The 144,179-nt window shown below is 33.4% G+C and overlaps 9 protein-coding genes and 1 non-coding gene across 18 annotated transcripts in view; 4 read left to right on the top strand and 6 right to left on the bottom strand.

The window, feature by feature from the left end:
- LOC102615442 (disease resistance protein RGA2-like) overlaps positions 1-3,146 on the bottom strand; it is a 4,842-nt gene extending 1,696 nt beyond the window's left edge. The window contains exons 1-2 of the mRNA XM_006464577.4: positions 2,611-3,146; positions 1-2,448 (exon numbers count right to left, since the gene is read on the bottom strand). The exon at positions 1-2,448 is cut by the window's left edge and continues 1,696 nt beyond it. Of these exons, the coding sequence (XP_006464640.1) occupies positions 1-2,448; positions 2,611-2,941 (2,779 nt within the window). The 5' untranslated portion in view covers positions 2,942-3,146. The remainder of the gene's footprint in view (positions 2,449-2,610) is intronic.
- A 5,450-nt stretch (positions 3,147-8,596) lies between these two features.
- On the top strand, positions 8,597-22,031 carry LOC102615747 (phosphatidylinositol 4-kinase beta 1-like). 4 transcript variants are annotated; one of them, XR_003063900.2, is made up of 16 exons: positions 8,597-10,734; positions 11,939-12,130; positions 12,241-12,289; positions 13,080-13,212; positions 13,331-13,850; positions 15,182-15,262; positions 15,335-15,454; positions 16,722-16,791; positions 18,010-18,107; positions 18,192-18,296; positions 18,897-18,950; positions 19,865-20,008; positions 20,151-20,181; positions 20,329-20,403; positions 21,069-21,152; positions 21,238-21,303. XR_003063900.2 is itself a non-coding variant. In XM_006464579.4 (16 exons), the coding sequence occupies exons 1-15, from the start codon at positions 9,226-9,228 to the stop codon at positions 21,118-21,120; spliced, it is 3,282 nt and encodes a 1,093-aa protein (XP_006464642.1). In that variant the 5' UTR covers positions 8,597-9,225; the 3' UTR covers positions 21,121-21,152; positions 21,238-22,031. The 4 variants fall into 4 exon arrangements, 3 of the variants coding, with proteins under 3 accessions (XP_006464642.1, XP_015383304.1, XP_006464641.1); XM_006464579.4 differs by having other exon boundaries at positions 20,151-20,204; positions 21,043-21,152; positions 21,238-22,031; XM_006464578.4 differs by having other exon boundaries at positions 8,598-10,734; positions 20,151-20,204; positions 21,238-22,031.
- Positions 22,032-25,001: 2,970 nt separating this feature from the next.
- LOC102616225 (NAC domain-containing protein 82-like) lies at positions 25,002-29,403 on the top strand. 5 transcript variants are annotated; one of them, XR_369159.4, is made up of 7 exons: positions 25,002-25,158; positions 25,475-25,968; positions 26,116-26,393; positions 27,400-27,798; positions 27,965-28,318; positions 28,451-28,625; positions 28,860-29,403. XR_369159.4 is itself a non-coding variant. In XM_006464580.4 (6 exons), the coding sequence occupies exons 2-6, from the start codon at positions 25,812-25,814 to the stop codon at positions 28,565-28,567; spliced, it is 1,305 nt and encodes a 434-aa protein (XP_006464643.1). In that variant the 5' UTR covers positions 25,015-25,158; positions 25,478-25,811; the 3' UTR covers positions 28,568-29,403. The 5 variants fall into 5 exon arrangements, 2 of the variants coding, with proteins under 2 accessions (XP_006464643.1, XP_052300208.1); XR_369160.4 differs by having other exon boundaries at positions 25,015-25,158; positions 25,478-25,968; positions 27,968-28,318; XR_369158.4 differs by having other exon boundaries at positions 25,015-25,158; positions 25,478-25,968.
- A 759-nt stretch (positions 29,404-30,162) lies between these two features.
- On the bottom strand, positions 30,163-31,453 carry LOC102616913 (uncharacterized). Its single transcript, XM_015527850.3, has 3 exons — positions 31,209-31,453; positions 31,034-31,096; positions 30,163-30,461 (listed from the first exon to the last, which is right to left on the bottom strand). Exons 1-3 carry the CDS (start codon positions 31,305-31,307, stop codon positions 30,330-30,332), a joined length of 294 nt encoding a protein of 97 aa, XP_015383336.1. The 5' UTR covers positions 31,308-31,453; the 3' UTR covers positions 30,163-30,329.
- A 7,345-nt stretch (positions 31,454-38,798) lies between these two features.
- On the top strand, positions 38,799-42,469 carry LOC102617310 (BTB/POZ domain-containing protein At2g13690). Its single transcript, XM_006464581.3, has 2 exons — positions 38,799-39,712; positions 41,280-42,469. The coding sequence occupies exons 1-2, from the start codon at positions 38,978-38,980 to the stop codon at positions 42,216-42,218; spliced, it is 1,674 nt and encodes a 557-aa protein (XP_006464644.1). The 5' UTR covers positions 38,799-38,977; the 3' UTR covers positions 42,219-42,469.
- Positions 42,470-47,700: 5,231 nt separating this feature from the next.
- Positions 47,701-49,954, bottom strand: LOC102617597 (shikimate O-hydroxycinnamoyltransferase-like). Its single transcript, XM_006464582.4, has 3 exons — positions 49,755-49,954; positions 48,954-49,384; positions 47,701-48,782 (listed from the first exon to the last, which is right to left on the bottom strand). The coding sequence occupies exons 2-3, from the start codon at positions 49,371-49,373 to the stop codon at positions 47,883-47,885; spliced, it is 1,320 nt and encodes a 439-aa protein (XP_006464645.1). The 5' UTR covers positions 49,374-49,384; positions 49,755-49,954; the 3' UTR covers positions 47,701-47,882.
- Positions 49,955-61,426: 11,472 nt separating this feature from the next.
- LOC102618167 (callose synthase 5) lies at positions 61,427-106,283 on the bottom strand. 2 transcript variants are annotated; one of them, XM_052444447.1, is made up of 43 exons: positions 105,907-106,283; positions 78,220-78,415; positions 78,014-78,114; positions 76,612-76,733; positions 76,397-76,493; positions 76,143-76,253; positions 75,896-76,028; positions 75,700-75,788; positions 75,285-75,376; positions 75,046-75,172; positions 74,788-74,925; positions 74,592-74,668; positions 74,408-74,486; positions 74,201-74,326; positions 73,845-73,959; positions 72,968-73,302; positions 72,340-72,392; positions 72,203-72,263; positions 72,038-72,119; positions 71,898-71,947; positions 71,681-71,767; positions 70,638-70,760; positions 70,447-70,538; positions 70,262-70,349; positions 70,011-70,171; positions 69,322-69,445; positions 69,120-69,214; positions 68,871-68,988; positions 68,611-68,762; positions 68,218-68,327; positions 68,005-68,130; positions 67,864-67,932; positions 66,379-66,568; positions 66,178-66,289; positions 65,980-66,099; positions 65,779-65,894; positions 65,573-65,656; positions 65,198-65,310; positions 64,891-65,120; positions 63,148-63,960; positions 62,779-62,829; positions 62,492-62,677; positions 61,427-61,992 (listed from the first exon to the last, which is right to left on the bottom strand). In XM_052444447.1, the coding sequence occupies exons 2-43, from the start codon at positions 78,392-78,394 to the stop codon at positions 61,762-61,764; spliced, it is 5,754 nt and encodes a 1,917-aa protein (XP_052300407.1). In that variant the 5' UTR covers positions 78,395-78,415; positions 105,907-106,283; the 3' UTR covers positions 61,427-61,761. The 2 variants fall into 2 exon arrangements, with proteins under 2 accessions (XP_052300407.1, XP_052300408.1); XM_052444448.1 differs by having other exon boundaries at positions 74,201-74,486.
- Positions 67,856-67,935, bottom strand: LOC112496434 (small nucleolar RNA J33). Its single transcript, XR_003062991.1, has one exon. It is a non-coding gene; the product is annotated as a small nucleolar RNA J33 (small nucleolar RNA).
- LOC107175961 (stemmadenine O-acetyltransferase-like) lies at positions 89,773-91,152 on the top strand. The gene has a single exon (XM_015527896.2). It carries the CDS (start codon positions 89,773-89,775, stop codon positions 91,150-91,152), a length of 1,380 nt encoding a protein of 459 aa, XP_015383382.1.
- LOC102617884 (stemmadenine O-acetyltransferase-like) lies at positions 93,301-94,683 on the bottom strand. The gene has a single exon (XM_006464583.3). It carries the CDS (start codon positions 94,681-94,683, stop codon positions 93,301-93,303), a length of 1,383 nt encoding a protein of 460 aa, XP_006464646.2.
- Positions 106,284-144,179: the final 37,896 nt, after the last annotated feature.

The following is a 144,179-nucleotide window of genomic DNA, read 5'->3' as shown; positions in this document are numbered from 1 at the left end:
ATTTAGGTAGCCCTTTCTCAAACAGACCTGGCATACGCCTTAAAACCACTGATTTCAATGAACTGAGGTCGATTGGGCTGCTGAACACCACCCTTTTACATCCATCCATTTGTAATTCTCTGAGAGCTGGAAGACAATGAATTGTCACAAGCAACTGTTCACAACTTTTGATGGCCAGCGTCTCCAGTAAAGTAAGACGTTCGGGCAATGATCCTTGCAGTTTAGAACATCTTACAAGAGAAAGCATTCGTAGCTTTGGAAACCCTTCTCGACCAGATCCACAAGGAATCCACTCTTCCCATTCCTGCATATCCTTAAAACACAGAGTCTCCAGTGACGGAAATGGCACTGAGCAACTGTTCCCATAAAATTCTGGACCCACGCTCTTTACTGTATCCATTCTACTTATCTCAAGATGCTTTAAAAGTGGTAGTTGCCCAACTGATGGCAAGGATGTACACATGCCGCAACCTTCAAATCTTAGGAGCATCAATTTTGAGAATGAGGAATCTCCTAACCAAGTTGGAAATTTTGTACCACCATAGCCTGCGATGGTGAGCTCCTCTAGCTTTTGATGAGGTTTTAGCATGTCAAGCACTCGAATTTCAATTTTAAAGTCCAGCTCCATCACATCACTAAGGTTACCCCGTCTTTGGTTGACACGGTTCCAATCACGCCATTCAAGCAATAAAGCTTTAAGATTCACCTTGGTGTTTAACTGAGCCTCACTGGCATCGCCAACGTCTTTCACATTCTCCAACTTTGAAATTTGCAGCGTCCCCTGAAGATGCATCAAAGACTTTAACTCTCGCAGCCCAGAACCACTGTCTTTTCCCACAACAAATCTACTCAACGTCAAGAGACAAGTCAATTTACCGAATCCCTTCGGCATTTCTTCCAATGAATGAACATTAGGATTTCTTAGATGATGCAATTTCATTAGGTTTCCCATGTTTTTACACAACTTCTTGAGCCGACGACAGTCTTCCAATAAAATTGTATGCAAGTTGTACAGTGAGTTAATTGACTCTGGTAAAATCTGAATATTAGTTCTTGACAAGTTTAGAAAGCGTAAATGCTTCAAATTTCCAATTTCATTTGGTAGCTTGGAGATGTGATACCCATGCAATGAAAAGACCCTTAGGCGTGGGAGATTCAACAGCCTCTGAAGAACACTCCAAGCCAAATAATTGCGCCTGTAATCTGACAAATTTACTGGCAAAAAGGTTCGCAAACGCTCCACATCAGAGACGGACTTCAACCTCTTTTCGCCATCATATTCTCCATGAATGTACGAAAAATGACGAAGACTTTGAGAAAACTTTTGTCGGTTTTCACCTGCTAATGTATCCTCTATTCTGAAGTATAGCTCCCCTGCAGCCCACCGAGAAAGGTCGTTGATTAGATCATGCATCACAAACCGGGATGCATTTTTACTTGACTGTTGAACTAATGACCTTGAATGTAACTCCCGAACGAACTCGCGGCCCAAATCTTCCATTTTCCTTCCATTGTATTCTTGATCCAAGAAACCTTCAGCCGTCCACAATAAAATTATCTCCTCTTCCTGAAAATCATAATCTTTGGGAAACAATGAGAAGTATGCGAAGCACTGTTTCAACTGTGGAGGAAGAAAATGGTAGCTCACTCTTAGGGCTGGTACAATATCACATTTGTCCTCTTGTAAATCCCATATGTTAGCATTGAGCAGAAATTCCCAGTCATTCAAGTCATCTTTGCCTCGTAAAAGGCCGCCAAGAGTTTTCGCAGCCAAAGGCAATCCTTTGCACTTCTTCACTATCTTCTCTGCAACTTCCTTCAAGGATTGAGGAATGTTGAAATCCCGAGCCCCTAAGGAGTGTTGAATGAGCACACGCAAACAATCATCGTCCGACAACTCTTTCAATGTTTTTGTTGAAACAGCTCTCATTGTTTCTGCAACACCCTGATTGCGATGTGTGACGACAATCTTACTTCCGAATGCACCAGCACCAAATGGACAGCTCAGGGCTCTCCAAGAATTGTAATTTTCGTTCCACACATCATCCAAAACGACCAAAAATTTCTTACCAGATAATTGCTTCTTCAGTTTCTCTTGGAGCAAATTTAAATCATCTTTGTCCGTACACTGATCACTAGCAATGGAATTTAGGATCAATTTTGAAACCCTAAAAACATCGAAATCCTCAAAGACACAAGTCCACGATTTGATCTGAAAATGACGTTGCACTCGTTCATCTTGATAGACAAGCTGAGCAAGAGTTGTCTTCCCAACGCCGCCCAACCCCTTAATAGAAATAACAGAGAATCCATCATCAGCTCTTGAATCATCCCTCAACAACAACTCAACAATTGCCTCCTTATCTTTTTCCCTGCCATAAACTTCGGCTTCGTTCACCAAAGATGTTGTGGGTAATCTTTGCCCGACATTTATTCCAGACTTCCCATCTGAAATTACATTTTTCATTGTCAGCAGGTCTTTTTGCGTTGAAATAATACTCTGCAGCCGACCAGTGACCTCTTCTATTTTCGATACCATTTTGGATTCAAACTGAATAGATCGAGGGCTAAAATTGGTGCAGCAAGTAGGAATGATCTTACGAAACTTACTCGTGCTAGTACTGGGTTGATAAGGAGCAGGTGGTTCTTGAAGCAGCAACTCCCTCCGCAGAGCTTCAGTTTCGAGCTCATCCAACACGTCTTCAGCATCATAAGCCAAGTTCTGAAGATTGTCGAGCCATTTCTTCACAGCCTTGTCCTTTGTCTGCCTATCCTCAGCATCAGCAAGCACTGCCTGAATCATCTCCAACATTCCCTTCCACTCGATGAAATCAGCCCTCAACTTCTCATGCCGTGTGAACAGTTCAAGTCCCTCTGAAGCCAGCTTTTCGATCAGCAACTCAACTGACACAGTAAGCACAGCCTCACCGATGAATGACATTTTTTTTTTTTCGTGGTTGAAGGAAACAGAGTAAAATATGAAAAATGAAGAAGAAAAAGGTGCGCAGAAATTGAACAAAGTCTAGTTTGTGGTTGTGATTTGTGAATGAAGAGTAAGAGCAAGCAAGAGAATGCAATGTGAAATGTTGTACACAAAAAACGAAGCTTTGTTTTTTATCAGCACCAATAATTAAACAGCTAGCGACGACCAAAACACTACCACGCCGATCCACGCGTTTCTGCCACTAAAGTCAAGCATGAGTAATCAGTTGGGTTATTTATTTTTTATCAGTTGAATTATTATATGAAATATTTTAAAATTGTTTGATGATTAATTATTAATCAAATATTTAAACAGTTTTATACTTTTATTTAATAGACAATAAAAAAAATCTCGTATGTAATGTTATATAATTTTAATAATTTACATTTGTTTATTGTAACAATGACTATTTAATACTAATTTATTTTAAATTTAACTTTTGTGTTAGCCGTCTTTATATTGTCACTAAACAAGTATGAGTAATTTGATTTGTTTATTTAATTATCATTGATGTCATTATAATTTGATTATTATTTAAAATATTTTATAAATAATCAATTATAGGGCTGATTTAACTTTTAAGCATAGGTGGAACCTATTTTTAATTATTTCTCCAACAACACTCTAATTAATAAAATTTTTGAATTACATATTATAGAACAACCTATTTTTTAGGCATTTCTTTAATTTATAATTATCTTACATGTAATATTTAATTTTGGGATTTCTCTATGATGCTATAAAAAAAATTACAGTATCAACAATATTTTAATTGTGCACTATTTAATTTAATCAATATTATATAATATTTGTACTAAAAAAATTAAAAATAATGGTAAATGGTTTGAAAATTTTTGTGAAATAATTATGACCACCCGTAGAGTTTGAAGTAATTTTACTTATATAACATATTTTATTTAAAATTACTTTTCAACCCTTCTTTAAAATTTGTAATGTGATAATTTTTTTTAAATAAATCTTCCAAAATCTATTACCATAAGTATAAAATGTAATATCAAGTAAGTTATTTAACACAAATCAAATAAATAAGTTGTAATTGTAAAATTAATTATATATAATATAACACTAATAAATAACACAACTAAGTACATATACTTAAGTAAATGTCATAGGTACATCGATAAACTCATTGATGAGATTGCTTGTAACATAAAAAATATTTAATCACGAATGTTTTAATAAAATTTAATATCTTAGATTAAAATACCCATTATTTTATATAATATTAAGGACTATTATATAATTGATCATGAATGATATATTATTTTTAATGCCTATTTAACATACCTATTCTCTAAACTTTGTTTTTTAGGATTTCTCTATAATACTGTATAAGTTTTTACAATATTGATAATGAGATTGTTGTGGACTCTTGGATGTTAGTGTTTTCATGTTTACCATTTATTTGATACTAGGTAATAGAACCACGCTTCACGTGATTTTGAAAAAAAAATTAGTATTATCTTTTTTTTTCTTATTCTGCTTTTAACGATTTATTCTATTTGATTAAAAGGCAAGACTTCCAAAAAAAAATGAAAAAAATAAAGCAAAGCTAAAACCAAAAAGACTTTTTTAATTATTTAAAATTGGATTAGCTAAATTAACACCACAGAAATAGAAGTGCCATAGATGCACCTTGTCTAAGCCAAAACCTTGGAAACTTGAGGCTGATATATTACCGCGAGGCCACCTGGAGAAGGAGCAGAAGATGCATCACAGTAGCCTCTCAGTATGTTCCCTTCTTCGGCAGTGAATTTGAGAGAGGTAAGCATTGCAGACCCGCAATTACGGGTGATGATATCAATAGCGCGGTAACAGTCAGGGCCAATAACAGCATAACTATTAAGGAAGAATATAAGAATCTCATTTGAGCATGATTTCAGCTCTATTAACGCGTTTCAGTACTCTATTACACCTCCGCTAGCTTCAAGTCTTATTGTAAGATCGTAGCCTGGTTTCATATTATTGTTGAGGCGATCATTCCTGCTGATTGCATTTGCAATATTTGCCATGATCAAGCAAGTGAGGACTAAAATAAAAAATACATGTTTTAGAGCCATTGCTATTTTCTATTCTTTTATGCTGTGTTTATGTTTACGTGGGATATCATATTTTTTGTTACTATTTATAAATTAAGGTGAGGCAGAGGAGAAGAGTAATTAAAAATGTTTATAAATTATTACTTAATTTATGATCAAGAAGGTTTCAATTAGAGAAGATAGTGAGTCTTTTGATGAACTGTTACATATTGATTGTGTAATAATAGTCAAATTAATTATGAGAAGATGAAAAGTCAAATCTGAAAGAAAATTTCTCTATTTATTAGATAATAGAGAATATATAAAGATGAGAAATGGTGATGCTACGTCACCTCTTGTAATCTAAACTTTATACAAATATATAGATTGGGAAAACTGAGAAAAAAATATATCAATGCACATGAGTTTAAGAAGAAAATGATATTTTTAGTATTACAAGAAATATAATTAAAAGTGAGTTTCACAAGGATTTTTAAAGGTGTTAGAAGCTCCATTCATTAACAATTTGCTGGGTCCGAAGTTTTCAAAAATATATTATGAGCTAAGAAGCCATTTCCATCTTTTCAACTGATGTGCAGAAATAATTAATGAAGAAAATGGAAACTTTTCATCTTTTTAACACACACAAAATTCTCACTTCATTGAACTGTTAAAATTAAAACTTGAACTATGAAATAGGGGAAACCTGTGGTGCAACTGTGGTATTGTGCCACAGTTGCATACAGCCGTTGGATGTCAATGAACCACACCAATCTAAGTCCATCCAACGACTAGATGCAACTGTGGCATGGTACCATAATTGCACCGTAGCCTGATCCCTATAAAACATGTGCTTTTTTAAGCCAATAAAATGAGGAAGACAATTTATTAAACAAAAGAAAAAAAAGTATGATTTGTTTCCTTGTAAAGAAAAAATAATCAATAATCAGATACCAAATTTTTCATACTTTTCAAAGATAGCAATTGATTAGACAGATTGACCAAACACGATAGGAATCAATAATCACATACCAAATTTTTGTACATTTCATATGATAGCACTTACTTAGATAGATTGACCAAACATGGTGAGATCATAAATATGGGCTCAACATGCATAACTTAAAGTCTTTATAATTAATTGCACATTTAGAAGACCTAATACAACACACTTGATATGTCTTGATTTATTTTTATTCTTCTCATGACATGAAATGTGTAATAACTAAATGATAACTAATTAACTTACTAGGGCAATATCGTTGATCTTTAATGTGAATTGGGTTAGTACTATATAAACATCAATAGACTTGTGACTGAAGCATATTAATATTCACAAAATATTTGATAACAAAGCTCCTCCTATTCATACTTTTTCCGATTCAAATTTATCGTGATCAACCTTATTGATCATTTGATCAATGATAAAATTTGCTGTGATTGATGAAATGATAAAATTTGCTGTGATTGATGAAACACAAATAATGAAAAAAAATTTATTGCAAAAATTTGTGATAATTCATTACCCAAAAAAAAAAAATCTAGGCGCTATTTGATTCAATTATTAAAATCTTTTGGAGTTAAAGTAAGAAGTATGTGGTTCGAATTGGGCTAGCTCAATTGGTTTCTAATTTTTGTAATATTACAAAAAATTATTAGCTGAAAATTTGTACAATAGTAAACTATATTTACATTGTTAAAATTAGTATATCAACAATGGATAAAAAAAAATTTAGGGGTGTTCGCGGATCATATTTTGCGGATTGGACATCAATTCATATCCGATCCACGATTTTATGAAGTTTAAATTTTCAATCCAATCTAATCCACGGATTAATGAAACTCAATCCAAATCCAATCCATATGTATGTGGATCAACTCCGGATTTAACCCAATCCATATCCAATCCACCATTTGGCAGATTGATTTATGAATTATTTTTTTTTGCCCAATCTACTAAGTAATTAAATTAAAAAAATTAATATACAAATAATTTATTAAATTAAAAAATCTAATGTAAAAATAACTTTACTACCAATTAAATTCAAAATTGAACAAGATTTAAATAAATTAATTGTTTAAATAAAGATAGAATAATCCATTCAAAATTTTAAAATATAATACTCCAAAAAAAATTTCATTTGTTTATCTCAATACATGAAAATTAACTAAAATTATGAATTTAAATGTTGAAACTTGAGAGCTTGGATGTAATAGGAAGAAATTAAGAAACTTGAAGAGCTTGAAAAGAAAGTAAGAAATTAAACTTAATTACCTCAAGTGGTGAAGTGAAACAGTGATGGCTTGTGTGTTCGGTAGGGTAGAGATTTGGTGTTATATGCCAAAATGTTTTGTTTGGCTTAGGGTTTTTGTTTTGCTTTAGAATTTTCAATGTTTAGGAAGTTATTTTTGCTTATTTAATTATTCAAATATTTAATTATTTTTATTTTATATTGTTATCGAATAAGATATAATATTGTGTTAATTTAAATATACTCTAATTAATTAATTTATTAGTAAGTAACATTGCTACATTTATGAGTTTTATTTTTTTAATTAAATAAATATTTTTTTTACGGATTCACGGATTTTTACGGATTTATAAAAGTAAATTCATATCCAATTCATTGACTGCGAATTTTAAAATTTTCAAATTCAATCCGATCCACCAATCAACGGATCAGATTTTTGCGGATCAAATAGATTAAGTGGATTAGATTGGATTCTGAACACCCCTAAAAAAAATAACACACTTAGGTAGTGCTTGTTCTTTTGTCTGAAATCTAAATGTGTACGGCTTTGATTGAAAGGTAAATGGATGTGAATATAATTATCTTAATGACATGCTTATTTTTTATTTTTTAATATCTTAATATAAGCAATAACTTGTTTGCTTTTATAAATAAAAAAGTTTAAACATTATTATTTAACATTTATGTCTTTAAAAGTCAAAATGAATAACGAGATTAAATTTTATAGTCCAAGAAATAAGTATATTTAATACGGATAATTTTAGGTTATAATGTTGGCTTCCCATTCAAACATTTCCCCATTTAGGCAAAGATTACAAACGTTCACTTTTGAGACGTTTAACAAGCATGCCCTACCTGATGAGTTATAATACTTAATGTATCACTTAATACTGCACATCACAATTATTTATATTTTCATAATATGCCTATAATATATACATACAACAAATATGTAATTAATATATTTTACTTATGAATGAAGATTGAAATATTACTTTCAATAAACTAAATTTTTTAAAGAAAATTTTTATTATTTGTAAGGGTAAATTTAGATAAATGATAATAGTCATAATAAGTGGAAAAAAAGAAAAAAATGAAGTTCAATTAATTATTATTATTATAAATTTAAATTTCAAAATTCGCAATAATGCGTTTTCTCTGACGTTACTTTGGAGGGAAAACGAAAACGAAAATCCACCCGTAAGTGGCGCGCACGCACCCCCCCTCTCGATCCCACAGCGCAAGTTAGCATAACCCAAAATTCAACAATATTAAATTAAAAATGATTCAAAAATTATAAAATTTAAATAAATAAATAAATTATTACCTCACTTTCGTTTCTCTTTCTCCAACAACATAGAAAGCGAAGACCTCCACCCATCACCTCCCTCCACCATCACCACCATGCGCCACCTCACCAGCATTTGAAACGACGTCGTTTGCGTTTCGCGATCCATCAGCTTTTCTCGCATTATCTTAATAATTTCCACTGCCTATGCAAGAATAATTTTCTCTTCTCTCCCTAAACCAACGTTTTTAACAGAAACAAAAATCCGCGATCATTTCTGTTATTCGCTGAAAATCTCCGTTTGATTCTTCTCGAGAAAAAAGCAGGTCAGAGAATTTCACTTGCTCGTCTTGTGTCGCCAGAACTAGGGTTTTCTGATCGAGAAGTGTGATTCTAGAGGCCTCCGGTACTGACATTTGAATTGGAATACTGAGGAGCTGTGAGTTACTGATTTGGTGAGAAAATTAGGGTTTCTTTTATTGAAGGTTTTAGAGATTTGTAGGGTTTTGTATTAGATGATATCAACTCTCTACTTTGCTGTTAATCATTTGATTTTGGTCACTTAGTTTGGATTATGCAATTGAATTAGCCTCTGTTTGTTTGATTTGATTACGAGGTGTGATGAGGTTTCTATGATGATAGGTTGATAGATATACTGTAGCAATGGTTCGGCTTTTAGGACTGAGTATCCGAGAATCGGATGAGTCACCTCGTGAAATCACCCCAAGGACTCACCTTACAAGTGAGTCAAGTGAGAACGGGTGGCTCATTCGGTTTTTTGACTCGTCCTTTTTTTGTGAGTGGATTGCTGTTAGTTACCTTTACAAGCATGATCACGCGGGCGTGCGTGATTATTTATGTAATAGAATGTATACACTTCCGTTGACCGGTATTGAGGGTTATCTGTTTCAAATATGTTATATGATGATTCATAAACCAAGCCCGTCTCTGGATAAGTTTGTTATTGATATTTGTTCGAAGTCACTTAAGATTGCTTTGAAAGTGCATTGGTTCTTGATGGCTGAGTTGGAGGATTCAGATGACAATGAGGGCATCAGTAGGATTCAGGAGAAGTGTCAAATAGCAGCTACTTTAATGGGTGAATGGCCACCACTTGTGCGGGTTCCTAATTCAGGTTCAAGCCCAGGGACTAAGAACCAGGTGCTAAACAAATTATTGTCATCAAAACAGCGATTGTTGTCATTGACATCCTCCCCGCCTACACCAAGGTCTTTATCTTTTTCATCGCCGTCAGGGAATAATTTGCAAGAGGATGCTAATCAGTCAACACCTGAGGAAAATAAGATTTTTAAGAAATTCATTCCGGGGCCAAAAATGAGAGATGCATTATTGTTTAGGAAGTCAGTTGAAAAGGATGAAGAAGAGAGTGAAAAGGATGGTTTTTTCAAGAGGCTATTGAGGGACAGTAGAGGTGAAGATGAAGAGATGACGTCAAGTTCAGAGGGCTTTTTCAAGCGGCTTCTGAGGGACAGTAAGGGTGATGATGATGAACTGATGTCAAGCTCTGAAGGGTTTTTTAAAAAGTTGTTTCGTGATAGCAAGAGTGATTCTGATGATAAGTCTGTATCAAAATCATTGGAAGATGACGAAAAAGATGGATTTTTTAAGAAGTTCTTTAAAGAAAAATTTGAGGACAAGAAGGATGGGAGTCATAGGAATGAGGGTGAGGAGGTTGTGAATATTGAAGAAAAATGTTCAAAATCCACTGAAGATGATGAAAAAGAAGGATTTTTTAAGAAGTTTTTTAAAGAAAAATTTGAGGACAAGAAGGATGGAAGTCATAGGAATGAGGATGAAGAAGTTGTGAATACTGAAGAAAAATGTTCGAAATCCACTGAAGACGATGAAAAAGAAGGATTCTTCCGGAAATTCTTTAAAGAAAAATTTGAGGACAAGAAAGATGGGAATGAGAAAAATGATGAGGGAAATTCCGGTATCGAGGAAGAAGAATCTTCAGATTTTTCATTGTTTCGGAGATTGTTTCGTGTGCATCCTGAAGATCCTAAAAGAGCTGCTGCAAGTGAAAACAGCAACAGTGGTGGCATGTTTGAAAGTAGTCCAGGAACTGAAAACTTTTTCCGCAAACTCTTTAGAGATCGGGATCGGTCTGTTGAAGACTCGGAGCTGTTTGGTTCGAAGAAGCAAAGAGAGGTCTGTTCATGCTTACTCTATTACTGTTAATACTCGGTTGGTTTGAGAGTATGATTTTCCTTTCTCATCGCTTGTTCTTTCAATTTATGTGCTGATGCTTAATTCACTAATATTGCCATTAAATGGTACTGTGTGCTTCAGAAATCTTTGGCGCAAGAACTAATGGTATAATATAGATGTGACGTATGTCCAATGGAAATTTTTGAAATAATTCTGGAATGAGATTTCTTTCAAAGGTACCTGAAAATATCTAGATTTAGATGTCCTCCACAATTTCAAGATGTTGAAAAGAAAATTATCTTGTGGGATATGGGGTAATAGGATGGAGAGAGAAATTATGGCATTTAGGGCTGAGGAATTCCATCCATACTTAAACATAAGAGTTCTTCAGTGCATTTTCATGATTGGACAACACTCCCACTTATGCTCATCCCAGCACAATTTAGTGGAATACTGGTCAACCTTTTTGTAATTTCTTATCATTCATTTTTATATTCTTGTTTTCTATACCCCCCGAAAAAAAAAGGGTATTTAATACTATTTTTCAGCCTTGAAAGTAGTTTAAATGTTAGGTAGGTAGGCAAGTTCTTGAAACTATTGGAAGCCTTCTGTATAAGCTTTTGAATTCATTTGAAACCTCTTTTGGAAGTTGTCATTGATCTTCCTTGTAGCATGAATTTTTGTAGTTTTTGATATCTCATGGGTTTGATTTTTGACCTAACTTGGGGGATGGTATTGTACATTTCTGCAAGGATATAGACTCTAAACATCCAAAACCGGCGTTGAAACATCTCATGTCAAACTTGCAAACTAAACAAAAGCTGAAACTCAAATTTGAAAATTCTGCACAAAATGTGAAACATGTAAAAGCAAATGATCCACAGTTTCCCCATATCTCTTGCACATGAAAGACCAGAGATAAACAACTGTTTGGATTACATTTTCTGGATGTAACATATGTTGATCTTTAAAATTTTGATTATGAGATTAATTTGTAAAAATTTCTTACTAAAGAGATCGATCCATGGTAGTAATGCCTTTTCTTCTGATCAATTATGGAGGAACTAGTGGGTGGAGTATGGTAGTTAACATTTCTCTTTTTTTTTTTTGTGTATTCACTGCTTGACAAGTCCTTTTCTTGTATATGCATACTTTCCAAGTTCTTTTGTGCCTCATCTTTTTGTTTTTTTTTTTTTGTGTGCAGAAGCGTCCTGGTTCACCTAAGCAACAGAATGAGAAGTCAAATTCCAAGCCCCCTCTTCCAGTTAATATTGCATCACAATTTCGGAAAGGCGCTTATCACGAATCATTGGATTTTGTGATGTCATTATGTGACACATCATATGGCTTACTGGATATTTTTCCAGTTGAAGATCGGAAACTTGCTCTCCGTGAGGTTGTTTAGAGTTTTCATGTTTTGTCAGGCTTACTGCTTCGGTTATATGCTGTAAACGTTTCTGCTGAATTATTTTCTGACACTGTTACTTGTCACTCTTGCATTTGTAGTCTCTTGCAGAGATCAATTTGCACATAGCTGAGTCTCAAAACATGGGAGGTACGTACTTATTGTGGATTTGAATAAAACAATGCAATGTTGAAGGGCACAATGCATCAGTGTTTTGTTGCATGGTAGTAACCATTGTCAAAAAATGTGTTTTTCTTTGTTTAACACGGCGCATGTGGTATATTAGAAAGGTGACCTTAGAATGTAAAATAACAATATTTATTTCCAAACGTGTTAGAAATTTGGGAAAATGTCGTCATTATGGAGAATGTCTGAGATTCTAGGTGAACTTTCATATTTCTATTTTGTATGAGATTCTAGGTGAACTTTCATATTTCTATTTTGTCTGAGATTCTAGGTGAACTTTCATATTTTCTTGTCATATCTCAATTTGTTTTTTTTTTTTTAACCTCACTTATTTTTCTTCTCCACACATCACCCCACCCCAACACCCACCCCCCTCTGCAGCCACCTTTTTTTCTTTTTTTTTACCGAGTACTCTTTTTGTAATTATGTCTCAGGACTCTCACCTGTATATTGTTTTTGTGTTACTGTTTCACTCAAATTCCCCTCAGTTTCCCCTTAAATCTTTTGAAGGATTCATAAATTTTAGGTTCATTGTGTTAATATTGAACTTTAACCTATGATATATAGAATAATAAGGTCAACAACTTCTTGGCAAATGGTCTTTGTTCTTTTGATAGTAATAGTAAACACATAAGTCTTAATATATGATAATATGATATTAAAAACTTGAAGATCTCGTACGTTGTGGCAATAAATAATTAGTTAAATGAAAATGATTTTCTCTATTATACTGATTCCTTTCATTTTCTATTAGGAATATGCTTTCCAATGGGAAAGGGGTTGTATCGTGTGGTTCATATTCCTGAAGATGAAGCTGTTCTTTTGAATTCTAGGGAAAAGGCCCCTTATATGATCTGTGTTGAAGTTTTGAAATGCGAAACGCCAAGGTAACTATGAATATATCTACATGAGTTAAGAATAAACATAGTTCTAACTTTTACCTTTCTCATTATGGCTTTTTGTTATATCAATGATAATGATATTGATTTCTGTTTCTTTTCTTAGCAATGCAAAGGACACATCTGGTCCTCAAAAGCTTTCTAGAGGAGGGATTCCTCTAGCAAATGGTGATGCATTTCTGCCAAAGCCGCCACCGTGGGCTTATCCTTTGTGGACTGCGCAAGAGGCTTATCGCAATAGTACTGATAGGATGTCGGAATCTACTGCTCAAGCAATTGACCAGGCAATGACTCATAAGTCAGATGCAAAAGTTAAGCTTGTCAATTTGAGTCTCTCGGTGGAGAAGCATGTGCATATCCAATCAAAGAACCCGGATGCACCTGTTACTCAGTCTGGCATCAATTTTAGTGGTATGCTACCTACTGCAGTTCACACCACATCAAATAGTAATCAAATTGGAGAGGGTGTAAGTCATACATCCAGAGCTATCAATGATTTGGAATGGGTAAGGGTTGTGTTGACAGCAGATCCTGGGGTTAGAATGGAAGACATCGAGTATCAAGGACCACCACGGCGGAAGGAGCATCGCCGTGTTCCGAGTACGGTTGCCATAGAGGAGGTGAAGGTGGGGTTTTTGACTGGTTAACAAAGTACTATCAATGCTATTGTCATATTATTATTTTGTATTTCAAATTAGGTTTTTTATGCTGCATATTTACATTTTATTTATTTAGAAAAGGGGTATGCACAAGTTAATTTTCTAGTACCTACTTCAGAATCAAATTATTATTTTTTTGTTTTTGTCTTTTTTGCTATCTGTATTTGCAAGTGCACTCTTTTTGTGAATCATTTGCTGTCTAATGAAATCAGATATATTGTTTTCTAGTTGTCGTGGAGTTGTGCTTGACATTGATGGTGCATTCTGCACGGTATTTGAAATAACCATTAATTTTCAACTGCATTCCATGTGATTGTTTCATGTGCTTTCGAGTCTTTTCTATTTAAAAATTTATCATGCATCTCAGGACAATTTTGGTTGGACATGATTGGCTTTTCTATGTGAATATTGTGTTATATGTAAAGATCGAAAATATACAATTTCTATAAAACATTCCTTTAACTTGGATACTGTAGCAACATCATTTCACAATTTAGTTTGGTCAAAGACTGCTAAGAGGTTCATTCCTTTTTTTTATGAAGATGAATATGGAAATTCTTGTGTGATGCTTGAAACGTAGACTAATATAAGATTATGCGGATAGTTGAATATGTATTTATTTGTTTCAGTTTCTGTTTATTTTGTCTTATAACCTTTACAATGATTCACTCAACCTTTCTAATAATTAGGAAAAGGGGAAGGGAATTCCCCTAACAGGTTGGAAATAATTTGTTCATCCTTTCCTTTTGCCGAGTGATTCTAAGTTCAAAAGAATCCATCCTTTTTTATGCTTGTCAGTTTTCAGGGATTGTCATTTTACCAGTGTTGTCACAATTCTATGTGTCAACAAGTTTTCGTCCTCGGAGATATGTGCCATACTCTAAAATAATCTAGACATCTCTTCAGCACATCTTTGGCACTTTGATATACTGAGTTCAGCTTCGAGAAGCGTGCTTCAGTTAACTGTTTGTCACAGAAAAATGCTGTAGTTTCGATGCTCCATGATTTTATGCTCATTCTAAGTACTCCCATTGAATTATGTAGTTTAACAATGTATTGGCTCGGATAATTACAAGTAACATTGGTCTGTCATGAAACGTTTTTGCTTGGATATTTTTAAGATAACTTGTGTGGTTTATGCACATTTTGGTAATACACCCATCTAGTTAATGTAAATATTGGTCTGTGTATGAAACCAGTGTGTTTGGATGATTTTGTCTGGAACTTAAACCTTTTTCCTCTCTCTTATTTAAATCTATGAGTTTGGCATGTTACTGGGTTTAGGCTGTCCTCTGCAGGCTGCTGCTGCCAAAGGAGAAGCACCCCCTGGACTCCCTCTGAAAGGGGCTGGTCAGGATTCATCAGATGCAAAACCGAGGGTGAATATTTATTAAAATGTTTTTGGTTTTGTTTCTACCATTGGATTTTGTATTTAATAAGTTTTCCAACAGGCAAATGGTGGTATTCCCAGGGCCACTGATGCTTTATCTGGCGAACTTTGGGAGGTAAAGAAAGAGAGGATACGAAAAGCTTCAGCATATGGAAAATCACCTGGTTGGGACTTGCGTTCTGTAAGTTCTGCTGCAACGGGTTTTTCAGTTTATTAATAAAAAGAATCTTCATAATGGCTGCTTTTCTACTATAATTTCGGCATCTGAAGAGTTTGGAACTGGAGCAACTAAGCATATGTTAAATGAAAATATTTCAATTTAAGTTGGCGAAAACATAAGAATGGATGGAGAAATATATGTAATGGTAGGAGCTAATCCTTGCTGCTTCTGTTAAGAACTAAGAACTCTTAGTTACAATGGCCCATATGATGGCTTTTTGTGTGGACATGAAACATTTGCCACTGATTAAGTGAGCCAACAGTTGATTTAAGATGTATTCTATCGTGAACCATGAAGGAAGCTAATGGAAATTGAAGTAACAAATGAATGAGTCAGAGGCTATAAATTAAATGCTACTTGGTCTGTTATCAAAACATTATTTTCTGTTGTTATCAATCTGGAAACAGAAGTGTTATGGAGATAAAATGGAATTGATGAAATCATAGTAGTTGCCTTTAACTCGATTCATGTCACAAGGTGATAGAGAATGGGGGTGACTTGTGACTGCTCATTGAGTATTCAAAATATAGTTTCATCCTTGATATAAATTTTAGTTCCCATTCATGTAGCCATTCAATTTGATTTACTCAATGGTCTATAAAATTGTGTGAACATTTATGTTACTGGCCTTTTTTAAGGCTTATCTGACTGGTTATATCCATATTTTTAATTGGTTTAGATTTAAATAGTTGGCTACATCTGCAGTAGTCTAATGTTCTGACAATATTGATGATTGGTTCTATTTTTTGTTAGTTTTCATTATTTTTAGCCAGCTTCGGTGGTCTATAAAGCTATGAATTTTGTGAGTTTATGATCATACCACGATGAGTGTGTGGATATTTTTGTATCTAGATCTGTTATCAGCAGCTGCATTACAATTTGGAAATCATGATCTATTGTTTAAATAATGATTAATTGAATTACAGAAAGTAAATTAATATAATGCTTAGAGCGTTAGATTATGGTTTTCCACAGTCTGTGCAATATTTGCCTGATTTAATTTATGGTGATTATATGTTATCCTTTAATGGAATTTTGGGCTGTATGTCATTTTGAACTCTAGATGGCTTAAGATGTTAGATGTTATAACTGTGCAACTAAGCATATTTTCTTGCCTTTTTATAATCTGATTCCCCATTGCAATTGATATCTGTAACTGCCATTCTATGATATTTGTAACTGCCATTCTTTGTAGGAAAGAATGAAATTGTTCTTTTGTTCGATGTAGGTTATCGTGAAGAGTGGCGATGATTGTAGGCAGGAGCATCTTGCTGTTCAACTTATTTCTCATTTTTATGGTAAATATCTTTGTTGTATTTTTAAAGATTTTGGCCCTGATTCTATTGGTGGAGGGGTTTAGGCTTTAGGACAATTTTTCTCTTTATGTACAAATGCGTTTATGGATGAAGGGAGGGAGGGAGGGTCTGTTGCTCTCCTTAAGGTGGGCAATGTTGCCCACTAGATCAATCTAGCAGCAACATTTGCCCACTTGTTACATTGAAAGATGTGAAGAATGCTTTTTAGTTTGTAGTTTCCTGTAAATATGATGTGGAGTCACATGATTGTCTTGTAGTGTGTGAAGTGCTGGTAGTTCACGTGCTCCAATGCAACTAGTGGTGTCTCTCTCCATAGGGTGGCAACATTGCCTCTAGATCAATCTACCCACTCTATGGGAAAGGGTTCTTGGGTTAATTCAGTAAATTTTTGGTTTGCCTTTTGATTTGAGATCATATGGTCTTATGGATCCTACAATTAATTTGTTCACATGCTCCAATGCATGCACGTAGTGGGTGTGTCACACTCCATAAGGTAGGCAACATTGTTCACTAGATCAATCTGCTCTCATTATTGGGAAGTGTTATTCGTTACTTAAGTGAATTTTTGGTTTGCTTTTTGTTTTGAGTTCATATGGTCTATTGATCTTATAGATCCTATAATTAATTTGGTCAGCTATTAGTAGACAGTTGTGCAGATCTTTTTTTGTGATCTTTAGGGGTTCTTTCTTCACTGTCCACTTTGCACTTTTTTTTTCCCTTTTTCAATATAAGATCCTCTGTTTCCTTTGAAAAAATAAAATAAAATAGAAAAATGATAGTTTCTCCATGTCCTTGTCGAATCTGTCTTTAACTGTCTTGGTGTCTGTCTTTCACTTAATGCCTGGACTTAGATTTAGGCATTTCAGTTAGGTTGCAATGCTGGATTATGTTTTAGGTTCTCACCCCCAACACCAGCCCCCTGGCCCCCATTTCTTTTCCTTCCCTTTTCAGTTTTGAATTGGTTTTGAGGATGAGCATGATGAATATTTGGTAGAAGATGTGCTGCATTAAATAAGTTCTGCAGGATGTTACTGAGTATGATAAGTGTCTGGGCTTAATTGTGTGTCATTGTGAATTTCTCTTGTTATGTTATTTATTGTTGTAACTAATATACTGAGGTTGATTCTTGGTTATTCTGTTAAGCTGTTATGTTTTGCTTCGAGTTTGTTCAAGTGTATGACTTTTGGAGTTGATTGGCAGACATATTTCAAGAAGCTGGTCTTCCTCTTTGGTTGCGTCCATACGAAGTATTAGTCACATCATCTTACACGGCTCTCATCGAAACAATTTATGATACGGTAGTTATTTGCATTGTTGCTGTCAGTGAACTGAATGAATTCTTTGACTATATCCACAATAGTAATATCTTTACTCTTTTCCAGGCTTCACTTCATTCTATCAAAAGTAGATATCCCAATATTACAAGTTTGCGCGACTTCTTTGTTGCCAAGTATCAAGAAAATTCTCCAAGTTTTAAGCTTGCCCAGGTAATGTATAGCTGCACAAAAGCAGTTTTTATCCAAATGGCATTATAGTTGGGCAAACCTTTTGTTATCTGTGTGTTTCATGGAATTGTTTCTGTGAACAATTTAAAACTTTTAGTTTTACGAATGTTATCATCTTTTTTTACTTTCTTGATAATACGTTTTTCTGATTGGGGTTTGGGTGGTATTTGAGAAGGACAAATACCGTGGAGGTTTGACTCTGGATGTTGCTTCTAAATGGTAATAAAGTAATAAAATATAGAATCTAATGCAGCAGATTTAGTCCTACTGGATTAGCATATTTCAGTGCCGAATTACTGTACGAGCTAAGGTTTGAAAGATAGAAATATTATGGTTGTTGATAGGGGGTGCGAGTTGTCCCTATTCCAGCTTGTACTGTGCCTTCAAGTCCATGAGTTGATTACATGGGATCAACTTGATTATTGAACCATAATATAGACTATGTCGTACCCAAATCTCTGGCTCTGCTTAATTGCACATACATTTCTTTTTGGCTCATGTTTTCAAATAAGAAATACTAAGAAATGTCTTCTATTGAAATATTTTTCATTTCACGGTTCTGAATAGTTATATTTATTGCAGAGAAATTTTGTTGAAAGCATGGCTGGATATTCCCTGGTGTGCTATCTTCTGCAGGTAATGCTGCTCTTATCTCTCTCATGCTCATTCTCTACACACTAAGGTTTGTGGGATGGACATTGATACGATTTTAATAACGGTTTGCATAAAAAGCGAACTACATGAAGGATGCCAGTTTTTAAAATGCCTTTATGTGATTGTATCCAATATCTGTAACCGATTGTAATTGGGTTTTGTTAGATCTGTCCTGCTGTCATTAGTTGTTCACTGTATTGGTTTGATTCATAGATATTGTGCTTGGAGGAATTAAGAAAACTTAAAACATCTTTGTCACTTCCTGTGCACCTTTTCATGTATTTGCTTCTATCAATCAAGTTGACAACATTTTAGTTTGCAATGTGTGTCCGATGTGGATCCATAAGTGTCATAAGCACTGTAAAAAATAAAAAGATGACTCAAGAAAAATTTGAGGAGATTCTCCATTGCAAACTGGTTTCTTTGTTGAAGTAAGAACGTGAAGGTAAAAGTTTCACTTCTTTGAACTGATGCTTGGATAAGAAAAATGTACGACAGAACATTTAACTTAATGCATCTATTTCTGTTTCCAAGGACGTATAAGGAATTTTAACTTAATGCTTCTCATTATTGTGATCTTGTGTTAGTAAGATTAAGGGAACTATAGTTTGTTTACTGAAGTAAAATGTTCCTCAAGTAGGAGATTGTTATTTCTGGTAAGTATTACCCTGTCTACCTGAGAATGAGCAACAAAATCCTTTAAGTAACATTTTCTCCAAAATGTCGTCTCTTATTCTGAGCTGCAGCTGGTCTGATAAAAAGGTTCTCTCTCTTTTATGGACACAACATTATTTGTAGTTTAGAATTCTGTACTTGTTCTTTTGGCAGATAATTTATTTGAATTGTTATAAGTTTATGCATCCTTGTAGTTGATGAACCTGTGTACTTTTGTCTAGGTGAAAGATCGTCATAATGGGAACCTATTATTGGATGAAGAAGGCCATATAATACATATTGATTTTGGCTTTATGCTCTCAAATTCACCAGGTGGTGTAAATTTTGAGAGTGCACCCTTCAAATTAACCCGTGAACTTCTTGAGGTAGTACATTTGTGGAATACCATCCATTGACGTGTCACGCAATTTTTTTTTTTTTTTGTTTGGTACTTATATAGTAGCATTTATGAGTTAGCATTGGTTGTTCTTGTCAACAAAAATTGATTGGAGAATTGTATAATTACAGGTCATGGATTCTGATGCAGAGGGACTTCCAAGTGAGTTCTTCGATTACTTTAAGGTATTCAGTGAATTCTTCTAGGAAATACTCCCCTCGTATTGTAGACTATCTTTGGTGCCTTTAGCAATGGCCCTGTGAAGATTCTAGTTAAATTTGTCTTATTGAATTTTGCATTCATCTCTAGGTCTTATGCATTCAAGGCTTCCTAACATGTCGTAAGCATGCAGAGCGCATTATTCTTCTGGTTGAAATGCTGCAGGTAAAACAAACTTTGGCTTTCTATAGCCTTAATATACATTTAATTGTGTTCTCATTGTGTATGAATCATTTCTTTGTTTTGGTACCTAATGCTCACGTAATCATAAGATGGAGCTATCTGATGTGGGTTGATGGATTTCATATTTTACTGGCTCTTGAATTGCCATAATTGGTTGTATTACTAGTGCAGACATTTAAGCCATGTAAGAGATCCTTCAAGATTAGGGATTTTCATTTTAATTGTTACTAAGTTTGTTGAAGAGGGTTTTGGGGTGCTGTAAGGTGTTACTTGTGTTATTAATAGAATGTCAAGGCTAGAATTAAACTATAATGTGTCCAAACTTTGCGCTGAGAAGCAGAACATTCAGATAATTGAGAATATAACTTTGAATATTGTTTGCACATGTGTGGGTGTCCGTTGAAGAGAAAAGAAAGAGGAAGAAGTGACTGTTTAGTTTAAAGTATCAAGCTCAAAACCCGTGTTTCCTTTTACCAAGGTTGTAGGGTCTAGTGGAAGTCACTCAGTTCAGAACTCAGTGAACATCAAAGTCTGCAGTTTAGAACTCAATGAACATATTTTGTGAAGTAATTTATGCTACAAAATGGTAAAGTAACTTCTTCATTGGTTCATTGAAAAAAGGTGTTTCTTTCCAATCTTTGGATCAGGACTCTGGTTTCCCATGCTTCAAAGGTGGTCCACGAACAATACAGAATCTGAGAAAAAGATTCCATCTCAGTCTAACAGAGGAGGTTTGATTTTAACTTGTTAACTCTATTAATACTTCATTATGGTTCATTTGTATGGTTGTCATAACATTCTGTTGTTTGTAAGCAGCAATGTGTTTCCTTGGTGCTCTCCTTGATCAGCAGCAGCTTAGATGCATGGCGGACTCGGCAGTATGACTATTACCAGAGGGTTTTGAACGGGATATTATGAGGTTAAATTTGATTGGTCGTCACCTGTTAGTTTTTAGGCAAACACCATTATAGTGAAGCATTCCGATCAAAGTGGCGTGTAAATTGTGTGATGTATGGGCAATTGGTTCCCTACATAGACATCAAAAATTATATCAAAGCTGGAGGGAAGGTTGATAGCTGTTTGTCGCCTTATTTCATTGGTGTGAGGAACTTGTAATTGTATCAGCGGAAATTCTTCAAGTATAGCAGGCTAAATTTTCTTCAGCAATGCTCACTTTTTTTAAAGTTTTTTCCCCGTGTTCCATGTATATTGGAACTCTGCTCGTGGTGGGGAATTTAGTTACTCGAAGGAGATACACAACACTTCTATCTTCAGACAGCAGACACTGTACAGAGCAAGCCCGATGGGGATGACAGGCCGAGATGATCTCACTTGTTGAAGTTATAATGAGAGTTCAAACTGTACACTGACCGGTGAATTTGTACATGGAGACTGATCTTATAGTTTGGATCGAAGCCGGATGGAAATAGAATCCAAACTCGGATTTGTTGGTCGGTGTTCTTTTCTGTTTTCGGATGTTCGATGGCTTGTCTCCCCTGATTTTGAATCTTCCATACTTAGGTCAAAAGGCTGTGTTACAAAATGTTATTGGAATAAAATATTTGATTGTATCATATTTCTTTCGGTGATAATTCTGTCCATTTGAGTTACATTCAAGAGCTTCGTTATTGGTGGCATTGAAATCTGAATTGATCCCAGATTTTTGTACGAAGATGGACATTGGGGTGGTGACGGTCTCATCAATTTGTCCAATCTCTTTAATTTAAAAATGCAGAAGGTCTAGAGACGGTTCCAATCAAATAACGTCATGAAAGGAATTTTTTCATTGAATTTGATGATTTGTTTGTTTCAAAACACTTGTATTATAAATCAAAATTTTATCACTCGGCCTTTTGACGAGTAGCTTTCCTGCTTGTGAGGGCAGCAGTTCAAGACCTCACTAAAGCATTGTGGGAGCTTAAGTCCATTCTCAATTATTGGGTGATGATTAATCTTCTCTCTTACTAATGTGAGTGGAGTAGACGTTTCTCGAATATTAGAGATGATAAAAAATTTAAGTAGTGTTTCATGAGAATGTATGCAAAATTAATCTCAATAATAATATCATGTAAATATGAGTGATAGTTTGATTATAAATATTAGAAATAATTTTATGTAATGTAAGTGGAGTAGACGTCTCTCGAATATTAAAGAAGATAAAAAATTTAAATAGTGTTTTATGAGAATGTATGCAAAATTAATCTCAATAATAATATCATGTAAATATGAGTGATAGGCTGATTGTCATAGTCAGTTTAAAAAAAAAAAATCAAAATTTTATAAGCAGAGCACATATCAAAATTTGTCTTTTGCTTGAATGGTCCCGTTACATACACACGGTAGTTTCCCTTCCGAAAATTTCTCCTTCATAAATTACTATTAGTCAACTTAATTTACACAAAAAGTAAAAAGATCGGGCAAGTTCCGTTTTAATATATTTTGAAGACTTTCCTGTTTTAAAAGTTTGGATCTCATAAAAATAAATAAAAAAATTGGATAGTGCATGCGTGTACGGATAAAATTCATTCAAATATGTATATAAAAAAAATTCATTCAAATGGGCTCAAAGGGAGAGTTTTATGGAGATTAATAGTTTGATTTTCAAAATTTATTGGAATCATCACTATTAATCATTTATTTGTGGAGGTTTTGAGCGTTACTTTTTTTTTTTAATGTGTTTTAGATATTTATGAGGATTTTCTTATAATATTTGGGCAGTAAATAAAATATATGAGTGAATTTTTAGTGGACTCCCGAAATTTAGGGAATGGAAAATATCTCTCTAAATATGAAAATTGAAGTTTTCTCATAAACTTTTATTCTTAGTAAAGATCTATTTTTGTATAACTTCTTCACAAAGAATTCTTAAGAGTTTTTATTAAGCTTTTAAATTTTTTCTTCTAAATTTTACTCCCAAAACTATGGCTAGATTCACTAAAACTTACCATCAGAATAGTAAAATTTTTTAAGAGGGTATCTTATCCTTCTTGTATGCATTACTTGACAAAGATTAATTAGGATCAATTGTGTAAAGTGGTAATTTTTTTTTTTTTAAAAAAAGGGAGTAATTGGTATTAGTTATCATTAGTACTTTGTGGAAAATAGTTTTTCATCAATGAAAGACGAAAGTGACCAAACACGTATTTGCTAAGTCAATCTCAACGTATATTCAAAGTAAACAGAATAAAGATGAAATTTTCATGAATTACACAAGAAGAGTGAAAAAAGCAAATTACTATTTTCAAATTAGAAAACAAAAAAAAAATCTTTTAATCCAATTTTTAATTATTCCAACTATTGCACTCATTTAGCATATAAAAAGGAACATTAATCTCATTTTAGAAAACATTGCGAAGGGCGTTAATGTTGTTTCCCATTTTAGAAATCTTTACCAAAATGTCTATTTTCAATTGTATTGAGAATATTAAAAAAGAAAAAAAAATCATTTCTCTTAATTTTTAAGTACAACACTATTTTTTTTTTTGAAAAAAAAATACAACACTATTTTAAAAATATATTAAAAACCTACTCTGGTTCCATAATATTAATTTTAGATTTTATTATTTTTACAATAATTTAAATACAATACAAACCCTCATTTAAAAAAAAAATCATTTTTTATATCTAAAAGTTATTTTTAAAAGATAAAAAGTAAAAACAAAAAAAAATTACGAAGTAAAATTATAGAGAGCACGAGCAGCAGAGCATTCCATTAAAAGAGAAGCAGTGTGAACATTGCATATTCTAATTTTGACCATACATGCATCTTCGCACTCGACACTGTTTACAAACACTTAATAAATAGCTGTCACTTTTATTTATTTATTTTTTTTTTTAAGAAAAGTTAAAATTAATGAAGCCATCCAACCAATCACAAGCCGTGGATTCCTAAAGAAGTTTCCCATCAATGAGAGCCAATACAACTTGATAATAACATCAAGATCCCCTAACTTACAGTTTTTCTGAAGAAAATATATAGTGTCTCTCTTTATGTCATATACGTCCTCGTATTTAGAAAAAAAGTCTGCCCTCACATTCGAACATATAATTTCTTTTTCTTTTTCTTTTTTTAATAAAGAAGAAGAAACCATGTTTAGTAGTTTGCCTCGGAGGCTTAGCAATTAATTTTCAAGTAGATTTCTTTGTTAGCCACTGAATTTTGAAGAGTTTAAAATTTAAAAAATTGATAATTTCTCTTAAAAAATAATTAAAAATAAAGAATAAAAATTATTTGAATTGCAAAATCAATATGTGAGACCCACTCTATCATTTGTAATTTAATATTAAAAAAATTGATGATATTATAAAATACAGTTTTTTAATATTAAATTATAAAATATGTCTCTAAAATGTATACAATTTGATGATAACCTCATATGAAATATAATATATGCAGTATTTTTTTTTTTAACTTGAAAATTATTGATTAAATGTAGTACATATAGTCTATGGAGTGTATATAATTTCTTAAGGCAGGGGACCTATGTGGCAGGAATGTATTAATTATGACCTCACATTTGAAAATATAAAATATTAGGGACCTTATGTTATATATCCTAATTAATGACAAATTCTTCATAAATAATAAAAACAAAAATAGAATTAATTATTAATATTAGTATATAAAACCCTAACTTTCCCTTATTGCTCCTCCCTCTCTCTTTCGCGATTAGAGCTGCTTAAGTCTTTTGGTCCCCTTTTGCTCTCTCACTCCTCTCCCAGCGCTCTCTCTCTTTGGTAGGATCAATCTCCCACTCTGATTTTTGTGTATTTTTTGTTATTCTGATTAGGGTTTTGTGGTTTTTGATTGTGTGGATTAGGGTTTTCAATCTAGGGTTCTTTTTAGCGATTTTGTTGTTTTTCTTTGACCTATCTGATGAAAGCAATCAAATTTATCTGTTACTTATCTCGTTTTCATCTGGGTTTGCTTTATTTTTGATGTTTGTTCCAGTTCCGATTCGTATTTGTTTGGCACCGTATTGTTCTTCTTTTTTTTTTTTCTTAAGGGTTTCCTGTGTTAATATTCGTATTTTGAACCTAATAATGTTTAAAGCAGGATCAGCATTGCACACCAAATGTCTTTTGATCCCAGCAAGAAAATTACATCTCTTCTTCGGTGTGATTTTGGGTTTATGAGCCGGGGGAGGCTGTGGTGCTCGCGGAAGTTCTTATTTCGACATTGGACTTGACAACTTTGCCGGTTTCTCTTTTTCTTTGGTCCTTTGTTAATTAGTTTTTTTTTTCTATTTAACACATCGACTTCTTGTTCATTCGTGCGAGACAATTTTTTTTTTTCAAGTAATAGATATAAAGTTATTCACAGCTTGTGAAGAACTACATCTTGTGATTAAAAGTTATTGTACATTGAGATATTCCATCCAATTTTCTCTATGGGAAAAACGTCTCTACCTCCGGGGTTTCGATTTCATCCAACCGATGTTGAACTGATCAAGTATTATTTGAAGAGGAAAGTAATGGGTAGGAAATTTGGATTTGAGGCCATTGCTGAAGTTGACATTTACAAGCACGCTCCTTGGGATTTACCAGGTATGTAAAGCAATAACTTTTTTTTAACTTTATAAATTTTATGTTTCTAAATTGTGTACCTTCTTCTTGCTTGCTTGTTACTTGTTTCTGTGTGTTTTTCTTACTGTGACTGTGTTTTTTCTTACTGGCTTGCTCTTTCTTTGTCAGACAAATCTAGTTTGAGGAGTGGGGATCTGAAGTGGTATTTCTTTTGCCCACGAGAGAAGAAATATGCAAACGGAGCTAGGATGAATCGTGCCACTGAGTTTGGTTATTGGAAAACTACTGGAAAGGATAGACCTGTTCAATACAATAATGAAGTAGTGGGGATGATTAAGACTTTGGTTTTTCACAGGGGTAAAGCCCCACGTGGTGATCGAACGGACTGGGTGATGCATGAGTATAGAATTGATGAACCTGGTCTTTCTGAAAGAGGAGTTGTTCAGGTATTTTTTGTTTATTCTGATTCTTTTTACGTAAACAAATCATATTGACATTCTTGAAACTTTGTGCAATGTTTACTGGGTGCATATTTATTTAATGTTGCTGCAATAATTCATTTCCTTCATAAAGTCTTTTCCTGTTATCAACTTTCACCATGGCACTTTCTTGATCCTTGCTTAAATCTGCTAGTGGGTTCATGCTTTAAGGTTGTGGTTTATCCCCATGTCTGCTTCTTATTAACCAACTTAATGTAGTACCGGTTGCTATATTTACCTGTCTGAAGATGAGGATAACATTTTTCTTCTTGAGTTCCATAGTTTCTGATTAGCTAGAATTGTTGCACTTGGGTTATAACCTGTTTATAATGTTGTGTTAAAACTGAATATGATTTCTGGAAGTATTTATTCTTGTTCATACTTTTTCTTATTGAACTTGTTTAAACCTTGAATTCGGAGTTTATCAATGGCTTTGGTCTACTAGGATAATCGCTTCTTAGCAGAAATAATATTAAGTCTTAAGAGTTATTTGGTTTTTGTTGTTAAGAGTTCTTTTTTCTAATTGTGCATTTAATTTGTGGAAGATATCTTATTAATTAAAAGGAGCTTCAGTACATGTGCTTCTTACAGAGATTTTGTTCTTTTCTGCCCCCCATTCTCCTTCAGTACATGTGGTTCTTATAGGGTTTTTGTTCATTTCGACCCCCATTCTCCTTTTGAATAACTAAATATCTTTGCTGCTTAAAAATGGAGTATCCATCTTCTTCTGATGGGCCATTTTGCCCTTCTAAATTTAAAAAGATCTGGACCTCATTCATCTAATCCATGACATGCATGGACAAGTGTTGTAATGACTTTGATTAATTCTTCTACCTTGACCTTCCATCTGTATTATTCATGCACCAAGTTGTACAGCTTTCTGTTTTTTTTGTCCCTTTTATTGCTTTGTGCAAATGGCAAATGGAGGGATGTCTTTTGCTGTGCTTTAATAAAATTTACTTTTGTGTATCAGGATGCATACGTGCTCTGTATTGTTTTTCAGAAGGATGGTCCAGGCCCTAGGAATGGCGCCCAATATGGAGCACCATTTAGAGAGGAAGACTGGGAAAATGATGAGGATGTTGATTGTGTGGATGTTATCTCCTCTGCTGTACTTCCTCCACCAGTGCCCAGCCAGAACAGTCCTGTAGCTGAGAGCTCCCACATCCCTGAGAGGCTATGCATCGGAACATCTGAGTCATGTCTTTCTGATACTATCCCACCCACTTCTAACATGCTTCCACCAGTCCCTGTTATTAATGATGTATCTAGGGAGGTTGCTCAGGATTTGAGCGAGGACGACATTCTTGCAATGTTGGCTTACTTCACTGAAGATAACAATTTGATTTCAAATGAAAATGGTCAAATTGAGGTGTGTAGCGCGTTCCACCCTTTTTAAAGAATTTAATTGCTTGAACATATTCGAGCTGCGTATATTGTAGCTGGTCTTGTTACTGTGTGCTAATAAAATTTGTCTAATTACTGTTTTGTTTTCTTCCTGCCAATTTACTGAAATACGTTGATCAATTCATTTTCAGCAGTATGATAATGTCCATGATGGAAATATTGAAGCTTCACCTCGTTTGGATGGCGTTGATATTTACAATGACTTGGGTGACCTTGAAAATATGGTTGGATTCAGTGGAGGTGAATATGATTTCTTCCCTGCAGAAAACTCTAACTACAATCTGGATGGAGCGATTCTGGGTGATAATGCACCATTCATAGAGTTGCTTGATCTTGATGCTCCGTTGAATTGCCCTGCCGAAGCTCGTGAACCTGAACAAGCCCACTGTAATGGGCCATATACTGATCAGAAGTGTTACAATTCTGAGCAATCATGCTACAACGTTAACCCTTGTTTCAGTCAGTCTCCTTCCATGCTGCCACAGGTACCGTACAGGATTGGTTTGCTTCATATGTACTTACGAAACAGTCAAATCTTTGTTGTCCTAGTTACGCACAATTTGCCTTTTCCCTTTTGGTCTTTCGCTTGTGCTCATTTGAGATTGTTAATAATGCAGGACAGTGTTCGGAGAAATGCAAATGAGGCTCCTTTAAACCATGGTGCTGCTAAACTGTCAGTGGGGAGTAGCCGTGCTTCAGAAGACAGCAGAAGTGGTGGATCTCATTGTCCTTGATGAAAATTAAACTGTTAGATACAACATCATTTAGTGGATTTCATATAGAAGACAAGGGGTATGCTGATTTATTCTCTTAGAGCGTACTTTTGTCATGCTTATTGGTTGTTCTGTTGACAGATTCTTGCAAGCAAAACATCCAGTTAGCTTAATTATTGGTTTGTTAGGTTGTATTTTTATAATTCCAGTCAGTTTAAGTCAGCAAAATGTGGTGCAGTCTCTGCAATTTATTGAGTTTGGGACTTTCTATCCTCATCATGTTCTTGGGTCATTGCTGTCACATTTGTACCAGGTAAAAAATATTTTGTTTCCTGTGCGGAACTCCAATAACTGTGGGACTTCTGCTGTGTCCCTCTGTCCTCTGCTGTAAATCACCTGGCTCCTTTCCATGGTGCGAAAAAGATGATCCCAGTTGTCTGTGGCTAAGAATGCATGCATTGTCCATTGATTGTTAAGGCTGGCGTAGCTTGGGACTTGTGGTTGCATGTTTTGCCACACATTGGAGTAGTTGCCACGTGTGTGTCGTGGAGATCGAGATTAGGCCTTTTTGCAGCAACATGTGGATTCTATTTTTCTTCTGAAACTTTTGCTGTTCCATTAAGTTCTCATTATGGAGACAATCTTATTGGTCTGTAAATGAATTAAACGAAGTTTGAGATTCCCATTACATAGACCCTTCTAAAATTTTAGGATTCTTATATAATAGGAAACTGAAAAATCAATTAAGTTCATCCCGTCTAGCTGACTATTGTCTTAGTCGCTTACTTATCACAATAAGACGACTGGAATACGATGTATGTTTTCAAATATTTAATGATGTGCATGCTTATGTATGATTTCAAGCTTTTTCTCATTTCTTTCCGAAGAAAGTTCTGATCGTTTCAGATTTTTTATAGTGAGTTTTCAAATCGATACTTCAATAATTAGTTATCGTAAACGTAACATGCATGCATAAGAGGAACCCGAAAAGCAGGGCCTTCATTGAGAGGAGTTATGGACAAAAGAACAAAGAGATCTTATAAAACGATGGAAAAGAAAAATCAATCCTGCACAGATATTGCTAAAAGCTAATAACTAAATAGTATTATACTACATGAGTTTTTTAATTTAATGACTTAAAGTGACTTAATTTAATTAATTAAAGGTGTTTGTTTTTATAACTTAATGAGATTTTTTAGATAATTTTGACTTAATAAAATAAGTTAATCTTTTTTACTTTTTACTTAATAGAGAAATTTGAATTAAGTCAATTATTTGTTAATGTAAAAAATATCTTTGTTTTATAATTAAATTTTTATGTCTATCCTAAAACTCACTCATAGATATTTACCCCACATAAAAATATTCATGTTTTTTCTTTCTTATATTATATACAATAAAATTTGAAATTTATGGTATTTTATATATTAAAATTATAAAATAATTATGTATTCACTTAAATATAGTTTTACTTATAAATGTTAAAATATTGTGGTATTTAATATATTATTTATTTGACATTCAAATTTAATAAGGATACAAATGTAAAAGTACATATTTTCAGCTTTTTAAGTTGAAAAAAACAAACAACTTAATACTTATTTTTGAGATTCAGATAAAAAAACAAACATATTATTCAGATTCAGACATTCAGACCTATTCAGAATTCAGACTAATTCAGGTCTATTAAAATTTCAAACAAAAAAACAAACGCCACCGATGATGATCGCCGTGAAGGTTAAAGGGCTTTTCCATTTTTGAAACAAATTTAAGCAGATGAAGACTAGAAAGGTGCTGTCGCCACATCCCGTAATGCCGGCGGCGGTCGAAGTCCATCTTCTAAACGTTGAAGCTCTTCTTGGCAGTCGATCGTTCTGTCACTTTCCTTGGAAACATTCTCCACTCTTTCTGATCCCTGCAATTAATCAAATCCCAACTATTCATTATCACCATCAGTTCATTTAACAACTATTTCAATTTGCAAGAAAAGCTAGAATTAAACAACACGCACAGGTGGCATAATGCATATTAGCTTAACATACAAATTCTAATCATTCATCAATCCAAGGATTTGCATGCATGCAAAAAGAAACCATCAGTCCATCATGTACCATCTCAACAAATATAATCACTCACTGAAGCTACTTTAACGTATTCTAAAGCAACAATACCACGTGCCTGCAAAAATTGCAGTTTTAATTACATGAGAAATTATTAACATACGCAGCTCTAAGTGCTCTTAGCTGTCTGATAATACTTTTTTTTTTACCCCATGCAAAAAGGATAAAGAGAGCTCAAAACACACCGATAAAAATTGGCATACACCCTGCTGGACTTGTACACTATTTTTATCAATATTCTATCGCTTTTTTCTTTTTTTGTGGCTGAATTATTGATTCTCTTCTCGAAATGAAAAAATTTTGCTTGTACATATACACACACAAGGTGGTATTACGATTGTACGTGGCAAAGTAATTGAACCCTCACCTCCATGAAAACATTCATGGCTTCTTCTACACTCCTCGTACGCAACACATAAAGTGCAGCCTCCTGCATCATCACCGTACGATTATCATCAGAAATAATCAATCATTTTCAAACCCTCAAGAACACCAAAACCCTAACACCCCGCACAAAACAGAAACAACAAAGGTACACTCACCCTTGCATATTGAATTTGATCAATACCCAGAGTCCTCGGCTCTGCTTCTATTGATGATTTTCTATCAATATTTCGTACAACGTCCGATGATCCTTCCATTATTTAGAGAGAGAGAGACAGAGACAGAGTAGAAATAAAATAAAAGCAAAAAAGGTTTCTAAGAATGATTCGTATAAAGAGAAGCAAAAGTCTCAAAGCTGGTGAAAAATGAAATGAAAATAATATTGGAGTTAAAGAGGCACGTAATGCTTTGTTAAAATATATATAGTAGCGATTGAGGTTGATGGGGTAAGCTAGTGAACCACGTAAGGTAACGTGGCAGGGTACAACCACAGGTATTTCTATACGTGGCGGCATGTAGATGGTTCGACGAGACACTTGGCGAGCGATCCTCCTGTTGTCACTGTTGATGGAACTCATGGTCAGCCGTAAGATTTTGGAGCTTTTCCAAATGTGGAAAAACAGAATTGGTTTTTGATTTGTCTGGATGACTACGTGTTGAGTGTTTAGTGCCTCAGCCAATGAGAGAGTGCCACGAGGTGTAGGATCTTATTATTAGATCGTACGACATTGATTTTGGTGGGGAAACGTGGTTGTTGATGATGTGGGTTTCGTTGGTTTGTCGGGATGGTGGGGTCGGCGGTTGATGTTAACCGTTGGATGTACGTCGATGAGATGTACGACGAGGCGTGGGAGTTGGTACACGTGAGTCTACGAGGAATATAATCATAAAATTCTTAATTCTTTAATAACAACAAGATCCCTATTGTTTTATGATTCTTAAGACAAGATATATATGTACCTAATTTTATTAATAGGTCCCTGAATTGACTGCTTAAAATTACTCGTGTTACTACGTTAGGAATTATTCTGCATTTCTCAAGTAATATTTAAATCTTTTCCATCCTAGTGAGGTATAATTCTCTATTAAACAATGAGATGAGATAATATATAATTTTAGAAGTAAAATTATTGATTTTTCTGATAAATGTCTCCCCACTGGTTGGAATAAAAATATTAAAATATGATTGAAAAGTTAAATTTATACTTAAGTTACATATATTATCTTTTTGTTATGTATGCTGATCAAAACATTCTTTAATACTTTGAGGATTTTATAGTCATTTTAATAAAAGTTGGGAGTTTATTTGATACAAATGATCAAATGATGATCTTAGGAACTTATTTGGCAACAAAAGATCAAATTATGATCTTATATTGGGAATTTTTTAAAGAACTAGGAAGCCGGTTGCTATTATCCCATTATCACAATATCATAGCCAACCTGTGTAGGGTATTTTGTGTCCGTGAAATTCTTGATGGTTCCTCCCATGAAGATTCTACGATGGCTTTGAATGCAAAATCTACGATGGCTTTGAATGCAAAAGAACAAAGGATATAAATGAATGAAGTTGTAAATTAGGTCATTAATTTTTTAAAAATAGATCTAATCGTATTTCTTATTATGGTTACTCTTAAATACAATAGAACCTCCATATATTGATGTTCAATAAATCGTTAACTTTGATTAAATAATCATTTTTGTCGGTCCCAATTTGAGGCCAATGTTGTAGATTAATAATTTGATAAATTTATAAGATAATATTTTTTTTAGAAATTTCTATTTTCCTATAGGTTCCATTTGTTATATAAATTAGTAATTACCTAAATTTGAAACTAAATCCATATGATATGTCTATATGCCTTATGTTTCTAGGATCTATTTGGTATGACTTTTCAAATAGAATTTATTTAAATAGAGCTTTTGCTAATAAAGTTTCACTAAAAAAAAATTATTTGTTTGGTTGTCAATGAAAATTTTTATTAAAAATTATAAAATTATTTTAATAGGCAAGTTCTTTGAAATTTTGTTTTGAAAATAATGAAATAAGATTGTTAAATGAGTAGAGGATTTTTTAAGTAGTTTAACATTTTAAAAGAACTTTTAAACCCCTACTCTCAAAAGTTCAAAATTTAATTTTTTACTAATAAAAGTAAAATAACTTATTTAATTTTTAAAAATTCTTCTTAAAATATAACTAAACAACAAACAAAAAAATTGAAAAGAACTTATGGAATTAAATAAACACTTATAGCAATTATATAAGCCATAGTAAACAATTCCTAATGTTACTTGCTTCTTCTTAATATTGATTTCAAACTTGGATCTCATCTATTACACTTTTTATAACATGAAATTCCAGTTGGTATTATTGTTTTGCTACAAAATGTCATTCAATATTAGTATCACTTTTGGAGTTGGTACATGTGAGTGTACGAGGATTATAATCATAAAATTTTTAATGCGTTAACAACAACAAGATCCCTATCATTTTATGATTGTTAAGAAAAGATATATCTGTACCTAACTTAATTAAATAAGTCCATGAATTGACTACGTAGAAAATTACTCATGTTACATATATATTATGGATTATTCTACATTACTCAAGTAATTTTTAATCTTTTTCATCCTACATGAGATAATATTTCTCCATTAAATAATGAGATGAGATAATGCGTAATTGTAGAAGTAAAAATTAACTATTTTACAGATAAATATCACTTAATTGCTTGAAATTAAAATATTAAATTATGATAAAAAAAAGTTAGACCTATTCTTAATTTACATATATTATCTTTTTGTTATGTTATGCTGGTCACGACATACTTTAATACTTTGAGTACTTTGTAGTCAACTAGTCAATGTAATGGAATAAGGAATTTATTTGATACAAATGATCAAATTATGACTTATATTGGGAATTTTTAAAGAATGAGGATGCCGTTGGCTATTATCCCATTATCATAATATCCTAGCCAGCAATGTGTAGGGTATTTTGTGTCCGTGAAATTCTTGATGGTTCGTCCGATGAAGATTCTATGATCGCATTGAATGCAAAGGAATCAAGGATATAAATGAATAAAGTTGTCAATTAGGTAATTAATTTTTGAAAAATAGATTTAATTGTATTTCTTATTATCGTTACTCTTAAATACTGGAGATAACAACGGAGTGAAGTGCGGGTGGAGAGATATGCTCCATTCCCTACTTCATTAAAAATTTCGCTTTTTATTTTTCACCTTATTCTTCAATAAATTTAGTATGGTGAGAATAGTAAATCCCTATATGCAGAATAATTTATTCATCCTCATTCAATTTATAATTTACTTAGTTTATAGTACGTATGAATAAATAATTCTAGTAAATTAAAAATTAAAGACTTAAATAAAATCATTATCATATTATAAAATACTTAAATTATTTAAAATAATCTCCAAAAGTTTTAAACAATATCTTGAAATAGTATCAAAGCTGAAAAATGTTTGAAAGTAATATTTAAGAGAGAAAAGAAAGCATAATAATGTATTAAGATTGAATAAGAATTATATTATAAGGCTTTCTTTTAGTTTAGCCTATTTATATTAGGTAAAAATAAAAAGAAAATTTGTCAACCAACATTATATTTGAAAAAAATATCTATATCTATATATATATAAAAAATCGGGACTTGATGATGTGATGCGGCATCACCATTTCTCATCTTTGTATATTCTCTATTATTTAATAAATAGAGAAATTTTCTTGTAGATTTGGCTTTTCATCTTCTCATAATTAATTTGATTGTTATTACACAATAACAATTATGTAAAGATTTTAATGAGTCGTATTCTTTGTAATGAACATCCAAGGGGTGGTATTATGAATTTATTAAAATAAATGTAGATGTTTATAACATATATCTCTTAGTCTCCCCACTATCTCCCATTAGCAACCTTTAGCTTCCCTATAACTCTCACTATCTCACAAAGAATTATGATCCATAATTTTTCATTAATTTCATGGAGTGATTATGTAACTATAAAAGAAGAGCTCATCTTTTTGTTTTATACACACAATTGGAATGAATAAAATCACTCTATAATATATTCTCTCATTTTATTTTTTATCTTGCGTTGCTTCTTTATTTGTATTGCTGGCTAATAGTTTTTTTTTGTTTTTTATAAGACCGCCTCATCTTAAAAAAAATCAATTAATATTTTTTATCAGTTTCATCAAGTGTAAAGTAAAAAAAAAGGATAATACTAAATTCTTTTTTCAAAACCGCGTAAAGCGCGGTTCTATTTTCTAGTTTATATATACGAGCATCTCCAAAAGTCTTTTTAAATAAGATTTTATTACTTATTTGAAGAGTAACATTAGCATTTAAGACTCCAAAAGATACTCCAATTAAGATTTTTCAAATAAGAATGATTCTTTCTTTTCAAATTTGTAGAGTTGCTTTCTCCATTTTCAATTTATATTTTATTATTTTTTTATTGTAGAGAGAGAGAAGTGCTTTAATTACCATTTATTTTTCTTTGAGAAAATATTTATTTGATTAAAATAATATTAACTTATTTCTATTTGAAGAGCCTTTTAGAAAATAACATATTTTTTCACTCTCTTTTTTGCCACATAAGTAAGTAAATAAACATTTAAAGAATAAAATTAATAGAGTTTTTTGGAGATGCTCTAATGGAGATTGAAGTAGGATAGGATGGGAGGTACAAAACCAAATCCTACTCTACTAAGAATTTTGAGATTATTTTTTTCTGTTTCCCAATAATTATTTAAAGTTCACCCATTTGGGATGAGGCCCCATAGGACCCAAACATGTGGAGCATTTTTGCCGTCTCTATTAAATACAATAGAACCTCCACATATTGATACTCAATAAACTCATATTTTTTTATTAAATAATAATTTTTGTTAGTCCCGATTTGAGGCCAACATGGTAAATTAATAATTTGATAAATTTAGGAGATAATAATTTTTTTTATAAAATTCTATTTTCCTATAGGTTCCACTTATTATATAAATTAATAATTTCTTAAATTTGAAACTAAGTCCATGTGATATGTCTATGTGACTTATGTTTATAGTGTTGCTTGCTTCTTCTTGTGATTGTTTTCGACTTGTATTTCATCTATAACTCTTTTTGGAATGTGAAATTCCAGTTGATATTATTGTTTTGGAAAAAATAATTATTCAATACTATTATCATTTTTGCGAGACGGATGTTATCTTTAATTTGGAATAATGAAAATTCTATAGTAATTTTATTACCATCAATATATAATAGCTAACTGCTATTCCAATAAAATATAATAAATACTAAATCAAGGTAAATCAACACTATAAAAGTGACCATATTTTCCAAAAATAAGGAATTTCTTCATAAAATTAATAATTTATTAGTTTAGTGATTAATTAATATTCGCTAAATTAACAAAATTTTCATATTTCCAAGACTAATAATTTATCAAAATTTTACTGTAATTAACACTCATGTTTAAATGGCTTTACTTATTTCAAATTATTTTAGAAACGTTTAATTAATCATTTTTAATTGATGTCGCATTTGGAAATTTCATTATGGTTTACTAATTAAAAGATGGGTCCTCTAAAATAATACATGTTAAACAACATGAATTTTTAATTAGTTTCTCTTTTTATCTTAAATGTGGTATGATGTTATGCTCCATGAGGTAACTCACTGCTTTAACTTAAATGTTTTACTTAAAATTTATAAATTATGATTAAGTGAGTAATAAATTTGGAGTGTTATAATTGTATTGTTTGAATTCATATTATGTATCTTGCAATTGATATGACATTCAATTATTATTTGGGATATAAATTTTATATTATAATTACATAAGCATAGTTGTTTATTTTCTTTTTTGAGCCTTGTTTAGACCTTGATTTGAAATTTCAACCAAAATATATTGGGTCTAGTGAATACTTGATTGGTTTACACAATGACTCGGGGACTATTAAAAAACCCCTCCCTTATCACAATTATATTAAAAATAAAATAAATCTAATTAAATCCTTATTTTCCTTCTTTTTAAAAGTTTTTCTCTTTAACTTTTTACATCCACATAATCACTAGAACAAAAAATTTCATTATTTTTTGTTACTTTGCAAATGCTTTGCATTCTAATCAAATGTGATTCTATTAATATATTTTGACTTTTTTCATCTATTATCAAATTTCTGTATAAACTTAAAAGAATAATTTATTTGATAATTTTTTGCATATCAACGGATTAGTTATTTGAATCTACTTTTAACTCTAATTAATTTAAATATACATATGTTTTTATAATATGATTTAATCATTCCAAATCCAAAATTTTGTATAAGAAAATAATAACTACAGAGTTGGTGTGAAGAAAATGAAGGATTAGAAAGAATATTTAGGTTCAAAAGGAAATTATTGGGGCGTTGGTAGTCCCATTCTTAAGCAAAATAAATAATGATGAAAGATCAAGTAATGTGAAGTGTCATAACTTCTGCGTTTTGACTGGACCCCATGTCTAACAAATTGATGAGTGTTTTAAGTGCAACAAATTATTGGCATAAACAATTTCAAAATTATTATCTTAATCGGAAAAAACAAGATCATAATCGGTACCAACAAGTGGTATTTGATTCCTTGCCTTGCCCTACTGTTTACACAAAGAATAAAAGAGCAAAAAAGCACAAAACTGTGCTTCTTTATTTGCATTATCCAACAAGACATACAGCTCACACTTAACTCACCATTTTTCTAATTTCTAGGATGATTAGTAACAGTTTTGTGCCCCTTGCTCTATTCAAATATCTCTCTCTCTAAAACACAAACTTTAGTTTTTTTTAGTAATATCCGGTGAATCAATTAAGCTAATTGCTACAAAAACGTGGTTTATGTAATATTGAGAAAGTAAACCAGTTTCATACTCAATACCTTTCCATGTATGTCCTCATATATATTATTAAAACTTAAATTATCCTTATTCAATTAGAAAAAAATGCTAAATTTAAAGAGATTATCATTATCACTAGTTATATTGAGATAACAAAATAAAAATAAATTAATAAAATAAAAATTATTTTAATTATCAATTATTTTATATACAGAATAAAAAAAAATATTATATATGCATGTGTAAGTAAATTTAACTTAACATTATGTCTATTTTAGTTATTTACATTTATACAACAATAATATTTACTAAATACATATGATTGCTTTTAAAATTTATAGTACTTTTAAAAATAAAATTTATTAAATGTATAGCTGATTCTTTTACACAGCTGATTATTTCATAACACAACTAACATTAATTATTTTAAAAATTATAATATTACTAGATAGGCCCATACCCTATCCTCATTGAGCTCTTCTTAATTTTTAATAATATTTATAACATGTATATATTAACAGAAGATTCAGCTACGACAATCTTATTTATTACCTAAGCACCATTAGATAATTAAGAAATAATAAAAAAATAACAATAATTACAGAATGGGTTATATTACCATTTAAGCATCGATAAGTGTTCAAAAAATCACTGCAGTTAGAGTACTGTGGTCGCAGCTCAAACAGATTATTGACTGAAATTTTTTAAGTAAAAATATTAAGGAAATAGAAAACACTCTTTCGTTGTATAAAATTATAAATAATGTTTTTTTTTCCCTAATTTTCATCGTCAGATAGCAAAAACTAACATAACTAAAAACTACCTTACAAAAGCAAAAATATATTAAAAAAAAGCACGCCATTCCCAAGAAAAATCAAAAACAAAAACATAAAGAAAACAAAAACTCCTCGTGGAAACTTAAAACAAGAAACAACTTCATCGACAATACTAATGCACCCTCACTCACTGTCACTGTTTCGGCTGTGTGTTTAATACTCGCTCTCCGGCTCGGTAGCAGCTCCCCCCCCGCCCCAATGGATGGTTCCACTCGGCGGAAGCCTCCGGCTTCGCTCCACCGGGGCCGTCGATCTTGGTGCTGCTCATTCGCCGTCCCTCCTTCAAGCCCCGAAAATCTCAAAGCCCGCTACCCAAAAACCGATGTAATCACCAAAACCGGTCCCAAATCGTTCCCCAACTCGCCCAAATCCGCTCTGAACATCGTGAACCGGATCGACCCACGTCGGATCTTGTCGCCGGGTCGAGTCTCCCCCATCGATTCGGATCCCACTGGCGATTCGTTCCGACATGTCCCCCAAACCCAGTCTCCAGCCGCGGATTTGACAGTACCCAGATCGAGATCGGGCTCTTTTCGGGCACCAAACGGGAGCAATTTCGTAAACTTTCCGGGTCCGGATCCGGGTTCGGGTTCGGGCGATGGGGATTTGTTTGATGTGAGGCTGAATTTGAAGGGAAAGAGTGGTGGGTGTTTAGTTTTGGAGACGAACTCAGCTGCTTTGTGCGCAAATTCGGCTGTTTTCGCGGGATTAATTGAAGAATTTAACAATAATAATGCTGCTGCTACTAATAATAATAATAATAATTGTAAAAGAAATGGAGGCTTTTTAGAGAAGAGAAATGTGTGTAGAATTGAAGTGCCTGAAGTCGAAAACTTGGGAGTTTTTAAGCAGACTATTGAGCTAATGTTTGAAGATAATATCACTAAAAAGTTGTTGAAAATTGGAGCTCATCGCTGTATTGATATACTTGAGGTTAGTACTTCAATTTGTTTGTGTTGCTTTTGTAGCTAAAATCATTTATTTGATTTTGTTTAGAATTAAGAAATATGCTAATGTGAATGCATTAGTGACTTTCTGTATTTGAAAAAAAAAAGACAAAGAGGCTCATAGAAGTTTTGATATATGCTAAACTATGGCTTTGGTTTACAAATTTTGTTGACCGTAGAGTAATGGTGATTGGTAATTCAGCCGTCACTCAGTATTTTGAAAATTGTAAGAGAACCGACAAAATGAAAATCTGTAGATAATTAAGCTTAGAGCTATATTCAGATCGGCAATGGAGTCCATTCCCACCTAATTGCATTACTTATGGAGTGACATTCAACTTGTAGTTTGCATTTATGTTGCATGGTGTGCAATGTCTGTTTCATCCTTCTGTCTGCTAGTAATGTTTTGAAGTTTATGAGTGATACAAAAGAGAAAAGAATTACATTCAGTCTTTGAGTCTTAAAATGGATTGTTAATTATGCGATGCTCATTTCATATTATTCTGTAGCAATAGATAATAGTTTTCACTCAGATTGTGAGTTGTGATGTGGAGAATTTGTAAATTCAACATTGCTGATGGCATGCTGCATGGTTGAAGAATTTGGCCGCTCAATAACTTCTACTATTACACAATAAAGTATTTTCTTCTGCTATAGAAGCTGTGATCCTTATGAGCTCAAGTGGTAAAGAGTAGTGTCGGTTGAGCTTGGTTGGGATACTGTCATATGCTTCAAGGTATTGCTATTGAGTGACATAGAGATTATGCTGCATGAGAGTACGATGACTGTGCTGATGGAGTAGCTTCTTTCATCATTTCCCTTACCCCACTACCCTTCAGTCTATCTCTTTTGCTTCTCTAGTTAGAAGACTCTGATATTGGCAATTAAGTGGTATGCCTAAGTTGGCTTGGCCTGCGGACTAATTTTCTTACAATGGAAACATTTATTTCATGCAACCTTATTTTTCTTCTGGTTCGGTTTTCTGCTGTTTGGATATTTGTTTGAGAATTGATCTTGGTTTGCTCCCAATTTCTGCTCATGAAGTAGGAATGACCCATAAAGGATTTTGGTAACCTTTTATTAGCCATTTTGTCTTCATTGTTTTTGAAGTCGCTGATAGACGTTATGAAGAGTGATTTTGTGAAAATGAATCTATATGCAGTGTTTTGGACTGGAAAAATGAGAAGGGCTCACATTTAATCATGTTTTGATTTGCATAGATTTGACAACTATATAGGTCAATAAAAAAAGAATGGTATTCTTAAATAAATTTGGGTTTATTATTTTACTGCCTTGATATTGTAGCATACGACTCTACCTTCATAATGATTCATGCTGAAACAACATTTTTTCACTCATTTCTCTTGATATTATTTCTCTAGAATTGTTTATATTTTGATAATAACTTGTTTTGACAATATGACATTGATGTAGCAACATAAAAGGCAAAAGATCATCCACTAGTCTTGGTCTGAAAGTTACTAAAGATAATTTGTTAAAGATTAAGTTGTTTTCTTAATGAAATACTAACATGATCTTATGAAATATACTAGGTATCAGCTGGAATTATGTTTAATAAAGGTGTTATATCCTGTTTAAAATATCTTGAGGCTGTTCCTTGGACTGAGGAAGAAGAGGAAAAATTGAGGAGCCTTTTTATGAGGTTTAGGTTCGATGATGCAACAACTGGAGAAATTTTGGCCAGACTATACTCGCGCGATTCATTAGATTCACAGCAAAATTTAGCTAGACAGCTTGTTTGGTCGATCACCAGCTGCACTGATGCCAATGCAAGAAATGAACTAAAGTCATTAGTCAAGGGTCTCCTGTCCAGAAGCTCAGTTTATGAAAAGGACCAACGTGACCTGAACAAGGAGGACTTACTTATTGCTTGCCAGTCCTGTCTAGGTTTACTAGTCAATCTATTTGATGAGACATCTGAGGATAACGCTCAGGGGAAAGTAGCAAAGGAGGAGAAGGGTAAGCCTCTTATTGAACGTGTCTCAAGACAGGTCGATAATATCAATTGGCTGCTAGAAATCCTGCTTGATCGGCAGATGGCTGAGGAATTTGTGGATTTGTGGGCAAATCAAGGTAAATTACTCAAGTTACATGAGAATGCATCTCCACTGGTCAGGTATGAACTTAGCCGGGTTTCAGCGAATCTGTTCATTGCAATGGGGACCCGGAAACTGCATTGCCGATCAGAAGCAAGATCAGGACTTTTTCAATCATGGTTTGGTCCAATGCTGTCAGATTTCGGTTGGCTCCAGAGATGTAGGAAAGGGCTTGACATAAGGTCATTGGAGGAAGCTTTGGGTCAGACACTACTAACACTTCCACTAAAGCAGCAATATTTGCTGTTTATGGAATGGTTCTACTGTTTCTCCAAGCATGGCACTGAATGCCCCAACCTCAGCAAAGCCTTCCAGATTTGGTGGCGTAGATCATTCCTAAGAGGCTCTGAAACTAATGCTGTTGAGTCAAGATAATGTGTCATGTTCATCATTTTCTAGTTTGTGTAACTACATTGGGCTAGCATAGGTTTGAAAGACTCTGTAACATGTGGATGTGCTGTAGATCGACTGATTAGAAATTGTAAAAGCTATGAAGCTATCAAGTAGCGTTTTAATTTCGGAAAATTGTGCTCATCATGAAATCGAAGAAGGGATGTTTTTGCCTGTACTAAGTTGGAGTCTCACCCATTATAGGAGAGATTTCAATGAGCTTCGGCTTTTGAATAGGTGCTGGACTTACGGATTATTGTAGCTTGTCGGCACTAGCTTATAGATGCTTACTATCTTATGATCTCACTTGTTTGGATAGGCCCGCGTTGCTTTTTGGGTTATGAGCAGAGTCTTTTCCTAAACAGAAGTCATACAGTTACAAAGTTGACAAAAGTGGCATCAATTGGAATTTACTATTTGGACGTGATTAAGACTCAAATCACATGATTTTCTGAAGTCATGCCACGTTAGTTGGGGTGGAAGTTTTATATTCTAATTTTATAAAGAGTAAATACTTGTTTGATCTTCCTAATCTGTATTAAATATTTGTTTAATCCTTATATTCTAAAAAATACCTTAAAACAATCTTGTGTTAAAACCTTCTTTTTGCTTTGCTTATATAATAGTACTCTTGCAATAATATTTTTTATATTAATTAATTTATTTATAAAAATTAATCATAAAATTAATCAATAATTATTTATTAGCAAACTAATCAATAAATATCAATATGAAAGAAATAATTTTTTTGTACTTGTGTAAAAATCTTACTAAAAATTATTTATAAATAAAAATTAATATAAGCCAATTGAAGCAATGTTTAATTTCCTTGCAACAATTTTATTATTAATTATTTTATAGAAATTAATTTACCAAATTAATCTTAAAAATAAAATAATAACATATAAATTTGTCAAAGTTTTTTTATGTTACTTTTAAGCATAATTTGATAATTTATTTATTTTTCTCTTCATTGATATCCTCAAGAAGGTAAAAATATTGTTGTAAAAACATTATTATAAAAGAAAAGAAAAAGGATAGTCGTGTAACATATTTAATAATAAGTGTCTTGAAATACTTTTAAAATATAAAGACTAAATAGACACTTAAGTTAAAATATAAGGAGTAACTGAGAATTTACCCTCTTATAAGATACTCATAACTATTGGTTACGAAATATAACACAAGTCAAAAGAAGACTATTGGCTATGATTTCAAATGTTCATCATAATAAGTATCATTGTAGGGTTCGACTATATTGAAACCGCTCTAAGGTAGAGTATGCCTTCATAATCACACAATCAAAATTATGTGTTACTAATATGATTATAATTTGTGCTCCATCTTATAATAACTTATAATAACTCCAAGATAACCATGGCCACCATTGCATGATCAAATTTGAAATTATTATAAAAAAAGAACATGGTCATTTTAATGGACTCGCCTATCGTGCAACAGTGGCACCATGCCATTGCTTTTGTCTTTTCTGTGTAAAATTTCATGAAGCCCTTTCACTTATTCTTATTTGAACTTTGCTTCACAAATATTAAGTTCATTTCTCCCAAACCCGTGAATCCTTCAACGGCCGATCAACGGCAAATTGGCTCCTCCGGTGGCTGTGGTTGGTCAGAAAAGACAGAGGGAATTGTGGAGAACAAAACTCAAGTGGTGGCGTCACCGGAAACTGGAGAAACAACGGCGAATTGAAGCAGGGATTCTGTGACTTTTCACGGCTTCGATCGGCAGCTTTCCGAATGCTTTACGGCGACAAGGATGGCATGGAGATGACCGGCGTCGCACGAGCTTCCAATCGGTACCAACCTTGGCCGGTGGAGTTGCCGGAAACGGAAACAAAATCCGGGTCGGGTTGACCCGGTTATTTTTGTGACAAGGATGGCGTGGAGATGACCGGCGTCGCACGATCTTCCAATCGGTACCAACCTTGGCCGGTGGTGTGGACGGAAATGGAAACGAAATTCGGGTCGAGTTCGCCGGTATTTGTGATAAAGAGAGGGGTATTGTGATAAATGTGTAATATAGAAGAAAAATGTATAAATAACAAATAGTATAAGGTGCTAATTATAATGTTTATATTGATGCAATAGAAATTAATTTAATATTTATGAGGTAAAGTTTAAATAAAAATGAATGAAAGGGGTTCAATGAAATTTTACAACACTGCTGGGACAAAAGATAAAACCAGTGGTACGGGTACCACGGTGGTACCGTAGCTGGATCCCATTTTAATGTCAAGTTTCTTGGAGTGCGTGTATGCCTTTTCCTTTTTCCTTTTTTTTTTTGAATCAAAGATAATGGCGAAAACCTCTGAGGTTGACTAAATGAAAATGTAAAATAATAAAAGTAGGTCTCGGCTACTATGCAGGGCATAAAATCCATGTATGGTGCGGGGGCTACCCTTGAGCCGTTGGATTCAGCTTATTTGAATCCAACGGTTGGGGTTTTTATTTAAAAAAATAGAAAAAAATGAAAAAAAGAGAAAAAAAAGGCAATCGGTTGAATTTGTTAAGAGAACAAAAACATTTTCTCCCTCCCTCCCTCCCCCCCTCTGGAACATTAAGCAAGAAATCATCATCTTTCTCTCTCTCAATCCCCACACTGTCACGTTCTCGTTCTTGCTCACTCTCTCACTTCGGCTTACACTCCTGCTCCTGCTCTTGCTCACACTCAAGCTCCCACTCTCGCTGTTGCTGTTGCTCTTGCCCTTTCTTCCAACTCACACTCAACCTTGCTCTCACTTTCGCTCTAGCTCCTGGTTCTGACTTCACTCTTCTCATCAAGGTTACTCAGCTTTAAACTTAGCCTTGCAATTGTTAAAGTTATTTAGATATGCAGTTTGTAATTCACTTGAAACAATACTTTACAACCTGTACGCGTTATTGGTTGTGGTTCCCGCACTTTATTATCATTTGCCAAATATTTTTCAGCCCTATATCCTTCCAAATTACCAATCCACTGATGGATCGTAGTTCGTCTAGACTTGGAACAACGAAACTCATTTTTTCTATCACTAAAACCAACCATTCTTGAATAGTTCATGTACCACGCATCTGCATCTTCTACTGAATCAAACTGAGCTCCAAGTACATTGGTCCACGGTAACTCAAGAACATAAGAGAATTTAGTCATCTGTAAATCCTGAAAGGTAATAGCATGAAATTTCACAATAAAAATCAAATACAATAATCAAATACAATTACAATGAGTATATTTTAAAAAATCAATCGACATTCATCCAACAACACACATAATTCATATATTTTAAAAAATTAATGAAAATGACCATCAAAATCTAATAGCCATAAAAAAAAATAAAAACAAAACTGAGGTGTGGAGATAAAAATAGAGATGGCAAAACTCTGGGGCGGGTCCGGGTATTGCCATGACCGGACCTTGCCCGGATGCAACCGATCCGGGTCCAGGTTCGGGCCGGGTTTTAATCCGGGTACCCGAATTTTATATTTTTTAATATTTTATGTGTATATATTTTTTATTTTTTGGTAATTTTGTAAGTTTTAAATTTATTTCAATAAAATTTGACATGAAAATATAAACTTTAAGTGTTTAAAACTTTATATATGTATAATAAATGAGTCAAATAAATATAAAATATTTAAAATAATATATATTTTATAATTTTTTAATAAAATCCGTGTTCCGGATTTATCAAGTGATGCCCAAGACCGACCCGGCTTCATACCCGGACCGGGTAATACCCGGCCCACAAAGCCTAGGTACGGTCTGGGTCCGGACCGGTCGGATATTTTTGCCACCTCTAGATAAAAACAAGTATTTAAGTCATAAACAATTACTTGAGGGACAACACAAATTTTTTCAACGGCTGAAATTTGCACCTGCAGTAGCTATGGAGGTGAAACAAAATCTTGGTCCAAGGTGAGTAATGGTGGGAAGGTGGTATTTAAAATGAAAAATACATATATATACATAGGTATATTAAAGGAAGGGACAATGACATTAACTGGTTCAATAATGAGTGAGTTATAAATGCAACAATAAATATACTGTTAGAGTTGGTGAAAAAATATGATGACATTTCAAAAATACGTACATGAAACATTAAACAAAACAAATGAAACAAATTACTTAACACATGCAACATTGAACATAAAATATGAGTACCTCTGTAGCAGTGAATATAAAATATAAAACATGAAACATAGAACAATAAACATGAAATTTGAACGTACATGAAACAAGGGAAAAAAAGAAAAATTTCAGAGTATTTGAAAAATCAGTACATGAAACATTAAACAACAAACATGAAACGAATCACTTAAAATATGAAACAACGAACATAAAATATGAATACCTCTATAACAACAAACATGAAACATAAAATATGAAACATAGAACAACAAACATGAAACTTGAATGTAAACATGAAACAAGGGCAAAAAATAACATTTTTGGGGTATTTGAAAAATCAGTACATGAAATATTTAACAACGAACATGAAACAAAAAATTAAAAATATGCAACAACGAACATAAAATATGAGTACCTCCGTAACAGCGAACATGAAATATAAACCATAAAACATAGAACAACAAACATGAAATTTGAACGTAAAATGAAACGTGAGCAAAAAAGAAAAATTTTGGGGTATTTAGAAAAAGTGCCTAAAACATTGAACAACAAACATGAAACAAAAAATTAAAAATATGCAACAACGAACATAAAATATGAGTCCCTCCGTAACAGTGAATATAAAACATAAAACATAAAACATAGAATAGTAAATATGAAACTTGAACGTAAACATGAAACATGGGCAAAAAAAAAATTTTTGGGGTATTTGAAAAATCAGTACATGAAACATTGAACAACGAACATGAAACAAAAAATTAAAAATACACAACAATGAATATAAAATATGAGTCATTCCGTAACAGTGAACATGAAACATAAAATATGAAATATAGAACAACAAACATGAAACTTGAATGTAAACATAAAACATAGGTAAAAAAGAAAAATTTCAGGGTATTTAAAAAATCAGTACATAAAACATTGAACAACAAAGATGAGACAAATCACTAAAAATATATAACAACGAACATAAAATATGAGTACTGCTGTAGCAGTGAACGTGAAACATAAAACAACAAATATGAAACTTAAACATAAACATGAAATGGGAGAAAAAAAATTTCAAAATATTTAAAAAATCAATACATGAAACATCAGCTACGTGCCATCAGTCTACGCGCCTTCTCATCATTTTTTACTTCTACTTCTTATTATTTTTTAAATATTATTCATTTTAAATATTTTTTATTTTAATTTATTTAAATTAAAAAAAATACGTACTAATGGCAGCAAACGGCTGGAAAATCGGTTGCTGCCGGTCATAAAAATTGTTTGGCAGCCAACCATCCCCAAGTAAGTAATATAAACCACGTAGGGTTTTAATATACTGTAGATATTCTCGTAACTATTGTCTCCATCAGGCGTACCTGATTTTATTTTTAAACAAAATATTATTGAAAACAAAATCTTCTTCGCCGCACAAATGAATGCGATTCTCCGTACGTATGTAGCCTCGTAATTTATTAAATTACAAATCAATCATAGAAATACCAGCGAATGATTCAATATCAAAATCTTTCACTCCTCAAAGATCCCGTAAAAGAACTTCTTGAAGAGCTGCATGTGATTGTTATCCAAGTTTATAATCACCGACAAACTCCCATCGCTGCTTGGATTTGGATAAATATGAGCTACCCCTTCAAAATATGTGTTGACAACCCTGGTAAACACCGGCTGGCCCCATCCAAAATTTGCCTCATACATAGGCATGCTTGCCAAATTGACTATGTTCAGGTTAGGGCACTTATAAGTGTGTGCTCCTTTCCTGAGCACCGTCAGATCAGGCTGTTGCTTTAGATAAGCAAGAGCTGATTTCAAATATTCTTCGTCCATCCGTTTTATTGCTTTATGAATTCTCTCTATTGTATAATTCAATGGCTCTGATTGGATATTACCTGATGAAGCTGTCAAAGCAGTGGTGAAGATTGCATTACCAAAATACCCCATTGGGAGTGGCGGATTCAATCTTGACCGTCCGTCCGTGGGAAAGTGCAACTTACTGACTTGATCATCAGACAATCCTCGTGCCCTGCACACGCAACGCCAGATATGCGCTGCTATAGTAGTCATTCTACTGTACTTGATAGTGGGTTCACGATCATTCTTAGATTTTGCTTTAAGGGTGTTGATTTGATCAAGTGATAGTTTAAGGATTACGGTACAAATGGATCCAGAAGTTTGAGAAATAGTAGTATTTAGGGAAGTTGGAGGTGGGTCATATTCAATGTGATGGAATTTAGGAGAATTTGGGACCCCAACACCTAGTATAGTTCGATCAAATAATGGTTGAATCGTAATAGGAACACCACGTGTAATCTCAGCCCAAGAGTTGACGAAATGGTATGCTGAAAGACCATCTACCAATGTATGATTCAATCTGAGTCCAATACATGCGCCTCCACACTTGAAATGAGTTACCTAATCATCATACACATCATATCTAAATCATACACATCATATCTAAATCACTTTAGAATAAGTCTCATAATTAAATCAACGAATGATGCTACACTTTCCATCTAGTAATAGTAATTTTACCAGCAACCAATTGATCATCACCATTAATTAAAATTCTCGTTTCTTTCGTACCTGTGTCAGCATGAGTGGGGAAGAGGATATATCATTGGCATGATCCACAGACGGAACAAGCGGCAAAAGCTTTGAGCCTTGTGAGAAGTCACCAAAATCATCAATAACACAACTGGCTTCGGCCTCCGAGAACAAAACTCCCTCTCCATTGCACAGTATCTCAATTCTTCCCCTTTCATCCTTTTGCAACCTTCCGGCCACCGGATAAAACGGCACGAGAACGTTGCTCAAAGCCTCCTTCATCAAACCAGCATCAAAGAAATTGAAAGAACATTCATTTGGGCCCCCGCGCCCATAGAAGTACACTGTAGGCACGTAGACTGATGGGACTAACAAGTCCAAATCGGAAACTTTTAGGCAATGTTTGGGTGTTTCTTGAGAAGGGCGTATCATTGTAGACTTCCTTACGTGGATTTCCATTGTGTTAGCGCCTGTCAGCGGCGGAATCAGAATTTTAGCAATATACCGTGATTAAAAAAAAAAAGAAGAGAAAATAGATGTTTACACAAAAAATGGAAGAACTACGTACTAGTCGACCCTATGCTGCTATGATATAATATGTAGTTTATGAATTTGACATTATTATTTTCAAAGTACTTTTAGGTTGAAGGTTCAACTACCAGTATTAACTGATGAAGTAATAAGAACCAAAAACCAAACAAAAAGAAAATGGTAGAGATTCATTCATTTAAATTTATCTAAAGAGAGAAAGGGTGTTGTTACATCATGAGCCTTATACTTTTTAGAGTATCAAACATCATTCATCTTTCTAACATGTAGCCAAGTGGTGAAAGAACGTACCAGGAGTGACAGAAAGGAGTGGCTGTGACTGGGAGCTACGGGCGAGTCCGAGCTTGAAACAAAATTTGGTTTTTTATGAGCGTTGTTGATGAGCTTTGAAGACGGTACAGGATTTGTGGTGGGAATTATTTTTAGTCGCCCGAGTCCTTAATTTTTCCAATCGACCACTGTATTCTCCAAGTTAGTCAATTTCGTCCACTTGTTATTCTTCATTATTACTTTTGCGTGCATTCAATGTCCACGGGTCAACATATTCTGAAGTCTTCGGAGAGGGAAGCGTGATGCAGTTGGTTTTCTCTTTGCGATGGAAGCACGTGGCCCGTTAAATCAATGAATTAATTATTGCTTGTGATCTTCTGCTTTTGTTTATTATTTTAATTTTTTATATTCTTCTTCTTCTTCTTCTTCTTCTTCTTCTTCTTAGTATAAAGAAAAAAGAATCATAGATTTTGCGAACCGAAATAATCGCCGAGATTTCTCATGCTTTCAGATTTGGTCGTCATTACTTTTTGGGAAACACAAACTATTTTTATAAATAAATATTAGTGGTTTATATGAGTCTGTGATTTTTTTTTAACATAAAAATAGGAGTCCACCTATGATGCAACTGTGGTACCATACCACAGTTGCACCTAATCATTGAATTTAGATATAGTACATGTGTGCAGTTAGATCCAATGACTTGGTGCAGCTATGGTATGGTACCACATTTGCACCATAGGTTTGTCTTAAAAATAGTTTACGTGTTCTAAATATGATTTAAATTTTGAAATTTTAAAAATTAAAATTAAAAAATGACTTTTTTATTTTATATGTAATGTTAAAAATTATCCTAATATGATTTCACTAATTTTATAATACTCTTACACACACACACACACACACACACTGATAATACAATCAACTATAATTTATATTATATAAAATTATAATTAATATTCATAACTAATTTATATTCATTATTTTATAAAATACTATTTCAATTTTTACCTTCACTAAAATTAAAAAAAAACGTACTCTCTATTGATATTTTGTAAGAAAAAATACAGTGTACTCAATTATTTATTACAACTAGCAAATGAATTTAATCTCTACAGCACTTTATAACAAATCAAACGACTACTCACGTAATTGCGAGGGCAGCTGTACTGGCTACCAAAAGTGGAATGGTCTTACGGGACTTGACTAACTTACCGAATCTGTAAGCTACAGACTGCAGCATCAGCCGTTGGATGTGCTTAGATGTGGAGTGAGAAACTAAACAATAGAAAATCGGATGGTGGGATGACGGGAGATGTTTGTTACAGAATCTGTACCATAGACAGGTCCTGGTCTTACGTTATAAAAACCCTAAAAAAATGAAAGGTTGGACCGCACCCATTATTTTTCGGCCGCCATTTTATGGTTCTCACAAAAGCCAGTGGGTGTCTATCGTCGGACTTCATGACCCACACAACTTGTACGCTTTACATAAAGCTGTGCGCTTTACATAAAGCTGCGCGCTTTACATAAAGCTGCGGTCGAGTTGTTGCTTATGCATTTATGGCTAAAACGGGTGGATTTATGACTAAGCTTTGTTAGTTTGGTATGGACGTATGGGGCTGTAATTTGCTCTAGTTTCTCGTGATTTATCGAATTGAATTCAATATCTGTTTAAAGTTTAAAAAAATAAAAAACATTGGCGAGGTTATTTATAACAGTATAAGCAATGAAGTAAATTATTTTACATTTCCTTTAAGGTAATCTTTATTTTAGGAAGCATTTTTAGAACTATAGAATCAAATAGTCGAATAATTAAAAATAATTTTTTTTAATTAACAATCAAACCAGTAAAATTATATTGTAACAGATTGTAACCAGTCATTAGATTTATAGTTGTATAATTATATTAGTAAAATTTAATGATTGAAAATAATAATGGTATCGTACCAATCAAACATCGAATAATTTCTTATCAAAGACATAACTTATAAAAACTACTTTTGAAAATTCTATTCAATAGGTTGAATAAAAAGAAAACCTAATTCGGCAAGTGTTCTCGAGTTGAAAACCGGATAGCTGATTAGCTGTAGCTAAAAAAATAAAAATAAGAAGCCATTTTAAAGTAGGATCAGCATTTTTCTTCTTTAATTTTTTTTTTTATCTCTCTCTCTCTCTCTCTTCTTGACCCAGCTTGCTTTATAATATCTGATGTGGATAGTTGCCCCCCACTACACGGATACCAGTTGCTGTAACTCTCATGATTTTCACATGCATACCGCCACTTAGCTTCTATTTGGAATTCTTGGGACCAAAAGTCCTCATCATATTTATGTCAATGGCGTGAATCAGGCGTTCTTTAAAAGCAAATCTGGCATGTCAAATCAGGTTTATTAAAAATTAATTTTTTGCCCTCGTTGAGGCTGCCGCTGTTTCTATTTTCCTCTTTCTCTGCGTAGATGTATTAATACAAAAATCAGGAATTTGGTGAGGATGAGGAAATTGTTTCCTATCGTATTTACTTCACCCATAAATTCAACAGTACATACAAACTCAAGCGACTTGAATGCATTCATATACCCAGTGACGTGTTAGGAATTTGATACAGAGGCATTAAATTATACAATATCGCAATTTAATTTTTTTGAAATATTAAAATTATAATTACTACTCGACATGTGATTTTGTTTAAAATTTTCTAATGGCTTACTTGCAACTTTTAGTGGTCTACTAACTTATAAATTAATAGTAATACTTAGGTGACATTTATTTTTTGGTCTAAAATTTGAATATATTTGAATTTAACTGAATTTTAAATGAGTTTTTAGACGAATATTTAAATGAGATATTTGTTTTTTTTTTATTTTTTTAATATCTAAATATAAGTAGCATTTTTTTATTTTTATAAATTAAAAAATATTTTAAATATAGTTGTTTGACATTTATATCTTTTATAAGTAAAAAAAAAAAAAGGATTCAGTTTCATAGTTTAAGAAATAAGTATATTTAATAGAGATATTTTTTGGATATAGTGTTGTTCTGGTAGGATTTCCATTCGTCCATGTGTCTCCTCTATATTAATTGGAGATAATCCTTGTTTAACTAGGAATAAGAATTGGGTCTGATCCGTGACTTGGGCTGAATGTGGTATGCTAATCCGTCATTCCGTAGATAGTTCAAAGACTAAGATTCATAAGGTTATCAAGGCGCCGATCCTGTCTGAATAGACTCATGTTGAAGCTTTGACTATGGCTGTGTGTTGAATAGCAGATATGGGATTGAATAGTAATGACCCCTGCTGTGAGTAGTAGTATGGGGCTAGATTATACTCGTAAATAATGGAGAACTAGGATTTAGAATCCTACCTTAGCGACTAATAAGGCAAAAAACTAAGAAAAAACCCTAACGCGATTTAAGTGCTTATTTGGTATAGTTTATATAATAATTATAACTATTTATTTAATATAATAACCTTTTATCGTTTTTTTTTTGTTTGGTTGCTTTTTTAGTAGAGCTTTTCAAGATTAAATAAATTATTTTCCTCTATTAGTAAAAACTCAAATTTTGGATTTTTGAAAGTAGAGGTTAAATTTTTTTTAAATGTTAAATTGTCTAAAATATCTTTTACTTAATTGACAATCTTATTTCATTCTTTTTATAACATAACTTTAAAAATTTTGCGAATGAAAGTAATTTTATAATTTTTAATAAAAACTCTCATTGACAACCAAACAACTAAATTTTTTTAAGTAAAAGCTCTACTTATAAAAATTTTACTAATAAAAGTTCTACTTAAATAAGCTTTATTTAAAAAGTTATATCAAACAAAGCTTAAGGCTTAAATATGGAATTTGGAGATAATTGAAACCCATAAAGTGTGATAGAATTGTGTTTAGGGTGCTTGTAACACTGGTTTGCAAGAGCAAAAGGATTGGGGTGGTGAATTCAAGAATATTATCTTAACACTTCCTTGGATTTAAGGTCAAGGTTTGATGTTTTAAAGGCGTTTGACTGAGAACAAAGGATTGCTCTAAAACAAGAAAGATGTTTTAATGGCGATGGAATGACAAGGACGACTAGTTTATTTTTAAGATTGAAGAAATCTAAACTAGGGTTCTTTGGTCAAGACGAAGAGCAATCCTTGATTAAAGAGAGAAGACAATTGCAGAGGTTATTACTTATAGGGTGTTTAGGCTGCTAAATTAGGTTTCTGGAAAGTGCTTAAGGGTAGGTTATTCTATCCTAGATACTGTATGGAGTGCTGTATTTATAAGTTTCAGTGGTAAACCTAACTGACAAAGTTTCAGAATCTCACTCCTATGAGGTAGCATGAATCCTAGTGGCACAAAGTAAGGTTTAAGGATTCTTTCATATTTTAAGGATAGAATCGAGTAATTTTTCTAATTGAGTTAGAAATTTGGGATTTGTATTCTAAATAAGGTTTTTTAGCCACGAAGTATCTACCTTGTGGGGGAAGGAAAAGAGCTGGGTCAAAATTAGGATTTTACATGTCTTCTTGAAGGTTTTATTGATTTATGCTAGATTTAGCCACCAAATTCAAATACTGATTTGTCCACTAGATTAAAGATACTGATCTTGCCACCCAATGTAACACTAGACAATATCAGGTCTTTATAGGCTTTCTATAATTGTTGGTTCTCATTTGCTCATTCCACAAGGATTTTCTTATATATTAATGTTCTTGTTTAGGCTTGAGCGAGGATTTAATGCGAATTAAGTCTCACTTCATCTGTGTCTTTTAAACTACAATCTACAATGATTACTCTAGCATAGTGGTTTGGGTCCACCATGAAATTTGAAATACATTCCTAATGGGTTGGAGTAGCCTTTGTGCCCAATGTTGATTTTTAGGTAGTGACATTAGCCTTCTTGATTATGAAGAATACGTAATTGTAGACAAGCATATCACGTAATCAGTTGGCTTGCTAAAATTCACATACAGATGCAAATAATATGGTTAATCTAAAACCAAATTGACAATAGAGTAGCATTTGTACTTGTTGTGGGTTGCATAGTGTGTCATATTGGTGATGTGGCTAGTTGTCCCACTATCCAAATACCAATTACTTTAATCCTCTTGATTTTCCAACGTATAATGCCACTTGTCTTCTATTTGGAATTCTTAGGACCAAGAATCCTCATCATAATTATGTGAATAAATTTGGCGTCTAAAGATGGCTAGCAGGCAAGAATCCTCATCATAATTATGTGAATAAATTTGGTGTCTAAAGATGGCTAGCGGGCTTGGCGGCTCATGGCACGGCACAAGCACGACACATGTCCGTACAGTATGATACGACACAAACATGTTTTGGTAGAGCACGCAGTAGGCACGCAGGTAGGCTAAGCTAGATGGAGAATTTCAAGCACATAGACCTTAAAAGTATGGCATAATTAGAAATGAGCTAAAGCACGACATGTGAAAAGACCTACAATAAGCATGTTTCATTTTTAATGAAAGTAAACTTAATTTTATGATTTTACAAATAACTTGAAATTGAACCTTTTAATATATTTTATTAGTATAAGTCTTTTAAATTCATTTAATTCTTAGTTTAAAAAAAATACTCTAATTGTGTTACATTTGTATTTTATTAAATGAATAGATGATATCGTGATTTTTATAACATGTATGTATTAATGTTATTATGAACTATGATCTATGATTTTATGTAAGTCCAAGTTAACAATTAAGTTAACCCTTAAGAAAAATTTATTATTGTTGTTGTTGTTATAGTTAAGTATTCAAAAAGAATTTTAATACTATATGGTCTAATTTAATAGTTAGTATTATTTTCTCTTACTATCATTAGTTTATTATTATTGAATATAGACCTGAGTTTCGAACTTTTGATTCTATTAAATTTGACTAAAGACATATGGACCCAAAAAAAATATATGAGCTTGAAAAAAGTATATTACCAACTTAGTATGCTCTCTTAAAAATATTTAAAAAAAATATTGTATTTTTTTCTTAAGCACGACATGGTAAGGTATGCTTGGGCACAACATGCACATGTTGTGCAAGGGCTTAAGAAAAACAAAAAAAAAACTTAGGCATGGCACAACACGACTCAAAGCACATGGAAGATACGGCACATGGGCATGAACCACCATGAGCCTTCCTTTGATGGCCAACCTGGCCCTTTGGCCATGTTTAATGGTGTCCTTTAAAAGCAAAATTGACATGTTAAATCAGGATTATTAAAAATTAATTTCTTGCTGCCTTTAAGGCTGCCATTGTTGAGGTTTGTACCTTCCTCTTCCTCTGCCAAGATGCATTAATATAACACTTACTGTACCAGAAAATGGATGAAAAATAAGAATAAGGTGGGGATGATGAGATTGTTTCCTATTGTATTTACTTCGCCCATAAATTCATCATTATATAAACAAAGCAACTGGAATGCAGTTCATATGCCTAGTGGTGTGGCGGTACCATGAATTTGATATAGGAGGGATTAAGTTATGTAATATCACAATTTAAGCTTTTTGTTTTAAGTATTAAATTTCTAAATATCACTCAATATGTGATATTGTTAAATTCTACAATGGTTTATTTATAATTTTTAGTGATTTACTAACTTATCTATAGTGATACTTTGGTAGCGTTTGTTTTTTATTATCTAAAATTTGAATAAATATGAATTTGGTTGAAATTCTTTGCATATACCACTAAAACTAGCAAAACGGGTTAATGGTCGTGTTCGTGTCACGTCAAATTTAAACTGACCCAAATACGACCCATATAATAGTTGTCTCAAAATATTAAGACCCTAAGCTAATACGAAAAAAAAAGGGTTTACCCAATAACCTGTTTAACATCTATATATTTAACAAGATTTACATAAAAAATTTGCACCTCAATACATATACGTAATATATAAAATAGTACACATTTATACTATAAAAGTTCTAAATCTATATAGAATTTTATAAATGAAATACTATATATATGTTCATCCATCCCAAATTAAAAGAAAAAATAAAATAATGTCCAATATTTAAGTTTCGATGATGAGAATATACAAATTGATTTCAAGATATTTAACCTTAGTCTGATAAGAAAAAAAAAATCGTGTCGATTCGAATCCAATCCATTTAATTATCATATCAAATTTGATGACCTATATTAATTTATTCGAATTGTGCTCGTGTCAAATAATTAATTTTTGTTAAATTTTACAGCTTTATTAACACTACCAAGCGAAAATAAATAAATAATTAAAAATATAAAGCCCCTTGCATATACCACCAAACCAAAATAAACGAGTAATTAATAATGTAAAGGCCGAAGAGGCCGAAAGGTTTGCATTCTTTTCTTCTTAATCATTTGCTAGTTTTATGAAGCATTGGGGTTCATTTTGAACTCTTTCAATTAACAAAACTTATTATGCCCATATAATTCTTTCATCTAACATTTGTGCCACCACATTGACGCGTGAAAATTCATAGTCAATCATTATACAATCTGTCTAAGAAACACCTAAATAATATCGGCTTAAGTGACTTTAGCCTCTAGGTATTACTATTTTAAACATCATCGAAGGTCTTAATGTATTTTAAAATAGAAGTGAGAAAAAAAATTAATTTTTGCTAATATATCAAGGGCTTTGGGTATGTTTTGCAAAAGAAAACACATGTCACAATTGTGTTGTAAAGATTATGGGTCACAAATCACACATCCTACTATTATATTTTAAAATATAGAATTAATAAGAAGCATCAAATCACAGTTAAATTTTTGCAAATCTTAATTATTATGGTTATTATCATTTTACTACTTTAAAAATTACCAAATATCAAATGACTACAACAAGTATTGTCTCCTATCATTTTCCTACTATATCTTTATAAAAATATCTACTACTTTTCCGTTACAACCGTTAGTTTACTCATTAGTTGACCAGTAGTTGACTAATAAAATACCAATTTTACCCTTCATGATTTAAAAAAAAGCTTCATTAAAAAAATAATAAGACAAATTTATTTTGTAAATAAGCTTCATTTTCATAATTCCAGCAAAAAGAATTATGTTGGTATTTTATATCCATTTTAATAAATATATTATAAATTTATTTTTTAAATAAGTTTCGAGTAATTTTTTTAATCATAAAGGGTGAAATTGATATTTTGTTAGTCAACTAACTGGTCAACTAACGGTTATAACAGAAAAGTAGTAAAATGATATTTTTATAAAGATATAGTAGGAAAATGATAAGAGACAATACTTGTTGTAGTCATTTGATATTTGACAATTTTTAAAATAGTAAAATGATAATAACCCTAATTATTACATATAATGGGGGCTAGTAGGCTCCCCATATTGGTGTAGAATCCATCTCCCTCCAGCTTTAAGTGATGGTTGACATTTAGGCTGTACTGTAATATGATTATTCAGGAGAGTCCCGATTAATTTCTGATTGTAAATATCAATAACGCTATGATTGTAATATATTAAAAAAAAAACTCTTCCTATATGCATAATTTATTTAAATGCCTTTCAACAAATGAACAACACTTACGTTACTGATTTTACTTGATATCATATAGCGTTGAGCTATTTTAACTTAAGATTTGGACATAAGTTTATTTATTTATTTTTTTGGAAACATCTTATAAGCTATTAACTAGATTCTAGTAATTTGTAAAATACCCAAACACAACTTTTTTTTTTTTTTACGCAATAAATTGACAGTTATATGGTTTGGATTTGGCACAAGTTAGGGAATTTTTATCCAACCAGTCCTGAAGTTTTCTAACTTAAACTGAATGAGGAAAAAAATACAAAATCATTTTTCTCTATTAGACCAACGCCAACAAAACCTTTTCATTTTAAGAAACACTCGAAAATATTTTTTTGTTCTCTCAAATGAGTTTTTAGTACTATTTATGACAATTTATAAAGTATTTTCATGACAGAAATTGTTTCTTAGTTACAATAAATTACAACAATATGTAAAAGGATTATTTTTAGTCCTATTTGGGATTGGATGCTATAGCTTCTATGAAAAAAAAAGATGTAATTATAAAATAAAAGTTAATAGTATGTAGTAAATATAATTTTTAAATAATAATTTTAATAAAATTATTAAAAATATCATAAATTTCATCATACAATTGAAAAATCATATCAACATAATTTACAAATTACAACAATTAGTGTTCAACAAACACTTTATTACTATAACTTTTAAGGTTCATCGGATTATTTCTCCTTGGGTAGGTTTAGGTAAAGACCATAACATAAAAACAACAAACTAAAATTTCACACAATTGAAGAGGTACAGGCAATAAAATTCACATAAAAGGTGGATTAAAATTTTAGTCAAGACCCTTAGCCAGAGATGAGAGATCTCATAAAACTTCTTCTTGAAGAGCTTACTCATGTGTTGGATTTCCAAGTCTATGACCACATATAAGCTGCCGTCATTGCTAGGACTTGGTAAAATGTGTGTTGTTGCGTCTGCAGTGACAAGTAGCCTTAAAAATATTGGCCTCCCCCACCCAAAATTTGCTTCATAAATAGGCATATGACACAAATTAGATAAACTGAGGTTAGGACTCATAAAACTGTGTGATCCTTTTTTAAAACTATTAGATCAAGTAGTTGTAATAGATAAGCTAGAGCTGACTTCAAATACTCATCATCCATTTGCTTCAAAGTTTTATGAATTCTTTCTGTTGTAAAACACGATGGTTCTGATTGGATATCAACCGATAAGGCAACTATACCCAGTTGGGAGTGGAGGATTAAATCTTGATCGTCTATTTATGGCCATGTATAACTTACTGGCTTGATCATTCGACAATCCATGTGTTTTGCACATGCGACGCCATATATGTGCTGCTTGGATCTCAAACTTAGTAATCTTGATAGTGGGCTCATGATCTTTCTTTGATTTCTCCTTAAGCTTGTTGATTTGAGCAATGAGGAACGGGGAGAAAATAGGCTTAGGATTTAATTGAATTTTTTTTTTTTTTAAAATTTTTGAGTAGGGAAGTTGTTCATGGATGATGGTGTCGTATTGATGAAATTTAGGCGAAGTTGAGATCCCAACATTTACAACTAACTTCGGATCAACGAACGATGGATTGCTAATAAGGATACCACATGCTATCTTAGCCCATGCATTAATGAATTGGAAAGTAGAAGTTGCATCGATTAATGTACGGTGCAGACCAACTCTAAGACAAATTCCTCCCCACTTGAAATGAGTTACTGATGGTCTATACATAGAGGAAGAAAAATGATAAAGATCGAGACAAAGTGCTAAGACAGCGTCGATAGAAACAAGGTAAAACTGGTGCCAATATATTGAACTCCATTTTCAATTAAATGAATAAACTGGACACCAGTTTTAACTTGTTTCTCTGAGTATCAGCCCTATCAGATTTTTCTGCTTCAATAAATATCACTGTTCACCTGTGCCACCTGTAATGGATAAGAAGATATATATCTTCAGTATATAATCAACTGTTGGAACAAGTTTCTGAAGCTTGAAGATTGATTCAAAGTCACCCAAATCATCAATAACACAAACTTGTTTCAGCCGCCATAAACAAGACTCCCTCTCCATTACGTACACTGAATCTCAATTCTGCCATTTTCGTTATCCCTTGCCAATCTTCCAGCAACATGGTAATATGGCGCAAGAACTTTGCTGAAGGCCTCCTTTAGCAAACCAGCCTCAAAGAAATTAGAAGAACCATTTGGCTGCCGCTGCCGCCGCCGCCTATAGAAATACACGACAGGGACGAGAGCTGGCCACACCGATAGTTCCAGGACAGAAGTTTGTAGGCAATGCTTTGGCATTTTTTAGGCAGCTGCTGGGTGTATCGTTGTTGACTATTTATTTGAATTCCATGCCGACAATGATGAGATTAATTCACTAGTACCTGTGAATACGAACAGAAATAATCAAGATTAATTGTATATATAGGTCATTTATTTTGGTTTTAGATTGAGAATCAAAGACAACACAACAGTATTCTATTTGATCACGTACAATACTCAAAGACAGAATCTCTTCACCTCAGTGCAGAACAGCAGCAGATCAGCACCAGCGTGGCCTAGGAATCGCCGAGACAACATCGAGATTCCATCAAAGATAACAAATCAGAGGCTTACAATGCACTGCTCAAGCAGATGATCATCTCACATCACGATTTGTGTTACAACAAAAATGATAAATATTATTATGAACTGAAACAAGATGAACTCTAGCGAATTGCATTTTGATCATGTAACAAAGCAGTTGCATCAAAACAAAGATAGCAAACCATCAACAGGAATAAAAAGAAAGCGCAGCTCGCGGGTTGTGGCCTCTGAGACGACTCTTAGATTTTACGCATGGCATAAGAAATAACAATGATAGTTTTGATTTCGGATGCATGGTGGCCGGTATTATATTACTTTTTAATTATAATAGTAGTCATTGGAAGATTGAAGAAAGTTTTGAAGTCAGATTTTGTTGCGCTGAATTGTATTATTTTAGACACAGGTATTAACAAAATGATAATATTATGCATGGGATGGTCAGTTTGTGAATCCTAACTGATGCCGTAAATGATTGGTTCAAATCACAGTTAATTATTAATCTTATCATTTCTAATTTAAACAATGAAATTCTATTTGTAACCCATAAAATACAAACTAAGCAAGCATGGTATAACTATTAAAAAATTAAAAATTAATGTCACCAAGATAACGATTCTTATAGCACATTGCTGCTAATACACAAGATCATATACACAAGTATTTGATATAATAGAGTAACAAATGTAGATGATTTTTAATTGTCACAAAAGGCCAAAAAGTTCGATGACTCTCTAATAAAGCACTCCAACGCGGGTTTTGAGCAGTTGGAGGAGAAATTTTGGTGTCGAATTAATCTCTTTCACGACGTTTGATCTCGTCTGAAACTGATGAAACCATGCACATCCCCTTTTGCTGTTTTCTGCTTTCTTATCTCTACAACCATAATAATCGTGAAATGCTAGTTTTTCAGTTTTGCTTCTTTCCACCAGCCAGAATACGTTGAATCTGAAGCCCACGGCTGAAGGCTTGGTTGAAGAGCAGCCTGGTCTGGAACTCGGAGACGAAGGGGAACCATGCCAGTACACCCACGGGCACAAAGATAACCAGCCCCATCAAGTACTCATATCCTCGCGCAATAGCTTTAACAGAGCCCCACATTCCGAGACCCTTTACGATTGGCCTGCATGCTTGTGCTATCTGATCATTTGACAATATAGGATTAGTAAACGGGGAATTCAGTTTCAAGTAAACAGAGATTTATTTCATATTACTTCAGATATTTATTGAAATAAAGCAAATGAAGCCTCTTTTGATGACGTATAATAATTGAAACTTCATAGTTCTGATATGACCAAGCCAAAGAGCTACTTATCAGTGGAAAGAGGTTTAAAAACACTGCAAACAGTCAAAACTTATGCAATGATGTCTGAACCACGCTCTTCTTATTGGCAACTGGGTATAACATCGTATCAAAGAAGATGATGGTTCAACATGTCGGCTAAAATGTATACATGATGGATGAACCACGATCATTTATCCAACTAAAAAGGATCATTGTTCAACATGCAAATGCATATAAACTAAAAAAATGAGCTGTCATTAGCGTGTGACGTTTAAGACCTTATTCAAATCTTTACTACATAGAGAAACGAAAAGAAAAGACATAAAAAGAATATTTTGGAAATCGGTCAAATACCTGCAGAAGAGCCCAACCAGTTGGCAAATAGGCCAACAAACTCTGAAGGAGGTCTCCAACTTTGAGGTTGAGGAAAAGAAACATGAGGACTAAAGTGACCGTGAAAGCAAGAAACAGAACCAATTTAAGGAGTCTAAACATCAACTGGAAATCTGCGCTGAACTTCTTTCTACCTAGAGACACAATCTGCAGTATAAAGTTGCACCGGTCAATAAATTGAAGTCTAGCCATGACCAGAAATCAGATATTCCTGATGTAGAATAAGCGTTTTAAGCGTGAGCACTAACCTTTAAGATAATCATCAATGCAAAAATGACCAGCCAGGACATGCCATAGACCTGAATCGCAAATGCATATTAGACAACTCGCATAATGTCATACTTAGAATCCAATGTTTACTTGGAAACGAAAAAATAAATATTTGGAAACCATTAAAAAATTTATAACTTCAATCAATGTTTCTCTCAATAAAGCATGCGCATCCTTTTCTCATTCTTTTTTTTTTTTTTTGGTTTGTTGCAATGTTATAATTCAAACTATGCCAGTTTTCAAATGGTGGAAATAATATGGAATTATTTTAGTGCTTTGGAAGTAAAATCAAACAGTGCTGAAATAAAATAGATTAAATGCCAAAGGAAGAGCTCATTTACACTCACAATGATGCTCAAATCTTCACCAGCTTCGCTACTCTTTGTCAAATTTAGTTGATAAACAATCCCATACTGATAGATAAAGAAGCGTAGTGAGAGAATAATCTCCCACACGCGTCCTAAAATCCCAGTGTGCTTCAAGTGATCCTGTTCCTCTTCCCACCAGGATTCCCAGCTCTTGTTTGCTGGCACACCAATTCCTCCCCTGCTGCCAATCCACTTTTGCCAGTCATCCCAGTCATCCACTATCTTTTGCCACTCAAATCCTGAAGGGTTGAAAAGGAAGGGAGCAAACACCCAAGATATCACCAAGAACCACAATGAGAATGTGATGACCGCAAAAACTGTACTATTTTTTGTCGATTTACCATATACTGAATAACATATAAGCAATATCATAATCTCCAACCCTTTCACAAAGTGACTCCTTGAATACATCCTATAGTTCTCAGCAAACTTTTCATGTCGTACCACGAAACCACGACCAGTTGCTCTATACTTTGCTCCACCATGCAGCACAGTGCGCCCATAATAATGAGCCTTCGTCCCGAGAGAGAAAGTAAAGAAAATAGTAGCTAGCTGAAGCTGCATGATGATTAAGTCACCCAATGCAGATCTAAACCCTTTCTCCAGTCCCATCTCCATGAACATGGGAAAGGTCATCAAAAGACCTAATTGAACAAGGGACTGTTGAGCCATGACAGCCTTTAGAGGATCATCTTTCCTGGTTTCAGCGAACTTAACTATCGACTCCTCCAATCCACTTAATGACAAATAAAGTTTTCCATACAGGAAAGCATATACTGTGAAGACAATCAACTGCATGATAATATGAAAATTATCATTAGCTGAATAAATTCCATTAGTCATATAAACCAAATCAGTAAACTTTCCAATTGCAGCCTATGCTACGAATGCTTAGTTACTTGAGATTCAGAATTGTCTTTTTCATATCAGACTTTCGGTTTAAGAGATAAAAGTTAAATGCCAGAAAATTGGGCTTTCAATCATTTATTTTTGGTTGGGAGAAAGGTGTATTTCAGCATGCAAAATCAAATTCTCCGTATGGATTCATCTTGATTATTACTGTTCTGATTGTCTGAAATGTAAATTACAACCCTCCGATAAATGCAAAGATAATCTTCTGAGGATGAACTCTCTCTCTCTCTCTCTCTCTCACTAGCTCACTGGGGCACACTTCTGGTATTGACTAATATTTTAGACTTAAATGCATTCAGAATGTCAGCAACTATCAATAAGAATACTTCCTCCTCATAAATGACTGTTTTAAAGTGAACTACTCAACCCTATGGAAATGGGAACTTATACACCTCATAGTGATGGAAGGCTGTGACACTAATATTATTATAGCATCAAGTGGAACTTGAGAATAGGTGAAAAAGAATCAACTCTAAAAGCCCTTTTTTCACCAAGAAATGAAAACAAACAATAATGAAGGTTATAAATTATAGCTGGTCTTTTGTGTACAAAATCGATCATATGATTCTTAGTTCATCTTCTTCACATTTTTCCTTTAACATATTTTTCATCTAGATTTATGCAACTCAATAAGGCTTTTTACTTTATTTTTATAAAATTCTGTATTTCAGGTTTCTAATAAAAGATTTCTCCATCCAATTGTGGTCCACTAATATTTGAATTATTAATTATTATAAAAAATAAACTATTTTATTTTTTCCACCATGTATATGTCCAGTCATCATCAGCTAGCAAGAAAATGAGAATTACCAGTGAGCTAAGATAAGACCCGATAGTTGTGAAGTAGAATGACATCATGCGGAAAAAGTCAAAACGATGTCCTAATCGGTAGATATCCCTGCTGAGTGTCTGCTCCCCATTACCACATGCAACTTTTGCTTCAAAGAGGGATATTTGGTTGAGCCCGACATCTCGACCTTTCCCAACTTGAATATATTCATGGTGAGTGACATTCCCTCGTCTTAGTACGGAGTTGAAACCTAAATGAGCAAAATAAGCATCAAAAACTAAATTAAAATAACCTGCATCTTAAGAAACTGATATCTTAGATGCTTACCAGCGAAGATGTCCTCGCTCAAATTGACATTCCGAGAAGCCTTGCTCATGCCACCACGTGTGATGTGGAAGATCCTATCAAATACATCGGGATGACCATAGTGGAAGCGAACCCTAAAACCAACAAACAATAACTTGAGATACATTGTCATCATTAATGGTTATGAGATTGAGAGACTTCATTGACATAATAAATAAAATTCAGAAATTCAAACAATAGAAGAATCCCACCAAAATAAGCTTATGGTTCCATTCTTGTACCTTTTCTTTTCCCCCTACCACTCCAATTTACAGTGTCTTCAAAAGAAGTAACACTGCAGTTCTTTGTACCTAAAATTATTATCTAATAAAAGGAAGTACAATGGACAAAACTTACTTTAATGGTCTCGCAAGAACCCTTTGACCTATGGTCACAAAGCTTGTTTCCTGATTTGACATAAACCAAGCCAAAGACGAAACACTGCAGCAGAGATGAAACAATATGTCAGAACTAACTCATAATGTATCATCTAAACGGGATTAAAAAGGTTATAGTTCCCATGGAAGTGGGGAGGAGAAACCACAAAAATGCTTTCATTCAACCTTCCAGTGAAGATATGCTCACGAACACCCAAAATTGTAGGTGGACGCACTCCATGATCCTCATTAAATTCTTCTAGAAGGTTACGCATTTTGAAAGCTTCTTCCAAGTAGTTATCCTATAAGAAGTTGGTGCAACAAATCATTAGAGTTGCCCAGAAGACACTGCAATTGCAGCAAATTATCCAATATGTAGTGTTTTACCTGATTCATGTCGATGGCCTGAAGAGCTTCTCCTCGTGTAAAAATTACAGCATGGTTCTGATTTTCAGGCTTTCCTTCTCCTAACTTTACGGCACCCGGCAATTTTATACGGTAGATTTCCTTTAGAGGATTTAGAAAACCAATCAGCAAATGTAATACCATAAGCCCAAAATTCCACTATATTCAAAGGATAATTACCTGGTCAAGATTATCAACAGCCTTCACCAACACAGAGTAATATACCTTTTGTACCTTGCCTCCTTCTCTTTCTTCAACCTCATCGATATATGCTACACGAAGAGATGGATTGCTACACAAGAACCAACATGAATTAGAGTCTTGAACAAAATAACTCAGGGAGATTGTACAATCATTTTTACTTCAGCAGACAAAACATACTTGACCATCAAATTCAGAATGTCTGTTGCACGACGATCTCCATTCCGTTTCTGATTTCCATAGATTTGGCAGGTAGCAACATAAGTAAATTTCATGTCAGCCACTGCTTCTAATTGAGCATACAAGGATCTCTGACTTTTCTTTTCTTCCTCGGATGGAATTGTGATGGCTTTGTAACCTTCCAGTATCTCTGCTCATATGAGAAAGCATCAGAAGCCAACATAAATATCCCCCAGGTATAGCCACTTCAGTTGACACTAAGCTGCATCTTAGGAAAGGATGAACTAAATCACTAGTATGTGCATAAGAAAATTGTAGAGGCCTTTGGTATGAGGCACTAAATTCTTGAATTCTTGAACTTCATGCATGTTTTTGTTCCTTTAAACACAGTGAATCAAAAACATTCACCTCAATCTTTCAGTGGCGAAATTGTGATCCTGATTAATCTTTCAATGATTTATTAAATACCTAAGACTGAAAGTCAATTTTCAGAGCTTGGTTAAACAAAGTAAACAGCAGAACAGTAAACAGAGCTTGGGGAAGAATTCACTTGTTTTCAACTGTAAATATTAATTTAAATGAGGAGAAAAATCTCATCCTTCTAAGAGTAAAAAGTACCTTCAAATTAAAAAAATGAGGGGAGGAAAACAACAAAATGGTTCAGGAAACAGAACGGCCCATGGTTTTCTAGAGCTAACATAGTTCCGGTGTATTCATGCACGATTAATATTATACTCATCAAGAAAATTTTAATTTCCTAATTCAATTTCCGATAAACACTATGGTCCCGGATCATCTTAATCATTCTGGTTTTTCAGCTGAAAGTACATTTACAATCAGACCTCCATTACTGAATGTCTAACCATTCCAATTTCTTCCAGTAAATAAAGTTAATGGGATCAGAAGTTAAAAGCTTGAATATGGAGGATTGAATCACATATTTCAATAATCTTCCAAAACATTTGTTAGCACTGCCATTCTTTTCTTTTTTCTAATCTTGATTAAATAATATGTTCATTCTTTTCCAAAAAGAAGAAAAAGAAAGAAAAAAGAAAGGAAGAAAACGAAAGAGAGAGAGAGAGAGAGAGGAGGAACCAAAAAACAATTCTCTTCCAATTCAACCCTACAATTGAAAACCTCATTAAAGAATAATAAGAAAAAAGAAAACAAGAGAGAGGAGGAACCAAAAAAAAAAAAAATCTTCCAATTCATCACTAGAGTTGAAAACCTCAATAGAGAATAAAAAGAAAGAATATATATATATATATATAGAGAGAGAGAGAGAGAGAGAGAGAAAGAGAGAGGAGGAACCAAAATCTCTTCCAATTCATCCCTAGAGTTGAAAAGCTCATTAAAGAATTATTTTTCATCCAATCCATAAGAATTAGTAAAAAGGGAAAAATGTTAAATCATTAGTTTCTCATCCTGTTAATCGATTCACTCTAAGAGGCTTAACATGTCTGGTGCTTAAATATATCAGCTTACCGGTTTCAGAAGCCATATCAAGAAAAGCTTGAAGCTTCAAAGCCCGCCTATAGTACATCATCCCCCTAACTGCAGCAGAATTAACTATTAGTAACAGAGAGAAAACTGAGAGAGAATTGACAGGAGAAAATAATGCATTACCTGTCCTGCACAGAGTCTGTCCTCTCAAGGAGACCCAATGACGGAGCTGCAAAATATTTTCATCATTTTCCCAAACCTCACTCTCTTTCTTACAGTTAAGTCGCTCCATGAAGTTATTCCATTCATCTGACAAAGTCATTACACAAATTGATTTAACTACCAAAATAAGTTACTGTTAGAGATAGATTTTCACCATCAAAGTTTGCCCCGTACCTGGGAAGATCTTTTGCAAATAGTATATGATTGATACACCGTCTTCATTCTCCAACTCAAGATCAGCTCTAGAATAGACCGTCTCCTCACTGTAGTATGGAGTCAAGACACTGTTCATTGCAGAAAAGTTAATTTAGGTTGTCAAAGCCATATTACATAAACTATTGAGAATATAGTCTGTCAGGTAACTCCCAATGTAAATTGAATGTCCTAGCATGACTACCTCAAAAAATTTGTAGACATGGAAAGATTGAACAGAGATTAGTTTTATGAGTATATGGAATATACTTGGGAAGGATATATCAACTATCATCTCTCCCAAAAAAAAAAAAAGAAATTCAATTTAAATAGAATCTCTACTCCGTGCTTGTTTGAAGAAATAGCAGATCAGACCTGAATGAAAGCATTTTACGGACTCTAGGAGCACGTGGCATATCCATAAACAGAGAATTTGAGAAGAATGTGATCCTTCTACGTGCTTCAAGGTTTGTTGGTACATCAATGGCTGATTCTTTTACGGTCAAAAGGAGATGAAAACGCCTTATCTAGAACAGCAAAAAGCAGAGAGGGTATCAGATTTTGCAGAAAGCTAAGATTTTTAATTACATCATAAATGGTGCAACTGGTACATATAATTCCATGTATATTTGTACCTGTTCTTCCCACTGAGCAGTACCCACAGGAGGGAACATTATAGCAGGCCTTGCATCAGTACCTGCAAAAAGTTGCCTTCCAGATTCCTTGTTGCTGTGTCCAAGTTCCACTAATTCCCTGATAGATGTTACATGTTGAAAGAAATCATCTTTAGCTTTCATGAAAAATAAAACTATGTTATAATGTTAACATTTTTTATGCGTTCTACCATAACTACTGTAACAAGAAAAGCAAGAAAGTTTGCTAACCGAATCTCATTCACCATCATATCACGGGTAACTACTTCTAGCATATCTTGAAGCAACAATACTACAGTATCCTTCTTGGATGGATCAGCATCTTTCTGCAACATGAAAAAAAGAGGTAGGTTTCTGATCTCGTGATTGAAAAAAGTACAGCTGACTAAAAGTGAAAACTGCATCTAATGGTATTTTATCTTAAATGACTCACCAAGATCGCAACTAGCTCGACAACTTTCTTGCAAAGGGCAGGTAAAGGACCCATTCTGAAATTTGCAAGAAACGTATTCTTTGAAATGTTACTCTCAATTTCCTTAATGATGATGTTGATTATCCTGTTACAGTATAACCAAAGTTGAAAAAAGGGGAAATACAGCAATACATTATTCTTCTGTAACAACTTATGGCAACTGCAGTAAAAGAAATGAAAGAACCAAAATATACAGTCCTATTCCTGTTATATCTTGCATTACGTAATCTGAACTATCAATTTAATATGGTAGCACAGATAAGCCCAGACTCAAGCAACTTAAAATGAAAGGGATATGGAGAGTGATTTATAGCATAAAAGAAGTTAATTTAACACAAGCAGGGAAGTCTATTACAGGGAAAACAAAATTAAGTAAAGACAGAAAAAGCTTTAAGTAGGATATTACGTGGATAAGACTCTAGTCAAGTTTCATACTACAAATTTGCAGGAAAAAGGGGGTGAAATTGATGTGGTGGGGGAAAGAATGAAAATCATTACAGGCTGGAATCCTGGACTTTAAAGGAAACCTGTAGGAAGATACTGAAAAGGATGAAAAACGCCTTGCCTCTAGACAACATATTTGTTCAATTCAATATAAAATTTTAAGAAATGCCAAAGGGAACATGAAAGAAGGAAATGTCAATGATAACCTTTTCTCATTTTCTCCAACAACCAAAGCATTCAGGACAATCTTAAAAGTTTCATAGCATTCAATCACTGCACATTTCATGTATTCATCGGCGCATATACGCTTCCACAGGTCTGAGTCCCTAGATCGAAATTGAGCTGCCATATCTAATGCTATTGGGATCTGCAACAGTGAAAAAGAAATCAAGGCCAGAGAAATTATAGCAGAGAAATAATAAAATAATCTTGATATTTATAAGGGTATTACACGGACCTTGCTTGCCAGTAAAAACGGTGGCCACTGAATTATTTTTAGGCTAGGATCTGACGTGTAAGGAACTAGCAACAGATCCATCTCCCTGAGTTAAAGAACCAACTAGTTTAGTTTCGACTGCAAAATTAGTAAAAAATTAAAGGCTACATGAAACAACAGTTTATCCTGGTTAGGGGCCTTTCCTGTCACTTATCAGGTCTTCTTCACGGAAACTACAGATTACTTCATTCCACAACTGAGCAAATTTTGCAGCTTCACTTCTTCTGCTTGCGGTGACCTATTCAGGGACAAGGGCATACAAAAATGACTTTGTTTTTTTTTAAATCTCAGAAGTCCTAAAAGAATTACAAAATGATTATAGTTTAATGAAAGAAACCTCAGCAAATTTCTTTGAGAAGGAGAATCCCCTCTTTGGTGTCTTATCAGACGGCACCAAATATGTATTAAATGCACCGGGCAAAGATTGGAATCGTGACCTAAGCATGCCCAGAGTTCTTATCTGTTATAAAAGGAAAAAACTTGAGAATTTGTTGGTGACAGAATATATATCATAATGCTTGAACAAATCAAGAAGTTGTAGCGTCGTGACATTTTTAAATCAACACTCACTTCTCTCAGAACCATAAGAAATAAATGAAATGTCAGTCATATATTCAATGTTTCTAGCTCAGTGAAGAGTTTGCAGCTTGTGAACGCCTTGTAGAAGCTGGAGGATACGACAGACAGACAGACAAGTAATATACAAACAGTTAAAAAGTTATCAACCTTTTTAAGAGTATCTAGACTTGGTTTCTGAACACCATATATATTGCCTTAGAAATGTGAGTGAAATGAATTTTGAGAATGGAAATTTTAGAGTTTATATACTATTGTTAAGAGCTATTAACATGGCATTAGTGAAAAAAGTCAAGTAGCATTAGCATTATATTAATCAAAAGCAAGTCCATAGTAGGATCAGCTCGAGGTCAGATACACGAGCGTGTCTGAATCCAGTTGATAAATCTGTTAATGAAAATTCAACCTTGCAAGTGAGCATGCAATTAAATGCTATTGATGGGCCCTTTCCTTAAGTTGAAGCTTTTTAGATTGGTAGTCACTTAAAAATTTTGACCCATTGTCACTATTCTATTAGAACTGTTAAACAGTTGAAGGTGAAAGCAAATGGCCTATAAAAGGATGACACATAATCATCTAGCTTCTAACTCTTAACACAGGCCCAAAATATAATTTCCCAACTCAATGATAACAAGATGGCCAAGTAACCTATTCTGCCACGGGGTCATGCTCACTCGAAAACCGTTTATGTAGAAGGACATGAGAGAAATGCCCAAACATTTCATATCAAATGGAATAAGATAATGCAATATTTTGCAAAATGAAAGATGTCATTAATAACTAATGATTTTTCAAAAGGATTACCTCTCCTAACCGATCAAAGGCGCCGATAACACCACCACACAAAGTTGAGTATATAGAATACCAAATTTGAGAGTCCATAAAATAGATCTGCAGCAGTAAATTTATCAAATAACAAGAGACATTTTATTAGAACAGTAAAAAGAGTCCATCTTCATAAACTGCACAAACTGAAAATATAGTTAGAAAGACCATAGGAAATGAACATTGTAAGACACACCAAGATCATTGGAAGCCAGAGCGAAAAAATTGCTCCATAGTTACCACTACCTGCATTGACAAGTGGATTGTAATAAAAATATGCCAGAAAAATTAGCTCCAACACAGGAAAACGAAAATGAAGGAGAGCCAAACAAGTACCTTCAGGGAAAAATTCATGCCATGTGTATTTGATGCGTTTAATATTCATTATATCTTTTGTTGGCTTTACCAGAGGTTTTATCTAGGACAAAGAGGAAATTGTCAAAATTGAACCGAACACCGATTTTCTACTAACAAATAAATAACAATGACAAGTGAGCACACCTGCATATAATAGCTGAATGCCACTTTCGAACATAAAAGTACCACCCAGAAAAGAGTATACCTGAATTGGAAATATATTTGAAAATTTTAGTGATTTTCGACAAACAATAAAATGAATTATCTGTGATTGTACTCACTTTATAAGAGAGAATTGACTTTCATGCATCCCCCTGCCCACATAAATTCTTGGCTGCAAAAAGTAAATGGATCGTTTGAGTAGATAAAAGAACAATGGGTTATAGCTACAAAAAGATACTTGGAAAGAGCACACAGAATTTTAACCTCATGTTAATTGTAAGCAATATCAAATTAAAACTAGAGAAAATTCTCAAATAAGTTGGCGTTGCACAATATATTTTAAGTCCCAAAATACAAAAAACATGTAAACTCATGTGAAGAACATGAATGGATGAATAATTGTTCCAAGAACTGATCTCTTGCTATTATTGTTATTAATACAGGCAAGATTATTAGTGACATTAACTTTCTTCACTTTAGGGTCTTCTTATTTCCTTATTATGTACAAAGTTGACCTTTTCATTTTCCCTTTACTTTTTCTATTTTGACAGAGTAGAAACAATAACTAAGATACGAAAAATAAAATATCAACTCCTGTCTAGTGCGCTATGATTGTTTCTAATTAGTCTCAGAACAATTTATAGATTGCAATATACTTCCAATATACTTTGCAAGATATGATATGCCCGAGGGGGTGGCGGGTGGTGTGGGGATAATGGAGACAACAAAAGCAGGGATGAAGCTTACCTGTGACCACCACAAGAGAAGCCTAATAATGTGCCAGTCTGAGTTTTCAATCCAACGTCGGAGCATTGGGAAAAGAAACAAGCAAGCTGCCAGTAAATTTGGAAGCAAATATAAAGCCACAGCCAGCAGATATAGAGGAGGAATGCCACTTTGTTTGGGAAGAAATGGCAGTATTCCTTTAACGTCAACTGGGGAATAATTGGAGGATTGCACATAACAGATAGGAAGAACAATGACCCAAGCAAGGCTAACTATCAACTTGAGAACGTTTCTCAGCACATCACTGAACCTCCATCTATGATATCCTGGGAAGTTCAGAATGAGATCCAGTAGACCTGAAACCAAAAAACAAATGTGGGTGGGGGTGGTTAGAGTGGAATAGTAAAAAGTAAATAAAAGAAACAAGATAAAATAGAGTTATGGTAGAATATACTAAAAAATGAAAAAAAAACAAAAAAAGACAATGAAGTCCATATTAGCCATACATGAAGTCCATTCGTTTTGAACTGTTAATACTAATGACCATACAAGATTACAAATTCCTTTTACCTTCCAAACTTTTCACTGTTTTTCTTGCTTTATTCATGAATTACATGATTACAGATACATTACTTATTTCATTTATTTACACATTGTTTTACACAAAAAGTACTTTGGCTTCCGCCAGACCATGAGGACCACACTAAAGCATCACAATAGAATTATACTTCTCAAACTTAACGATCTAGGAGTGAAACATTTCTTGGGAATTCTAGTGACTACTACCAGTAGTACTAAACTATTTCTACATGCAATGAGCAGTTAAAGGTGCATACTTTCATAGAAATATGTACATGCTCCATCTAGAGCCTTAAAGCAACTAAGCAAGAGTCCATACTCTGAAGGAGCCGAAGAAAGGCTGCTGTAATAAAAATACTAGATAGGGCATATAAGCTATCAATCTCAAATAGCTCCATTGGTGAAATGTTTTGAAATCCAGCAATCAGCATTGCCTGCAACAAGACAGTTGAAAACATTCATATTACCGCTATTATTGCTATCATTATATTACTATTACTGCTGTTCATAATATTATTGTTATTGATTTCTTTTTTTTGGAATTATCATTGTTATTGTTATTATTTCTCTTGTTAGCGGTATTAAAATTATCGTTACTGCTGCTGCTACCACACGCAAAAGATCCCAAACACATAATAAAATTAGCCGTTTAGAATTTCTACTGCTACTGGATACCTGTAAAGCAAGTATATAAAAAGTCCACAATCTATCAAAACTTCGAAAAAGGTGCCAAAATGATCGCATTTCAACAAAGTTTGATTTCCCTGTGCTCCCAGATTTTCTTTGAACAGCCTTCCTTCCCTGGAATATCAATAGCATCAAATGAAGAACAAATGGAATAATTTGGGTTAAGCATTGACAACTATTAGAATATAAGACTACCTGTCCCTTGTTTCTTGTTGATTTGAAAAAGTCACCATCATCACGCATAGGCCAACCAAGAGAGAAGCAATCAGATGACCTACATGAGCATCAAGGAAACCAAATTATAACTCAATTCAAGGAGAATTAAAGAGTCAAATGCATCCTGAATTTGAATTTGAACCCTGTGGTAAGTCAAACAAACCAGAAATATTCGTTCAGATCATCATAATTGCACCAATCTGAGTTAGCAGCATTCCCATCTTTGTTCTTCTTGGCTTCCTGGGATAATGAAAGCAGAAAAAATTATACTCAGAACAAAAATAAATTACAAAAAAATGAATTAAATTGAGAACAAAATGCTTCACGTGTGAGGACAGCGTATTTGTTCTACGACATACCGTTTCAATCACACGGTAAATGGGTGTTACAACTTTCCGCAGGAATGCCTCATCATCCCCACCATAAGAAGGTTTAATGTTTTCTCCCGTAACAATGCTAACATTCCCCGCCAACAGGCCATGGAGTTCATATGCCATCTGAAACATACCAGGTTACACATAATTATACAGAATGTATGTTTTTCGTTAGAAGCAAACAATTGAAGGCAATAAACTTTGAGGAAGGGAATCCAATTGAACAATGCAATAGGTACTCACATTATGGAAAATATAACACAGGCATTCTGGCATGAATCTAATATTAGCAGCTTCACCCCATATCAGAAGATATAAACCCATGTATAGCATCTTTCTCTGTTGTATTTCTTGGGGGCCTTGAGGGAGCCTATGTGGAAAAAGATAAGAATATTTAGCATCAAATGTTCCGGGTGATGCTAAGAAGTTTGATTTAAGCTGTAAAAAATGAACAAAAAAGGCAGATGAACTGTTATATTTACCGTAAACTGTGTTTTCGTCCTAAAAATTTGCACCATGTTTTGTAATTCTTAAAAAGCTTGCTCATAACAGCATCTAGAGCCCGTTCATCAAGCTGTGCAAAAGACATGAGTTTAGCCACTGCCCAAGCATTGGAGAACATAGGCAGGAGAACTTAATCATAAAGGTGTGCAGAACCATTGCAAATGTCCATTTGAACGTGAAATTCATATGGAAAAAATAACAAGTAATCACATGAATTTTTTATTAACTTCTGATAATCAACACATCCACATCAGTATATATACACAAAAACACAGATAGATCTTTCCACAGCTGCAAACCCTTGTTTCAACACCAAAAGCTTCTAAAACTCTCATGTGCTAGAAACATTATCATTGCAACAAATAAAATTAAAAGAAAGAGTTTGGTGCATACTTTGTTAAGGGGTTCAGGCTTGGGATGGAGCCTTATATGACTATTAGCAAGTAACAAAATCAAATGCTCTCTCTGGTTTCTGACATTGTCTTTCTGCATTCACAAAAATAAACCAAACTCACTAGTCTCCTCTTTAAGGTCATAAACCGATTGTAAGTTAGAAGACATCCTTTTATGAATTTTTTTCATCAACAACATGCCTGGAACCCAAACATGGCTCTTAGCCAATCAAGAAGGTCCAGATCCCCAGATTTCTGCCTCTGCGGTTCAAATGATGCTGGCCAATTTAAGCCACGAGTGTTCCACAATGCAGCTACAGCTGCCTTAACCTGGTATGGGAAGAGATAACGTAACATCAAACAGACAAGGCACCAGGTAACAATATACACATACTCGCAAACACACATGCCCATGCTCACGCACACACACTCTATGTATACTACCTCTTCCAGCTGCATGATAGATTGTGAAGCCCCAGCAGCATCCAGAGGAAGAATGTTATATGGAGAATAGATTTCTTTCTTCTCTTGGACATCTCTAGCAGCCGCAATAATCTGCTCCAAAGAATAACATTTGACAAATGTTTAAGTTTAAGCCATCAAACTGTTAATAATTCAAAAGGAACAGAACATGACAAATGCATCATAATAGCAACTTTCAGAACAAGCTAAAGTAGGACAATTAGAAACAGAATTACCTCTGGAGCAACTTCTTCGACTTTCTCAGTCTTATTAACAGCGCAAAGAACTTCAAAAAGAACCCCGGCTGTCTGGTAGGCTTTGCCGAGTTGAGCTCTGCCAACGAATTTGAACCAACATGTCAATTAGTAGACTGAATAACGTTTTAGGTGAACAACAATCACACCAAAAAGAAATAATGAAATTGGCAAAGAAAATCAAATTATTGAAGTACCTGTCTGCTTGCTCCCCCTGGTCCAGCGCTCTAACATAATGTTCATAGTACTGCTGGTAATAGCTTTGTATTTCCCGTGCATCAGTCTTCTTAACCCGCGAAGCAAGACTAGATGCATTGTCCTGTCAAACAATAATGTAATTCAAATCAGTTCTTCTGATTTCTCAAGTAAACTATGTCAAAAGTCTGAATGAAGAACTTTATTGATGTAATTAACGACTGATTTATAGTCGGATAATCTGATAGAGTCTGGACATTAGAAATTTAAAGGAAGCATATCAACGAACAAGGAGAAGGCAACAGATGGACAATAAACAGGAAAATAGACACCACCCGTCAATGATAATAGAATCAAAAGGGGACTCGCCTTGGTCAATATTCCTTTTTACTTACGGTACTCCCTCGCAGAGAATTTGCTTATTTCTCATGGCGGGAGCAAAATGGGAAACAAACAGCCATAACAGTAGCAAAAGGGGTGTCAAGCAAATATATGTATGACCCCATTTGTTCATGACCTTTGTCTACATTTCCAAACACTAATGCCATGTTACTATTTAAATGAGCTAAACTTGTAATCGTGTTATCAGTTTAACATATTTTAATGAATTTTTAAAAAATATTTAACATAATACTACATATTCAAACTGTCATCTTCTTTTGTTAAAAAGAAGATGGTTAAAGCAATCCTTTTAATATAAAGCAAATATAATAAGTTAAATACATTTTGAAATAGGACAAGTACAGTAAATTTTAATGGATGAAAAATGAGTAAGCAATCGTGTTTATAAAGTGATTCGCATGGTTGAGCTCTAAATTTTAAATCTATTAAATTTCGAATCGAACATTATTTTATTTTATTATTAAACGAATGAAAAAAAATAATACAATTAATATTGCCTCCTCTAACTTTTTCATTTTAATATAAGTATGAAAATACATTAAACTAAAAAAAAGAATTAGAAAAGTATCATCAACAAGAGAATAATAAGTTATAAAACAATACTTAAATAAAAATTAAAAAAAGTTTTTTTAATATGTTTTTTTATAATCATTTTTATTTTGATGGTTAAATAATAATAAATTTTTAAATTGGACTGGAGTGATTGTGTGGGCTGTATCACTAACGGCAAGATGATCCCAATTAACTTTTAAATTAGTACCATCACAGCGAACATGTCACAAGTTAATAAGTAAGAAGTATCTAATTATTAATTATTATTTTATAGTTAACAAGCAAGACTTGTCAGTTACCTTTGGTAATTCTAACTCACTCACTTCCAGGACTAGATAATTACATGTCCTCTCTTGTCTAATTAATTCATAAATTATTAAGAGGAAAAAAAAAAATCTCCAACCATAGGTAAAGCCAATCCAAAGTAGTAATAAAGTGTAAATCAAGTACCCTCTCTAGCCTTTGCAGTAGAGATGTCTTGAACTGTCTCACACCACGGCCACTGGAGCTCGGGTCCAACCTATGCGCTTTCTCAAATGCATAGAACCGACCTTTTATTTCACCAAAACAAACAAGACGCAAAAAGCACTTTCAGAAAGTATATATAAAAATGTAATTAATGTATCACGTAACGTGACTCGGGACCAGTAACGCACAGAGATAGGCGACTCGAGGGCGTTCGCTTTCGACTTCGGTGGCAATGCGAAGGATGGGGGCGATGGAGCCGAGTGAAGATGGAACTACCTCATTATCAAACACTTCCGTTGAGAATGTTGTCATGGCGGCGCTTCTAGACGGCCGCCTCGTCAGCCCCGCATCCATATTCGACATTTTCTACCTACTGCTGGATACCTATATTTTTATCATCATCAAACAAACACATATATACTAGAAATTAATTCAAACGTTTTTCTCTCTCAGCAAATAAACACAAGAATTAAAAGAAACTGGAGATTAATTAGTTCAACTTGTTTTCTCGGCGAACAAACACAAGAAGTGAAACTAGCTAGAAAATTAATTCAGCGTGTTTTAATTTCTCGGCAAACAAACAAAAGAAATGATACTGGCTAGAATATTAATTCCACATGTACTAATTTCTCCGCCAAAAAAAAAAAAAAACTGACTCTAGCTAGAAAATTAATTCAACATGTTTCCTCGGAAAACAAAAGCAACAAATTAAACTAGCTAGAAATTCGTTCAAAGTGTTTTCTCAGATAATAAACACAGGAAATGAAGCTTAGCTAGTATTCAATCCAATGTTTGTTTCTTGGGAAACAAACATAGGAAATAAAAACTAAGCTAGAAATCAACTAAAAGCGTTTTCCAAGTAAACAAACGCACGAATTAATTAATTAAACTAGCTAGAAATTAATATAACATACGTGTTTTAGCAGCAAATAATCAAACAGAGAATCTACAGCTGAAAGAGAAATAAAGCTCCTAATTATCTAAAAGAGATTATATAAATGTACAAAAGCAAAAGAACTTAAACTCGAAATGATTCCGCACGTACACGAAAATTTAGTAAGTATTGATTCCGTATGTAGAGAAAATTTTCATTTGAATTAATTTCTCAGCAAAGAAAGAGTACACAAGAAATGAAACTAAGACCTGAATTCTAGAAGAATCTGTTACTACTCAAAACAGGTTTTCCTTGAATTAACTTCTCCGGATGAGGTTAGAGAATTTTCTTTAGAAATAATTTTCTCGGGAAACAAACACAAGAAATGAAACTAATTAAGAACAAAGCTTACGTACTTCTGATCTAAATTAGGAGTAAGGCAAACAGAAAATGAAGCTCCTAATTAAAATCGCCTTCGCCTGAAATGAAATATCTATAAGAGATTATAAGTGTAAACAAAAAACAAAAACAAAGGAAAGAGAAAATTATACCAAACGAGTGAGAGATCAAGAAAGAGAAAATGAAAAATGAAAAATGGCAAATGGAAAAAATTGTTGTGGTGTTAATGATTAATTAACCTTGTCTAAGGAAAGACGAGAGGCAAAATTGTTCTGAGCGAGTAAGGGGAAATTAATAAATGGGGAGAGAGAAACACGCAGCGCGGGAGAGACGAGACTTGACGAAATTCTGTAATTGGTTTTGTTGGATTGACACGTGGCGAGGGACCAACGGCTTGATGAATGTGCAAGAGAATTGAGGTGGAGGTGCACCGTTTTCGTTGGCGATGGTTTTGGGTTTGTTTTTTCCTTTTTGAACGCTTCTTTCCAGGGCGGTACGCGAGTTGATTGCTTGGATGTCCGTTTTTATTTCTTCCTTCTGTATTCTGTTTGTTTGTTGTCAAATGTCAATGGTGTGTGATTGTTATTTGGTGGGAACCTTTGACCTTTATCTGACATGGCGGAATCTAATTGGATATGAGGGACATGAAGTTTGAGATCATTGAATCGATCAGACGATGGCAATATTCGACTCAACGGAATTTCAATTGTAAGGAAACTAATACTGCACTGTCTGTTTAGGGCGAATTTTGTAATTTCATTTTTATTTAATTCTGTTTTTTTGTGGTATCACCGGTATAAAGTTCAAATAATATAATTGATTGAACAAAAACACTACATTAATTATATGATTTTTTTTTAATTTTTAATTTTCACTCAATCAATTAGATTGGGGTGCATTATTGTGCAAGTCATGTTGTATTTAGGGTTGGCAATAAACTCCATATTTGAATCCGAAAAAATCCAGATCCGCATGTTAAAAAATGCGGATCATGATCTTAAAAATCAAGATCCGTGCGGATCCGGATCCGAATCCATATCCGAATCTGAATCCGAATCCGGATGCAAGTGCAACCGGAAAATTAGATATTCGGATCCGCATTATTTTATAATTAAATTATTTATTTAATTAAAAATTATATAAATTAAATTATTCATTTAAATGTATAAGCATAATTAACTCTATAATCTTCATTAACTATGAAAATATGTTAAAAAAACTAATAATAATAATAATAATTATTATTATAATAATTAGAGAATATTGTAATAAATCGGTTTACCTAGATTTTTTTTTTATGTTTGATTTATATTGTGAAATTAATGTTTGTGAATTTATGGTGTTGTTGTATTTTTTTTTTATGTGTTGAATTGATGTTAAATTGTTGATTGTTAAATTATAATTGTATTTTATTTAATATTATTATGTAAATTATTAAATTTAAAATTATATTTAAATTTATTATTATGCGGATCCGGATATCTGGAATATCCACCCGCAATCCGTGCGGATATTACCTGCATCCGGATCCGTATATTTTTTTACAGATTTGGTTTTTGCCATCCCTAGTTGTATTCAAGTTGTATACTAACATAATTCTGTAGTGAGACAAGTTGAAATCATTTTAATGTAAATTATTTATACCTCTAAACAAGGGGAACTCAATTTAAAAGACAGATTTGCTTCTAAATGTAAAACTAGGCATTTTTTTAATTGAAATTATTATAATTAAGTATCTACTATAAGATACATAATAAAGGGTGTGAAATGAAACTAAAACAAATATTGATAGTCAATTTTTCTAAAATCCATACCATAAAGTGTAAAAGTTAGAAATATTAGAATTATTCTCTTAATAAGTTATTATAGAAAACAAAATTAGTATTTCCAGATTGTCACATCAAGTAAGAAATTGCAAGTTATACAACCCACTGCCCACTATATGTACAAGTAATAGTTCAATATTCAATATTGTCTTGCTAAGTATTAAGGGTGGGCAAAACCGAACCGAAACCGAAAAAATGTAGTTTTATTTAACTAACTATTCGAGTTTAAATCTTAAAAAATGTAAGAATTAAAAAACCAATTTAAAAATTTCTCACTTTTATAATTTCTCATAAAATTAACTATCCAAAAATATCGTCAATATTATCTGCTCACAATCCGCATCAAATTATGCATAAGCCATGCCCCATGGGATGGCAATGGCCCGGGCCTTGATCCTGGTTTTTATGAAGAAAAATATATTCAATTTTCTTTTAATATAAAGATTTTCCTTATTAGAAATTGTATTGAAATAAGTTATAAAGTTTCAAAGGTTAAAAAAGGGTAAATATAGCAATATATATAATTGAAACAAATTTGTAGTCAAGTATAATACTAATGGAAACAAATTTGTGCAATTATACATATATATGGAATCAATATAGATATTGATGGAAACAAATAATATTTTTATTGCAATTTGGACAACCTTTTCGATAAGGAAAAAAATGTTTTCAATTGAAACCATATGGAAACAATATTAATTATTAATACAAATAAAGGAAATAAATTTTGTTAGCCTATATGGCTATAGATATTGATTTTGATCATAACAAACCACATGTGTTGATTAAACAAAGATTTATGAATTGTGCTTTTATAATAAGAAAATGATGCTATGGAATTAAAGTGTTTTGAGCTAAAATGAAAGTATTTTAAAACCTTTGATATTGTTTTAAAATTTTGGATTTAGACCTATTTGAAAATATTTAAATATTTTGGGCCATTCTATAATTTCACATAGTTAGGGTGAAATCATAATTTCAAAAAGTTTTTGAAATACTAGCTAGGCAACCCAAGAGGGGGGTGAATTGGAATTTTTAAAATTATGCAATATAATTCGCACAACAATTTAATCTATCGCCTTAATCAATTCAAAAACAATAAATTCAAATAAACACAATATTAAAAGAGTAAGGGAAGAGAAAACGAACACAATGATTTTTACGTGGTTCGGCTATCCCCACCTACATCTACGCCTCCAAGCTCACCCGCTTGAGGATTTCACTATCCAAGCCTTTCCAAGGCTTCAACGATTATAATTGACTTCGAGGTGTCAATAAACCTTTACAACGAAGAGATTATCTCCCAATCTCTTCACTCAAGTGTCTCACACACTCAAACTCTTACAAATGAAATGAAGAAATGAAAGTTACAATCAAACTCACTCAATGAGTAGATATTCAAAGATGAAGAACAATGAATGATTCAATGATTTGTGTTTTACAAGTTGAAGACTCAAGATATCACGTGTGCTTTTTGTTCTTGTTTGTTGGAGAGCTTCAAAATGAGTTGGATTGGAGTTCTTATAGTTTGAGCTCGAAAACTAGCCGTTACTCACATTCTGGGAAATCCGGTCTGCCGTTTATGGAATCCGGTAAGCCGGATTTTTGTTACCGTTAAGGCAAAATTCAAAATTTTGCCTATCCGGTCTGTCGAATTTGGAATCCGGTAAGCCGAATTCGATCTGGGTGCATTCTGCCCAGTTTCCGGTTTGCCGGATTTGGAATCTGGTAAGCCGGATTCGAATTGAAAATTTTCTGCCCCGTAATCGGATTTCCGGATTTTGTATCCGGTAAGCCGGATGCTACAGTAGCCTGCTACAATAACCTGCTACAGTGCTGCAGTACCTGCTACAGTGATATTTTCTAAATTTTCAATTTAGACCCCAAAACTTTATAAAACTGTAGTATGGCCCAGAACGTTGTAAAAGTTTTCAAATAGGTCCTAATTTCAGAATTTTAAATAATGCTTTGTCAAGCCCAAAACTTTTTGAAATTATGATTTCGCCCAAACTTTGTGAAATTATAGAATAGCCCAAAAACGTTTAAATAATTTCAAATAGGTCCAAATCCGAAATTTAAAAACACAATCAAATATTTTAACAAAGCTTTCATTTTAGTCCAAAATGCTTAAATTCCATAACATCATTTTCTTATCATAAAAGCATAATTTATAAATCTTTGCTTAATAAATACATGTGGTTTGTTATCATCAAAATCAATATTTATAGTCATATAGGCTAACAATCTCCCCCTTTTTGATGATGACAAACATTTCATATATTTAAACAATCATTTTTCTTAAAATCATTTTTTCATTAAATATAAAACATTTATAATATGAAAATAATGATTTATTTAAAATATATAAAATATAATTTGAGCTTAAAAGATTAATCATTCTTAATCTTGTTTGTTATCATCAAAATCAATATTATGGAAACATATATGTTAACAGTTTTAGGATTGACAAAGTATTATTTAGAAATTCTTAAATTGGACCTATTTAAAAGCTTTCATAACGTTTTGAGCCATAATACAGTTTTATAAAGTTTTTGGGATCAAACTGTAATTTTAGAAAATATTTCACTGTAGCAGTTACTGTAGCAAGCGGCTAACCGGATATGGTAAGCGGCAATCCGGATTTTGGGCGGTAAGCTTCTGGGGCATAAACGACTATTCGGATATCGTAAGCGGCATGCCGGATGTTCTGAAATTCAAATTTTTGTTGTAACAATAATATAAAAGCGGCTAACCGAATTCCAAAAGCGGCAAACCGGTTATTATTAGAAAACACATAACGGCTAGTTTTTGAGCTCAAACTATATAAACTCAAATCCAATTCATTTTCAAGCTCTCTAGCAAGCATAAACAAAAAGCACACGAGATATCTTGAGCTCTCAATTCGCAAATCATAAAATATTGAATAATCTCTTGTTCTTCATTTTGAATATCTACTCTTTGAGAGAGTTTTGTTGTAATTTTTTATTTCCTCATAAATTTGTGAGTGTTTGAGTGTGTGAGACACTTGAGTGAAGAGATTGAGAGATAATCTCTTTGTTGTAAAGGTTCATTGACACCTTGAAGTCAATTGTAAACATTTGAAGTCTTGGAATGCTTGGATAGTGAAATCCTCAAGCTTGGATCGCTTGGAGGCGTGGACGTAGGCGGGGATTATCGAACTAAGTAAAAATTCGTGTGTTTGTTTCTCTTCTCTCTTACTTATTTGTGATTGTGTTTTTATTGAACTTATTGCTTTCGAATTCATTAAAGCATTAGATTAGATTGTTGTGTGGTATTATTAGGATTTTTTTTAAATACCAATTCACCCCCCCTCTTGGGTTGCACACTTGTATTTTAAATTTGTGTGATTCTATATATATGTATTTGTTGATACAAATAATGGAAACATATAAGATTTTACAATTACAATATAATTAATATTGTAAATTACATTAGCTATTATAAGATAATTGAGTTTAGTATGATTAAAGGAAAAACAAGTATTACCTCCTAATGTTTTAAAATAAGTTAACATCTCCCTAACATTATAAGGGCTAGTTTGGGAGTGTTGTACCTTTTAAAATAATTGTTGTTAGCTATACAGTAAAAATAATCAGTTGTGAAAAGAATCAATTAATTGTTTAGTAAATTTTGTTCTTAGAAGAATTGTGAGTTTTGAAAGAAGGTATAGACATTTAGTAAATTTTATTTTAAACTACTGAGAGAAAAGAAATGACTAAGATGTACAAAATGTAGGATAAAATTACTTCTACATATAAAAAAAAAATACGTATAATATATTTTAATTGTGTATTATAATAACTTTTACTAAAAATAAAATTTTTAATTTATTGATTCTATTTTTTTATTTTTATCTTAAAACAATTGATAATTAAATTTATAATATAGTGAAACAAATTTAATAATAATTTGACCAATAAAATGATATTAATTTATATTGATAAATTATAATAAAAATGTATCAAAATATTGATTTTGTTTCCAATTTGAATAAGGATAATTTTGGGTTTAGATAATAATTTTAAGGATATTTATGGAATTGTATTAAATGATAAAATTGATTCTCAAAATTAGAATATAAAATTTACTCATTCTCTACTTTTCAAAATTAGCCGTAGGAGAGGATGATTTTAACAAAAGTGATTTAAATTTTTTTTTAACCAAACACTAAAATTGGCTTTTAAATTTTCGTAATCACTTTTCAGCCTGCCAAACACAATCCCAAACGAGCCCTAAGAATGTTAACTTTATTCATAATTTTACTATTATACTCCTTGTCACGAGAATTTGTAAACCCCTATATAGTTTGGTGCGTTTACTTCCCAGATTAAAAATTGGAATTGTTGATGGTGTTTACTATACAAAATGGATGCAGGAATTGCAATATGAATAATGGGGCTCACTCGAATTTAAAAATAGAGAATGGGAGATTGATTCCCAAGGGGGGTGAGAATCAATCACCTATTCACGAGATTGATCATTTTGCCCCCATAAAATCATAAACACCCATTTTATCCTCAATTCAAAAAGTTATTATAATTAATTACATTATTATTATATTAATTAATTAAATTAATATTATAATTAATTAATATAATTATATAATTATTTTAATTAATTAATATATTATTATTGTTGTTATTAGTGATAAAAATTTCTACACAGAGAACTAGCAGTCAAAGGGGTATTCGGTACTTTCATTGATGAAGAGTGAAGGGTTATTAGTCATGCTAGTTTATTAAGTTCATTTACTGGTTTTGGAAAATTTTGTCTATTGAGTTGTAATCTATATCTTAGCCAAGTATTACTATTGGTCATGAAATTTTTTTAAAGATTATTTTAGGGTTCAATGAGAAGGAAGAGAATAGGATTATTTGAGGAATTAAAATTAATGTTATTAATAAAAGAGTAATTTTAAGATTTTTTCGATGGCTACTCAACTATTGCAAAAACATATGTCACTAAAGGGTATATTTCCTACTTTCATGAAACATCAAGAAATGAAAAGATGGAGGGTATAAAACTCGACGGAACTAAAATAATTGCTGTAATATTCTTAATTATAAACAATAATATTCTTAATGAAATAGTTAAGAGTAATATTCTTAGTATTTTTTAAAAATGAAATTTGATGGAATTTTATAAGAAAAAGTTATAGAAGATGGCAGAGTCAGAAGGACATAAATCTCAAAAGAAGCATATAACTAGAGACAGGCCGAGGAGCAATTAAAAGAAACAACTGACGAAGAGAATAACCAAAATAATGAAAATAAATAAATAGACTTGTTAAATTTATAACGTAAAGCCCAAGGCATGCTGTCAAATAGTCCAAAGAAAGACCAACCACCACAACATCCATGCAAAGCAAAAGGCAGTACAATCCCAAACAATGCCGCACCACAAAGCCAGAAGTAGTAAAGGATCCTGACAACGCCAAGCAAATAAAGAAAGCTAAGCAAACAGAGAACCATATATGAGACGAGAGCAGCCCCCAATAGGGGTAATTTTTAGGGACCTCCCTTAAGTTTTAGTGTATTAACACATAGATGGAATGTATTCATGTAATTATATATATCTCCCCGGCCGTTAGTTACTAATTAAGTTGACCGTTAGTAAACATTTAAAATTACTAAAATAACCTTCCTGTTGAAATAATAAATTATTAGATATAACTTTGAGAATTCCGTTGGCAGTGAGAATTCTATTGAACCCACTTTAATGGTGATGTTAGCGGCTGTTGGGTGGCGTCAGCGATGGCCAAAGGGGCGTGGGGGGTGTGGGGGTTGTGATGAGACAAAAGCCTACTTGGGTTAGTGTGTGTTGGCGGACGTAGTTGATTTAAAGGCTGTCGGGAATGGGGTTGGTCGCCGGTGTTAGGAGAGGACTCCGGCAGTGGCAAAGCACCACTACCCAGAAGAGTCATTGGTCATCCCAAGCCTTGTCCTTGTTGTAAATAACAGCAGCCTCGAGACTCCTTGCTGGGTTAATTCCAGTGTGAGTGATTGGGATTGTGGCCAAGTGTACCATGAACACAGCAAATCCAATGGGGAGTGGTGCCAAAACCTTGAGAAATTAATTCCAACACAAAAACATAAGAAAAAATAAATTTAAAAAAAAGAATAACTATACACTTGTGACATACCAAATACCATTCATTTACACGTGAAGCCAATAATTCAATCTCAAAAAGTTATTATAAATTAAAAAAATGAATTAAAATGAAGAAAGAAAAGGAAGAAAGAAGCAAGTTGGACTCTTCACGAAGTTCCCCAACAAGAAAAAAAGGCACCGTCCTTGTAGGCCAATAAAATGTGTTTTGCCTATTAGTCAAGAGTTGGACTATTGGCACCCCTCCAAAATTCTTCTGAAACCCCTTTTTCAATAATGCTAAGCTTAATGTCAAAAATACCCTTATTCTAAATAAACACATTTAATTTGTGAATCTTTTAATTTTCTATTATTTTCTCGCTCCTCACAAACAAACTTTTATGGGTGATAAACTTCTTGATAAAAATTAATTAATTAAATAAAATATCTATAAGGTTATGATATAAAAAGTTTTATTATGAGCCTTTAAAAAAGGCAGATAATTTTGTCAGAATGTGTTTTGTTTATTATTAATAGATTGTCTTAGTAATTGAAGAAAAATTTATAGAGAATTTGAAAAAAAAATTACATGTGTGAGTTTGATAGCAGAGAAAATACAAGAACTTTTTTTTAAGAGAGAAAATATAAAAGTTTAAAGTGAGAAAAAATAAAGTATTTGTCTTTAAATGTAATTGTAATAGAAAGGGGTTTTAAAAGGATTTTGGAGGGGTGACAATAGTCCAACTCATTAGTCAAATACAATAAAGCCCACATCACAACCACATGTGCTCAGGCCTCTGTAATCTCAAATCTAAGGCAACAAAGCTTATTATATTAGCTGATGAATCTTCTCAGTGAAGGGAAAACGCAAAGCAAAAGAGACACTTCAAAAAGCCATGTACTTGGGTTAATGTGTGTTGGTGGATGCGGTTGATTCAAAGGCTGCCGTGAATGGGATTGGTCGCCGGTCCGAGGAGAGGACTCCGGCAGTGGCAAAGCACCACCACCAGCTGTCGGTGGAGCCATGACCGACTGGTCAAGTTTGGGCCGACAGTGGGCAAGTGGGTCAAAATTTTAATGATTTGGTAAAAGCAAATATTTTTAATTTTAAATATATTTTTACACATTTCCATTTTTATCTGACGCTATATGTATTTTTATACTAACTGTAGAGGAGTTATATATAATTACATGAATACATTCTATCTAGGTGTTAATACACCAAATCTCAGGGGAGGTCCCTAAAAATTATCCCCCACAATAGTATAACAAACAACAAGAGCGGATTCAGAAAATTGATTTATCGGAGCTAAATTACATAATAATAGTATGTAAAAGGTTGAAGTTTTATGAGTTTATAATTTTATGGAGGTTATTTTAATAGATTTAACAGATTAAATTTAATAATAGTAAAATCAACCATATGAGTTATGATGGACATTTATATTTTTAATTAATGTGTGGGTTTCTATAATTCTTAAAATTTAAATTTTAGGGGTTTATTAGTTTATACTTTATGGAGACCTTTTTAATAGATTTAACGGGTCTAATTAGAAACTCAAGTAATATTTCTTTTTAATTTTAAAATTTATTTTCTCCGGAGTATTTCAGCCTCCACTAGTCATGAGCTAGATTGGTCACTGTATATAGGAAAAAAAGTCTAAAAACATTTTGATGAAGATATAAAATGGGCTTTTTTTTTTGTCTTAATCACGAGATATCTTGAGGAGGGCCCCAACTGTAGGAGGCACCTTTAAGCCCGTACCACAACCCAGACTAGAAGTCTCCGCTCGAACCGGGAGGCACATGTTCTCCCAATAAAGGCGACTTCCCTGCGACTTAAACTGGGAAGCAAACCCAGTCAAACCACTAAAATGGGCCTTTTTAATAATGAATTAGGCTTATTTTTTTCTGGGAACTTAGGGCCCGCTCATCTTTGTCTATGCTTAAAGTTTTCGCTGATCTTAATATTCAAATATCTTCCCTTATAGAAAATACATTTTACATGATTAATAATTATGGTGTAAATTTGAATAAGTGAATTTTTTTAATTATAAATAGTTCATAATAATTTTTGTTCTCAATAATGATTGGGATCCTAACAATTGAGTTTCAATATTAATCTTAATTATTATATATTATTCATATGTTAGATAATGAATTTTATAATTAATTAAATTAATATCATGTACTAAATGAGTATCAGTGAAGATTTAAATGATGGGATCCCATCATTACTCTGGACTCAATAGAGGATCCTATTTCCAATTTCCTAAATGAATCGACAAAAAGTCAAAATATGGCGGCTATAAAATAACATTAAACGTTTATATCTTATTGTTTCATTGGCCTACCTAATGCACAATACTTCCCCATTATTTGCTCAAACAATATTGAAATGCCCGCCACTTTCTTTTTAGTCACGTTAGTGCCCGCCACTTTCTTTCTTTTTAATCAATGAAAAACTTTGGACATTTTGTTTGGTTTATATAGTCCTTATACTTGAAGATACTAATTCTCTGCAAAAGAAAATGGAGCCTGAAATACTTTCCATAGAGCTTATCAAACCATCTTCTCCAACACCCCGTCACCTCAAAACCCACAAGCTTTGTTTCTTGGATCAATATCGTAACCATGCTTATTTTCCAATGGTCTTCTTCTATTCCGTTACTCATGATACAAATTTAAACCTTTCTAACGAGACCGATATTGCTCAGATCGTCTCAGTAAGGTTGCAGCTGCTAAAGCAATCTCTGCCAGAAACCCTATCCCTTTTTTACCCATTTGCTGGGAAGATTAAAGACAATCTTTCGATTGATTGTAGCGATGAGGGAATTTATTTTACAGAGGCTCGATTTAAGAGTCCTCTCAAAGAATTTTTCAACCAGCAAAATTTCTCCTGTTTGACATATAAGTTTGTTCCATTTGATGCAAAAGAACTAGAAGGTTCAATTTCAGGACTCCATGTAGCAAAGATACAAGTAACAAGTTTTGCATGTGGTGGCATTGTCATTTGTGCATGTCTTTCACATTTGTTCGCTGATGGAGCAACGTTGTGCTCGTTTTTGAAGTGTTGGGTAGCCACTGCTTGCAAGAACAATGAACAAAGAATAAGTCCTAACAATGATGCTTCATGGTTGTTTCCTCAAAATGAAGCATACCCTAAAGAAGGAACCTGGCTTGCCATGTGCCCTCGATTTTTTGGTCACGGCAGATTTGTTACTAGGAGATTTGTATTTGATGCCAAAGCAATAGCCACCATCAAAGCCAAGGCAAGTAGCAGCACGCGAGTGCAAAATCCAACCCCAACGCGTGTCGAGGCCGTGTCAGCTCTTTTCTCCAAATGTGTGATGGCTGCTTTCAAAGCTAAACATGGTTCTCATAAAACAACTTTATTGACACATTCAGTAAATTTGCGTAATAAAGCCAAGTCCAAATTGTCAGAATATAGCATGGGAAACATCGTCTGGAATGCAAATGCACTATGCACAAATGAAGAAGCAGAATTGGATTTGGAAGGCCTGGTGTGCAAGCTGAGGGACGCAATGATGAAAATTAATGGAGATTTTGTGAAGAGTTTACTAGGTGATGAAGGGTTTCTTAACCTTTGCCAAGCAATTAAGGATGAAAATGGAGTGTGTTCTAAGGCAAAAGAAAGAATTAATTTTAGCAGTTGGTGTAATTTTGGTCTATATGACATTGATTTCGGATGGGGAAAGCCTATGTGGGTGAGTGTTATTGGTTTAGATGGAAAACTTCCATATTTCTCAAATACTATCATTCTTCTGGATACGAAATTTGGCGATGGGATTGAAGCATGGGTGTATTTGCTTGAGGAAGACATGAATACGCTAGAACTGGATAAAGAATTGTTGGCACTTGCCACCTTGGATCCATGCCCATTGTGGTAAGACTAGCAATGTATTCCTGTGAGGATATTTAATTAATCTCTATGTATGTTTTGGTGAATTAAAAGTTAACTGGTTATATATATTTGTGATTTGCAATTGATTTGTGTTTAATTAGAGCGGAGTATTTAAATTGAATTTATTTATACAATTATACTTATATTTGAATATATTCTAAGAGTAATCCTACGCTTACCTATGATGAGATTCATAGTTTGTGATTCTAACTGACTGGACATGCATCTTATAACTAAATTGTTGAGTGAGTTGTAAAATCAATTAATTACTTAACATGTGAGCACCTTTTTTTACTATCTAAAGTAATTAGCTAACATTTTTCCCGAAGTCAGAGCGATTTTTTTTTTTTTCTATGTTTTGTGTATTAGCTTCACTGTTTTTTACTGAAAAAAATAAGCATGTATTTAGATAAAATTCCAAAAAAAAAAAAAAAATCTATCTTTCATTGCCCAAAATTATGGTATGTTTCAGCTAGCAAACTTTTACTCGGACGTTTGGTAGCTAGTCGTGGCGTTTTGGCTTAGAAAGTATGGCTATCATGAAATAAAGGTGATAACTCGTAATAAATATGATTTTTAAATAATAAAATTTACAAAAGTATATTGTCTATCCATAAAAAATTTTCATAGTTAAACCATCTGAATTTTTAAACTCAAGGGCGAAGCCAAAATCTGGCAAAATTTTTAATTTTTTTTCTTAACCATAATATTATTGTTGCAATTTGACTAAATTGCAATACAAATTTATAAATATAACACTGTTATAGTCACAAAATTATTACAACATTATTTGCAAGTTTATTGCTTCATTTGTTTCAAAAACTAATGATTGCCATTTTCTTCAATTTTTTTTATCTCAAATAAAATTGTGATACCAAAATATTTATCACTCATTTAATTTTTAATTCTTTAAAATTGGAATGGCTGAGAATGCCAACAAAAGTGCTGTAGCCGCAACTTTAAAGTTCATAATTTTTCTTGTTGAATTAACTTAATTCATAAGGTATTTATCAAACCAGAAAATATTAATTTAATGTTACGAATTGATTTAGTGACTTTACATTTAGAATTTCTTTTTTTGCTTAAAAAAATTCAGCCTAGCCCAGCCTAAAAAAATTATTGGCTTGATCGCAATTAAAAACTATCAAGCAAGTATTTACTAATAAGTGAAATAATCACCTTGATTTTAGAGTGAAATTAACTAAAATACAAGAGAAAAATTTTTGTAGGCTAAATTTATTGGACAAGATTTTTCTGCTAATGTTTTTTCTCTCCTAATCTCTCATACTGAAATAAATGGCCAAGATTAAATTTTTAAATTTTGATGTTGACAATTAAACCAGGTTTATTTATTATATTTACAATTAAACCAACTTTTTCCATTAAATTTGAAAGACTTGGAGAGAGTAGGAGAGAAAAACATTAAGAGAGGATCCTAATCCAACTCTCTATTGCCTCTACCTACTAAAATGTTAGTGTTGTGGAATACATGTGGATTTCCACCATTTCAAGTGTGTGTGTAATAATGATGACTTCCGCCACTTCATGTAATGGCAAATGACACATCCTCCATTATATTTATACTATATAAATGAATAAAAAATAAAAGTCATGTATGCTTCAACGGTTACTCCTTCCTTATTATCTTTTCTATCCCATATTTTTATTTGTATTCACGTACTAATTCTGTCAACTTCTCATTTTATTACATCACTTCTAAGCTAACAAATATTTTGCCTATGTTCATATTAACGAGATTGATAATCTATAACAATATTAACGAAGTTACTAATTCATAACAGTTTGGACCAACTATTTATGTTTTATCATTTGACAATACAGTGGATCCCCGTGATAAGTCTCAAATTTTGAGACATACCAAAATTTAATATTAAAAATAATAGATCCCACAATAAATCCACTTACTCTAATAAATGGCAGAATTTTATTTACTGGTGGTAGAACTTGTCTGCAAAAGTTTCTCTCGAAATACAGAGGAAACACCAATTTTAGCAAGGGAACTAATTATTTTAACAAGACCGTGGGAGCCCACACACGACAAGTTAAAGGTACTCAATTATTGAATGCTACTTCTATGCATTTCTCATTGCATTTTTCATATCCTTCAGTTGTGTTACTGGGGAAGCTTCAGGGGACTTGGATCAATGGTGGCAACTTCAAGTAACTTTTCATCAACTTCTAACAAAGCCATGTCTTCTTCGAGCAAAAGCACCCACGCTTCAATTCCATTCCCAGATCTTGAATCCATAAGGATAATTGTAGGTGAGGACTGGACAATCGATCCGCCCAAGCAAGCTCCACTCACCCAAATAGGCTTTCCCCATCCAAAATCAATGCCATAAAAACCAAAAGTACACCAACTGCTAAACATAATTTTATTCTTTGCATCAGAATAAGCTTCAGCTTCACATTTAATATCTTCACTAAGTTTCAGTAACCCTCCAACACCTTGTAGGCTCTTCACAAAATCTCCATCAAATTTCGATAATGCTTCCCTCAGCTGCCACACCAGCACATCCAAATCTACTTCCTCTTCTGTGCATAACGCATTTGTTTTCCAAACGATGTTTCCAATCAAATTTTCTGACAACGGTGGCCTTGCTTTTGAACGCAAATTCACAGCATGGGACAGTAAAGTGGGTTTGAGGGAACCTGACCTTGTTTTGAAGGCAGTCATTACGGACTTGGAAAGGGTTGCTGACACGACCTCAACTCGTGTTGGATTCTGAACGCGTGAGCTTTTGGCCTTGGCTTTCAGTTCAGCTGTTGCTTTGGCATCAAATACAAATCTCCTCACAACAAATTTACCGGTTTCAAAAAATCGACCGAACGAGGCTCTTGAGGTGGCTTTCAATTGATGAAACAAATCACCATCATTAGGAGGAAACAAAGATGAAGCATCATAATTAGGACATATATATATGGCTTCTTCTTCCGAAGTCTTATTACGAGCTGTAGCAGCCCAAGCCTTCATAAACGAGCTAAAACTTGTGCCATCACCAAACGCATGTGAAATACATGCACAAATTACAAGACCACCACATGCAAATGATGTTACTTGTACCTTAGCCACGTGTGCTCCTGCTATTTGGCCTCTCTGTTCGTTTCCATCTACCGGAAAGAATTTATAGATCAAGTTGTGATCGGGTTGTATGAGAAATTCATTGAGATGAATTTTGGCTGCGGCTTCTACAAAATAAACCCCCTCGTCGTTGCAGTCAACGGAAAAGTTGTTAGTCAATTTTCCGGCGAGTGGGTAAAAGCGAACTAAAGCTTCTGATAGAGACTGCTTCAGTTGCTGTAATCTCTTTGAGACAATATGATCAATATCGATGGTGGATGAAAGGTCGTCTTGGTTGAGGGGATAGTATAGGACCCTTGGAACGTAGATGTTGCTCCGAAACTGATCCAAGAGACAGAGCTTGTGGGATTTTAGGTCATGTGGTGTTGGAGAAGAAGGTTTGATGCTCTCTCTAGAAATTATTTCTACCTCCATTTTTTTTATCAGAGCTTTCTCAAATTGATTGATATATATATTTGACATTTGAGGAGTTATAGAAAACATTAGAAGTAGTACAAGTAACCTTTTAAAGGTAGTATTTAATTTTTTTTTTTTTATTAAGATGGGAAAGGTAGTATTTAATTTCTTTTGCCATTATTTTATCTAATTCTCGAGCCCATTCGAGGGTCCGCATATGGTGTCCTTTCATTTGTTTTTCATTATCAAATTTCACCTAACACCTTCCACTCTTGTTTGCAACTTTTTGTAAACATTGAATACTTTCTATTCACATCTATAACACATTATTAGCATGTGAAATTAAATTATATAAAGCCCTATATTGGTGGATAGATGAAGTCTTAAGTACTACTTTTTAACTTTAAATTCAGACCATGGGATCGAATTGGGGATACTGTTGAAAATTGAAGTCACAAAAATAACATATATACATATACGAATTAAAAATAATTTTGTGTATTATTATATATACATATTTGCTCATACATTAAAAAATATTAATGAATTAAATAATTATTAATAACTAAATAAAAATTACATATATAAGAACGAATTACAAAAACTAATAATCAAATAACATACATGTCAATTTTGATAAGATATTATTTTAAAATCTAGTTTAGAGTTTTTTTCTTCAAAAAAAAAATGAAAAAAAATCTGCTATCCTAAATATACCTAATTAGGTGTTTGTGAAAAATTATTAAACGAGACCCCGAAACGTAATGTGAAAAAGCATAAGAATTATTGTCAATGTATTTAAATCAGATGATTGTATTTAGTACACACACTTTGAAGTATAATCATCAAGTATATACAATATGAATTACAGCATAACCTAGTTTATTTTTTAAAAGGTGAAATATCTATTTTAATGACAATCACATAGCATTTGTAACGACATTAAAATGAATAACAACACAAGATAAGAGTGACAGAATAGTATAATGTACACAGAGGTACTCTAGTATTTATAAATAAACTATTAATAAATAGATAATTTGCTGTTGGATGTATTTCTATTAAATCCAACGGCTTAATTAATAAAAGACAAAGTACGGGCCTTGGCTCCTGTAGCATAACGTAGTTGTTTCTCCCATTCGAAATTAAATTTAAACAAAATTCTTATTTATAGTTTTTTATTCTTCATCTAAAAGATTGTTTCTTTTCAACGTCCAAATTATACAGCTATTTTCAACAATATTTTATGCGAGATGACCCACATACACAGTTGTGATAAATAGTTTAGATCTTAAGTGACATGTTATATGATGTGTCTTGTTTTTTTTTATGACGTAATATTATTATATTAAATATGAAAATTAAAGTCAATTAAACACTTAACACATATTAGATAACAATAATGCTAGGAATTTCAAATTTTGAGCTTCAACTTAAGTTTTGAAATTGTCATATTATGTTAACATTAATAAGTACCCTGATGTGGTGTTACTACGTTAATTAGAACTTAATGTTCAAATATCGAGTTCCCTGACAATAGTACTCATCAAATAATTGATGTATATGAGTCTTAAAGATACAAGTAATGTATCCTCAACTTTATAATTTAAGTATAAAAGATTACTGTGCGGCGATCCTAGCTGATGAGAACCATCAAGGGAATACTATTAAAACTTCAAGTGATCCTTTGCACATTCATGGAGGCCCAATTACAAGAGTAAGAGCCAAAAAGATGCAAACTTCTTTAAATGGATTAATTGAGAAAATATGGATTGAGAATGCAATTCAAGATGCAAGACATCATGAATTGGGCTTGAAGAGAAGACAAGGCATTGTGGTCATTATTCAAGTTATTAGGCAGCCAAATACACAATTTGTATCAAATGCAGAAAGGTCAAATTCGGAATAAAAACTGTATTGATTGAGCCAGAAGTAATGTGCAACCTATATACCGTTGGAAAGATAATTAAGTTAGCTTTCCAATAAATTTTACAGAGCTGGATTTGGAGTTCTCTAGAAGGATTTATGACCAATTCATTACAGCTTGTTCAGACTTGGGATTTTCAACGACTCCTTTATTTTTCAACTTCATTTGTTTGTTTTGTTTCTAAGTTTGTCAATGTGTAAGGTAAGTCTACCATCAATGATGGTGTGCTAACATTAAATTTGTCAATGATAGCATTAATTATAGTAGGCTAGCATTAAGTTTGTCAAAGATAACATTAATTATGGTGGGTTGGTGAAGACTTTTGAAACATCCTTTGACAAACCTACTTGGAGGGTTGTTCCAATGTTTCCATTTGTATTTTTAAGATCTTGGGTTTCTTTTAGCTTATTTAAATTCAGCAACCTTGCTATGTAATAATATTAGAGATTAATGTTATTTGAATTTGAAAGATTATTCTTTCTTTGGTTCTTTTGAGAACTAGTGAACTTATCAAGAATTTGCATTCTTGTGGCGTTCTAAATTTAGACTTATCACTCACCTTCTCATCTATTTCTTGAGTGTGGCGTCAATATCATTCTCTATACCTTTGGTTCATGTTTTCTTAAGCATTGGGTCAAGGTTTTGTTTATCATAAATTTGTTTAGAACTTTCTTGGGAAGTTGAAACTCCAAATTAAGTGTGGGTTTCAAAGTTTCATTGTGGGATTCGCATCACTAGCAATACTGCTCGTTCAAGTAGAAAGGATAGGAAACTATGAAAAGCACAAACAAGATGGATTCGTTTTATATTATTTGCAATTCAATGTAGAAACGTGTTTCATGCAACATCAAAAACTTTAATATAAAAACAAGAGATTAAATTGGGTGTCGGTCACCATATTAATTTGTGTGGCAGAATATACTCTTAGGAATGTGGTGGCCCTCCAATTATCTCTTAAATCAGCAAGTTTAGCTTCGTCACTTTCAATAGTTTCATGTAAGTCTTTCATTTAAAGCAGATCTTTCATTTTAAACTTCTAAATACCATAATTCCATGACTTCAATTTAATCATGAACGTTGAAGACTCCTCCATCTCAACCACACCAGTAATAAAAACACACAATCTTGCTTTGATACCACTTTATTAGGAAAGGGACTCACAAGAGCAGTTGCAAATTAAGTGGAAACAAAACTATTTTTCTCTTTGTTTAATTAAAATAGGATGTGTACCACAAATAAATAGGTAGAAAAATAAACCAATAAATCCAAAGCAAAAACCAACCATAAGAGACACCGATTTTTACGTGAAAAATTCAAATCGAGAAAAACCACGGGACCGTAGTCCAATATAAACTTCCACTATTAATAGGATTACAACATAAATTCTTTTTCAGATAACACTAGAAGCTAACAACGTCAAGATTCAACTATCTTAGCTTACAATAAAATACATATAACCACCAGTAGAAATATAGAGAGCGATGTCAGGAACTTACCCTCTAAATTTGAGAGAAATCAAAGTTAAAATCACATTCCAAAACCCAAAAATACCTCTTTCTCTCTCATGACATCTTCCCAATTCACGAAATGGTTACAACTCTCGCAATTCTTCACTTATTTCCTTTCTATATTTTCTGGTTAATTTCATGTGAGTCCAACATTTTGAATAATTACACATCAAGCAAATGTTTTTGAACATCAACCTTTTTGGTCCACCAAAGTGAGATGGACCTTACACTTCCATTTTTCTCTTTAGGAGGTTCTTGCCTTGTAACTTCTTCGACTTTCTCAGTCTTGTTAGCAGCGCAAAGAACTTCAAAAAGAACCCCGGCTGTCGGGTAGGCTTTGCCGAGTTGAGCTCTGCCAACAAATTTGAACCAACGTGTCAATTAGTAGACTGAATAACGTTTTAGGTGAACAACAATCACACCAAAAAGAAATAATGAAATTGGGAAGAAAATCAAATTATTGAAGTACCGGTCTGCTTGCTCCCCCTGGTCCAGCGTTCTGACAGAATGTTCATAGTACTGCTGGTAATAGCTTTGTATTTCCCGTGCATCAGTCTTCTTAACCCGGGATGCAAGACTAGATGCATTGTCCTGTCAAACAATAATGTAATTCAAATCAGTTCTTCTGATTTCTCAAGTAAACTATGTCAAAGTGTGAATGAAGAACTTTATTGATGTAATTAACTAACGATTTATAGTCGGATAATCTGATAAGAGTCTGGACTTTAGAAATTTAAAGGAAGCACATCAACGAAGACAATAAGCAGGAAAATAGACACCACCCGTCAATGATAATAGAATCAAAAGGGGACTCGCCTTGGTCAATATTCCTTTTTACTTACGGTACTCCCTCGCAGAGAATTTGCTTATTTCTCATGGCGGGAGCAAAATGGGAAACAAGCAGCCATAACAGTTGCGAAAGGGGTGTCAAGAAAATATAGGTATAGCCCCATTTGTTCATGACCTTTGTCTACATTTCCAAACACTAATGCCATGTTACTATTTAAATGAGTTAAACTTGTAATCGTGTTATCAGTTTAACATATTTTAATGAATTTTTTAAAAATATTTAACATAATATTACATATTCAAACTGTCATCTTCTTTTGTTAAAAAGAAGATGGTTAAAGCAATCCTTTTAATAGAAAGCAAATAAGTTAAATACATTTTGAAATAGGACAACCATAGGTAAGCCAATCCAAAGTAGTAATAAAGTGTAAATCAAGTACCCTCTCTAGTCTTTGCAGTAGAGATATCTTGAACTGTCACACCAAGGCCACTGGAGCTCGGGTCCAACCTATGCGCTTTCTCAAATGCATAGAACCGACCTTTTATTTCACCAAAACAAACAAGACGCAAAAGGCACTTTCAGAAAGTACTTATAAAATGTAATTAATGTATCATGTAAAGTGACTCAGAACCAGTAGCGTACAGAGATAGGCGACTCGCGGGCGTTCGCTTTCGACTTCGGTGGCAATGTGATACAACCTTGCCTGAGATTACAGAGGAAGAAGCCCAGCTGGTTAAGGAGCACACAAAAGGTCCAGCTCGTATGCGCAGGGCACCAACATACTTCAAAGATTACATCACCTAAAGAATATTCGAGAAGGCACAAAGAGAGTGGAAAAGATGGCAGCTGTGATTTTGTTATTTTGCTGTGACTGTTTTTTTTACTTTGAATCATTCATTTGCTGGTTAGTTACACGTGTAATGTTGAGGGGTAAAAGATATATGTAGAGGGGAACACGTCATAAAAAGAAGGACAGGAAATGGAAAATATTTCTTCTTCTCTCTCCGTCTTCTCTCTCCGTCTTCTCCTGCAATCTCTGTTTCTCCATTAATTTTCATTCTTTTTGCTTCTTTTTGCGGGAGTCAGCACTTACTCCAAACAGTGTAGCTCTGTGATATAAACTCTGAGTTGCAGAGTTGTATCAATTGGTGCTTTCATTGCCTTCTTCTCCTTCTAAAAAAAAAAAAAATCCGCCATGACCGAGACAACAAAGACGACTGATTCTGAAGTTCTTTCCGCCATGAAGGAGCTCCTGGAGAAGCAAACACTCTCTGTGCATCAGACCTTACAACAATACATGTCCACTGTAGATTCCCGTTTTGAGGACTTACAATCTCAAATCCGTGGATCTGTCGGCGTTTTGAGTGGCCCTTCACGACCATCGGAGCGGGTGTCAGCGTTTACAGAGGGTTCTGCTGGGGGCACAGATTTTTCCCCGCTTTTACGTTCCATGAAAATGGACATCCCCAAGTTTGACGGCTCTGATCCGACCGGGTGGGATTTTCGCATCAACGAGTTTTTTGACCTCCATGGGACCCCAGATAATTTGCGTCTTCGCATTGCATCGTTTCACATGGAAGGGAGAGCCGCTGCTTGGTATCAATGGATGAAGGCTAACAATCTCTTAACCACATGGCGAAGTTTTTTGGTCAGCCTTAAGAGTCGCTTTGGAGCTTCCATGTATGAAGACCATCAAGGAAATCTTTCAAAGTTAACACAGACCACCACAGTTGCGGAATTTCAGTCTGCTTTTGAAGACTTAATGAACAAAGTTACTGGTATATCTGAGCCTTTGTTAATTAGTTTCTTTATCACGGGTTTAAAACCTGATATCCGTCGTGAGTTTTTGTTTACTCGACCTACTTCGCTCATGGAAGCCTTTGCTCTTGCTAGAGCTTATGAGGCTAGATCTGATGAAGCTAAAACAACCAGTCGTTCTTGGTCAAAGTGGTCTCCTACTACACCGCAAGCTCCGCAAAATTTTTCCCCTGTTTTATCAAACTCTTCCACTTTTAAAAATACCAATACTCTTGCTGCCCCTGTTATTACTACACCAAAACCACCATCTCAACCTCCATTATTACCAACCCCAAATTTACCAATCCGTCGACTTACTCCAGCTGAGTTACGGGATAAAAGAGAAAAAGGGTTATGTTATAATTGTGATCAGAAATATAGTGCAAACCATCGCTGCCGCAGCAAATTCTTGTTGTTGATGGGTACTGATGATGAAGAGTGTGACCTGGGGGAGAATATGAATGCCATTGAGCAAACAGAGGAAGTGGTTACCGCTGACATTTCAAGCTTGAATGCGTTGGCTGGACAGTCCAATCCACGATCTTTGCGCGTCTTGGGTGAAATTAACGGACATCAATTCCATGTTCTCATAGACAGCGGCAGTACTCACAATTTCATCAAGCCGCAGCTAGCAGAACAGCTTGGTCTTTCGATTCAATCCACCTCAACTTTTAGAGTTTATATCGGCAACGGAGATTTCCTGGTTTGTCGTTTTCACTGCCCGGAAGTGCCACTTATTATTCAAGGCCATGAGTTTCGCTTGGATTTCTTTGTTTTACCAATTGAGGGACCGGAGGCAGTTTTGGGCATCCAGTGGCTTCAACGCCTTGGGCGTGTCTCCACAGATTATTCAGAGATGACTATGGAATTTTTTTGGGAGGGTAAGCAAGTCATATTACGAGGTGATCCTATTCGACTCCCTAATATGATTTCGTTTCATCAATTCCACGCGTTGATACATAGCGAGGAAGTTGACAGTTTATTCGAGCTACATTCCCTCTCCAGTAACACATCCCAGTCCCATAGTCCCAACTCCACATCCTCAACCTTTGAAATCGACTTACCCTCTTCTTTGCCAGAATCTATTTATCTTCTCCTCCATAAATATAAGGCAGTCTTTACTCCACCGACTGGCCTCCCTCCCCAACGAAATATAGACCACAAAATTCACCTCACTCCTAATTGCAAACCCGTCAATGTCAGGCCATACCGTTACCCTCAGTTTCAAAAAAATGAGATGGAGAAATTAGTTCATGAAATGCTGGAGCAGGGAATTATCAAACCAAGTCATAGCCCTTTCTCCTCACCAGTGTTGTTAGTAAGGAAGAAAGATGGCACATATCGTTTCTGTGTTGACTACCGTGCTTTGAATGCAGTAACAGTAAAGGACAAATTTCCAATCCCTACCATTGATGAATTATTTGATGAACTTAGTGGTGCAAGGGTATTTAGCAAACTGGATTTGAGAGCGGGATATCATCAAATCAGAGTCCATAAACGTGACACATACAAGACAGTGTTTCGGACGCACGAAGGGCATTACGAATTTCTGGTCATGCCCTTTGGATTGACCAACGCCCCATCCACCTTTCAAGCGACAATGAACCAATTATTTACTTCTTTTTTGCGCAAATTTGTTATAGTCTTTTTTGATGATATTTTGGTATATAGTTCTTCGTTGGCTGATCATGTGTATCACTTGGAGCAGGTTTTGATGCGTTTACAATCACATCAATTTTCTGCCAAACTCTCCAAATGTTTATTTTGTCAACAGACCATTGCTTACTTGGGACATATAGTCTCTGCTCATGGTGTTCAAGCCGACCCTCAAAAGATTACAGCTATGGTGGATTGGCCTTTGCCCAAAACAGTGAAGCAACTGAGGGGATTTTTGGGGCTTACTGGGTATTATCGTCGGTTTATACAGGGGTATGCAACTATTGCAGCTCCACTTACCGAATTATTATGCAAGGATGCCTTCCGTTGGAATACGGCAGCCACTGAAGCTTTTCATCAATTGAAAGATGCCATGGTAAAAGCCCCTGTATTGCTTCTACCTAACTTTGAATCTGAATTTGTCATTGAAACCGATGCATCAAATGTGGGCATTGGAGCGGTATTAATGCAAGCGGGTCACCCCATAGCTTATTTCAGCAAAAAATTGGGACCGCGGTTGCGGGCATCGTCGACATACATCAAAGAACTACATGCCATTACTGCTGCCGTGCTAAAATGGCGACAATATCTCCTCGGCAGATTTTTCATCATTCGTACAGATCACAAAAGCATTAAAGAATTATTTCAACAAGTAATCCAAACTCCTGATCAGCAGGCTTACATCCAAAAGTTATTAGGATTCCATTTCAGAATTGACTATAAGGCTGGAAGTTCGAATCAAGCTGCGGATGCACTGTCCCGTGTACATGAAGATACACCTCCGGACTCACAAATGGTTCCAGCACTATGTTTAGCAATGGTTAGTCAACCCTCTACTGATTTATTACAAACCTTGCTAAAGGAAAATGCAACCTTCGATGACATGTTACTTTTCCATAAGAAGTTGGCGGCTGGAACACTTTCCCCAGATTTCTCAGTTCACAATGGGTTCTTATTATTTCGCCACCGTTATTACATCAGCCCACATTCATCTTTGAAACCAGTATTGCTCAAAGAATTCCATGACACTCCAATGGCGGGTCACACAGGCATTAAAAGAACTTTGATTCGATTGTCTTCTAATTTTTATTGGCCCAAAATGCGAGCTGATGTGGAACAGTATATTGCTGCTTGTCTTACTTGTCAACAAATTAAATATATCACCCAAGCTCCTGCAGGATTACTCCAGCCTCTTCCCATTCCTTCACTTGTTTGGGATGAATTGACTATGGATTTTATTACGGGGCTACCCAATTCTAAAGGTTTTGAAGTTATTTTGGTTGTGGTCGATCGTTTGACGAAATCAGCCCATTTCGGAGCATTGCCATATCAATTCATAGCCCACAAGACAGCTATGTTATTCACTGAATCAGTAGTCAAATTACATGGTTTTCCCAGTTCAATCATTTCAGACCGAGATCCTATTTTCATGAGCCATTTTTGGCAAAAATTATTTGAATTGAGTGGCACCACCTTACGCCACAGTACCGCTTATCATCCACAGACCGACGGGTAATCCGAGGTGGTAAACCGTGGCCTCGAGCAATATCTCCGAGCTTTCAGCCAAGACAAACCTCAGTCTTGGTCAACCTTTTTGGGATGGGCCGAGTTTTGTTATAACACCAGTTATCATAGTAGCTTGCGAATGACACCTTTCCAGGCTCTCTATGGACGATTACCTCCTACTATTCCTGGCTATTCCAAGGGCTCTACTTCAATCCAAGCATTAGAAGACCTGCTGTTAGAAAGAGATGAATTATTGCGCTGTCTGAGAGCAAACTTACATCAAGCTCAGCACCGAATGGCACAAAAAGCTAACAAGCATCGAAGGGAATTGCAACTGCAGGTGGGTGACAAAGTGCTGGTACGCCTACAACCTTATAGGCAATCATCTGTTGCCAACCGCACTTCTCACAAGTTGGCAAAGCGCTACTATGGGCCTTTTCGGGTATTGGAGCGGATTGGTTCTGTTGCGTATAAATTAGAATTGCCCGTTGGCAGCAAAATTCACCCTGTTTTCCATATATCCTTACTCAAACCTTATGTTGGTGATTCTCATGTTAATATTCATTCACTGCCTCCTATAAGTGTGAACAACAAGCCCCTGTCTTCTCCTATAACTATTTGTGCTGAGCGCTCGATACTTAAACAAGGGAAGGAGCTTCGTCAAGTTTTGGTGCAATGGTCTGATTGTGCCCCCGAAAATTCTACTTGGGAGGCTTATGATGAGTTTTACAAGTTATATCCCGAGCTTCACCTTGAGGACAAGGTAAATTTTCAAGGGATGGGGAATGATACAACCTTGCCTGAGATTACAGAGGAAGAAGCCCAGCTGGTTAAGGAGCACACAAAAGGTCCAGCTCGTATGCGCAGGGCACCAACATACTTCAAAGATTACATCACCTAAAGAATATTCGAGAAGGCACAAAGAGAATGGAAAAGATGGCAGCTGTGATTTTGTTATTTTGCTGTGACTGTTTTTTTTACTTTGAATCATTCATTTGCTGGTTAGTTACACGTGTAATGTTGAGGGGTAAAAGATATATGTAGAGGGGAACACGTCATAAAAAGAAGGACAGGAAATGAAAAATATTTCTTCTTCTCTCTCCGTCTTCTCTCTCCGTCTTCTCCTGCAATCTCTGTTTCTCCATTAATTTTCATTCTTTTTGCTTCTTTTTGCGGGAGTCAGCACTTACTCCAAACAGTGTAGCTCTGTGATATAAACTCTGAGTTGCAGAGTTGTATCACAATGCGAAGGATGGGGGCGATGGAGCCGAGTGAATATGGAACTACCTCATTATCAAACACTTCTGTTGAGAATGTTGTCATGGCGGCGCTTCTCGATGGCCGCCTCGTCAGCTCCGCATCCATATTCGACATTTTCTACCTACTGCTGGATCCCTATATTGTTATCATCACCAAACAAACACATATATACTAGAAATTGATTCAAACGTTTTTCTCCCTCAGCAAATAAACACAAGAATTAAAAGAAACTGGAGATTAATTAGTTCAACTTGTTTTCTCGGCGAACAAACACAAGAAGTGAAACTAGCTAGAAAATTAATTCAGCGTGTTTTAATTTCTCGGCAAACAAACAAAAGAAATGATACTGGCTAGAATAGTAATTCCACGTGTACTAATTTCTCCGCCAAAAAAAAAAAAAAAAAACTGAATCTAGCTAGAAAATTAATTCAACATGTTTTCTCGGAAAACAAACGCAACAAATTAAACTAGCAAATATCTAGTGAGAAATTATCTAAAAGAGATTATATAAATGTACAATAGCAAAAGAAATTAAACTCGAAATGATTCCGCACGTACACAAATATCTAGTAAACAGAGTGATTCCGTATGTAGAGAAAATTTTCGTTTGAATTAATTCCTCAGCAAACAAAGAGTACACAAGAAATGAAACTAAGACCTGAATTCCAGAAGAATCTGTTACTACTCAAAACAGGTTTATTAACTTCTCCGGATGAGGTTAGAAAATTTTCCTAAGAAATAATTTTCTCGGGAAACAAACAAAGAAATGAAACGAATTAAAAACAAAGCTTACGTACGTCTGATCTAAATTAGGAGTAAGGCAAACAGAAAATGGATCTCCTAATTAAAATCGCCTTCGCCTGAAATGAAATATCTATAAGAGATGATAAGTGTAAACAAAAAACAAAACAAAGAAAAGAGAAAATGAAAAATGAAAAATGGCAAATGGAAAAAATTGTTGTCGTATTAATGATTAGTTAACCTTGTCTAAGGAAAGACGAGCGCAATAAATGGGGAGAGAGAAGCACGCAGCGCCGGAGAGACGAGACTTAACGAAATTCTGTAATTGGTTTTGTTGGATTGACACGTGGCGAGGAACCGACGGTTTTCGTTGGCGATGGTTTTGGGTTTGTTTTTTCCTTTTTGAACGCTTCTTTCCGGGGCGGTACGCGGGATGATTGCTTGGATGTCCGTTTTTATTTCTTCTTTCTGTATTCTGTTTGTTTGTTGTCAAATGTCAATGGTGTGTGATTATATTTGGTGGGACCCTTTGACCTTTATCTGACATGGCAGAATCTGATTGGATATGAGTAGGGTTGGCAATGGGACGGGACGGGACGGGATTTACCAATCCCAATCCCATCCTATATATACAAATGTGATGAAAAAATATTTCAGTCCCGTTTTTATATTTTTTTTAGGACAAAAATATGTCTCAATCCCGTCCCAAAAGAGATGGGATCCTGCAGGATCCCATCCTAATTGAAAAAATTTTCATTCTTAATCGGTAATGAGACGGGATGGACAGAATTTGTTAATCCCACTCCCGTCCCGCATATGTAATTGGGATAAAAAAATATCTCACTCCCGTCCCAAAATTTTTTTATAGGATAAAAATATGTGCCAATCTAGTCTCAAATGGGATGGGATCTCGTATGATCCCATCCCATCGGGAAAAATTGCCATCTCTAGATATGAGGGATATGAGGTTTGAGATCATTGAATCGATCAGACGACGATGGTAATATTCGAATCAACAGAATGAAGTCCGGTATATGTCGGTTTAGGGCGAATTTTGTAATTTCATTTTTATCTAATTTTGTATTTTGTGGTATCGTATAAGTTACCGGTATAAAGTCCAAATAATATAATTGATTGAATAAAAACACTACATTCATTATATGATTTATTTTTATAATTTTAAATTTTCACTCAATCAATTAGAATGGGGTATGATATTGTACAATTCATGTTGTATTCAAGTTGCATACTGACATAATTGTGTAGTGAGACAAGTTGAAATCATTTTAATGTAAATTATATATACCTCTAAACAAATGGAACTCAATTAAAAGTCCGATTTGCTTCTAAATGTAAAACTAGGCATTTTTTTAATTGAAATTATCATAATTAAGTATCTACTATAAGATACATAATAAGGGTGTGAAATGAAATAAAACTAAAACTAATATTGATAGTCAATTTTTCTGAAGTTCATACCATAAAGTGTAAAAGTTAGAAATATTGAAATTATTCTCTTAATTAGTTATTATAGAAAACAAAATTAGTATTTCCAGATTGTCACGTTAAGTAAGAAATTGTAAGTAAAGTTCAATCTTCAATATTGTCTTGCTAAGTACTTTTTAAGTAGTTTTATTTAACTAGCTATTTGAGTTTAAATCATAAAAAATGTAAGAACTAAAAAACTAATTTAAAAATTTTCTCACTCTCATAACTTCTCGTAAAATTAACGATCCAAAAATATCATCAATATTATCTGCTCACAATCCGCATCAAATTATGCATAAAAAATGCCCCATGGGATGGCATTAGCCCGGGCCTTGATCCTGATTTTTATTAAAAAAATATATTCAATTTTCTTTTAATATAAAGATTTCCTATTAGAAATATTAGTCAATAAGTTTTAAAGTTTCAAAGGCTAAAAAAGGGTAAATATAGCAATGTATATAATCGAACCAATTTAACAAATTTGTAGTCAAGTATAATAATAATGGAAACAAATTTGTGTAATTATACATATATATGGAATCAATATAGTTATTGATGGAAACAATTATATTTTTATTGCAATTTGCCACAACCTTTTCGATAAGGAAAAACAAGTTTTTAATTGAAACCATATGGAAACAACATTAATTATTAATACAAATAAAGGAAATAAATTTGCGTGATTCTCTCTCTCTCTCTCTCTCTCTCTCTCTCTATATATATATATATGTATATGTATTTGTCGATACAAATAATGGAAACATTTAAGATTTTACAATTACAATATCATTAATATTGTAAATTTCATTAGCTATTATAAGATAATTGAGTTTATTATAATTAAAGGAAAAATGAGTATTAACTCTTGATATTTTAAAATAAGTTAAAATCTCCCTAACATTATAAGGGCTAGTTTGAAAATGTTGTAACTTTTAAAATAATTATTGTTAGCTATACTGTAGAAATAATCAATTATGAAAATAATCAATCAAGTGTTTGGTAAATTTTGGTTTCAGAAGTACTGTAAGTTTTGAAAACAGTTATGGACGTTTGGTAAATTTTATTTTTAAACTACTGAGAGAAAAGAAATGAGTAAAATGTACATAATGTAGGATAAAATTACTTCTACATATAAAAAAATGTACATATAATATTTTTAATTGTGTATTATAATAATTTTTACTAAAATAAAATTTATTATATAATGATTTTATTTTTTATTTTATCTTAAAAATTTGATAATTAAATTTATAATATAGTGAAAAAAATTTAATAATAATTTGACAAATAAATTGATATTGATAAATTATAATAAAAATGTATCAAAATATTGATTTTGTTTCCAATTTGAATAAGGATAATTTTGGGTTTAGGTAATAATTTTAAGAATATTTATGGAATTGTATTAAAGGATAAAATTGATTTCGAAATCAAAATCTAAAATTTACTTATTCTCTACTTTTCAAAATCAGTTGTAGGAGAGGTTAATTTTGTCAAAAGTGATCTGATTTTTTTTTACCAAACACTAAAATTAGCTTTTAGATTTTCAAAATCACATTTCAGTTTGCCAAACGCAATCCCAAATGGGCCCTAACAATGTTGACTTTATTTGTAATTTTAGTGTTATACTTCTTGTCATGAGAATTTGTAAACCCCTATATAATTTTGTGCGTTTATTTCCCGGATTGGAAATTGGAATTGTTGACGGTGTTTACTACACAAAATGGAGGCAGGAATTGGTATTAGAATCATGGGGCTCACTCGAATTTGAGAATGGAGAATGAGAGATTGATTCCCAAGGCAGGGGGGTGAGAATCAATCACCTACTCGCAAGATTGACCATTTTGCCCCCATAAAATCATGAACACTCATTTTGTCCTCAATTCAAAAAGTTATTATAATTAATTAGTCTTTTATTATTATAATTAATTAATAGAATTATATAATTATTCTAATTAATTAATATATTATTATTGTTGTTGTTGTTATTAGTGATAAAAATTTCTACACACAGAACTAGCAATTAAAGGGGTATTCAGTACTTTCATTGATGAAGAGTGAAGGGTTATTAGTCATGCAAGTTTATTAAGTGCATTTACTGGTTATGGAAAGTTTTGTCTATTGAGTTGTAATCTATATCTTAGCCAAATGTTATTATTGGTCATGAAATTTTTTGAAAGATTATTTTAGGGTTCAATGAGAAGGAAGAGGATAGGATTATTTGAGGAATTAAAATGAATGTTATTAATAATTAAGTAATTTTAAGATTTTTTCGACGGCTACTCAACTATTGCAAAAACATATGTCACTAAAGGCTATATTTCCTGCTTTCATGAATCATCAAGAAATGAAAAGATGGAGGGTATAAAACTCGACGGAACTAAAATAATTGCTGTAATATTCTTAATTATTAACAATAATATTCTTAATGATATATTTTGGGAAATTAAATAATTAACAGTAATATTCTTAGTATTTTTAAAAATGAAATTTGGTGGAATTTTATAAGAAAAAGTTATAGAAAATGGCAGAACCAGAAGGACACAAATCTCAAAAGAAGCATATAACTAGAGACAGGCCGAGGAGCAATTAAAAGAAACAACAAACAAAGAGATAACCAAAATAATGAAAATATATAAATAGACTTTTGAAATTTAAAACGTAAAACCCAAACCATGCTGTCAAATAGTCCAACGAAAGACCAACCACCGCAAAGCAAAAGGCAGTACAGTCCCAAACAATGCCGCACCATAAAGCCAGAAGTAAAGGATCCTGAGTTCCTGACGACACCAAGCAAATAAAGAATGCTAAGCAAACAGAAAACCATACATGAGAAAAGAGAGCAGCCCACAATAGCATAACAAACAGCAACAGCGGATTCAGAAAAATGATTTGTCGGAGCTAAACCTCATAAAAACAAAATTACATAATGACAGTATGAAAAAGATTGAAGTTTTATGGGTTTATAATTTGATGGAGGTTATTTTAATAGATTTAACAGACTAAATTCAATAATAATAAAATCAACTACATGAGTTATGATCAGGGATGGCAATGGGGAGGGGAGGGGACCGATCTCCCCGTACCCATCCCCGATATTTTGCGTATGTCCCCGTCCCCTCACCGTCTCCGTCAGAATTACTTGAGAGAATCTCCATCTCCTCCCCGAATAATAACAGGGGATCCCCGATCCCCGAATAACTAATACATTTTTTTTTTAATTTTGAGTTAATCATATTAAAATAAAAAATTCAAATAAAAGTAAAGTTCGAAATATATCTTACATTAATATCTATTACAAAAGTCACATACATTAAATTAGTAAGTAACGTAACATGCAAGGAATACAAACTTCTTTTACAAACTATCATGAACAAATTAATAGTTTAATACAAAATTGTTACAAATAAAATCGAATTTAGATTCAAAATTAACTTTTTCAATGGTGGCGTGGGCACTTTATAAATGTGGACTATTCCCTTTATAACACAATAGTTAAATCGGAGCAAATCAAAAGTAAATATTAGATTAGATTAGATTAGATTAAATATTAAAATTGTGATTCGCTGTGGGCAATTATAACATCTAAAAAAAAAAATAGATTTAAGTTTAAAATATTTAAAGAATATTAAAATTAAATTGTGGGCTTCTATAATTTATGATGGACATTTATTTTTTTTAATTAAATTGTGGGCTTCTATAATTTTTAAAGTTTAACATTTAGAGGTTTATTAATTTATACTTTATAGAGATATTTTTGATAGATTTAATGGGGTCTAATTAGAAACTCAAGTAATTTTTTTAAAATTTAAAATTTTATTTTCTCCGAGGAGCTTGAGCTTCCACTAGTCAGGAGCTGGATCGGTCACTGTCACTGTCTATAGGAAAAAAGTCTAAAAATACCTTGATGAAGATATAAAATGGGCCTTATTAATAACGAATTAGGCTTAATTTTTTTTGGGCATTAGGGTCCACTCATCTTTGTCTGTGCTTAAAGTTTTCACCAATCTTAGTATTCAAATATCTTCCGTTAGAGAAAATACATTTTACATGATTAATAATTATGGTGTAAATTTGAATAAGTGAATATTTTTTATTATAAATAATTCATAATGATTTTTGTTATCAATAATGATTGAGATCCTAACAATTGAGTTTTAATTTGAGTCTCAACGATTATATATTATTCATCTATTAGATAGTGAGTTTTATAATTGATCAAATTAATATCTTACTATGCACTAAATGAGTATCACATTAATTACAACTCAAATAATGAGATCCCTAACATTACTTTTTTTTTTAAAATTTATAAATCTTAAATCAGGACTCTAACAGAGGATCCTATTTCCAATTTCCTAAATGAATCGACAAAAAGTCAAAATGAGGCGCCTATAAAATAACATTAAACATTTATATCTTATTGTTTCATTGGCCTACCTAATGCACAACACTTCCCCATTATTTGCTAAAACAATATTGAAATTAGGGGTGGGCAAAATATCCTACCTGATCGGATTTGACCCGACCTGATCCGAAAAATTTCGGGTTCGGATCGGATCGGGTGGTGAAGAAAACCTGATCGGGTGAATTTGTCTCAACCCGATTGGATCATGATCGGATTGGGTGAAACCCGATCGGGTTGAGACAAAAAAAAAAAAAAGAACAAAGCCAAAAATTACACACTCACACACTACACTAGTGTACTACAGTACACAGAATCACGAACACCACACAACACACACACAAAGTCAGTATTCACAAATCACAAGACTAACAACAATTCACAAAGAACACACACAAACCCTCACTGCCTCACGTCCCTCACAAAGAACAAAGCCAAGTCTGCCATTAACGCTTAGCACACACACAAACTAGCACTCAAGCACAAGCAACCAGCCCACTGCCGATCGACAACGTACATGCCACACCCATTCACGGCCTCCGTCGCTCACCACACGCAGCAAACACACATGCAAAGTTCACGGAGCTAGCTTCATCTGGCCACCACACGTAGCAATCGCCGCCAAGAACGACGCCAACTGAAGCCGAAGCTGATTCGTGAATATCGTGACCTGATCAACGGATCTGCTGCAACCAAGCACCGAATTCAAGCCTTCAATCCTCCACTCCACCATCACTTGGTCCGATTGAAGATCCACCCAACAAGCTGCCCCCGATTCAAGCTCTATTTGCATTTTGGATCTCGGCTGTTGGCTTTAAAAAAGTCTTTGAGTTTTGGAAGCCCGAATCCGGCCCGTTGATACTTATTAAGTGATGGTATATAATATATATGCATTAATTATAATTGTTATATGTTATATGAGAAAGTGAAATGTTAATTGCAATTTTGTATGTTAATAATATATAATTATATATTGTTAAATTTTAACAATAAAATGAAAAAAATCAGGCATTAATTTTTTGTTACTTATTAATAATTGATTTTTTTGTATGAATAGTAATGGTAGATTAAAAATTAAAATTAAATATTATGTTAAATATAAATTATATTTATATATTTCATGATATGTGTACTTGTGCAGTAGTTTCAACTTCAACAAAAAATTAACCAATTTAATTGCAGTAGTTTCAAGTTTCAACTTCAACAAAAAATTAATCAATTTAATTAATTGCATGATAACCAATAAGTAAATATTAAGTGGTTAAGTACATAAAATGTGGGCATAAAATTTAGGGGTTTATAATAAGAATTAAGAATTTAAGATACATATATGTAATTAATATTATATTATTTTGGCCAATGGATAATTAGCTATTATAAATTAAATAATTACATTAGTTTCTTGGTTTTCTTTTATGGAATATGCATCTTGAATTCTTGATCATATATAAATATTATGGCAGAAAATTGGAAATATCGATTTCAAAAAGTTTCATAAAATTAAATTAACAATTATTTGAATCAATTTGTAATATTAACTATTAAGTGGATTTTTTTAATAATCTTTTTGTGCTTTGTGTTAATTTTTAATTTTCAACCATTTGAATTTAATTCTATAGTAGTTTTCTTTTTTTGTTGGTTGAAATGAATGGATGGATGAATGAGGGAGGACAAGGAAGGTGGGAGAGAAAGGTCTTAGTTAGCAAGGTGACAAGAGGGTCTTTGAATTGAAATTTCATTGGTCAACATTATTATTATCATTAATATTATTATTATTTTTCATGTGAATTAATGGATTTGGGCGGGTTTGCCTTTATGTTTTAGCCCTTGGATAAATTAAAAATTCTCTAATCTCTACAACAAATTGGTATTTGTTAAATGTTTATGATGAATTTTTAGGTGGGATTCATATTAAAGGCAAAGAAAATTAGCTCCAAATTGCTTAGACCCGAATTAACTCGAACCCTATTTGATCCGATTTCACCCAACTCGAATTGACCCCAATAACTCGAATCTAATCCGAACCCTATATAACCCGAATCCGATCTGATCCGAACTCCACTCTCAGTTTTTAAACTATAATTTTAATAATACTCTCTCATTTTTATATTTAGCCTCACTTTTACCAGTTAATTATTATCTCATTTAATTCTTAACTAACTATATGTGTGGATAAATATGGAATAAAGTACATAATGTGCCACAACTGTATTAATGTGTCAACATTATGTCAAAATACTATATAGATCCAAGAGAATCTATAAATTAACATGACATAAAATAACTAGAAAAAAATAAAATAAACTTAAAAACTCACTTGAGAAAGAAATAAATTTAATAATTTGAAACCTTGAGCTTCACCCTTCAGCTCAGCTTAGTAAAATTAGCCACTCATATTGAAAGAAGGCACAACACTCTTTTTATTTGATAAACTTTTGAAATATGTTACAAGGAAAATCGATATAGAATGAAACAAGAAAAGAAAAAAAAAAGAAAGAAATTCTCCAATTCTCTCTTGGCTACAACTCTCTCTCTCTCTCAGCTTCTGAATACTCAACTCTACCGCTTTTGTCTCTCCGCTCCCCTTCGCTTGCATCCCTTGCCTTTTTATAGGCAAGGGGTGCATCTTTTTTCTTAATTATTATTATATATTACATGTTCTTTGAAATGTGTAATGGTCAAGTGGCAAGATGGCCACCTGACCATCACGGGCATGGTTGCTCATTCTTCTTTTTTCATTTTTTGATTTTTATTTAATATTTGTTAATTACATCTTCTCAATAATACATTCCAAATTGCTCCAGCAGTCTTTTTTTGTTCCCATTTTCAATTCCAATTCTATCTTTATTTTTGAAAAATATTTACAAGATAAAAATTAACATATTGCGAATTAATTTAACACAAAAAATTATTTGGGGAGCATTCATATAATTTATAAGTTATGAGTGCATTAATCAATACTTTAAGTGAAAAACTAATACTTTTATCCTTATTATACGTACATTTTTTAGTGTTAATCAGCAGACAAGTGGAGTCAATGAACCCAAGAGGTTGTCCCATATAAACAGTTTCCTTTAAATGACCATAAAGAAAAAGATTTCAGACATTCAATTGCTTTATAACCCTAATGAGAACTGACAACAAGCACACTCATGAGACTGGCAGTGGTGTGTTTAAGAACATAATTGAAAGTCTAAGCAAAATTAACATCGGGAATTTGATAAAAGCCTTTTACGACAAGTCGTACCTTAAATTGATCAATGGAGCCATTTCCTTGTGCTTAGTTTTAAAGACCCATTTAGAGCCGACCACATTTACATTGGTATGTTGTAGTACAAGTGACTATGTATAATTTTGATGAAGTGCTAATAATTCATCTTTCAGTGCATTGATCCAAGTGGATGCTTCTGAGCCATTTTAAATGTGGTTAGGAGAGCCATATGGGACTTGATTTTGGCTTTATGGTATGTAATCATAGGATGTTGGTTGACAATTGTTGTGACTGCTGGTGGAATTAGTCTTTGGTATTTAGAAAAATCATTAACTATGTGGCATGATATGTGAGGTAGGTCATTTTGTTGACGACTTACTTGAAGTAGACTTGAAACATCGCCGGGAATAGTATCATGACTTTATGGTATAGACGAGGTCGGGGCATCATCGTTAAGAGGTGGCCCATGAGTAATTGAAGAGGAATTCTTAAGTTCCCTGTTGGACATGGTTTGCTTTTGTATAGTTATAGGCAGAGAAGTTGGAGGGCTCACCGGATGTTGCATGCAAACCATTATGGCTTGTGGCTAGAAGTTCATGTGGGATGACTTTGGACATATCTTGTAGGTTACTAGTATGTGGCATTTGTGTAACATTAGAGAAGTAGTATATTTTATCAAGTGGAATTGCTGCAGCTAGTAGAGTTGGACTTGAATTGAGAAAAAGTGGTGTATTCGATATTTTAGCAGCGGAAGGATACTGCAGCCATTCATCATACGTTGGATACTCTTGAATTTGACTTGCGTCATGCATAAGAAGAGATAAGCTATTAGAGTCAGCAAATGGAACGATAGTTTCATCAAATATTAGGTGTTTAGAGATATAAACATGTTTTGTCATTGGATTTAGACATCTGTATCCTTTATGTAAAGGACTGTACCCTATGAAAATACAAGAAAAAGGATTTTCAATCAAATTCATTTTTTGTATAATCGTGCAGATAAGGAAAACAACAACAGCTCAATATTTTTATCCTAGAGTAATTAAAAGGTTTTCCAAAAAAATATTTTATAAGGACTCTTAAAAGAAAGGGGTTTTTTAATTAAAGATTCCCTAAAAATGGGCTATTTAGTTAAATATACCCCATGGTTGAAAATTATCTACATATACCTTTTTATGTGGTACATTGTCTAAAATACCCCTAAAGAAAAATATAAAACACACACAACTCACCTTCAACACTCTTTACTTCTTACTCTTTTTAACTCCACACAACAAAAACTCACTCCACATTCTCAAAATCACTCATGTACAGCCAATGTACTGAGATTTTGGTTTGAGGTTGGTGCATTATTCATCCCATGAATAAGGTATTTGAAATTTTATTTTTATTTTGTGTTATTTATTCATTTTGTTGATATTATATTATATTTAGGGTTCTGTTTGGTTTGTGATAAACAATAAAACAACTCACATTTTCATTACATTTGCATCATATGACTGTTGTTTGATGGGTTTTATAACTACATTCGTCAAAACCTAAATTTGTAGCCAAAATTATATTCTGCACCCGACATACACGATTGTTGTCGTGTATGTATGGATTTACACGACTGTAGTTGTGAAAATGTGCAAAATATTCCAATTATTATGACACCCTAGCATTCTATTGGTGGAAAAGTTATATTTTGTTCACTAGATATATCATTTTACTATTACTGGATTATAGTCGTGTGTTTTAATAAGTTACACGACTACTATCGTGTACGTATGAACTTACATATTATAATTGTACATATATGTAAAATGTTCTAACTGTTATGAGATCCTAGCATTCTATCAGTCAAGAAAAATATTTTTTGGAGAAGAAATATGTCCTCTAACTATTTATTGAGTCCCGTATTTTTGCAATTTACACGACTTTTGTCGTGTATGTATGAATTTACATGACATCAGTCGTGCAAGTTTTAAGGATATAATAGCTGTTATGACACCTAGCATTATGTTAATATAAAGATTACTTTTTTTACTAAATATATCCTCTGACTATTTACTGAAATATAGTTGTGTATTTTAGCAATTTACACAACTATGGTCGTGTAAATTAACAATTACACGACGTCAATCATATAAATAAGCAGACAATTCCACACTTCGTTATATACCTTGTTTGATTTTATTTTTATATTTGTTATATAATCATCTGTTGTATTATTGCAGGAAATGACTTTAGTATGTGTGCCTATTATGTTTTGTGGTGAATGGATTGAGCAAAATGGCCATTATAGATTTAATGGTACAGAGGCAAGAGAGATCATGGTGCCCTGTTCTACAACGTATGCACAATTGATAGAAAGAGTATCTTGAGTTATTTGCATTGATATTTCTGTTTTTGACATAGAAATGAAATTCAACAAGCACTTGTTCTAGAACTCAATAAGCAATATATAAATTAGTTTAGTTTTGTTACCAAAAAGGCGTGAGGGAACCCATGCACACTATACGTTGTTCCTTTGTATTTAGAAGCCGTATTTGACTACTTTTTATGATTAGCCATGCGGTCTACAACGTCCTTTCTTAAACTGTCAATGGTCATCTTGAAAGAAGTGCGTCCCCATGGATATTCATTAAACTCAGTAAAATTGTCCATAAGGAGTACATAAGGTTCATTTATATAATTTCTATTCTCCTTTCTAAGTAATACTGACTCCACAAAGTATAACATGGCAAGCTTGACTATTTTCATGTCATCATTTGATTTAGCCTTCATAAACTTTTCATGAAGTTCTTTTGTTGTGATTGCACAATTTCCATCTAAGAACTCATTAACTATTCTATCATCGTCCTCATTATCTTTAGTGGTCGGCTTATGCAATGGATTGCAATTTAATCCTGTTACCAAGGCAAACTCCTCCATTGAAAATTGAATATTTTTACAGCCAATCATAAACCACATTTCCTTCTCATCAGACTTCACTTCTCTGAGTAGTATGCTGTGGAGTAATTGAGCATAAAACTTCAAGTCTTTCACGTCCAAAAAATGACCTAAACAAGAATGCCTGAAAATTTTTTTCTGCTCTTCAGAGAGTTTATTTTTTATGTCCTCCACTGCTTCTAGTGATGATCAGTTAGAAATCTTTGCTTTGAAGTATTCATATTCCTTGATTTTCGGTTCCATTTGCATAAACAAAAAAAAATTGATTTCTATTATAAATACAAATAAAAAGTTGCATAATAATAAATTCTAAACCAATCAGAAAAATTACACGACATTCTGATTAAGAACAATTTTCCTGACACGACTATAGCTGAGTAAAGTATTCATTACACGACTAGTGTTGAGTAATGTATCCATTGCACAATAAGAGTCTGGTAAAGTATCCAGTACACAACTATAATCCAACAAAGTATACATTACATGACTATAATCCAATAAAATATCCATCACATCACTACAATCCAGTAAAGTATCCATTAGACGACTACAGTTGAGTAATGTATCAATTACACAACTATAGTCGTGTACAGTTGTGTAAAAGATCCATTACATGACCACAATTGAGTATATAAACTGTAAATGATTATTTGTCTCAATAGAAAATGAAGTACTGTAGCCTTGGACATGAAGCAAATATATATTTTGAGGACTTAGAAATAAAAATAAAAATAACCATGAACTAAAATAAACAATTCTTATTTGGCATCCAATGTGCTTTTTTGTTGAAAAACTAAACTCTCTAACTATACTAGTCATCTACCAACGTACAATTTACTTTTCCATAGAACAATTATACTCATTCAAATTATTATAGTGAGCCAAGAAGTACTGAATAGAATAAAACTCTCAATATTACACACCTCAAAAAGAGTGAATTTAAAGTGGTCTTGTGCTTAGTGATGATTGAATGCAGATCAAGGTGTAGGTATTCAAAGACAAAAAACAAATATGTGTACCGCTCTTTCTAGCAACCTGCATCCAAATTATCACAAAAATTCAGTTATCAAAACAAAAACTGAAGAAAAAAATAATAGTTATAATAATAATAATAATAAAAACAAATCCACATGCAGGCAACAATATAAACAAGTACAACAACATTGCTAGGCTAAAAAGTTTCAGTATGTATAATGGTGCGTTGGTTCAGACAAAATGCATTTATTCATTGTATACACGAGTTTAAGTAACTCGTACTGACATGAAGTTGCATACTAGATAATAATTTACAATTTTAGTTCCAAACAATAAGCCATATATTTCCACATCATTGTAGCTGAAACTGTTGGCCATTTTGTAACCAATCATTACTTTATTCAATTGACTCAATCATATGGCACTAAATCACATGTATTCAAAACTAAAAACAACAAAACTTATGTCAAATCAAAATGCTGAAGAAGAAAATCATAAAGACAAGAAAGTTAAAATGTCTGCAGCAATCAAATTACCTCTCAATTCTACACAAACTCTCCATCCATCACTAATCCCCTTGCTTCTTGAGTGATTATTACTGAAAAATGAAATTTATCCACCCACTCTTTCCAAGTAAATATAACATCGATAGTCCAAAATAAAATTATCTCATATAAGTTTCCTAAATGACATCTTTCGGTGGTTGAAAATAAGAAGGGAAAAATGCGAAAGATGCGCAAACCTTCGGCATTATCCATAATTAACTACTAGAGTCCTACAAAAAGGTAAGAATAATTTAAAAATCACCTATCCCGACAACAATGAGATAACTTGAATACTACCACAAGCAAAAACAAAAGAACAGCAAGCAATGAATAGATTTGTTATCAATTTCAAGAAGAAAAGCATATGAAAGTTTAAAAGAGGAGGGAAAAAAACCTTCTTTACTGAAGAACACATGCAGAAAAGGGTAATGCCTGCTGTTGAAGCACATTTTTGGGGCATAATAGCTTTTCCTAGAAATTTTAATTTGTAAGCACGATTTTGATGCAGGAACATTTTTTTTTTCATTAAAACTACGACCCATATCTCCACATGAGCACAAATCCAATACTTGGAGCTTTTGTACCAAATTTTCCAGGTCATTTAAGACAACTTCTAATGTTACTTGTTAGAATCACACAAATTATCAAAGCATATATTCTAATAGAATCATACTCAATGAGGTGTAATAGTTAAGTTTTGAGTGATAATCACCTTTCATTTGGCCAATTTCAATTCAAAGGAGCAAATTTATGGTGCTTGAACAAACAACAATAGAGGCATGAAGTAACAGCAGTAAAGCGTCATTGGCGTTAGCCTCATCAAATAGCCCACTGGAGGGACTAAAATTGAGCCAAGCAAATGACTCTTCACTCGTTTTTGCTTGCTTCGACTGGATTCAATCTTGAGGAAGGTTTGAATTAGGCAAAAAATGGGTGTTGTGTACGCTAGTCATGAGGGGTGAATTGGGGTTGTGTTACGTGACTAGTTGTGAGTGGTTGGGATGATTTAGGTTTTTAATTAGGGCAATTTCGTAATTGCACATAATAAAAGGGATATATGAGGAATTTTGGAGTATGAGAGTCTCATTAGATAAATACCCTATTTTTGGGGTATATCAAGGGCAAATTCCTAAAAAGAAAGTGTAGACGGGTATTCTATTTATCAGATACACAACGGCTAGAAAAATTTCAATTGAAAGAGACATAGGTAGTGAGGCATGAAACACATGAGTCAAGGCAATTTCCACAATATAATGATACTTCCACTTAGAGATGCCATTTTGTTTTCGAGTCTAAGGACAAGAAATGACGTACAATACCACACTGCTCTAAGTGATTTATGAAAATATGAGAGGAAAATTCCCCTCCCCTATCACACTCAAAGATCTTGATTTTTTGCTTAATTTGGTTTTCAACTTGTTTTTGGAATTTTACAAAATAATAAAAAAGTTCAGATTGTCCTTTTAAAAAGAATAAGCAAGAAAATCTAGAAAAAATCATCAATAAATAATGCATAGAAACGATTATTTTGTTTCGTGTTAATTGGAGTAAGGTGTTGAGTGTTAGAAAATGCATATTTATAAAGGAGAAAACCATCATTTTACATTTTAAGTCTTACTAACAACCCTTATTTTTATGTATTTAACCTTCTTGTGATTTAATTATGTGTGTTTGATTTTAATTAAGTATTTTATGTATTTTAGGGGCATCATGGTCATTTAACAATAAATGAGAGATCAGACTGCAAAACGAACATCACTTTTGAATTCAGGACGGTCGAAAACCTTAGGAGGAGTATAAAAGGAAAAATGACACTATTCACATGTACGGTACTGTCTACGTTACTGTTCATGACACTGTTCACATAGACGGATCGATGACGTGGCATTGACCGATGATGTGGCATTGACTGATGAGGTGTCACGATTCTGTTGGACTAAAATTCTTATGTACTGTTGATGGTGACGTGGCAGCATATCAGTGGACAAAAAATCTCGCGTACGGTACATGCATCACACAGGATTATTTTCAACCAAACCGTGTCACTGTTCACCCAGGTCAAACCGTGTTACTGTTCATCCACGTGGTCAAACTGCGTACTGTTGACTGATGACGTGGTGCAATCCTGAGCGTCCAAACTGTTTTTAATTCGATGGCCATGATTTACTCCATGTATCTATAAAAAGGGGGCCTCCCCCCCTAATTTGATATCTCTGAATCCATTTTTAGGATTTATTTTCTGTAATTCTTTCTCCATCTTGTATTTTCTATGTATTTTAATAAATTTCCATTTTGCCCCTAGTTCGATTATGAGTGGCTAATTTTCTTTCAAGCTTGGGTTGAAGATGAAGTCTCAACATATGTCATGGGCTTTATTTGGTAAATTTACTTTCTCTTCCCCTCTAATTTTTGTGGATGTTTTGACTTCTCGTCAACAAATAATACTAATCTTGTCTAGTACCGCCTTGGTTTCACCAGCCCCCTAGTACAAGGTTATTATTATTTGGCACGATAAGCCCTTAGCACCATATTGATTAGAGCGTGGTTCATGAGGTGTGGATTCCCCCCTCATGATTTAATTGGCATTAATAAGGATTATTTAGCCCATGATGCATGTTGATACGGATCCGGATACCCAAGTGCTTCATTTCAATAGATCTATCTTCAATTTATTCTCGCCATTTTAATTTAAGTTTTAGAATATTCCAAATCAATTTCACCAGAAATCCAAACACCCATTTACAAAATTAATTCTACACACAATTAAAACCCACCTCCTCGTGGGATCGACACTCGTCACCATTAGTTTATTCTACAATAGATTCGTGCACTTGCGAGTTCAATAAAATTTGCACAACAAGTTTTTGGCACCGTTGCCGGGGAGGTAAGTAATTTTAATTCATAGAATTAATTTTTGTGAATAATTTCTTTTATTTATTTTCTTGTATTTTTTTATTAAAAAAAAGAAAAAAAAGTGAATCTACATTTAAAGGTTAGTATTTCTTTTCTTTTTTTTTCTTCTTTAAAATTCTGTAATTTAATTTTTAATTTATTTTTCTTTGTAATTTTTGTTTATCTTATTAATTTAATTTTTAGTTAATTTATTTCACATATTTTTTTTGTGTATTTTTTTTAGTAAGGTTATAACAGCGTAATAAGGTTAGTATCGTAATTTCTCCCTCTTATTTATTTTTATTTGTTTTGTTCCCATCTTTATTTTCATTTTATTTGTTTTGCATGCATGGTCGTAGGTCATTATTACCTAATCTTGAACCTATAGACCTTGAACTAGAAAAAATACTTCGCACACACAAACAAATTAAAAATAGAATAGATTTGCAACCACAAGAGTGGCCATTTAAGGACTACTTTAGTCCTTTAGCTAATTTGAGCACATCATGCATAAGATACCCAAATGTAGCTGCTAGGAGTTTTGAACTAAAACCTAATGTGCTAAATTGTCTCCCAACATTCTATGGCTTAGAAAATGAGGACCCATATAATTATTTGAATGATTTTCATGCTATTTGTCAAACATTTAAATATGAGAATTTTTCAGATTATGATGCAAAACTTAGACTATTCCTATTTTTTTTAAAGGATAGAGCTCGTTCATGGTTAAATACTTTGCCTGCTAATAGCATTACATCATGGGAACAAATGGGAACAAAATTTTTGAATAAATATTTCCTAGTACATAAAACCAATGCTATTCGCAGGGAAATCTCAGAGTTTACCAAGAGAGAAGACGAGCAGTTTTTTGAAACATGGGAGCAATTCAATGGGCTACTCTTAAAGTGTCCATATCATGGGTACGAAAAATGGCACCAATGCCAATACTTTTTGGAGGGATTATTGCCAAATGTGCAAGAATGGCTAATGGCAACAAGTGGAGGAGAGCTAATGTCAAAAAGTGCATCAGAGATTTGGGAATTCTTCCAGCGACAAGCAGATAATTCCCAACAACGAAGTCGATCACTCAGGAATACTAGAAGAATTAAGGGAGTAAATGAGGTTCACATTGGCGAGTCAACTTCGGGAATCAAAGAAGTTAAGGAGATGGTTGAAGGTCTTGCTCGACAAATAGCATCGTTATCGACTGCTAAATCAACAGAACCACATGACCATAACTCATACTCAGATCAAGCCAATGCCATAGGTGTAATGAGAAAGCCATCAAATTACAACCCATACTCCAACACATATAACTCTGGATGGAGAGACCACCCCAATTTTTCATGGTCTCAAGGACTTCAACAGAGTGGACCAGCAGCTCCAGCTCCACCAATGCAACCAATTCCTCAAATTCCTCAAGCCTCTCAGCCCCCATTTAGACCATACAATTAGAACCAGAACTACTCTCAGCCCAGACCATAGGAGGATTCATTCCAAAATCTTAAGAATCTTATTCACTCCACGATTGAGCAACAGAACCGCACCATTGATGGACTACGAAATGAGTTGAGAACAGGCTTCAATTCACAAGCCCAATCAGTTTCAAGCCTCGAGAAAATGGTGGGACAACTTGCTTTTTCAGTTCAGACCTTGGCAATGACCGTTGAGAAAGGTAAGTTTCCAAGTCAAACAGTGCCTAATCCTAAAGGAGTACATGAAGCAAGTACCAGTTCACCATAGCAGCATGGAGAGGTCAAAGCAGTCATGACCTTGCGAAAAGGAAAAGAAGTCGACAACAAAGTGGAGATGCCGGTGACAAAAGAAAATCAAATTGTACCTGTGAATGTTGAGGATTCATCATCGGAGGAGAGAGAAGAAACCAACCCACGAGAATATGTTCCGAAAGCTCCATTTCCTCAGAGGTTAGCTAAAGGAAAAAAGGAAAAATCCATAGGTGAGATTCTTGAAATTTTCAAACAGGTAAATGTTAACATCCCTTTACTTGATGCTATTAAACAAGTTCCATCTTATGCCAAGTTTCTTAAAGACCTTTGTACTAAAAAGAGAAATATGCATGTTCAAAAGAAGGCATTTTTAACAGAAAACGTTAGTTCTATACTCCAACATAAAATTTCTTTAAAATGCAAAGACCCAGGATCCCCCACTATCTCATGTAGTATAGGGAACCACACAATTGAGAATGCTTTGTTGGATTTAGGAGCTAGTGTGAATTTGTTGCCTTATTCAGTATTTATGATACTTGGATTGGGAGAATTACACCCAACTCTAGTGGTGTTACAACTTGTAGATCGGTCCACGAAAATACCTCGTGGTATTGTGGAGGACGTGCTTATCCAGGTAGACAAGTTTTATTTTCCTGTTTATTTCATTGTAATTGACACTCAACCTATACAGAATTCAAGAAAGCACATCCCTATTATCCTAGGCCGACCTTTCTTGGCAACTGCGGATGCTCACATTCAATGCAGGACTAGAAATATGCAGTTGTCCTTCGACAACATGACTATGAAGCTGAACATCTTCAATATTGCCAAACAACCTCACAATGCAGATGATGTAATTGTTGATGTAGATTTAATAGAAACAATAGTTGATAACACTTTTCTTTCAAACCTTAGTGATGATCTTTTACAAACATGTTTAACTCACTTTGGTTTGGATTTTGATATTGACAGATCAGTGATGAGGTCAACGCCCTGTTTGACTCAGTACCATCCATGGACACTAATAAATAGAAGTCAAGAGTTGAACAACTAGCACCATCAGAGAAGAAACTCATCCCATCATCAGAATCACCACCGAAACTCGAGCTCAAGCCATTACCCAACACATTGGAATATGCATTTTTGGGAGAAGAAAATACTCTACCGGTAATCATCTCATCATCCCTAAACGACGAACAAAAAGGTAAGTTGTTGGATGTTTTAAAATAGCACAAAGGGGCATTAGGATGGACCATAGTGAACATAAAAGGTATAAACCCAGTAGACTGCATGCATTACATTCACCTCGATGAAAATGCTAAATCTACTAGGGAAATGCAACGTCGGTTAAATCTTAATATGAAAGACGTTATTAGAACTGAAGTCCTTAAGCTATTAGATGCAGGTATCATTTACCCCATTTCTGATAGTACATGGGTCAGTCCTGTACAAGTTGTCCCCAAAAAGTCAGGAGTCACAGTAGTTACGAATGCTGATAATGAATTGATATCAACTAGAGTGACTACATGATGGCGTGTATGCATTGATTATAGAAAATTGAATTCTGTCACACGTAAAGACCATTTTCCTTTACCATTTATTGATCAAATGCTTGATAGATTAGCAGGCCATGAATTTGTATATAGGAGAATGCATTTGGATTATGTAATGCACCTGCTACATTTCAATGATGCATGTTGAGCATTTTTTCTGATATGGTTGAACGATTCCTTAAAGTCTTTATGGATGACTTTTCTGTCTTTGGTGACTCGTTTGATCAATGTTTACATCATCTAACACTAGTTCTACAGAGATGTATTGAGAAGAACTTGGTCTTAAATTGGGAGAAATGTCATTTTATGGTAAAACAAGGTATTGTTCTCGGTCACATCATTTCGAGCAAAGGTATTGAGGTTGACAAAGTCAAGGTGGATCTCATTTCTAATCTTCCTCCACCCAAAACAGTCAGAGAAGTAAGATCTTTCCTTGGGCATGCTGGTTTTTATAGACGTTTCATTAAATATTTTAGCAAAGTTTCTAGAACCTTATGCAATTTACTTACAAGGATGTACCTTTTATCTTTGATGATTCATGTCTTGTGGCATTTAAAAAACTAAAGCAGTTGTTGACATCATCACCCATCATTCAGCCCCCAAATTGGAGCTTACCATTTGAGTTCATGTGTGATGCATCTGATTATGCAGTAGGAGCAGTATTAGGACAAATAGTTGATCAAATTCCCCACGTTATTTACTATACTAGTATGACATTGAATGATGCACAGTTGAACTATTCAACTACTGAAAAAGAAATGCTAGCAGTAGTGTTTGCATTAGAGAAATTTCGATCTTATCTCATTGGTTGTAAAATAATTATATTCACAGATCATGCTGCTCTTAAATATCTTCTCACAAAGAAAGATGCAAAAGCTAGACTAATTCGTTGGGTGTTACTTTTGCAGGAATTTGACTTGGAATTCAAAGATAAGAAATGGACAGAAAATGTTGTGGCAGACTATCTCTCTCGTCTCCATTTTGACACAATTATGGAAACATTACGATTAAATGAGTCATTCCCAGATGAACAATTGATGGGTGTGGAAGTATTACCATGGTATGCTGACATCGTGAATTATCTTGTTACAGGTCAACTTCCAGAGCATTGGACCAAATAAGACAAGACTAAATTCTTTGCAGAAATAAAGAATTTCTTTTGGGATGACCCGTATTTATTCAAATATTGTGCAGATTAAATTGTTAGACGATGTGTCCTAGAAAATGAAATTCAGAATATTCTTTCATTTTGCCATGAACAAGCTTGTGGAGGTCATTTCAGTGCTAAGAAAACAGCAACTAAAGTTTTACAATGTGGTTTCTATTGACCAACTATATTTTGAGACACTTACACTTTCTGTTCTTCATGTGATAGGTGTCAACGAATGGGGAGCATTACATGAAGGAACATGATGCCACTAAATCCAATTTTAGTGGTTGAGATTTTTGATGTTTGGGGTATCGACTTCATGGGTCCATTTCCCCCTTCTTTTGGCTATCAATACATATTGGTTGCTGTTGACTACGTATCGAAATGGGTATAAGCAATTCCATGCAGAACTAATGATCACAAGGTGGTAATAGGATTTTTGAAAAGCAACATTGTTTCGCGCTTTGGATTCCCTCAGGCAATAATCAGTGATGGTGGTGCCCACTTTTGTAATAAAGCATTCAAGTATCTTTTGACAAAGTATTCAATCACTCACAAAGTAGCGACCCCATATCATCCGCAAACCAGTGGCCACGTTGAGATTTCCAATCGAGAAATAAAGCACATATTAGAAAAGACGGTGAGGCCAGACAGAAAAGATTGGTCATTTAGACTTGATGATGCATTATGGGCATATAGAACAGCTTTCAAGACTCCGATTGGGATGTCACCCTTCAGGCTAGTGTATGGAAAAGCTTGCCACCTACCTGTGGAACTAGAGCATCGTGCATATTGGGCAATCAAGAAATTCAACTTTGACATGCAGCAAGCCATCTCAGAAAGAAGATTACAACTAGTAGAACTTGAAGAATTCGCAATGACGCATACGAAAATGCCAAGATTTACAAGCAACGAATGAAAGTCTTCCATGACAAGCAAATTATGAGAAAATCTTTCACTCCAGATCAGAAAGTGCTTTTATTCAATTCTCGCTTGCACATATTCCCAGGTAAGTTACGCTCTCATTGGTCTGGCCCATTTATTGTACATACTATTTTTCCATATGGGGCAATTGAAATTAAGGACCCAAAGAACGATGTCACGTTTAAAGTTAATGGTCAAAGATTAAAGCCATATCTAGAGTACCATGGAGAAGACACCGAAATAAATTTGAGTGACCCACCAGATTTGAATTGATTTTTTTTTCTTTTCATTGATTTGATTTTTCTTTCTTTCTTTTTATTATTCTTTTGCTAATTGAAATTATTTTTGCATAAGTGTGTTTGTTTAACTATTAAGTTTTCTCTTATCATTTTTATTCATGAGTACCTTACTTAAACCGTTCCTCCTGAACATTTTAAACAACTTCAACGTGTCAAAACTCATCTCATAAGGCAGATTCAATTTTGTAAAATACATCGTATTTGGGCTCTACAACCACCAGAGTTAGTAACCTATGTTGAGGGTTTAGAAAGCCAACTTAGAGACATTGAAAGAAGTGTTTACGACATCCAGTTGGAGCTTGAGGTAAATTCAATAAGAGGACGATTTTAATTTTCTTTGTGTGTTTTAATTTGTTTTTTCTGTTTGTGTGCTTTAGTTTGTTACCCCGATGAAGTGGCGGATAACGGTACTCCGTGACAATCAAGTCGGTTACTTCAGTTTTCCATCAAAACTGATATTCTGAAGTGAAGGTATGGACAGAAACGAGACTCTAGCGAAGCTTTACAAGTGATTCCCTTCACTTCCTCAGAATGCCCTCCTTACGATCTATAAAGCTCGGTCCGAACGCATGCGATTATTCATGAGGAATAACATATCTGCTGACATCCGTTGTTTAATCGAGGCTAAAGTACGATCGGCAAGTGAGTTACCTCCAAAATTTATTGCATACATGCCTGGTTGTGGTAAAGGAAATTATGCAAGAAAACGACGAGCTCGAAGAATTTCTATTGCTTGTCATAAATGTGCCAGAATGAGTTGCAATAAAAACCCATGTTCTTTAGGAATGGTGTCTGATAACAGGGAAGATAAGATTCAATTCATTAGGGATGGCTTGAAAAAGGAGTCATTGGATGATATCCTTTTGTCTCTTGAAACGCATCCCAGTGGATATGTGCAAGGAGCGATTCTCCAATTATGGCCATTATTCCAGAAAGAGCATGCACGATATAGTCTCGGGAATCTGACTATAAACGACCCTGTTTTCCAGTTTATAAGAAAACTGGATAGGAAGCCTATCCTCGACCCATAGAGGGCGTTCAAGCCGTTTCTGGACGTAAAACCAGAGGAAGATGTGAGCCACAGTCGCAACTACCTGTAAATATCCTTTCACTTTACTGTTATTTTATTTCACTATTGTTTTATTGTGTGCATTATTGTCTTTAATAATTTTATTACTGTTTGCTTTTTCCTTATTACTGTTTGCTTTTTCCTTTTTACTGTTTCTTTTTTTACTCGCGAGCCACGTGCTTTACGCGTTATTTGACATTGACATGTTACCTCATACACAACTGTGACCCACTGTCACCAAGACTCTTAAATGTGATTTTTTTTGTCAAGCACTCACAAATTATTTTTTTGAGAAGTATCACAATGGCAGCTACTTCAAATAGACAATTCAAGAACATTTGTGTGCTTTTTGGAATTACCTATAGCAAACATAAAGAGTTCGTTGAGGCAGCCATCGATCTTGGTCAAAGTATAGAAGAGAGAAAATTACACTTGGTTTATGGAGGAGGTAGCCAAGGGTTATCAAAAATGGTATCTGAAGCAGATTTTGTCAGAGGAAGTCAAGTGTTAGGCATCATCCCAAGAGTCCTAAAACTATTGGGCAGTTCGTCTGACTCATCAACTGGAGAAGAGTTAGTCGTCTCAGGTATGCAAGAAAGAATAACTGAAATGCTTAATCATGCTGATGCTTTTATTTTCCTTCTAGGGGATCTTGCAACACTAGAGGCACTTATCACACTAGCATTTTGGGCCCATCTGCACATTCACCAAAAACCCATCGGTTTGTTAAATGTCAATAACTTTTATGATGGCTTCATCGCATTTCTTAACCATGCAATAAAAAACTATTTCATTCCTTCCAATGCGAAAAAGCTTTTTATTTGTGCTCACACTGCTAATGAGTTACTTGATCTGTTACAAGCTTATAGACCAAAGCTAGACCCCTGGACCTTTGTGTTGGAGCGTCCAAATAATGACGGTAACAGTAGCCGCAGTAAGAAGTACAAATTAGATTTAACTCTCCGCTTGTACATATTTTCTTATGTGTTGCACCACCCAGGTGATGTCTTCTAAACTCTACTTCTTTCCTTTAAAACATTGAGGACAATGTGTCGTTCTGTTTGGGGGGAGGGAATAGTTGACAATTATGGAATCTTGGTTAAGTTTTTACTGATTTTTTGTTGTAAAAACTAACTGTTGTTAACTTTTTGTGTTGAAGATGACTGAATATGGAGTGTAGTGACTCTAGAAACACATCTTCATTGTTTAAAAAATAAAAAAAAACAAAAACAAAAACAAAACAAAATTGTTTTCTTCCTCTTTCTCCTTTATAAATATAAATTTTTTAATTTTTGAGTCAAAGATGGCTGAATATGGAGTGTAGTGCCTGTAGAAAGGCATCTTCTTCGTTAAAAAAAAATTGTTTTTTTTTTAATTGTAACTTTTCTAATTAGTTTTTCTGCATCATTTTCACATTTCTGCATGTAGATTTTCCTTTCACGTTTAGAATAGGTTGGGGGGTAGGATGTTGTTTGAAAAAAAAAATTGTGTGATTTTTTTTTTAACATTGGATGACATGATTAATTTCAAATTTTAGTATTTGTATTATCTTTGGTCTTAAGTAATATTACATTATGTTTGCTACTCTACATGTTGATGTTGGAGACAAATATGAGTTGCTTGAAGGAATGAACATGTCATAAATAAGTGCCAAGTGAGTTTTTTAGCCTATCATTTTTTTCTTGGAGAGTAACCCTTTTGCCAATTCTTTATACAGCTTAACAGTTTATTATTGTATACACGATCTCTAGATTTCTTTTGAGTTAACCCTTAAAAAAAATTGTAAAAAAAAAGAAAAAAAAAGAAAAAAAAGTGTGTTGCTACAATTGGAGGCCAATCTAACTAGTAGATATGGAAATTATTTAGAGCCCTAAAAGACGATGGAAATGCCATTTTTGATCCGTTTGAGCCTTTCTAGCCATCCCTTTTGTGAAATATCCATAGTTAACCATTTTGAGCCTTTTAAAAAGAAAAAGAAAAAAAAACTTTTCTTTGTCAAACTTATCATCTTGATCCACTCCGATTTGGAGTATTACCCGATGTCTTATAAGTTTCATCACCTGTTTATGTTTGAGAAAAAATATAAATAATTATTTTGTTCAGTGACGTTGTGCCAAGCAAAAGCAAAAGCAAAAAAAATATTTATATATATAACAATAATAGGTGAAATCCACCTTGCAACTTCCAAAAAAAAAAATTCCTTTGAATTTTTCTCAAACATACACTTTGTTTTCCTTATTTCCCTTCTTTGTTAACCATGTCCATAACCTACGTTACGTCCTAATAAAAGTCCTTCTTAATTTTAGGGAACTATAGTCTGAAGTAGAAGCTAGTTATATGGGCTAAAAAGATGTAGTGATGCATAAAAATAAATAAATAAAAATAAATAAATAAATTGGGTTGATTAACATTTTTATTTGACTTGAGATCGTATTATTTCTAAGCTGAGGGCATATTTCTTTCATCTTGGTGAGAGCATGTGATATCACTTCTTTATTATTTTCTCTCTCAAGTACCATTCATTGGAGTGACTATTTTTATTGGGTTTAATTTCTTTGTGAGAGTGTCACTACTTCCAGTGAGATTTTGGGGTTTGACATATCATTCTTGAAAGTAGCTATGACAATCTACTAGGCTAATTCATGTGGATGATTGATGTGGGTGTGATGTTGCTTTTAACTGGAGATAATGCTTATACTTTTATTTGATTGCTATCATTAATCTGATTGAATAAACACGAGTGTTTCTTAAAAAAAAATATCATTTTGAATTTGAATTTTATTTTCGCTTTATTTGCTAGGGACTAGCAATAAGTTGGTTGGGGGGTGTGTTGAGTGTTAGAAAATGCATATTTATAAAGGAGAAAATCGTCATTTTACATTTTAAGTCTTACTAACAACCTTTACTTTTATGTATTTAACCTTCTTGTGATTTAATTATGTGTGTTTGATTTTAATTAAGTATTTTATGTATTTTAGGGGCATCATGGTCATTTAACAATAAACGAGAGATCAGACGGCAAAACGACATCACTTTTGAATTCAGGACGGTCGAAAACCTTAGGAGCAACATAAAAGGAAAAATGACACTATTCACATGTACGGTACTATTCACGTGTACGGTACTGTCTACGTTACTGTTCATGACACTGTTCACATAGACGGATCGATGACGTGGCATTGACCGATGATGTGGCATTGACTGATGAGGTGTCACGATTCTGTTGGACTAAAATTCTTATGTACTGTTGATGGTGATGTGGCAGTATATCAGTGGACAAAAAATCTCGCGTACGGTACATGCATCACACAGGATTATTTTCAACCAAACCGCGTCACTGTTCACTCGGGTCAAACCGTGTTACTGTTCATCCGCGTGGTCAAACCGCGTACTGTTGACTGATGACGTGGCGCAAGCCTGAGCGTCCAAACTGTTTTTAATCCGATGGCCATGATTTACTCCATGTATCTATAAAAAAGAGGCCTCCCCCCCCTAATTTGATATCTCTGAATCCATTTTTGGGATCCATTTTCTGTAATTCCTTCTCCATCTTGTATTTTCTACATATTTTAATAAATTTCCATTTTTCCCCTAGTTCGATTATGAGTGGCTAATTTTCTTTCAAGCTTGGGTTGAAGGTGAAGTCTCAACATGTGTTATGGGCTTTATTTGGTAAATTTACTTTCTCTTTTCCTCTAATTTTTGTGGATGTTTTGACTTCTCGTCAACAAATAATACTAATCTTGTCTAGTACCGCCTTGGTTTCACCGGCCCCCTAGTACAAGGTTATTATTATTTGGCACGATAAGCCCTTAGCACTATATTGATTAGAGCGTGGTTCATGAGGTGTGGATTCCCCCCTCATGATTTAATTGGCATTAATAAGGATTATTTAGCCCATGATGCATGTTGATACGGATCCGGATACCCAAGTGCTTCATTTCAATAGATCTATCTTCAATTTATTCTCGCCATTTTAATTTAAGTTTTAGAATATTCCAAATCAATTTCACCAGAAATTCAAACACCCATTTACAAAATTAATTCTACACACAATTAAAATCCACCTTCTCGTGGGATCGACACTCGTCACCATTAGTCTATTCTACAATAGATTCGTGCACTTGCGAGTTCAAAAAAATTTGCACAATATAAGGCCCCACAAATTACAATAGATCTTTCTAGTGGGAAAGATCTTGTTTTATTTTTAATAGAGAAGGAAGTTTACAATGTTTTCCTAATTGTTAAGAAATACAAAGGGGTGAAGTCTTAATCCATTTAAAAATATCTATCTTCCTTTCTTCTGTAAATGTAATGTTGGTGGTATGTACTTGTGGGGAATGTCAAATGTAGAGAAATACAATAGTAATGGCGGAACTTTATTATATAAAGTAATGTGTTTACAACTCTGTATGTCAGAAGAAAAATAATAGTAATAAGTCAACTGCAGAAAATTTGTGTCCTTTAAGGCACGTTACAAATGTTGCTTTCCTTAAAACGTTATTTGCCCCCAACAATTGAGTGATGTACATAGGTTAAGCAAATACGCCTCCAGGATACAATGAAGCACTTGTTTGTTTGCTTGCGTTGTGTATCGACGAAAGCAAACCAGAATACTCTTGAATATTGCAAGCCTGCCAAGAAACAATATATTGTTCCTGCAGAAAAAAAAAATATTGGATTTTTAATACACAAAAGAAATGAGTGTTTATGTTGAAATTCATTCTAGAAAAGAAGGCTAAGAAAAGAGTGGTGTGGGATCATTATTTTCATGTCTAAATGGCTTAAACATAATCTCTATTTATAGATATACTTGTGCTCCTTCATTTGGGTTGCCATCTTTCATAATACCATTTCATTCATGGCCATTGGATCAAGATTTAATTTTAATCAATAGTCCAAAATGAATCATCACGATTTCAAATGACATGTCACCATAAAAAGTTATGTCCTTACGTGGAAAGATACATTTTCTATAAGGCACAATTAATTGGACATGTTCTTACAATAAGACATCATTCATTGAGACATGTGTTTACAATAAGACATTATTTATTTAGACATGTCTTTACAATTAGACACCATTTATTTTGAAAATTTTCAAACATGTAAGACGTGTAGGATTTTAGGACTTAGGTGGCCAAGTCTTTTATGCCAAATGTCAGAATTTGCGGCTTCTCCTCCTATTGCACTGAATGTTACTTGCTTTCATCCAAGGCATAAAGATTTCCTCTTTTATGCCCTTTTGCTAGGACATATTTCTCCTGATTCTTAACAACAAAGCCATGAGAGTTAAACTCAACGGTACATTTAGCATCCGTAATCAGTTGTCCAGTAGAGATATATATATTTTTTTAATTTAGGAACAACTAACATATTGTTAAGCTTTAATTTTCCATAATCAGTTTTCAAGGAAGCATTACTAGTGTTTGTAATAATGAGACCTTTACTGTTTCCCACAAAAGATTTATCTATACTTTCAAATTAGTTTATTTAGATTACCTTTGTTGTTTGTCATATGAGAACTTACGCCTGAGTCGGCATAGAATTATGGATCATCTCATCTACAAGGTTCATAGCAGCAAGTGCTCTTGGCATGTCCTCGTCATCGTCATATTCATAGTGACTCCAATATTGAGATGCACTGTGATTCGTTTTGCCACAAATTTGACAAATAATCACATCCTTTTCATCTTGTTATCGAGTTGGTCCTTTGGCTTGGTTGTTGTTCTTCACTAGAGGCCGAGAAGACTGTTGAGAATTTTACTTTTTATGGTTGTATCCGTGTCTGCCACCATTGTTAGGATATGGTCCACGTCCGTGAGAGTTCCTATATCTACCACCACATTGTTACCTACCACCTCTCCCTCATTGTCCAAAAAATGCTTCATTATGATTGACTGTAGCCAACTTGTATTCTTCTCTTTGAGATATCACGGCTTGTTTATGGTTTTGTAGAGCCAACACAAATTTTTTCAAGGTTTGATAAGGAGGTATTGTCAACATGGCTGTCTTAAAATCAACATACTTTGGACCAAGAAGCGAGCAAGTTGAAAAACTTGATCTTCGTCATCTGTGGGTTCTCCAATGGCAGAGAGTCGATCACAAATACACTTGAATTTTTTGATGAAGTCTTCAATTTGAGAGACCCCTTTTTCAGTAAGTAAAAGCTATCTTTCAACCAGGATTCTTGTTACTTTGTTACAGGCGGCATTTGTTCTTCAATGGTAAGCCATACTTTAGTTACAGTTGATCCTCCAGTCACCATACTCAGGACGTCTTCAGACATCATACCTCTAAGCCAAGTCATAAGTAATTCATCATCATTTTTTCATTAGAAAATTTCAGGATTGGCAACGTCTTTTCCATCTTTAGAATTGGTTCCCAAAGGAACAGAGACATCATCAATGTGATACTCTAAGCCACGACTCTTTATAAACAGGAGTACTTGTGATTCCCATAAAAGGTAAATAGCGTCGGTTAACTTGATGGAAATGAGGCTGGAGCATTGATGAAAAGACTGACTAGAGACTAGAGAGTTTAGGTAATTGTTCTGAGGACGGAGCCATGCCATGATACCATGTCGAAAAGTAAATATGAGAATTAATTGAGATACTCCATTCAAATAGAATTGTACATTATAGATACAAGTCGTATCATGCTCTAAAGGAATGAAAATGTACCTTATAATTACAAAGATATTTACACAATTAAAGGCTCTATCGTTGACTTAATCATATGCATGATATTCTAAGAGTCGTTGGGATGTTTCAGGTCTGTTGCTCGAGTTATGTTCAAGGTCAAACACTTTATTAATATAATCTCTAATATCTGGAATTTGCCTTAAACTATCTTTGTGCAGACCCCTTCCTAATGCAGACCCCTTCCTAACTGACAGGACATGCATCTTATAACTAACTTGTTGAGTGAGTTGTAAAATTAATTACTTAACATTTGAGCACTTTTCATTATCCAAAGTAAACAGCAAACATTTTCCCCAAAGTCAGATAGAAAACTTTTCTATGTTTTGTATATTAGCTTCTCTGTTATAAATATCCATTGTATACTATTCTGGAATTGGTTGTATTGTACATAATATTAAAAAAAATCTATCTTTTATTGTCCAAAATTATGGTATGTTTCAAGCAACAGACTTTAACTCAGACATCTAGCTAGTCTTGGTGTTTTGGCTTAAAAAGTATGGCCATTGTGAAATAAAGGTGATAATTTATAATAAATATAATTTTAAATAATAACGTTTACAAAAGTATATTGTATATCCATAATAAATTTTTCATCAAATAAATATAAAACTAATCCTACTGAATTTTCAAACTCAAAGGCGAAGCTATTATAGGCAAAGTTGGACTATAGACCAGCCAAAATTTGGCAAACATTTTTATTTTATTTTTACCATTATATTATTGTTGCAATTTGAAAAAATTGCTATGCAGATTTATAAATCTACCACTGTTACAGTCACAAAATTGTCCCTATATTATTTACAGGTTTATTACTCCATTTTTTTAGAAAATAACGATTGTCGTTATCGCCAAATTTTTTCTTGTTTTAGAAGTGTTTTTCTATATCTTAAATAAAATTGTGCTAGCAAAATATTTATCACTCATTTAACTTTTATTTCTTTGAAATTGGAGTGGAGAGAGAAGATTTGAGAATGTTTACAAAAGTTCTGCAGTTACACTACAAGAAAATGGATCATATCTGAGGTCAAATACCCTCGGAAATACACAAAGACCCTCAGAAAAACTCATTTTCGAATAGGACATGCCGTCGATCATCGTCATATTAAGTTTTATTGGAAATGTTGAATTTTTAATGAGTCATCGGAGAAAAAAATTATTTCCGAGGGCATTACGGTTAGAAATGGAATTAAATGCCCTCGAAAATAAGATAGGATAACCCTAGTTATTTTTACTTTAAACTACAAATTGCCCTAGGAAATAAAAGATACATTGTCATAAATAGACTTATCTTGTTGTTTAATGATCCCTTCATTTTATTTAATAATATTATTTCATTAATTTTTTATTTTTATTGTTGAAATATCTATATTAAGAAAGTAACATAACAAATGTAATAATAATATACAAAATATACTAAATGTAACTTCATTAATTTCAAAAATTCATAAAATCACATTCACTGTTCAGAAAACAAAAAGATATCAATTTTTTCATATCTTTTACATAAAAAAATTCCCAAATATATATAAAAAATGATATCACCATATCTTGAATATGTTCAATCATCCTCTAAAACAACTTCTTTAGTTTCTAAATTGTTTGCCTCAACTTCATCATCCTCATCCCCATTATCATCTTCTTCTATCAAAACAATATCCTTGGTAAAAGAATGAATTAAAATTGTTATGCAATATAATAAAGAAGCTGAGATTAATGAGAATTAACTAAAAACAATATAATAAAAAATAACTCTATATAGATGCATAGTCTCCATTTCAAAAAATCTAATAATTATTCCCTCATCCACCTATATTTTAAGCTTGTCCATAATCACTTGAGATCATTTCCTCATCCATAATTCATCAACTAACAGAGCAATGACAAGTCACCAATCATTTTTCATGAGAACTCAAAACATACTACATATCCATTCACATAATCTATTAATAAAATGAAATAGACAAGCTACACCTTCTGAGATGGTTCTTGTGCACTTGACTTTCCAAGCACAAGCTATAATGGTACAGCAAATTCTGAAGATTCTGGAGAACAAATTCTGATCTGCAGAATCTAATCAGAAAAGTATCCACCACAAAGTACAGAAGCTTATCTGTATAGCGGTGCGACAATCAAAACCTAAAACATGTGGAATAGTATTAAAATTGCTGACATCAAACAAAAATGAATCTTCCAAATTGCTGATGACGCAAGCCAACACATATTACATATTAATAATATAAAGTGGCAGGCAGCTGCTCTCTATCTGTAACGTAATCTAAGATTTTAAAATTGCTAGCTACCTTTGTCTTCTTTTGAGGTTAAAATAAAATAAAATTAAAGAAGTTTTAAAATAATGAAGCTAGAATAATGAAACTTCTACCTCTTCTAAAGTTCAAAATTCAACTTTATAACAAACGCAGCCAATTAGAGCTGGAGTATAAATCTGGTAGAAATAAAATAATTTATATCACAATTAGTCCCCTGAGCCACTGAGTCAGTCAAGATTTTTTTTTTAGGCCAGGTAATTTAATTTGAATACTATAAATTTTAACATAATTATTTTTATTAACAACACCATTATAGCATACGAGAGAAATAAGTGATTGAAAACTTGTTGAAAGGTCAAAAAGGAGAACCAAATGTATTTGAAATTGCTAACAAATATAGAGTTGGTGGCTGAAATATTTGACACTTTCATGCACTTGGAAAGCTTCTCAACGGTGACAAAAGATTGGGCGCCGAATTTGGTGCACACCAAACAAGTTGACAATTTTCCAAAATTAAGAGAAATAGTGCAATCATGCACTCTTATAAATAGATGAGCTGTTTTTTCGATAAATAGCATCACAAATTGTGAGAGTTATAAGCATCGGCAAGTGAGCTCTCCAAGAGTGTAAAGAGAGCATTTCCTTAATTGCTAGGAGGAACCATTTGGGTGTATTGGATTATTGGGTTTTGAAAGTAGTTTCTAATTTTGTAACTCCCATTTGTTGATAAAATTATCTTTCATTCTTTGCTCATACATGTAGACTTTAAACTGAACTACATAAATTATTGTGTCCTCTTTTCTTTGCATTTATTTATCGCTACATTTATATTTTTCCAGAAATCACAATCACCATAATATTGATAATTGCTCAACCTGCACTTTGGCAGCAAACTTATTATAATCATTAACTGTTGAGCAAGGTGAAGAGATCCCTAACTGTGACAAAAATCATAACATAATCCAAAACTAACTTGAGCCTAACCTTAAATTGATTTGAAAACACAAAGAAATCAATTGCAAATTTAAGATATCGAACAAGTGGGAAGGGAGATAATTACGTCCAAGCAATCGAGAAGTGAGTATAATGGAGATGTGAAAATGTAAATGGCTATATATCGAACAAATCTTAGTCAGATCAAAAAGTGACTGGAGATTGAGAGGGAGAGCCATGATCATGTGATTGTCTTCTTTATTATTTTTTGAGGAGAAGCTTGAGCAGCCCCAGTAGCTTTAATGGCAGGCCCAGAGAATGAGATATCTTAGGTTTGTGTTTGAATGATTCTGGTTCCTGATGTGCCGGCCTATTCACTCCGCGGTTCACTTTCTTAGTTTTTTAATTGCATATTTTACTTTTGGAACTTATCAATTTTTTTTAATTAAAATCCACCAGGATGGTGGGGGGTTAGGGTGGACCCCTACCTGTAAATAAATCAATCAATGAAAGAACATAAGGAGGGCGACATAAACCAAAACCTCCCAATAGAAGCAAATGATTTAGTGATCAATATAAAACCAATCCAATCAAGGTGGCTAATGTCGAATGTATGGAATTTGGAGAGTATCCAAATGAAGAATACCTAATAAACCAACTGGAAGGTCACCAAGATTGAAAAATCCTGACAAGTCTGATGAGTACAAGCCCAGTTGGCCATAAAGTCAGCAGTAGATGTAGCTTCTCGAAAAAACATGGCTGATAATAATAGATGGGCTAGAAGCTAATGCCTGAACACGACCAATGAGGTAAGCGAAATCCCACCGCACAAATCTACTTGAAATAGCTCAAGAAACCATAGTGGCTGAGTCGGATTCCACTTCAAGATCAGAAAAACCAAACTGAGCAGCAAGATCCAAACCCTCTAACAGAGCCGTCAATTCAGCAAAAAGAATAGACTGGTGCCCCAAAAAGGAACCAAAGGCAGCTAATATCACACCTTGATGATCTCGCAAAACACCACCAATAGCAGCCATACCTGGGGTTCCCCTAGAACAACCATTTACACTCAACTTCACGACCCCCGTTGGCGGTTTCATCCAAGAAACCAATCGAGGTGGTCTACGGGGAGGCATGATAATCCGCAATCCCTCCCTAATCTGAGTATCTAAAATACCCCTCAATTGAGATGGCTTGAAACCAAACGCGTCACTAAATAGCTTAATATCCATGAGTACTCTATAAATAACGGTATCCACATTAAAGGCAACAGAATCGTACCTGAGAGTGTTTCATGCCTTCTAAACATGCCATAGAATAAAGCATGGGAGAATGACTCGAATATGTTTTGAAGAACAGGAACGACAATACCACCGCCAATGACTAAGCAAAGGATGGGGAGACAAAAAAGAGAGATATGGACGACTAATCATTGAATAAAACTATTGCCAAATCTGTTGAACCACTAGACAATCCAAAAATAAGTGTCTGATAGTCTCAACATCTCAATTACAAAAACACCAGGAAACCATGTGAAAACCCTTCAAGCACAAAGCATCATCTGTGGCCAAGAAACCATGCAATAAGCGCCACAAGAAAAAAGAGACCCATGAAGGAATATGTTGTTGCCAAATTAAAGAAAAAACCTCATTATGGTTACGGGACCCACATATAAATTCTTAGCTACTCTTGAGTGAAAAATTCACATCCCTAGATAAGGTCCAACGAAGTACATTTGGTCCAGAATCAAAAATAGGTACTAACAAAATCTGTTCAACAACTGAAGATGGCAGTACTGATAAAAGCTTTCCCTTGTCCCATTCCACACCATACCAAAAAAAGATATTGGGGCCATAGAAGCTGCTAAAGGATTAAAATGGAAAAGAGGCATAAAATCAAGCCAACAATCATACCAGAAACTACTATCACCAGATCTAATCAGCCAACGAATATGAGGCTCAACAATACAACGAATAGAGCATAATATTCTCCACAGAGAAGAGGCAGGATAGCAAAATTGAGCCATACTTGGATGCTCAGTTCTAGAATATTTAAATTTCATGAAAGTAGCCCAAAGCGAGTGTTGGTCTCGAAACTGCCACCACAGCTTCATCTCGAAAGCATCCACCAAATTAGAAAATCAACGAACTCCAAGACCACCCTCCCCCACTGGAAAACAGACAGATGGCCATCTGTACTAATGAATGCATAGCCGAGAATCCGTATCACGCCATAAGAATCTTGTGAATAACGTTTCAAGGATCTAAATGACCTTAGCAGGCGGTCGAAGGACATGAAAGAGATGAAGCGACATGGATGAAAGCACATGTCGAATGAGAATAAGCTTACCTCCAAAAGAGAGCAGCCGATCTCAAATTTACTACAACACTTTCAGGGTATATCAATCGTCCACCTTTAGTTGACAAAATGTATCTGCCATCCACCAAACCATTAGTTGTCGTTTAAATATGATGATGTCAGATGGGTAATCTTGTCTTTTCATATGATACAAGTGATAATTTAAGGGTATATAAGTGATAATAAGAGATTTTAAAGGTATAGAAGTGATAATTTTCAAGGGTAAAATCATCAATTTACTATAGTTTCATTAACTTTCAAACGGCAGCTAACAGTTTAGTAGTTGGTTGATAACTTAAGGCGAACGATTGATACACTCTTAAAGTATTATAGTATTTTTGATAAAAACTCAAATTTAAGGTATACGAATGATAATTTCCCTTAATGTTTTTTTGAAAATTCATCTGATCTTGTCTAACTTTTTAAGCTTGCAAAAGCAAGACATTGTGAAATGAATAATTTAATTAGCAACTAAAATCATGCTCGGGCTTTTAATTAGGCAAACCCATTGTGAAAGGAGTAATTTAATTAGTCGGGGTCTTCATCTTGTTTATAAATTTCATTAAAAAAAAATCACTAGTACTCATCCACTTTTCTACCAATCTATTCTCAATCACCAAGGGCAAATTGCCACTGAGAAAAACAAATGATTTTTTTTAATGTTTTTCTAATTTTTTTACCCTTATAAAAAGTACTTATTTCTAAGGGTAAATGAATTGCTTGAAATTATCTCGTTGGTAATGCTATTGTTTGCTGTAATGTCAAAATTGATAATGTTATTTTATTTTATTTTTTGAGAAGGATAGTTTTTCTTGTTCAATGAGCTCAATTCACAAGGTATTTCTCAAACTCAAAAATGTTAATTTAATGCTAGGGTTTACTTTAATGACTTTGCATTTAGAATTTTATTTTTACTCTTAATATCTCATTATGAAGATTTTCTCTTTACAGGAGGATTCTTCTTATGTTTCCATTTTAAATTGTGTACAACTAATTTAAGCAATATATTATTGTAACTTAGCATTTGCCTATAACATAATTACCCCCAATGTGTGGGTGTATATAGTCTTTCTCTCATGTGAACACTCTCATTTTTTTTGTGCAAACATATTATCATATCATATGATTTAATAAAGTCAATGCAGACACTCTATTAAACTAATAGCTTTATAGTAAATTGAATATTGACTCTATTAAATCATATGACTTCATAGCATGTCTGCATTATATATATATGTGTGTGTATGTATATAATGATTTTGTCCTTAAAGTTATCTCTTTTAATTTAATAAATGGCCTTACTTCAATGAGGTTTACCTAATTGCCTCTAATAACATTATATACAATCATATTATTCATAGCTTCTTGCGAACTACATTCTACTTTTTTTTTCTTCTTAAATAAATTAATTCGAGAGAGGCTTTTATTAAAATAAAGTAAAAGTAATAAAACAACCGAGAGAACGGGGGACAAAACAGCCTAGCACCTTGAAATAGAAACTAGAAAACAAAAAATATAATCATATAATGAAGACCAACATCCCTTTAAAAACCCAAAGTTTGAAAGCTGAATGATAAGTCTCAGCACAACAAACTAACTTAAAACCCGGAGCTTGGAAACCACACATAAAAAATTATTTGTTTTCGTTGTACGTTTCCAAAAGTTTTTCAGTACTTTGGACAAAGAGTGGTGGACATGTTAAAGAATTCAGGAAGATATATATTTTAACAATGACTGAGCAACCGTATGGGAATATTATTGCACTAGGTAGGTCCAATGAAAAGGATGAAAATCGAATATGAGGATTCGATATTATTTTATAGGTGCCAGATTTAGACTGTATATCCTAAATACTTTTTCTGCTATAATTTGTGCATAACAGGTATCAAGTGATTTAACAATTGGATCGTTGGAGTTATTATTCTCAAGTACGGACATCCGCGTTTTTTTGAATGTGAACACACTTTTAAACCATGCGCTATAAAAGACTTAGTTATTGAATAAACTATAAAATCGTGCGGTTTTGAAGAGTTAAAAACTAACTCTTTTAAACTTCACGGTTTTAAAGTGTGTCCGCATGAAAAAAAATGAGAACACCCGCACTATGTATGTATGTATGTATGTATGTATGTAAAGGTGTTCAAAATTCAATCTGATCCGCTCAATCCATCTGATGTACAAAAATCTGATCGTAAAAATCCGATCTCTGGATTGGTCGATTAGATTGAATTGAATATTTAAAAATTTGCAATCAAAGGATTGGATATGAATTGACTTCTATAAATCTGTAAAAATCTGTGAATTTATAAACAATATAAAAAAGTATTTATTTAATTTTTTATATAAAATATTTATTTAATTAAAAAAATTAAACTTGTAAATGTGGCATTACTACTTACAAATAATAAAATAAGTTAAAATGTAGTTATGTTAATACCATATTATATCTTATCTATGATGGCAATGGGCACTGCCCGCAGCGGGTTTGCCATTACCAAACCCGCACCCGCACAAAATTTAAATTACCAAACCCACCCGCAACCCGCTGCGGGTTTTAACAATTACTAAATCCGCAATGATACTCGATGGATTTTTTATGGGTTTTCACATTTAAAATTACAAATTTTCAATATGTAAATTAATAAGAATAACCTAAAATTCCACATAACATATTCAATTCTAAATTTAAAAAATGTAAATGAAAAATTAAAATTTCAACATCAATTCAACACAAATTCTTAATTTAAGTATAAAATACACAAATCCATTAAAAAAAACCACAAGCTAGTATGTAAAAGTAACAATTATCATTTCATAATCATTCAACATAAACTCCAAGAGAAGATTTTCAATTCATTCACCACCATTAACATTCATCCAACACGATTCCGACAA

This window comes from Citrus sinensis, chromosome 7, assembly GCF_022201045.2.
Source record: "Citrus sinensis cultivar Valencia sweet orange chromosome 7, DVS_A1.0, whole genome shotgun sequence".
In the NCBI taxonomy this organism is placed as follows: domain Eukaryota; kingdom Viridiplantae; phylum Streptophyta; class Magnoliopsida; order Sapindales; family Rutaceae; genus Citrus; species Citrus sinensis.
This window is presented reverse-complemented; position numbering and strand designations above follow the sequence as displayed.

What these genes read in the sequence shown, in the direction of transcription:
- LOC102616913 (XM_015527850.3), bottom strand. Translation starts at nt 31,307, where the DNA reads ATGGAAGGATCATCGGACGTTGTACGAAATATTGATAGAAAATCATCA. An exon ending in ATCAAATTCAATATGCAAGG is followed by an intron (nt 31,097 to 31,208) that starts GTGAGTGTACCT and finishes GTGATGATGCAG; the next exon opens with GAGGCTGCACTTTATGTGTT. An exon ending in CCATGAATGTTTTCATGGAG is followed by an intron (nt 30,462 to 31,033) that starts GTGAGGGTTCAA and finishes GATTAATTGCAG; the next exon opens with GGATCAGAAAGAGTGGAGAA.
- LOC102617597 (XM_006464582.4), bottom strand. Translation starts at nt 49,373, where the DNA reads ATGGAAATCCACGTAAGGAAGTCTACAATGATACGCCCTTCTCAAGAA. An exon ending in CCCCACTCATGCTGACACAG is followed by an intron (nt 48,783 to 48,953) that starts GTACGAAAGAAA and finishes TATGATGATTAG; the next exon opens with GTAACTCATTTCAAGTGTGG.
- LOC107175961 (XM_015527896.2), top strand. Translation starts at nt 89,773, where the DNA reads ATGGAGCCTGAAATACTTTCCATAGAGCTTATCAAACCATCTTCTCCA.
- LOC102617884 (XM_006464583.3), bottom strand. Translation starts at nt 94,683, where the DNA reads ATGGAGGTAGAAATAATTTCTAGAGAGAGCATCAAACCTTCTTCTCCA.
- LOC102616225 (XM_006464580.4), top strand. Translation starts at nt 25,812, where the DNA reads ATGGGAAAAACGTCTCTACCTCCGGGGTTTCGATTTCATCCAACCGAT. An exon ending in ATGAAAATGGTCAAATTGAG is followed by an intron (nt 27,799 to 27,964) that starts GTGTGTAGCGCG and finishes ATTCATTTTCAG; the next exon opens with CAGTATGATAATGTCCATGA. An exon ending in CTCCTTCCATGCTGCCACAG is followed by an intron (nt 28,319 to 28,450) that starts GTACCGTACAGG and finishes TTAATAATGCAG; the next exon opens with GACAGTGTTCGGAGAAATGC.
- LOC102617310 (XM_006464581.3), top strand. Translation starts at nt 38,978, where the DNA reads ATGGATGGTTCCACTCGGCGGAAGCCTCCGGCTTCGCTCCACCGGGGC. An exon ending in GCTGTATTGATATACTTGAG is followed by an intron (nt 39,713 to 41,279) that starts GTTAGTACTTCA and finishes GAAATATACTAG; the next exon opens with GTATCAGCTGGAATTATGTT.
- LOC102618167 (XM_052444448.1), bottom strand. Translation starts at nt 78,394, where the DNA reads ATGTCGAATATGGATGCGGGGCTGACGAGGCGGCCGTCTAGAAGCGCC. An exon ending in CCCTCGAGTCGCCTATCTCT is followed by an intron (nt 78,115 to 78,219) that starts GTGCGTTACTGG and finishes GTGAAATAAAAG; the next exon opens with GTCGGTTCTATGCATTTGAG. An exon ending in GATCTGAACGAATATTTCTG is followed by an intron (nt 74,487 to 74,591) that starts GTTTGTTTGACT and finishes ATGCTCATGTAG; the next exon opens with GTCATCTGATTGCTTCTCTC.
- LOC102615747 (XM_006464578.4), top strand. Translation starts at nt 9,226, where the DNA reads ATGGTTCGGCTTTTAGGACTGAGTATCCGAGAATCGGATGAGTCACCT. An exon ending in CAAGTTTTAAGCTTGCCCAG is followed by an intron (nt 18,297 to 18,896) that starts GTAATGTATAGC and finishes TATTTATTGCAG; the next exon opens with AGAAATTTTGTTGAAAGCAT. An exon ending in TAACCCGTGAACTTCTTGAG is followed by an intron (nt 20,009 to 20,150) that starts GTAGTACATTTG and finishes GTATAATTACAG; the next exon opens with GTCATGGATTCTGATGCAGA.